The following is a 144179-nucleotide window of genomic DNA, read 5'->3' on the forward strand; positions in this document are numbered from 1 at the left end:
ACTTCCACATTGTCCTTAGAACTCATTAAGATTCATCCATGTTGGCTAGAGAGCCAAATGGAGTCTTTAGTTGTAAGGTCCCAACCCCCAAATAAAAACTCCAGCAGCCTTTACTAACAAGTTCAGCAGGTAACTCCCACTTACTTGGACCTCGGCTCCCTTTAGGTGATAAATAACAGGGAGTTCCCCAAGAATTGCTGTGGGTGTAAATCCTGAGAACCCGACTGTTATTGAACGGTCTCCCAAACTAGTAGGTGATAGAAGACACATAAACAGTGAGTAATATTTTGTAGATGTTGGAAAGTTCTTGGAAAAATAAAAGCAATAAGAATAAATGATGATCTGCTACAGGGAACAAATCTTTACTGTTTTAAGAGCGCTACCTTGTATATCACCCTGTTACACACACCTTTATTTTATTGACACCACATGGTCCTTTGCAATAAAAATATGATTTTTTTTTATCGGCCTTCATGTGTTTTATGGCCAAACGCGTACCTTTTCCCAACTTTAAATCCTTAAAATCTGATCCATTTCAACTGAAAACAGACCCGCGGTGGAAAGTTGTTTTTCCGAGCTGAAAGGTACAAAAGACTAATTTGTACTCCTGGAAGAAAAAAGAAAAGATTTGATAAAAACAACAATACATTTTAAGGGATGAGCGTCTGGCCAAACTACAGACATGACAGATCGTTTTCTTCCTGTGGTTTATAAATAGGTGATTCAAAGTGTGAAGAGCCATTGTGATTCATGATATTGCTGTCAGGTACAGGGAGAGATGGAGTCTGGAAAATGCCTCAAAGTGATATGGATCCAGCTAGATGTCCATGGTTAGATTACTCAAACACTCTGTGTTCTGAATCCTTGAAACATTCTATCTGACAACTAGAATATTACCAGAACACTTCTCAAGGCCCACGGTGAAATATTTATATCTGTCTCTCCACCTCTTCATGTCATTGGTCCCTTATTGTTAAATACATGCTTCTCGGCTGTTGTCATCCATAGGCAGCCAGGGATTAGGGACTTTTCGCCATACCTGTGAACTTCTAAGGCCTGGCTACCCAGAGCTCTCCATACTCAGGGGGACTGATGCCATAGGTGGGTGTGCCCAATTATAATGGGCGGGGATTTGTATGGGAGTGGGAGGGAAATGGGCGGGGAGTAGGGTGTGCCTACTTACAACCTAAAGATTTCATGACATGACAAGATCTGGAGAAGCGGCTCTTCACCCAGTGTCTCAGGGCGAAACCTTGGATGCTTCCCAGGTATGCTTGTATCCCAAAATAAAATACTCCACTTAACTGCCTCCTTCATAGCAGGTTACAAATAAGAAGAAAAAGCATCATCAAATCCAGAGAGGAGATCACTGTTTCAAACAGGGTATGAATAAGATGTTTTTTTAGTATGTGTACCCTAACAAAACCGACCATCTCACATACTATCCTTCATCTATTCGTTACACTCTCTTAAGTATGAAATGCTAGAATCTACAACATACTGAAGCCCACGGGGGCCAGAATGGACTAGAGTGGGCCCTGACAGAGTGCTGAGCAGGGCTAGGCTAAGGCAGGAATTGTGGATTTTAGGGGAGGAGTTTTGGTCGGAGGATATTTAAGTTTGGTGATCACAGGGGTAAGGATCCATTTTGTTTAACCTTACCTGGTGGTGTTTGTCCCATCCTCCCTCCCCTTATGTGGTGGAGTTTGTGGAGTAGTGTTGCTGCATTAGTCACAGTTGTGGACGGTAGCTTGCCAGGTATCTAAGGGATTAATGTGGTGGTATGATCCTTGGTGGTCATAACCGGTGGGAGGTTCCTTGCAAGGAGTGGTGCTCGGAACCTCAGGTCCGGGTTGGGGCATCCTGGTATGTCCCCTCCCAAATTGGTGTGTGGTATGATGTTGCTGCATTAGTCACAGTCGTGGGCGGTAGCTTGCCAGGTATCCAAGGGGTTAATGTGGTGGTATGATCATTGGTGGTCATAACCGGTGGGAGGTTCCTTGCAAGGAGTGGTGCTCGGAACCTCAGGTCCGGGTTGGGGCATCCTGGTATGTCCCCTCCCAAAATTGGTGTGTGGTATGGTACCTGGATAACTTGGCAAGCTAGGTTGGTTTTGGTTACGTCATTGTCTCTGTTAACGCATCTATGTTTATTATTTCAGGTTTTACAGGACAATGACTGTTAAATAAAACGGCTGTGGCCTTTTCAAACCCATCTTGTGTGTTGGTGTTTTATTTAATTGAGCAAATGAGCCAAGCCTGGCCCGTGAGTCGAAGCTACATCTGTCATTCTAAATATACTTCATGAATCTAGAACCATTGCAGGTTCTGCTTTATTGGAACACCAATAGAATCCTAAAACAAGTCTGAAAATGAAGAACAAAGGTATTGTATTATATATTATGTGTTCTTTTCACTCCATGAAAGAGATTACTAGGCTTTCAAAACAGTCTTATCCAAATCACAACAAAATCAAACTAAAAAAAAACAGCATAAGAATGATAAGAAAATAAGCAAGCCAACAAAAGACAAAGAAACTAAGATCTAAACATGCCAAGTAGCGTTTATAATCCAGTGGTAACCGCGTATCTTGAAGATGATCTGCTTGTAGGTGAGACTTGTCACTGTGGCTCAGTATCAGAGAAACGCAATGTAAATCCATAATGTCCATGTGTAGGGTGGGTTGTACAGGGGATTTTTGGGCCCTACGGATACAGTATCTATCTTAAATGAATGCTAACTTCCTAGTTTTGACCTACCTTTTTTAAACATCCTTGTTATTTAAATATTTTTTATGCTGGTAGTGCCAGGTAATAAAAAAATGGGGGTCTACATCCTTTTGGGTTGAAGACCTGCGTCTGATTTCAGCATGACACCAGTTATGGGTAAATCCCAAAAAAACATGGTGGAGAGTACAGTCTCTTCCCTCCATCTACTGATGTTTAAGGATCAACGTTCTGCTATTAGCCAGTTCCATCTATCCTTATGTCAGCGGGCCACTGTGGTGACGTGATGGCAAGCGAGAATGACACCGACTTACTTGGAGATGAGCGATGAAGACCCTTGGGGTGCCGATGGATTTGACAACCGGTGGACAGTGGGGACTGCCAATTATGAACAGTAACATGCAGCAGTGCAGGCAGCAGCACACATATGCCAGCACCGGCTACAATAAGGAGATGCAACTATTTGCGTTCTCCAATCGACTTTATTAACCCTATCAGTTAGAATGCATGCTCAGGAGATAGGGAGTGGATACCAGTTTAAATAGCTATCTGCTTTCTAATTGCAAGATGTGTTTAAAGCATAGAAACAGAATTTGATGGCAGAAAAGAAGAATTCAGCTTACGGTATTTTGTCTAGCCTAACGGTATCCAGCGCAAATTAAAATTTTCTCAATGTTTTTGCCTCTACCACTTCTGCTGGGAGGCTGTTTTACTTCCTCTGACCCTTTAGTTTTAGACAATTGCCTCTTAATCTAACATTTCTCTTCCTTTGGAATAGACGTCCCTTCTGCACTCTGTAATATATCTCTGCACTTGGTTCGTGGAGAACACAGACTGCTCGACGGAGTCCGTCTGTAGGAACACCTGGCTTAAAAGTCAGTGCTCAGTGTGGTCTGAAACTGATCTTAGCAGAAAGTTATAGGAAACAGTTTAGCAATTAGGAAATTATACAAATATACTTTGTTTGGACTTGGCTTCCTAGATCTTACTGATGATTTCATGTATGACCAGATTAGCAAAATAAGGTGAAACAAACAAAAAAAGTAAAGAGAGAAACATGTTTACAAAAAAAGAGAAATAATTAAATTTACTCATTACTACCATCACGCAAGATTGATTTCAGTTATATGTTTTTGTAGAAGGAAAAACTGTGTGTACGTGTGGTAACATACAAAAAGAGGAATAAATTACCGCCAATCATTCAGCCAGGGAACGTGGTATTTTACGTGATCACCGTACAAGCAGAAAACTATAGAGGTCTGAAAAATGAGTTTATGTCCAGACCAAACACACTACATACTGGGAACTGGACGAGGTAGGAGGGGATTAAGACAACACTGTCTGGGTTAGTTTGCTCACCATATACATACAGTGCTGTCCTAGAATGAACAGTAGATAGATGTATTTGTAAAAAATCCTGGATCTATTTAATATGGGCGCTCTCAGAATAAAGAGGTCCATCACATGGTCACCTTTCCATCTTCCCTGCCTTATTCCATAACAATATTGATTTTCTTACAGTCACATTGACAAAATCCCTTCCTATCGCCAAGCGATGCATGTCTTCTTTCCGCCAAGCGATGCGTGTCTTCTTTCCTTCCTATGGCCAAGCGGTGGATGTCTTCCTTCCTATGGCCAAGCGATGCATGTCTTCCTTCCTATGGCCAAGCGATGGATGTCTTCCCTTCCTATGGCCAAGCGATGGATGTCTTCCCTTCCTATGGCCAAGCGATGCATGTCTTCCTTCCACCAAGCAATGAGTGTCTTTCTTCCTATGGCCAAGCAATGGATGTCTTCCTTCCTATGGCCAAGCGATGCATGTCTTCCTTCCTATGGCCAAGCGATGCATGTCTTCCTTCCAGGAATGCCCACACTATGTCGTTCCTGTTTTTGGTTGTTTACAATGGGAAATTAAATGCACCAAATCTAGGAGTATCACAGTCGTTGCTGGCACATTCAAGAGATAAGTGTTATCCATAAAGTCCATAAAACAAATGAAGGAATAATTTCAAATTCAATTTAGATTACTAGGTAAGGCCACTACAAAAATTTTAGCTTTAACATAAAAAACCACATACTTTGGACCAAATTGTTCACCTAGGCCTGAGAACCTTTTGTTCCGATTTAATTCAGAATGAGTGATTACCTCCATGTGGAAATTTTCTAAAATATGCATTTTTTCCAGCCTTTCTCAGCAAAACACAGCTTCCGTTCAGGATGTCGGATGCTAGTTGCGCCATCTTTTTATATCTGATTGCGTCTCACACTATGTTGAATGGGACATAATCAATGGAGGGTTCTGATCTCCAGGAGGCTTCCAGGTTGTGAGGAGTGCCAGAGGATCATGGGTAGGTGAGCACTACCATGAAACAGTAAAGTAAGAAAAATCAGTTATGGGGGTTTAAAATTAGGCATGTTTTGCTTATATAATGCTTTTTAAAGCATATTTGGCCTTTAAACATTAACAGGTTCTTATACCATAAAAGGATTTCGACCTCCCCAGGCTAGAGTCGGAGAAGGAGTTTTTAGACAGGGTAGATCGGGGGTCCCGCGTGCTTACCCATCTTTATCCAAAGATTAATTGTTACTGGGTTATAATTACCCCTTTCATAATGTTTCATAATGTTTCTTTTCCTCAATGCCAACTCTAGAGATGATGTTAAATCTCTATGTATAATCCTCCCCTAATTATCAATACTATGGCTGTTAACTTTGTAATATCCTCATAATTATGTGAAATGTGCACCTTGCATGGTATTTTTACATATTTTTTTTTGTTTTGCCTATACTATGGTCATTACATATACCATATCCTCTTCCAATAAAAAATGCATTTAAAAAACACCCACATATTTTGAAAGGTGGCGAGTATATCCTTCAGATGTAAATGTAAAAAAAGCTTATATGTAAAAGTCCAAATGCAAATGCTATTTTTTAACCCCTTAAGGACAATGGGCGTTCCCTAAACCCATTGAAAACAATGCACTTTGAGCCCGTACATGTACGGGCTTTGTCATTAAGGGGTTAATATATTTTTTTGACACGCAGGTACACAATGCAATTAATTGATTTTTTTTTTGTTTCTATTCCAAGTTAAATATTTTGCGTTTAAGTACCAGATCATTAATACTAAAGAAGATAATTTGACCTAATAGTCACTCAGAAACACAGCATTGAAATTCAGCAAGGAACTTGCTCTGCTATAAATTAGCGTAGACTAACAGAGTATTTGCAAGTCAAGTATCGTGTGTTTGGTACAACATGATCTCAACAGATCTGCTTCTTTCCTGCAAGGAATGTTCATGCATTTCTCAAAATGATAATGACTGCAGCGTAACAGCATCTCAGAAGCATTGCTTATTCAACTGGCTTTCAAAGTTTAAATTCTCCAATTAATTGTATTACAATATTTAGTTCCCGAAAAGCCTTTCTAAATTGAATATGTTAGACACGTCTTGTTGTTAAGGGCTAGACGTTTCTGAGACGGGACGGAAATCAGGATTATTCTTCCAGCCATGTATATGCAATGTTAATTTCACAAATCAGATGTTTCCACTAAAGTGATGAAGTGAGTTTTAATATAAAGAAAATTGATCTGGACATAAAATGTATAGTTTTAAATGCTTTTAGATTTATTTTTTGTATCCATTGACTATTTAACTTCCTGAATCATAAAGTGGTTTGCGGCAAATCCATTGAAATTATGACATATTTGGAAAAAATAATCTAGGGCAAAAAACAAATGAACTGTGCTTTAGATAAAGAAATATTGCAAATATTGACCCTTCACAATAAACAGTGAAGAGTTAAAAACACAACTCTCCTTTAAATCCTCTCATCAACTCTCCCTTTACAGAATAAACCCCAAAGTCTAAGGCAGTGTCACAGTTATTGTGGTAGATTAAAAATTATCAGTATTAGAGCCTTTACTGGGGAGATGATGCCAAAATATTGGAATGGATTTACATTTTAAAATAAGTAATTTTTTTGGCTCAACACATTTACTTCCCTGCCCTTTCAAGTTGATGAAATTTGGAAGTTTTTCACCTCAAAACAAGCCTCTCTCTCTCTGTGCCCCCTGGCCTCTCCCCAGTCCGGTCTGTGGCCTTTGCTCTCTCCTGCCCCCTGCCGTTATCCCCCAATCCTCTCTGTACCCATTCCCCACAGCCTTCTCTGTCTGTTCTGCTCACTCCTCCAGCCCTACATCTTCTGTCTAGTCTCCTCTGATCTCTCTGTGACGCTGCAGAGAACACACTGGCAGAAGGTCAAGGGGAGAGAGATTCCCCAAAAATAACAAACAGTGGCTTAAGTAGAATGTTAGCGTTGCCTCACTCAGCTTAAACAATTAACAGGGATCCCAAGCATAATGTGCATAAACCATTAAACCCATAATGCATCATCACAGCCTGGTCCCTCTCTTTAACCTCTGCCATCTATGTCATCGCAATGGTTAACAGAAGCCTTAGGCTGCCAACCTGTAAGATTGTTTTGAGTCATAAAAGCTTAAAAGGCAGAACCGCTTGAAACCTTGCCCAGATTTTATGGGAACTTTGCCAAAAGTTGAATTACATCCTGTTAAGCTTTGAAATATAACAGCTGCTAATAAGGAGCTGGCAATGCTCCCAGAAAATATATAGGAAGGAGTACTTAGCTGCAATTGTCAAAGAAACTGAACGAAATAAAACAAATATTTTGGGCGCTTTTTGATTTATTTTCGTTTGTTTCGTTGGGGGTCCCTCCTCGTTCTCTGAGATTTGTACAAATATACAAATTAGGAAAGATTTGTTAAAATTAAAGTTTGTGCAGATCCGAATGCATATAAATCACAATGGTCACAATCAAAGAGTGTAATAGAAATACAAATTGAAAGGTTGAATAAAAAATACTAGAAGCAAGTCGGATAAAGCAACTATGAAATATCAATTCAAATTATAATGTAGGCAATTCTGCAAGCTAGCGGGAAGGGCACGTATGATAGTTTGTTGGAAATCACATCAGCCAGAAGCCATATTTCTAGTAGAACACACAAATCTGGTACATGATCTAAATAAAATACATCAGAAATACCCATATACTAGTACTATACTAATGTATTATCAGATGCAATGTTGACACATTACACAAAATATAAAATAATGCTTCGAACAGGTTAAATAAATCAACTTTAAAGTGACTTTAAACATAAAACTACATGGCATCGCTGAAAGTTATTGATAAACACTAATCAATAGTGTGATCCTTGCCAATTTTTTGTCCTAATTCTGACCTCCGACCTCTGCAAGTTATATTATATTATAAACTATGTTTTGATATAAAAAAGAATTGTTAATTTGTTTTTCACCACGTATCTCTAAGTGTCAAGTAACTGGTGCAGTGGAATATGTTATGTCTGCTTGGTGAGGTGGCTTTACGTCTGGAACAAGCTATGAATGGCCAAAGGAAAATGTATTAGGCACAATGTTGGAAATACCTGTGAAATGCCAACACGTAATAATTAAAACTATTAAGAGTATCGCTTTTCTATGGGAGGAACCTTTAATCCCATTTTCCAGAAAACATTACGCTGCGCATTATTAAATTCAAAATTAGCACATATTTATAGCTTCATGAGATCCGTATTAGAAAGAGCCAACAAATACCGAAGAATTCAGTGAGGCTTAGAATTCCGGAGCTTCCGCGGCGCAGAACAATTTATTAATGCCATGAATTTTTGTTATTTAGATTGGCCTATCCAGGCTGACAGGGCCTGTAGGAAAAGATCCATGGGTAGGGAGTTCTTGGGATGGTTTACTAAGGGCCTGCCTAGTGGCAGCTCCCAAAGTGCTAGTTGGGGAGATGAAAGATCTTCTTTGAAACCAGGTAGGGACATGGTGGTCTATTTATACAGCGTAGTGTCTTTTCCTCTGTGTAGAACCTTCTCAAGAAGGTAGTTCAGGGGGGCCGCTGGGACAATACCCTGCATATGGAAGTGATTCTCATAAATGCAGCACTTTGTTCAGGAAAGACCTCCCGCCAATATTGTTAAGGAGCCGGATGTGGAGACTGTCCAGTTACTGTCATATTAATGTTTTTGATTTGATTAGAAATTACCCGTACAGTCAGGTGCTAAATTGATCTTCAACTACTTTTTGCGACGCTCTTTGGAACTCTGCTTGTATCATGATAAAAGATGTCAGTTTTTTTTTTTTTTTAATTGTCTGCTTTTCTATGTTGTTAAATAGTGCCGCCACAGGTACAGAGGATGGCTGATCCTCCATCTTTTTGGTACATTTCAACCACTCTTGCTCCCAAGGGACTGAAAAAACTAGTGTGAATATGTCACTTGGCATTCACAGTACAGCATGCCAATAAATGGATTTAAAAACCTTTTAGTACAGACGTGCGATCATGAAATAAAACACACGTCACAAACCACAGAAAACGATATAAAAACATAATAAATCAGCACTATTAAAAATCGATTTCAAGAGAAACATAGTCAATTAATCTAACCCTAATCTGACAACCTCACGTAGCACATGGCTCCATGGTTCTGTGTGCATACTATATGGGATTAAAACATGGCTGGACTGGGTCCAAAATAACCCTCTTTGTTGAAAGCACAGCACCATACAAACTGAATGATTGCATGCTCTATGCAACTGAAAAAAAATAGGCTCAGTGGCCCACCATACATGTTCCCCATATGGCCTATGGTCAGTCCAAGCCTGGATTAAAATATCAATCTGGCGGAATTCTTGCATAATTAAAATGAATAACATAACCTGGAAATCTGGGTATGCCTTACTTTCCTTATCTGGCATAGTCATCTAAGGTAATTAATTATGTATCAATTGTCAAGTATTTTTCTTTTAAATAAAGAAAAAAGAAATTCATGTCAATATCATGTCAATATCTTTCTTTATTTATTATTTTTTTTAAAGTCCATCCTGTTAGTGTTTGCAGCTGTACCTAGAAGATAAGTGTTTTCTCTGTTGTTGTTTTTTTTTTATATAACTGGATGTTTTTTGGAGGTCTTGCTCCATAAAAATAATATTATGCAACTCTGCTCCGATCTTTCCTGACAAGAATTAACTCATCTTACCATATAACTAGGTGAACTGTTGTGGGTTTCAGTCAAGTTTGTCATTAGGATAAGTATGAGTTGTGGTCAATTAAAATGCTGCATCCCCTTCAGTTTTTTGCTCCTCACAGACCTTTGCAGAAGACTTTGGCCATGTCTGGCAGGCATATCTGGGAACTTTCTGGGTTTCTCCTCGAGTCTCCGGGTAAACTTATGCTTCTCCGGGTCACTACACAGAAACTCATTCGCTCCATTCCCCGTCCACTTTCCCTCCAAGAATAGCATGTGTCCAGGGGCATCAGCAAGGGGGAGCTCTGGGTAGCGGGAGCCAAGCAGTTCCCAGGTACTTAGGTAAGTAAGTCTGTTTTAGTTTGTGCACTGATGTAAAAATCAAGGTCAGGGCTACCTTGCCCATTAAGCTCAGGCTCATGGCTGGGAAACTCTAAAGGTTTGACCCATGAGTCTCAGGGTTTTTGCCCCAATCTCAAAGTAAAGGGGCAGATTCTTAGAGTCACGCAGTCTGGAGTTGACGCCTTAATTATTCTACACTCCTGTGACCATATATGAGTGGTGCTGTTGCTGCCAATAGTTTATGGTTGATATTCCTTCTTGAATTCAGGTGACTCAATTAAGTGGATCTTTAAATAAAAGTCAAGGTTTCCATCAGGACAACTTTTAGAGCCAATTGGTTAACACATCTGGTTAGTCATTATATAGACCTTCACAATGGACTGTCAGAGGGTAAATACTTGAAGACCAAATATAAATACGTATATGAGAATGAAAAAATAATTATGCTAAAATAATTGAGTGCTTTAAAATACACCAGAAAAACCCACGTGATAAATCAAAGTGAATGTGCAAATCAATATAAATAAATAAATACAAATAAAGAAAGACATTTTTTATCTTTTTTTGGATTGATTTTATTATGTAGCAACTTTGGGTTAAATTAAAAAATAATAAAATGATTATAAGCTGCAAACACCTTGGCTACATTTCACTTGAGTCAAATCCTATCTGGCAAAAATAGGGTTAAAGCCCAATTAAATATTTGACTATAAATGGATATGATTGTGGTAAAATATATTAAAACCACAATTTCATTGCAAATAGTTAACCAAAGGATGACATAACATTTCAGTAATGTCCAAAGTTAATGAATTAAAATCAAGGGAAAAATAAAACAAAAAATGTCATCTCAGGAAACCTGTTAGGCATAGCTTACTGGAAATAAATCAGGATATAATTAACAGAATTAACATAAAACGAAAGGCCTGCTATTCAAACTCCCAGATATTGTCCAGGTCGTATGTCTGCTTTGTTAGCAATTCTTAAACAAGTCTGACATGTCCAAAACACAATCAGGATTAATTTTCATGGGTGTGTGTTTTCTTGATTTCTTTTTTCTTTCTCCCCCTCCTCTCGCTCTCTCTTTAATTATTTATATTCTTTATAATTATTTCATATATTTCATATATTTACAGTTAGTCCTATTTAGACATATTTTCTGTGTGTCATTTTACCACTTACGGTATATTGAATTCTGGATTAATATTATAGGACAGGTTTAGCATCAATCTTAATAGGTGGTAAATTACCCCTGATAAGTCTACAGCTAGCGCAGTAGAATTCTATCTGACTTGTGAGGCAAATGGCAAGTGATGTCATTGTGTGAGGTCATTTATAGAGAAAAAAAATGGATGAAGGCATCTGTGTCACTATAAGCAGCGAATCCTTGGCATAATTCACGGATGAACTACAAATATCCCATATTATTCCATGGAGTGTCCCTTTTAAAGAATACATTTGGTAATTTGGGCAGCTATGCATTATCAATGAATCCTTCTAAATGAACATTTCCCCATTGTGCTTGTCAATTATTGTAACATATTCTGTGCCCCTATGTGTTACAAAGTGTAAAGTTGTAGGGTGAGAAGTTACAGTCAGATTAATTGATTTTAATAGTTGTGTATCCATCTCCTTTATCGTTTTCATTTCCCCGCTATCTTGCCCGTAGAAGGAAGAATTTAGCCCGAAGGCCTGGAGAATCGAGGCTCCCCCAGGTCAGACTCAAGAGAGTTCCCAGGTCTGCACATCTTTATCAGTTTGCAGTTCACTCATGGGATTGTGATAGAATTGTTAGCACTTTTAAAAATAAATTTACAGGTAAAAATGCATACCTAGATACCTGGTTAAAACACAGTTGTGTGAATTCTATCTTTGTTGTGGAATCTGAATTCATTATCATTCAGTAGAAAGACATACTAGGAAATCATTAACGCTAATAAAACCAAATTCAGGATTATAAATAGCATTCCTAGTGCTGTTGAAAGCCCATGTCCCTCCCAGAAATAGTTCTGCAATTATGCAAAGTTTTTGCTAATTCAGTTTATTTGCTGGGAACAAAAACAGATACTGATAGAAACTGAAGAAAATCTTCTTAAAAGTGTTTGTGTTGCTTTTATGTGATTAAACCTCACAAGAAAGAATAAGATGAGTGGTCTGCTAAGGTATATATGCATGACATGCATTCAATGAATGTTTCTCTAAGTGGAACAGCACCCTTAACATCCAGCGTAATACAGTTTAACACAGACTGCACTATAAACTTGATATCAGACACCCCATTTTTTGCATGGGCTCTTGTCCAGAATAAAACATTTTGGCAAAAAACTAAACAAGTTAAACAACACTGATTATAACCGCAAGAAACCCATAGGTTTGATCTCATGGCCATTTAACTGTTTGCTCCCTGGCGAACCGGTTATTATAAAACCAGAAATATATCTGTATTTTCTTTAATGGGTTAAATAACTGACACTGATAATTGTGGTATTAACATGTCACATAAACTACAATATTTAATATTCTTATTTTACACCGGTTATTAAAATAGTTTATCCTTCGGGGGAAGAATAGAAAATGAATGCTTTCTTTCATGTAGCATTTTGCAATATGTTTATATAAGGTGACATTTTAGTTCTCGTATTTATTTCAATGCAGTAATTGCTGAAAATAAGCGGTTGTACATACGCCAGGTACATTAGAAATCATTTATAATAATCTTACACTGTGTTCCAAATCAGATGAAATGGTTTTTAGGATATCCAGAGTGTTAAAACCACTCTACATGTAAATAACCTTTTCCAGGAAACTGCAAATACATGATAAGCTACTTAAGCATTATTCATATATATAGTATATACCGTATATATATATATATATATATATATATATATATATATATATATACATATATATATACATATATATATATACACATAGGCAACCACATGGCATTTATTTAAAAAGATTACGTTTCAGAATGCTTCTCTAGATAAAAGCTTTCATTTTTAAGATGTAGAGAAAGCAGCCTGTAACATTAAAAGTACAAGCTGCTTTGTCAACATTCTAAGTACATGTAACTGATTGTTTCATTAAAACGTTAAGTTGTGTAGTCAAAAATGTATTTTTGTTTTGTTTCTACTTCTGATTTCATTATTACACTTTAGAGTACTTGTTAACTGATCATGTGACCTACATATTAAATTCCCTATACAGTTTTATGGCTCTGCATCTTGAGATATTTTAGAAAGAGTTCAATAAGTCAGCTGGGGGATCACAACGTATCGCTACAGACGAACTCTTGATTAAATAGTGAATATAGTAGTGAACTATAATTCACATGGTCTGTATTAGCCGAATTAAAGATATTTAATCACCAGCTATTTGTAAAGCTATAAGCAAATGGTTTCACTTGACACCATCTATCATGCAGTCGGTGATAATGGCCTACGATCTTCTCATGGTAATAAACTGTTATCATTTGGAAGAAATGGTCTAGCCGGAGCCATCATCCAAAGAGAATTTAAAACAAATGTTCTTAGATAAAAATTATCTTATCTTCATGTGTTACATTAACGGGGAAGTCATTCCTATTTAACTCTTGCATCATTATAAATAAAGTCAATATTTCCACTATTGTCTTTCCAAAGGATTTTAGTCACTTGTTGCCAAATGTTCCCACATATTTAATTACATCTTCTATAATATTTTCCACCTTACGTTTGCTCTGTTTTGTCTAGTTTGAGTTATAACCAGAAGGTTATAAAGCCAGGGAAGGCTCTGGATTGAATGTGTTGCCCACGCTTTATTGTGAATGCTGTATCTTGGGGAGACATATCAGCGCACATAAAGTGTATGCTTGGCTCACGTAATCCATATTTTATTTTCTGTTGAAAGACATTTGCTTGTGAAGATTTTTTTTATATCTGGAGCGAGTATTAAGCATAGATGTTTATGCTACCTAAGAACAAATTAAAAGGTTGTTAAAATATTGGAAGAAGACATGAAGGATTTATCAGTCTTTGGAGCAAATCAAAAGAACATTTTTATAGAAGAATATATAAACAGAAAGTCATTTTTATAAAATAACACCTCCTTCCTCAGGGATTACTTGAATCATGACTTTTCTGGTCTCACCTGATGTTTTCTAGGAAACCATGAGTCTCTGGGACTGCTTTATGTTTTCTGTCTGGCATAGTGTCCCTACCCCGGTGTATTATAATAAGAAAAACTATCTACTCAAAAGCTCCACTAAATTAAGAAAAAGCAGTATGTTCCTTTTTAAGGAGCAGACCCGCAAGGTAGAGAAATTAAAGTTTAACTGAACAACACAGGATCATGGCTTCCACGCTGTGCAGTAGACGGATCATTAGGCAATAATTAATAACTCTTTCTTAATGATGAGGTTACTCGCCACTTTTCATTCACAAGTCAAGGCTGTAAGCCGTCAGCCAGAGATTAGCAGGTCAATTAAGATGCTCATCGGAGACTGGGAGATTGATGATGATGGCAAGCAGATCAGTTACAGAGGTTTTGGTAGAGAATCAGGGTCAGTAGTCAAAAGTTGTGACTTGATTTCTGGCTCAGAGAAGCCATGGCTACAAATAGAGGCTAAGAAACTGCAGGGAAGAAGAGTGACACCTGGCCACGCCCACTCCCCATTCATTCTCCTCCTTCTATAGATAGGCTATATGAGGCTAGCCCCACCCATATGTGCGATTGGCTCCAATAAAAGGAGCATAGAAAGGATCATAAATTCTTGATATGCTAGGTACCCCAGTGGACAGATCTGGAATTGCAAATAGAACAGAAAAAAAGCCCACATGCACAATAATTATACTGCTAATGTGGATCATGAAAATTGTCTATACGTAAGTGCAGTTAATATATAGATGAGGGAAATTCTGCAAAATTTGAGCATTTTCTCAAATATTTTAAGCCTTTTTAATCTGATCTATGTATTTTGTAACCAATTTGCTTATAATCTGGCTACAACAGCGTGTACTGTACATTTTATACTCCGTTCAGGTGACAGAATCTTTTTAAGTTGATTTTTAACATACGTTTCCAAAGAACATAACTAAACTAGTGTGTGACCCCACAGCAGAATTTATGGAGAAAAACGTAAAACATGTTTTGCTTACATAACAAAATACCCTTCTCAAGTACTAACTGTTTATAATTATAGTTTAATACATCATTTAGTCTGGTTACTGTATCCTACCCCTATATCTCAGTGCGAGCTTTGTACCACTTAATATGTTGGGTGGCATCCCGTTGAAACACGGTAAATGTAAATTACTTTAGTAATCACCACTTCTCTCTATAAAACACACAATCCAGTGTATAATGCAAATAAAACGCTAACAGGTTAACAGAAAATTATATACAAGTCTAGGAAAAACTCACATGGAAGAGTGATTTCAGGAGATTTCCATTTCCAAAAGATTAGAGGTGAAATAAACCTCCTTGAAATCTTTCCACTCCAGATCAAGCTCCCACAACCTCAAATATGTTTAATAAGTACCCTGCAAAGTAAAGTGACACCGCATCAGTTTTATGTTGACATGAAAAGTCCTGGCATTTAAACCTGTTTAAAAACACAGTGTAGTAAAGGGGCTGTTACTATGATGTACCACAGCTAAGCTATCATCAGAACTATTCAGGGAAGAACGGCAAGGATCGTGACATAGTCCAGAAAGCTTAATGTTTGGAAAACAGAGGAGGCATAATGTGACTACTATGTAATAATAATAAAAAATCACTGCATGGTATGTGTTGAATTTCCCTATGTTGACACGCTACTAGTGCTGGATCTTGGTGGAAAGTTTGCCATGTAGAGGAAAGGATTTGTTGGTCACCAGAAGTTGCTTGAGACAGGTTCTATGTGCAGTCATAATAGGGGCGAGACGTAAAAAGGGCCAAGATAATTGGAAAAGGTTGATCGGAAGTTGCCATCTTTGAAATTCTATTGAGGTGCCACACAGGTTTCTACGTTGGAAATAGGTGGTCTCACCCGGATGTGAAGGTAGAATATAGGGCTACTAAGATGTACAGCTGGATTTAGTTTCCTGCAGGCTGGTAGTAGGGTACCTTATACCCTTACAATTCATTTACATTGTGGAAAACAAAAGTGAGTAAACACAGTCGTGTAATACCTGCAGTAGGCCATGAGACTAGCTGTTTGGTGTCTTTTTGATATTTGCTTCATGACTGGTGGACCAGATCAAGAAGACAGAATAAAAGAGAATACAGTAAGTAAAAGTCCTGGAACCAGAAAAGTCTGACACTATAACAGGGATTAGGGGTACAGAGGTTTAGTTAGAGTAATTCTGTATATCGGTAAACAGATGAACTCAACATGGTGAGCATGAATTCAATTGCTGAAAAACAATACCGGTATAGCAAAAAAGGAAATTCAGCAAATTCTAGAACTGAATACATTACAGGATAAGGTTAAGTGGTTAGACACAAGTCTGAATGCCTTATAACCTTCAGACACGGTGTTCACCCAACATATCCCACAGCACAACCCATAGATGCAGATGCAGTGTGGTTAAGGGGTAAGCGTCTGTGTTACGCTGTAAAATTATTTACTATATCAAGGCCACTCACCATGGCTTGCACAAGTAAGGAGCCAATGCTGCTTTCCTGACACATATAACACTGATTCATATGTTTTAAAATCAATATAATCTACAACCAGTTCACATCATGACAGGCCCAGTGCCATATGTATGAGCCAGCTGTATACGATTCACTCCCTACTGGTGTACAGTTTGGACTGAGCCTTTACACATAACGGTTACACTATTTATTGTTGGGCAAGCCAATGTTGTCACTGGCTCTTGAAAAGAGGAGCAACATCTCCTCTCATTAGGATGTAGGTCCTCTAAAGCATCCATAGGATGTCCTTCACTCAGCCACATTCTTCTTATTCAATTCACATCCTCATATATGATATGTATTAAAATGATCATGGTTTCCAGAAATTAATAACATGTGTTTATCACCCCCCCCCACAAAACCTTTAATATCCAAGTTTTGTGTATTTAATATACAATACTCCTATGGGCAAAACTTAAAGTAAATTAATTAATGTACAGCCAGTCAACTCGTAGACTAGTCAAAACATTGCTTGTCTGACTGTAAATTCTGTTTAATATGTCTATACATTTTATTGTGTTTGGAAGGAAATATTTGGTACATGAGACTGTGGACTGGATGCGTCAGTCATTTTCAAATTAAGTCATTTCTTTTTTTTAAAGAAAACATGTTAGACTTTCTCTTTATGTCTTTGAATATCTTAGTTGCAGTTCCCACTACTTAACCAACATCTGGTTAATTGTGTATGGTAGCGCTGCATAACATCAGCGTTTTGACTTCATTATACTAAGGTTATGGTTGGCTTGCGGAGAAAACAAAGTAACTAATTAAGAAAGTAAAAGGGGAGTAAAGATTATTGAATATAGGGCCATTAGTCTCAACACACTGAGTGAAGTACAATCTAGTTACAAATAGTAATAAAGAGTTTCTCCATCCCATCCCCAGAAGGAAAGAGCCATACAAACTGTATATAAAGTGCTTCTCTCCCACTTATATGTGTGCATACTGGCACTTTATTGAACATCAAAACACTTTATATTTATTCTTGGAGTGGAAAGAAAAAATGAAAGAAAGAAAAGAGGGAAGAAAGAAAGAAAAAAGAAGACCACATCCCATGTGCTCCACATCCCAGAGGTTGTTTATGTTGGGTGAGCAACCAACCGCCCGGTCAGTCCTGCACCGGCCATGTATATCTGCTTGCTTCCAGTTGAGGAGAGGTAAATGAGCCACTATGTTTCTATTTAGTAATATATTTTTTATTTTCATTGTAAATAAAGATTTTTTTGGCCAATTCTAGAGCCATGAGATGTCAGTTAAAAACGTTGTCTCTAATTCCTAAAACTTGGAGCGCTAGAGGTCTTGATTCTCTTCTCTTGCAGAGACTATAACTTGCCCACTTTAATCAAGAACTACATCTCGCTTTGATACTTTCTTCTCACAAATTGAGTTCCCCCTAATAGATACCAATCCACCCAAACCCAGCTTTCCATGATGCAGGAAGTAGAGGCATAAAGCAGAAATTAGCCTTTAGATATTAATTTCTTCAACTGCCCTCTCCATGGCTGCGATCCTCATGTCTTATCCTGGCGCCCCCGTATTTTAAAGGAGCAGAGCGCCTTGTAATGCATCCCTAGTGTAAATGGCCATGCTGGGGAGATCAGAGATCTCCGTTGTAACTGGTCCACTATGCAGCAGTACAGCGGAGGGGCAAATAACCAAAGAAGATGATCTGCCCCTCAGTTTTGCAGCAGGAGGACTGCCACTTGGACCTGCTTCCCTAAGCCTTGTTGGCCAATGCCAGAATACATATGGGCAATGGCAAACTCTATTCTTAAGATGCCTTTTGCCTTTTAATTAAACAATATCCAGTGGGACAAAACTGATCATTTCTATGAAATACATAGCTTGTGAAAGTAGCATGAAATTTGTTAACACTAAAGGTCCCCAAAGATCTCTTAATCCAATATCTTGAAATACATAGGTTTCAAAACCTTTAAAGAACTGCTTTGTTTCACATAAAACAGCCAAGTAGGATTTTTCTTTAAACTCAATTAAGGAAGACATCTACTATAAATTACAGAAATATAATGTATTTCACAGCCGCTGTATGTAAAAATAAAACAGACAGGCCAGATGCAGTCAAAAAAAAAAGTCCTTACACAAAAGATTTACACAGCATCTAACTACACAAGTATCTGTATCAATAATTATTCAGAAAAGCAGCCTGCTTCTTGTAAAATGTCTGGCTAGCTTCCAAGCGCACTAGCTTACTGAACGTGTGGCGAGCTTCTGAAAATGTGCAGGGCAGACAAACATAACACTTCAATGATGTCCATGAATCAAGTAGCAAAGAAAAAAATAGCAGCTTCTTTGGAATAACATTCTTTAGGTAAACTACTTTGGGTAAAAATGTTCGTATTCCATGTATATGGCAGAGTGAAGTTTAAGAATGTCTTAGTGCCGGTATTGGTTTAAAGAGTGCCTGCTCTTACTACTAGAAGTTATTTCGGCATTTCTTTTCCCTGTAGCCTTTGTTGGATCCAAAGTCCTAGGATCCACAATGGATGTGATTGGCTGCTCACAACTGACCTGAAGAACCTAAAGCCTTAGATCCACCTACAGCTCATGTTCCTGAAAGAATAAGCATGGTAGGTGTGAGTAGACTTCTTAGGTTTTCATGGCCTTACTTTTATTTTGTTATTATTTAACACTTTTATTTCACATTCATCTGAAACCCTAGTTTTTTTTGTTAAAAAGTGATTGGATTCCAGTACATGTACACACAGAAGACCTGTCATGATAATGTATGATGTTCTTACCTGATTTCTAAGATACCAATTTTGTTACAGTTACACGGTATCCCATATGAATGGCGAAGGTCCATATGGATACTGTCCATGGTAGAACGTTTTTGTTCAATTTAAGGCTTTACTGCATATAATTAGTAGTCACAGAAGCTTGGAAGAACAAACCTCTGCGGCCCAAGCTAAAACTACATCTTTTTCTGTGTTGGCTCAATAGAAGCTACCAGCTTTTGCTTGGGACCCATATTGTGTGACAGAATATAGGGGATCCAGGTGGGTTCTGGGGCCATTAAGCTAGTAGGGGGGATTGGCACCTGGTTTTCTGCTCTGTTAACAAGTAAGTGCATCCAAGAAACATAGTTTGCCTAAAAACCCTTAAAAGGGCACTTAAAACACTAGGACTTGCCCTGGTTACTTTGTTGCCTTTATACCTACATGTTGTTTTTATTATATCAAGAAACAATAGTTGTAATTGTTGAAAATGCAGAGAATGAGCAGAGACAGAGGTAGTGGCTTATTTCCAAATGAAAAATATACATTATATCTAGACATATAGTTCAAAATGAGTAGTGCTAGGCAGGCACGGGAGTATGTTTATATGCAAGTAAAACATGAAAGCAAATGAAAAACTAATTTAAAAAGTCTAACTTTGCCAATATAAATATTTTCTTACAAGTACAAACAAAAGTCAAAAGGTTTTTCATTATTATGCAGGCGTAATGAAGGAGGAAATGGTTCAAAGGCTTATTGAAATAACACAAGTAATATTATAATTATACATTCCAAACATGGAGTGCTGCGTATTTTGTGGGAAATGTCCAAATCACGCAATTAAACAAAAACAAAAAAAGTTGAAAGACGAAAGTGAGACGAAGGTCATTGTTTTACATCTTCTGCCTTTTGATGGTTCTTCCTGATTGGTCAGCATGCCCTATGGTCCTATTATGTATAAGGACACATAAGGAAGTTAGCTCTACATTATACGGGGCGAGCCATGCTCTTCTTGCAGCAGAATTCACTGTGGTTGACCTTTCATAATGTTTTAGTTACGGGAGGGAGTTAAAACCACAGCTCTCCTAGTAAATAAACCCCAAAGTGTGCTGAGGTAGTACTAGAAGGTTGATGTTCTCACACTCATTGAACAAGAACGGCATTTTTAAAGGCTGATCACAACTCTTCTATAAATTCTAAATACAACAATCAAGTGTGGTGCTAATATTAACAATAAAATAAATACTAAAATGAAGCGAAATATAAAAAAGTTGTCATAGCAACCAATAGAAAGGTCCAGCCAGAAGGAACATTTTTATTGTTTACCTCTGGTGGCTACTTTGCACCAGAACCAGTTTTTTTTATATACAATCCCAAATAATGTAGATATTGGGTAGGTCATTTGTATCTCTACTCACAAGAGTATCAGAGATGATTATGAGTAAGTAGAAGACCTTTAGCTAACGCTGTTATTTCTTATTGGATATTGTAGCCCCGAAGGCTAGACAGTTTGTTTTGATCACCAGCTCCTGATTACAAGTCAGAAACTTAATAAAAGCAGCACCAAATATATTTTGCAAACCACAGATGTAAGTTTTTCTCTGTTTCTATCACACTCTTTGCTTTTTTTTTTAGGTTAGCATGATAGCAGTCATTAAAATTCTGCAACTGATGAAACTTTGGCGTCCGAACAGACAAGGGTGACGTGTAACGCGAAACATGAAAGGAGACCATAATGAAATTACGGACGGATTTAAAATAAAACCAGCAGTGGGATATTTAAAACAACAGATATTGTAGAATAGAAAAATACATTGTTGGAATTAAAATATATTGCGGGAAATGGAATAAATGGTATTAAATGCTAGCGGCAAGTAATAATAGTTTATGGAAAAATGATATGTGGGATATAAGAGTGTAACATCCAACATTTAAGTCAAGTGAAAATGTTTTTTTCTTTCCTTGTGGTCCCATAGCATTTTCCAGATGTGGCACAATACACACCAGGCTGCCTGCTACATGTTGGAGGTCAAGTTTGTAGAATCCGGCTGATGTTTAGACCTGGGAACTTTCTGGATCTGGCTACCCAGAGCCCCCTTTGCGGGATGTGAGTTAGGAGGTCCCGCTGGCGTCAGTGGTGGTCCCCACTGGCCTCTGCATTGCCGCTCATCTGGAGTCTCTGGGAAAAACTCGCAGAGTTCCCAGGTATGCTGATGTTGTATGGGTCCTACTTGGAATTTTCCCCTGCTGTGGTATTTGATTAGGCGACCAGTTCAGAGCTTAGGGTAGAAGGGTCAGATTCATACCAGGGAACTTTCCAGGGTAGGCTACACAAAGCTCTACCACTTCTTGGGTAGTGACTTTGAAAGGGGGAAGTCTAGCCTAGTTGGCTGTATAGGTATGTCTAGCCATGCATGGTACAGGGCTGGGCATGTGTTCATAATTACCCAACATGGGGTAAATCAAGGAACGTATAAGGGTAGGGAACTTTCCTAATTCTTCAGGTAGGGGAGTGGATATGGCTAGACACCACTCCCCTACCTGGAGATGGAGGAACGTGACCCAAAGACCCTGGGAAGCAGTGTTTCACACGGAGACTCCGGTATGGTCAGAAACAGCAGGGGTTGACAGCAAACAAGTATTTTCTCCTTCTTTTCTTCTAGTGCCACGTTGATCAGACAGTCCCAGAGTATGTATGGGTAAATAATTATTTTGTGTTTCCATTACTAAAGCAGACTTGGTCTGACCTATCAGCACCACTTTATAAGACGTATGATGTACAATAGGATATCAATAAGAGATATAACTTATGGTTATAGGCAGACAAAGCCCTCGATCTAGAGTTTGCTAGATTATTGTATTGAAATAAGGAAAACAAAAATACTTGTGTGAATCTTATGCACCATGGTGCATAAAATATCACATTATTGGTTTGGTTAATAGATAAAAAGGGGGGATTGTTTAAGAATCTTGTAGGATGTAATGGGGGTGTCACTAAAAATCTCATCTCATGTGCTCCAATTGATTAGCGGATAAACAAAGACATAGCCTTAAAGAGTTAATAAAACATAAACTGAATAATGCAATTAGAAAACTATTGAAATAATATTTAATGTATTATTATTATTATTTATTGATTCATATAGATGTGTAGGTGTTTGTGTGTGAGAAAGGATGTGTAAGTGGGGTGAGATGGAGTGTGTGTTAGAATGAATGTGTTTGTAATTTGTGTAAGTGTGTTTAGATATGTGTGCCAGAGTGTATGGTGGAAGGGGGCAAAGAAGGCACAGACACGTTGTTTGGGGGCAATGATGGCACAGATGGTTGAAGTTAAGGGTGCCATTTTTGCACCTGGGCCCTATGGTTTCTCGTTACGCCCCTCATAACAATTTGGATGTATAGAAACAAAAGGTAAGGATGGCTCTGATCAAAAGATCTTACAATCTAGAAGATTATAAATATTCTTCTGGTAATGAGGGGTAATTCCCATGAACATGACCCTGAGACTTTATAAAAACAAAATGGATGGCCAAGCATTACCCGAAGACACTATATCTTTGACGTAAGTCTAAAAGTTGTTGTTTTTTAAGTTTTTAAGGAAAATAGTCTACAGCGGACAGAGCTCCAAACCAGCAGGCCGCTACGTGGAATCTGTAGAGAAACTCATTCACTGGAGAAGATCAGGGTTTACTTACAAAGCAGCGAAAGGTTCTCAAAGTAAACCCCGTCTAACTTTCCACCTGCTTTCACTACTCTACGGAAATCTTTCAACATTCTTTAATTTCATTAATATTGACTTAAAGAAAAAGTTCATGTTTAAGAGGGAAAAATATCCTCAGTCCCATAGGAAAATAAATACGTTGAATTTCACTATTATGCTCTAACTTTAAATAACCCGAGTTCAACATTTCTGTCAAACGTTAAGATATTCGTACTCAGCAGTTGACGCGGCCGATGCAGTCATAACCCAGCGGCGTATAATCCCAACGGGCCGCGAAATAGCAGCATTCCTGCTGAATACCAGAATGTCTGTTGGGGAACCATTGGCTGGTCTGGTCCTTCTTATAGCCGGACTCCCCCGATACACCCCTATCCTGTTTATTGACATATTTTCTAAGGAATATTTATGAAATACTTGAAGCAGCCAAGTGGCTGACATTGAAACCAAATGGAGCGCTTTCTACGCATGCCCACGGGTTCTGAATCACCTCCATACATTCGCGAAAATGTAAAGGGACCAATCAGCTATTACATGCATTACAATTATGTCCCTGAATCAGCTCCCTATATTTCAGCCCAGAAATCAATGTATCCTATTGTAGCCTCCCTCAGGACAGGCATCCCCCGACACCCCGGTGAAACCGGCGCCAAATACTGCAAGGCCGGCAGTCTGGGTCACTTTGAAATAAATGTAATATGACTGGGCCCATCTAACGGACCTATGACACAGCAGCTTCATCGGAGTACGAATCACATCAGGCAAAGTCAGCCACCGCGATATTCGGAGATGCGGGTTGAGAGCGGAGAACGCCCCGCCCCATTGGTTACTAATGTTACTCGGCAACCGTGTGGAACATAGCGCGCATGCGCGATTTCGTCTCCATAGGAACCACTAACAAGCAGCTACTGCAGGTATATTGGGCGCCCGGTGGGTCAGGTAAGTGCCCAGTGTGTGGAAATTACCGGGTGTCTACCAACGCTTCGTCCTCTGGTATCTCCGTGAATGTTATTTAACCCCATCGGCTCCTCGATATAGACAGGTAACAAAAGTCATATTTATTGCATTTGCAGTAAAATGTGCACGCGTGTAACCCTTTACGTGCTAGAGGGGCATGCAATGCGTTGTACACATCCCCCCTGGCCCCGTAAGAGTTAATATTGTATGTTTTTGCAAAGCACATAATACAGGGATGTTCCTGTGTTGGCTAAATGTGTCTCTTTTCCATGTAGATCCATTGGGCTGTTCCACTTTTAGAACAAAATGCAACTTTAGAAAAGTAATTCCTGGCACAGGTGAATACTTCAATACATAATAGAGCATTGCACAAAAGCAGGCTCTGATAGGCTGTTGCCATATGAACTGAAGAAGCTTCTTATACGTTTGTGTGTGGTTTTGATGCGATTAAACCTGAAGAGGAAAGAATGCCAGGACAGATCTAGTAAAGTTAGGTTGCGTAGCGTGCTACAGAACTCGATGAACGGTTTGTCGAATCCAGAGGACCTTTAAATAGCGACAGTGATTAAAATCGTATCCAGAAGGATGAGATACTTTGTTGTGGGATCTCATCATTCTTCTGGTTCCGGATACTATTGGGATCTCTTCATTAAGGGCCACAGCGGCTTTAGGGTGCATCTTGGTGATTTAGAGTCTCCTTAAACAGCTCCCATGGTAATAAAAGAAATATCCTCCTGGCCAATGACTAGTTTTAACTTACATGTAATTTGGCTTAGATTGGTAAATGAATGGGGTATTGGATGGCAAATCTTATCTGGGATGCTTATAGAAACTATATCAGAGGGCTGTGTTCAGTGCTGCCCTGTTTGGTGCATATTTATTATATGTGCCTTCTGTTAAAGGGACGTTTGAATGGATATGATGAGTGTTGAGTGAGAGCACAGAAAGCGCTCCCATAAGTCAGTGGAATCCTTTCATTTAGTGGTTAGTTGGCCGAAGAATAACGCATCACCAGGTATATACTGTGGAATTTAAATGGCCGACTTGGCCCTGTTTCCTATAGTATTCAGCTACCTTAAAAGCCAGCACTTTTCCCGGAAATCTATTCTCAAAATAAACATTCGCAAAATATTTACCTGCCACGTGGCTATATTTGGTATAAAGAAATCCCGAAATATTTATATATATTTTCCTCCAGAAATGTCTGGATTCCAGAGAATACCATAATACCTTTATATTATTAATTTAATTCAGAATGCACCCTCTAAGGTGATATCTCATGTGTAATATTTATGGGGGGGGGGATAATTGGCATGGCTACAAAATAAATAAAACGGGGGCTCATAATATAGACTAGACTGGCTAATATTACAGGGCAAGATATCCAGGTGGTCCAATGTATATGCATTGGGCAGCCAGAACTGACATGAATCACAGAGGGTAAAACATGTATATTGAGGCATATTTACTAATTATTTTATGGGTTCCCAGAAAACAGCTCAGAAAACAAAATTTGTAAAAAACAACAAAAAACATGTCTATAATTTTTAGATATTTAAGTCAAAATCCACCATGCGCGGCAATAATTTTAGTGTCACTTTCCAGCGGTTAAAAAATATTATGGGCAATTACATTTGTTTATCTTTTTATATGTCTTGGCAGATCAATTTACGGTGTCTTTACACATATTTTAAAAGTTGACATCCTCGGAAAAAGCTGTCACAATGGGAGTGGCCCTAACAAGAGCGGCTCAGTGGACAAGTGCCGGTTCTGGAGCCGGTAAGCTAGAAATCACACCTCTGAATGAATCTCTCCTCAACGACATCATAAAGTATGTGGGAGCTTTCAGCTCCAGGCATCCAGAAGAGGCAGAATTTGTCTTCGCAGAACCTCTGGAATGGAAAACCAATTTGGATCACTCGGCTTTTGAATCTGGTTATGATATTAGGTGAGGATATACAAAAAGATGGAGCAATGCGTAAAGTGTACTGTAATAAGCACAAATGATTGGATTTTTTTTTATTTATGAACCGAAAGGGCTCTGGTATTTTCTTCCAACTTCATATTTCGTATTTGGGTTGCAATCAAAGTAGAAATACACCGCTCATTTTATTGCCTTACATCATACATTATCACCAAAAGGGTTTATTCACTAAACCACAGGATTGGAGGTGAAACATACCAACTAATTACAGTCAATACACACTAATCATTTAGTACAGGTTCTTTTAAACTAGTCTCAGTGAGTTTGCAGGGAAGCTGTGGAAAGATGGAGGGTTTTAACTCCTTGCCTTTGCTATGAATTATAGCTTTCTCCTACTAGAAGGGCTGATCTGACCAGACTGAATTATGCATTATTCAGGGCCAGCTACACCCTTCTTGCTTGAGAAACCTTTCAGGGCTGGTCTTTTATGGTGCTTTGAAACCCCTACATACCTGGAAATGTTCTTCAATAAACCCAAAGTGGGCTTTTCCTTATTTCTGATTTCACACTCATTTAAGTTTAAGGCCACCTGGTACTTATATATAAATTAGATATTTTAGCACCAAATACCACCGGAGACAGATCGTCTTGCGTGTGGCTACATGAGCAGAGCCTTAGGTCACCCTTTGATGTAGCAAACCACTAACTGCATGGCCCGATGCCTTGGGGTCATCCTTGACTCAAACCTCTCCTTCATCCCTCACATTCAGTCCCTCGCCAGATCCTGCCGCTTGCACCTAAAAAAACATCTCTCGCATCCGCCCATTCCTTACCCAATAATCCACAAAAACTCTGGTTCATTCACTTCCTGTCTTGACTACTGCAACATTCTTCTGGTTGGCACTCCACCGTCTCGACTCCGTCCTCTACAGTCTATCCTAAATGCTGCTGCTAGGCTTATCTTCTTTGCAGGCCGCTCCTCTTCTACTTCCCCACTCTGTGAAATCCTCAACTGGCTCCCAATTACCTTTAGGATTAAATTAAAAATCCTGGTACTGACATATAACACTGCTCCTCCATACATTTCTGCCCTCATAAACAAATACTCTCCTACTCGATCCTTACGTTCTTCCCATGGTCTAAGGCTCTCCTCACTTATCACCTCTTCCTTTTCCCATCTACAAGATTTCACTCGAGCTGCCCCATATCTGTGGAATCCACTCCCAAGAAACCTTCAGCTTTCACCCCCCCCAACATTCAAGAAACAACTCAAAACTCACTTTTTCAGAGAAGCCGCACCATAACCTCCCTGCCACTGATACAACCACCACACTACCTCTCACCCTTTCTCTGTGCCTTATGTTTGTCACCCCATTCCCTCAAGATTGTAAGCTTGCGAGCCGAGCGTCTCAACCTTATGTATCGGTTTGTCTTCATCTGTCAATACCCCTTGAATATATGTATTCAGCGCTGCGTAAATTGTTGGCACTATATAAATAAAATATGATAATAATAATAACTTGACATCTGCTCAATTATTTCAGTGGCACAATTGTGAAGTCTGATGATACTGACAAAAACGGCAATCCGCTGCTCCTACTCTCCTCATCTACAGTGAAAATATCTAGCTTTAAACAGCTGTCCAATTTCCTGCAGCTCGCAAAGGACAAAAAATTAAAAGAAACACAGGCTTGCTTAGAAGGTCAGTTGTTTGACACTTTCTCATTTCAGATATACTCTGAATATCCTGTTTCGGTATTTGTGTCCCATCTGCAGCTCCACTGGCGCCCACTTGGGGTTTTATAGAATGCCGTCAGGGATGTTCCCTTTGTGTATTCTTGGCATTCCATGCCTACTGTTTTTAAGAGCAATTAATCACTGGGAAATGACCTCATAATGCCACAACATGTCTCCTGACATTTCAAACTTTGGCTTTAGGGGTTATTATTAAAATTATTTTTTTTATAGTTAAAGAAGTGGCTAAGGCTTTGCAAAATATCAAAGTTGGCTGCTAATTGGGATGCACTAATGGGAGACACCCTAAAACAGGAGTAATTCTGAAATTCATAAACCAAAGACTTGAAATCCTTAAATAAGTCATTTTAATAAACCAGCCCTTCAAACCCTGCCTGGAAAACTGGAATGTAAATGTTTGGGTAAATCTCTGCTTCCTCGTGTCTCTTGGGCACTTGTCTCTTTCTTTTTGCTTTGTGGTGGCCATGCCCACTCTCTACCCACTCCTCTTCCTACGCCCTGCCCACTTAAGACTGTCTTGTCCCACTGATTCACAGGTAGCACAGGTGGGGAGCACTGGGTAGCTTAAAATATTGCTAAAAAATAAAAATAAATAAATAAATACAAATAATAATCATAATTATATATATATATATATATATATATATATTGCGAATTATCTGTTGTTTTAGCTAACAGAGATCCTATAGCACGTATTCTCGGACCCGGCTTTGCTACTATTGAAGGAGAAGATATGACTATGCTACGGCTGTTGGATAAAATGCGCCAAAATGATGATGATGGCAATACCGAAATTAAAATGAAAATATTTCTCCTGCTTCAGCAATTCGATATGCAGCTGCTTAACAGCTCTTTAAAACACATTTCACAGTAAGTACATTAACAAAACAGCATTTTTTTTTCCAGTCTATCATTTCAAACTGTTTCTTTTTAATGACCAACAACATCTGCTTTTTATGTTCTAGGAAAAAATAATGAAGGGAAGGTGAAAGATATGAAAATCATTATATTTATTGATTGAAACATAGAGGACCGGGGGAACCTAATTGAAGTGGAAAAAAAAAAAGTTTGTTTTCCAACTCTTGGTTGGGATACAAACTACGTACATATGTTTTATATTTCTGGTTATGATTTTAAAATATTTTAGTTGACATACAATCAATTGCCAGTTGCTAAAAAAAGAATATATTTCCAGTTGTTAAATCAACACTACCAACTGCATTTACTAAGTGTGTGCCACACATACCGTAGAGAAGCAATTTCATTTACTGGGACGTATTGAGGTTAGTGGCTAAGTAATATTACATGTGAACATCTCTGATGTAGCCGTGTGAGACACAGCAGTTATCAGTGTATGCGAAGCAGAAGTTATGTACCAGTCCCACATTGGTTTGGCACGATCGGCAAGCAAAAGCACTTTTCTAACACTCGAGCCAGCAAAAGGAATACAGTTTCCTGCTGCCAATCCAGACCTCCTGACTAAAGCATTTCAGGCTTAACCCCACTTAATGGGGTAATAATATCTGCATATTTATGGTTTCATGCAACAGTATATCGAAAACCAGCCTCGTGTTGGCATTTTAAAGTAACGCTAAATATGCAGACTCACCAAAACAAATCATAAGTGTTGAAAATGTTTATTAAAAAATGATATTATTTGCCTACACTGATTCCCATTTTACATCTTTCCATTTCTTCTTCTTTCTTTTTTAAGCTTTAGTAATGTTTTGTGTTCATAATAGAATTGAGAGGGCTTCTCTAGCGCTGTATTAGGAATGGTGTTATGGTAAAGAATAGTTTGATGTGTAGCCGTCCTAAAATACATCAATTACTGTATTATGTCGATCGGTCCTGGACTGGCATGGAAGTATCGGCACTTTAAGGCGAATGGCTGATATATCAGAGCCATGCAGTAAATATAAGGCACCGGCCCACCAGGTATCTGCACAGTGTGCCCATCGGACAGTCTGAGCCTATTATTGCTAATGGACAGTAAAAAAAAAAGGCTATTTATAAATGAGTTTTGCCTGTAAATGTTAGGCAATACAAAATTGGCTTCATATGACTAAAGAATACTGCACATTTTTAGAATGCACACTTTTCGGGACGATGTGCTGTAGATCTAGAAGTCTAGCGTGTGTTTTTAAAGGCCAGGTAATGGCCACTGTTGAGTTAGTCGCTCACTAGATGCTGATCTGAATCATTGGATTCCCATCAGCTCGGTTTTTCGCATCAGCTTTTAACACACTTGCCATTGAACTTGGCAGGATCACCGCGTCTCTGTGAAATCAAACTCATTCCTTTCTGGTCCTGCTCATGTTGATACCTTTTGTGTGCTGCTTTTGGTAAGGAATTGCAATGGCCGCCCTCCTTTGCCAGCACAAAGAGCTAAATGATTACTCAGAAGTGCCGGCGGTAGCATAACCATGACAGATGTTTTGAGGTTAAAGTAACAATGCCTTTCTGTTTCTAATTTCAGAGAAGTGCGCGTAACGCCTACTGCAGTTAAAAACGAAGTTGATCTGATAAGACGTTTTTGCAACAATAAAGAAAAATCAGTGCTGAAATCAATCGAATACGCAACAGGTTCTTATTTTTGAATTATGTTTAATGCGTTAAACAGTGTGGTTTCGAATCGGAACGCACCCAATAAGACATTGTTTTAAATATGTAAATAGTGCAATCGTGGAGTAAGTTGGTAAACGTAACATTGACCGCTCTGATCATGCTTCTACCACTTTGCTCTAGAATATTTATTTTTTACTGCTTAACCATTTATAGGGCAGCTAAGCATTATGTCAGCTGTTTCATGACAAGTGGAGGGGTACGTCTGGAATCCCCATAACCAGTTGAAAAGTTTAGAATGATTGAATAGATTGAAATAGACCATAATTTTAAGCAAAGGAAGAAGCGTTATTTCTGTCCCTGTCCCTCTGAGAGCAATAAGGTTTTAAATGTTAAAAGGCACCAGGTTTGACAGCTCCAATCAGTAATGTTAAGGGTGTTGGGAGAAAGCAGGCAACTGGCCGCTATACTTCAACGAAGCAGTCATTATCTGTTCTTTCAAACTTTTCAAAAGTTTTCTTTTTTATTTAAAAGAATCAAAATAAAATGTTTCTTGTTACATTATTTTACATAAGTATGATAAGTCATCTGTGATGCGTGAGAGGCACAGCTCCCATGATTACGCTTCTCCCCTTTTGAACTAAATCCTTGCTCACTAGCAAAGTAAACTAGCTGATCCATTTTACCCATTTATCTGTGATCTTGCCTTCTGTTACAATTATTGTTTCTATTAACTGTTTTTTAAACAACTTCACTATTGATTTCTTACCTTCACGGCAGATTACGAGTTCACAAATGGCTGCAGCGCTCCTCCTTGGAGACAAGTTCATGGTGAGATTTGCTACTTGATGGTTACCCCTCATGACACAGATCCCTTCTGCGTCACATGCAGCACGGCAGGTGCCTTTTTAAACGGGGTAAGTGATTTAACTGGTCGGCGATCATATTGTCAATAAACAGAAAGATTTGAGGAATTTCAGTTATGTACACACATAATTTTTTTTAGGGTAAAATGAAGGATAAAGATGAAATTGACTATGACAGAAAAAGTGTAATATATAAAGATCTCATAACGCTTTTGAAGGAGAAGTCTCGGCAATTTGCAGAAAACATTGGTCAACAGGTATGATTCTGGAAGACATTTTTTTTTGCCTCTACAAATTGTGTTATAAACTGATAAATGCTTGGCATCTCCTTCCTGCTGTGTATGGTAGGGGTAGGCAGTATGCAGAATTAGGGTTGAGATACAGGATAATGGAAGTTTTAGTTCATCAGCTACTGGGTGATGACCAGGGAACACTGTTTACGAACAGAATACTAAGAACATAGAATTCAATGGTCCATCTAGTCTGCTGTAAAGACTGAGACCTTAATCAGTCATTAGTCTTGTCTTAGATTCAGGATATCCATATGCCAGGGACATCCAAGGTTTTTTCTGCGGTGGGACATTTCATCTAAAATGTATATGTGACGTGGACCGCATTAATTTTGTCATTGAAAAATATGGCCCAACTTGCCCAAAATGCACACCAATATGCAGTATTATTAAAATGCAGAATGTATAATAAAATTGTAAAACGAAAAAAAAAATAGTCACAGGTTTAGGCCACTGACATTGATCGGTGAGACTAATCAATAATCAGTGACCTAAAGTGTCACTAATAATTGACCAGGTTGCAATAATTATGGGTTTTCTATTAACCCAGAACATTAACCCCTAAAATGTTGTGATTGGATCGTATATTTTTTAATAGCATTGAAGGGGTTAATGCTGCACAGTTGGTCTCATAGAGCGATCAGGCAGCAGGAGAGGGTCGGCGCTGACCCAATGTAGCCTCTGCCACTGAGCTCCGGCAAGAAGCGCCCGCTACATAACACAGGACGTATATATACATCCGCTTGGTCCCCGGACGGGCAGCACCTTGGTGTCCGGTGGGCCGCAGTTGGCATGCAGGCCGCATGTTGGACACCCCTGCTATATGCTTATCCAATGCATGTTGAAATTCCCTTACTGTATTGCTACACTCTATTAACACTCCTTATCTCAGATTATTGATTCCTAAAAGGGTCCTCTGATTTTTGCTGGAAAACGTGAGGAATATGCAGTTTGAACAATTTACTGCGTGTGACTACTATGTGCCCAGACTTCTTACATATGTATGGGAAGATATGCAAGAGTTAAATTTTACCTCCTATATTCAAGACATACCTAAACATGCAAACTCTGTCATTTTGTTAATATTATTATTTCTGGGATAATGTATTGATCCTCTTTGTGGACTGTTGTGAAAATGAAAATAAGGATGGATTATATACCTTTTACCCACTTTTCCCCCCTTAGGATTTTACATTATTTGAAGATCCACCAGTAGCTCCAAAGACTCAGCATGTGGATGTAGTTGATGTCGGTGAGAGAAGCCAAAACCATTGGTCTAATGAGAATCCAGAAAAGAAAGCACATGAAAAGACAAGGCATTCCCTTGTAAAAAGCAAGACTAACAAGCACAAATTAGAACCATCTCTCAAATGGAAGAATCTTAATCTTAATGGTCACCAAGAGTATGTTTTTTTTTTAATCTCATATATTACAATTTACATAGTTTATAGACATTTTAAATTAACTAGAACTATACACAGAACCTAAATTATTTCAGTTAGACTTGGTTATTCCGTAAATGGAAACATTTTGTGGAAAGTTTAGGAAAACTGAAGATTGTGTATCATCATGAATACCCGCACTGTAGCATTTCTCTGAAAAAGCTTAGAACTCGCTTCTGTAAAGGTGAGCATTTCAGGCATGTGGATTATGAAAATAAGCCGTAAAAAAAAAAACCTGTCATATATTAAATGCTATCAATGAAAGTAACAGTCGTGTGTAAAATGTATTATTTAATGTTAATCAAATCTTAAAGGTTCCCTTGAAAATCAAATCAGACAGCCCTGAACTTGAGATATACTTTCCTCTTCTGAGATGTACCTATTTAGACTTAACTTTTGCTTGTATGATAACTCTATATTTAAAATTCCGTTTTTGTTACTTTTTTTTTTAGAATCAAGGAAGCAAAAGAGGAAAGGTCTGTCAGAAAAGAGCTGAGCAAAGATCAAAAAGTTAAACCCACCAGTGCAGAAAGTAAGAACCGGCCTTACGTCCATACATCCGCTTTGAGAAGACATTCAGCTATGAAAAGGTAATGAATGTGGCAATCTTGGTTACATATTGGACCGTCTTATCTGATCTAGATCTTAGTGCTTCAATGCAAAAAAAAATGCAATTGCAACTTTAATTAGCAGTTAGGGAAATAGTGATCGAGTGTAAATAAATGCTGATCCAATATAAATTCCTACTGATCAAATTGTGTAAAAGTTTGTCAAATATTATAAAAGTAATCATATTCTTCAGAGAGCGAGGGTTGTATATTAAAAGTGCTTTTGGTTTAAAGTTTTCACAGCATAGCAATACAGTGAAATGATCTAGTCATGGTCCATTCCACTGGCAATAAGAAGACTCTTCGGGGGGAAAAAGGCACATAACCCCCTGTTTGTATGTCCTTACCTTCCCATGTGTCCCTTTAATGTTCTTACGTGACATAAATTGGGTACTTAAGCATGTTTGGGGACACTATGTACTGGCCATTAGGAGATCATGAGCTTAAAAAAAGCGAGTAATAATTATGACAAGCTGGCGGGTGTGAGAGGGAGCATTATGAATGAGGGTTTAAAGGGGTTACTATCTAAACCATCTTCGTGCTACTTGCAGCGGAAAGCCGCAATTTAGGATGGATTTCAGTGGAAAATAAAATATATACATAGCAGTTATGTTGTACAAAGAGTGAAAAAGGAAAACCTGTACACTTTTTATCCATTTTATGGTGAGCTCTATGTGAGTCGGGTCTCCAGTGGAGTCCGCTGTTGTCTGATGAGCAAGAGAAGCTACAGCTACTAAAAATCTACTTTTTTTTCTTCAATCCAAAAATACTTTATGTACTGCCCCAGACTACCAACGGGAACTCCTGCATTACAGGTGCTATATATAATACATAACTTTCCGCTCCAAAATGATTTATAGTTATAGTGAATGTCCAAAGAACGAAAACACCTTTTCATCTAAATCCAAACATTCACATCTGTTGGCTGACTAAAGCCATTCATACAAACTATGGTATGCAGCATCACACACTGAAATACTACCAGCAGGTTTAATGTACATTAATTCAACCATCCGCCAGACTTAACAGGTTGGTCTGAGTTTTATAAAATAATGTAATCTCAGTCTTACCTATAGCTAACATGTCTTTATTCAGTCAATATGTAGCTAAATAAGAGAACATTAATATAGCATTACTGTAGATAATGACTAGTTACTATTTCATCACCAATATGGATTTTGTTGTGATATTGCGATATATATATAGATATATATATATATATATATCTATAGATATCTATAGATATATATATATATATATCTATAGATATCTATAGATATATATATATCTATATATATACAGTATATCTATCTATACAGTGTGTGTGTGTGTGTGTGTGTATGTATATATATATATATATATATATATATATATATATATATATATATATAGTTGTAGAAGTATTATTAAACACTCATCTACAGACACCAGACAAGCCAGAAGGCTTGTTTTTCCCTCAGAAATCTCATGGTGTTTTGACAACCACAAGGGATTCTGGGTAGGCGCATGCAAATAAGGTTAACAATTATCACCTTTGCCTCTATATCCACCATGATATTTCTGAGGGGAAAACAAGCCTTCTGGCTTGTCTGGTGTCTGTAGATGAGTGTTTAATAATACTTCTACTACCCCTTAAATTTAAGTGGAAGGGTTTCCATCACCTTTTACCCACCATAACTTATGTAATGGTATATATATGTATGTATATGTGTATATATATGTGTATATATTTATATATAAAATAAATAAAATTGTAATAACTCTCTTGTCAAAGAGACTAGCAGAGTTAGCTGGGTTGGATATGGAACGCATGTATTGCATATCCTACTCAATGTAAAATGAGTAAAATTCACATAGAATATTGGGGGCTGGGGCCGGTACATATGGAGGAATGAAGGCTATAGAGAACTTGACCCGTGACCATGGTAAAGCTAAGCGGGGGCACTCATCATTGGATAAGAGGCTGTTGATTACTATATATATCGTGTGAATGTGGCTAGGCTCTCCCCAATGGGGCAACATATATATAGTAATATATACACTATATATATATATATATATATATATATATATATATATATATATATATATATATATATAGTGTATATATTACTATATATATGTTGCCCCATTGGGGAGAGCCTAGCCACATTCACACGATTCATTCTGTGCTTTGTTTACTGTGTTTTTTATTGTTTATGATGGAAAATGTGAATAAACCCTGCTCTGCAAATAAAAAAATTATAATTGTTCAAACGAAAAGAAACACTGTTGTAGGCATGTGGCCGCTTGCAGGCAGGTTAGGTATTTTAACTGGGGCTGTCTACGGAATACACATAATATATACAGTATATTAATTTAAAGAGTAGCTTTCAAATTACTGATTGCAAAGTGGTTTGTTTATACAAAAAAGTGAGGAGTCACAAGAAAGTTGCGGTCGCCGTGTGTAAACCATGGCCCATGTAGTGATTTTCATATTGCATGCTAAATTTAAATGTCTCCAAGGGCATTTGGAAGTTATTGCTACAGTTATTATCCTCAGTCCTGTTTTTATAGAAACATTTTGTCTAAAATGCAATTCTAGCGCAATGAATGCTTATGGTCCTTACATGCAGAAAAGGAGGTCTGTGGATTAAAAGCACCGCCGTGGGGTTTCATCACCAAAGCAGAGGTTGGATGTTAGTTTGCAGGAGAGTTGTGGACGTAGGACAACAATTTTCCTGTACATTATAAAGGGCCGAACGCATGGAAGCTCATCTGCAAAGAGGGCCGCGTTGCCACTGTATAATGCATAGTTCAATCAATATGGTGACTTTATAAGGGTCCAGCTTTTCACTTATCAGAAGAGCTTGCCAGGGTTTGCTCTTCAAAATGCAAAGTGAAGGCAGTGAGCTGAAACTGAAAATCACCGGAAGATTCACCTGCAAATGCCCATTTTAGTGAATAAACTCACTTTAGTGACCAACTAGTGACCAACCGTTATTGTAACCCAGAATTAAATGACAGCACACTTATATCATAATCCAAAATAAATATAGCGCGGATATGACAGTCATTTGTATTTGAGTCGACTATTTCAAGTGTAGATACAATATTATGTAGCCTATTGTGTTAGAATTCTTATATAGTTGTATACACAGTTCCATTATGTTAGAATTCCCACTGCTAACCAATAGTCAGAGTAGTTAAAAATATTATTTCCCCCCCACCAAAACAGGGTCGGTCTGAATTTGTGCTGCGGACGCTGCATGAAACGGTTCAAAATACGTCTTTATGATACAAAAAAACCTTTGTAATAAAGCATCATGATAAAGCATGTAGTGCAATGAATCAAAAGCCAGAATCGAAAAGATTGGTCAACACAAGCATTAACGGGATTTTGGCACCTGAGTAAGAGCCCCGGGGCAAGGTAGCAGGTGGGATATAGATACGGGTGGCATATAGAAGGATCAGGGATATAGTAGTTAATAAATGCCTAAAAAATACCATTTTAGAAGATTACATACTGGTTTTTAAGGGACATCCATGGCTGAAGAGTGAATTAAATGGTTAATGTGGAAGAGAGATCACAAGGAAGTAGCTGAATGGAGGCTACTTGGCATTTCATTATTTATTTTTTTGATCTCATCACATTTTGGACTAATAAGCTAGGTTCTGAACAGAGTACAATGAGGTCTTGGACAAGTACAGTGGTTGATTGTACACCTATCTTGTCTATGTCTGATTAATAAGGCATCATTTTTTTTTGCGCCCAGTGTTTATTTACACAAGTCGTATACATTTGGAAAGCCTGTAATGAAATAGGAAGTAACCATCTGGAATCAATATTTTTTTAGGCGTTGGAAACCGCGTTTTACTTTGGTTGTCCTGATGAACCATAATATGTCTACCACTCAGACACTAGACAGAAAAAAATGTCCGCTATGATTACTGCTGAAAGATTAGCTTTGATTGATGTCAAGCAAAAACAGATGGTTTATAAATTGAACAGATAATAAGCCAAAGCCTGTGATTTGTGTAATTTGTACAGGAGTGCTTTTGTTCTCCATAATGTAAAGCTTTAGATTTTTCAAGATGTCAGAAATAGCAAATAAAAATCTATCTATTTTCTTTCCAAACGTATTACTGAGATTGATTCTGATGTATAGGTAACCCGAAACACATGTCACACTCATGAAAGTACGCACGTCGTAGCTGGTATTCACGCAATTATTTCTCTATCTAATATTTCCTATAAACACAGGAGAATTTCAATCAATTATTGCAACCCAATCCCCAATTGAAGATTCTCAAACAAGAATCATTAAAATTCAAAGTAGAATCATTACAAAGGACATTCTGTGTTTCTGAAACCGCATTATAAATTATCCGGGTCTCATCAAATCTTCTTTATGTAGTAAAACGAACTGATTTGCAGACCAGACGGGGTAGTCTGGTCTTGTGTCATATATTTGTTTTTTTGTTTTACAAATGCTAATTTTTTGTGTTTAATGAATGTCGGCATTGGGTGGCTTTTTTTTCTTCTTCATTTTTCAAGATGACGGAGTTCTCCATTGAGGTTGCCAACAACTCTGTTTGTACTGTTGGCTGATGTACTAGGGCATCTTTTTTTTAGAGAAGATACTCTAAATAATGTTATAAAAAGTGATACCGGGGCACAATTTGGAAATTATCACCATAGCAACCCATGCATTGGTCCAATCAACAGTGCCATTCCATGGGTTGCTATGGTTATAAGAACAATTTTGAAATTTTGTGCCAAATTAACTTTTTATATAAAACCTCGTTTTGAAAAAACAGCAGGACAGTGTTGAGGGTTCCTTTTCTGTCCGCTGAGTTATCTACCTACTCGTGTGGCTTTCTCAGTTGGCTAACGATTGACTTTGGGTTGGTATGGATAGTGTTGTATCAGATGAACAATTATTACACTTGTTAGAGTTGAGAGATAATACCTATTGATGGAATTTGCACTTATACCAAAAGTTGTATTTCGGATCAGTATGTATCTGCAGGTTTTGCCCCGATTGGTTGAAAATGCCATGTTGAGAATTTCACTGATTCATCTGATGGCATCTAATGGGGTTTATTCACTAAAGAGGGAGATGGTACAACTGTTGGCTGGAGAGCTGCAGTTTCCTCTCCCTGACAGCCCTAGTGAATGTCTGCTCCAAGACGCCTCACTGACTGAACTATGCATCATGCAGGGCGGTCAGCTATTCAGCCAGAGGTGTTCTTTTCTATTGCATAGTGAATTCACGGAGTTGAAACCACAACTCTCCTACTAACTCCTACTTAGCGAACAAACCCCAATGTTTGTGATGCTCCCCGTGTTGCCTGAACACACATTGATATGTGATAGTCCGCCGATAACACATTTGAACATAAGACTTATTTGGGATCTGGGATCAAAGAACTCAGGATGTCAAACATAGGATGCTCATCAAATCATCAAAATTGCCTCTTGTTATGTAAAACATTATGACGTTTATTCTATTTCAATAATAAGTGGTCGCGGTTGCTATAACTTTTTAGCAGTTTTGTATTATTGTATCATTTTGCAAAGGATGTTATTCAGAGACCTGAATCCCTTGCGTGTTTTCATACCTGGTTCCTTACTTTTACTTCCTGAAAAATGAATCAATGATACTCATTTGCACCCAAAAATAATCACTTATCATAAGAGATGTTGGCATTGAACATTTTATAACTGTCATTTCACGTATACTTCCAGCGGGGACCCCGATGGACCAAAAAAATATATATATATAATCTTTTAAAACAGAAATACGCTTTTTATCCGTAGTAAAACACCTGGAACAAAATCAGATGAATTTAGCGAAAGTTCTACAGAAAGCGAGGAAGATGAGGAACAGCCAGAGAGGCGCCAGGAGAGCAACACCGACCTGCCTTCGGAATACTGGCAAATTCAGAAACTAGTAAAATATCTAAAGGTAAAACGAAATGATCCACGTACTTATTGTTTATGTTATATACTAAGTGCATTTTTTTGTTGGACGGATTATGAGATCTGCATTCGTATTTTCCAGTTTTATTGAAGTATTATATGTTTCCTAACTTTATTGCCGGTTCTGTATATGAAGTCATGACTGCAGAATATAAATGTTTCTGAAGCCAAAAGGATGACATCCTTGAAAAGCACTTTGAAATGGTAATCTGTGTTTATAGAGGTAATAACATGATGCGTAGCTGAGGTTCTCTAAGCTCGGATTGTAAATGGCCACACAGGCTAGAAAAGGGGCTTTAAAGGGACAGGTTATTGTCCCTGACACCCCTACTAAAGAACAATGCATATTTAAATTCTCTCTGAATGCTGTTATATTCATTCTTCAAAAATGAAAAAAGGACTTATCTGGTCGGCCAAAGGCATAGCCTCCAAGCCAAGCACCTGGGGTCTGGGACACAAGGTGGGTCTGAAGAATTCCCCCATAAAAGTTTGTTTATTAACTATGGTGAAAGTGGCAGTGAATGGGCCTGTGTTTTTTAATGTAAAAAAAAAATCAACATGAATGTACGTGCGACACTTTAATATAAGCAAAGCTTTTCGAATATTGTTACTAATTGTAAAGATTTATTTCACCGTAATTTATTTAAATAACTGGGACAAAACTCAGCAGGATCTATATATTAAGCACTGCCTAAATATATAACGTTTTACCACTAACCAATAGAGGTGCAAAGAAGTGAATATGCAAGAGTTAACCAAATAAAGCAATTTAGTGACAAATCGACAAATGCTTTTCCACTTTAACCCCCAAAAATGGCTATTTTTGAACATGGAAGCTAGTACACCTAACCAGCATCATGTGCAGTTGGAAAAAGATACTGCCATACCGCAAGCAATCAGGCAAACTGTATTGATGAACTGTTAGATCAACCTGCACATGGCTTTAATTATTAGTTGATGAAAAAGCAATGCACGTTTGCCCAAGCTAACAAAAAAAGCGATTTTTGGCTTTCTTGGTTCTGGAAAAAATAACTGTGATATATGATGATAAAATGTATTTTTTTAAGAGCTACTTTAAGGTAAGAACGTGGTTAATGGTTCCCAGTAGTCCAGCCTTGCAAGCTACCTTTTCCAAGCCATTGGCTCATGGTGGATGGGAAAGTAAAGCAAAATTACAGCGATGGGCCATGTATGAAAGCTAAAGTGTCTATACAAATTGTACCCACATGTGCGTGTGCAGTAAAGCAGATCCGTCACCAAATCAGACACTTTACAGCTCTGTACTCTAAAGAAATATATATTCTTGTGGATTAACGAATGCAAAAAATATTTGTATGTACGGCGGGGGAAAGGAATGTTCATACTCTGACGATCTGCATTATTATTCTCCATTAAATTATTTATTCCTTATTTATTCCCGGCAGCCTTTGTAAAAGGAAATGGGGGGATAACTTCAGAACCGGACATCAGAGGATCAGATAATGCTGGTTCTGCCCCTGGCTGCAGGCCATTATTATTATTATTATTATTATTATTATTATTATTATTTATATCTTTTATTTATATAGCGCCAACCATTTAACCTTAATACAATACATATATTCAAGGGGTATGACAAGCCGAGAATTGACAGACTAAGACAAAGCCATACATTAGGTGGAGAGTTAGATTTTAAACTAAATATCTCAACAATTACACTAATGGACAATAAATGAATTTTCCATATGCTTAAAGCTGTGATGCTAACAGTTCCCATTTAACTGTGCCTGTTGTAGTAAGGTGAATTATTGTTAATTTATTCATATTCATTTTTCTTTATAGCTAGTTTTCTAGAATGCCTTAGAACGGGAAAGCAAAGGCTTGCACAGCTTGGTGAAAATACTAATTGAAACACATCATCCTATAGAATACTTAATAAACAAAAGGGGTTACATCTGTTTAAATTCATCTGTATACGTTCAGCTGGCAATTTAAAAAATTGCTTCCAGGTTCACTGTCGGGGCATACCCAAGGTCACTCACTATTCTAGAATTCTTACTGAAGAATGAAGAGCTCCGGCCACCTTTTCATGCGGTAGATAGAGCCTGTCGGAGTTTTATCCCACATTTAAATATATTGATGTGGTCTCGGCACTGGCTGCCCTACCAGTAAATTACCAAGTAGAGCGTTTAGCTTCTATACGCTGTTTGTATACAAGGAAACATGTCTTGCTGTATGTTTATTATTACTAGGGCTCTGGGCAAACGTCTGCTCTTCGCTCCTTGGATGAAAGGTCTACTAGAGCACCTCAGGTGTTTCTGCAGATGACTGACAGGCAGTCTAGCTAATAGCAAAAAGTAACAGGAAAATGTATCAGGCAGCTGCCAAGTAATTAAGCAAGATGTGTGTTCTTCCCGGGAAGTGCTTCGAGGAGAGCAAGATAATTATACCTCCGCATTTGGCAGGGTACTATGTTTTAGAATGCAGGGAACACACACACAACGTGATTCATATGACAGAGCGATCTATTTACTAAAGAGCGAGTGCATATGAGTTGGCAAAAATACTAATTTGCAAGCGCAAACTCAAATGAGTTGGACTGAAATCCAACTTGCCTTTTACGCTGACAAATATTAACACTCAACTAGCATACACCAGATTATAGGAGATGTGAGTTAAAAAAGCAAGCAACTCACTGATTAACCCCCAAGTAAAACAAGTAATAAAAATGTTAGAAAAAATTCCTAGTTCCATTCCCATGGAAAGGGGTCAATGCAAATTAAAATAAAAGGACAAAACAGATTCAATGGAGTACAATAAATGGGTGCTGGGTGCACAGAAGCCTGTTTATATACTAGTGTACACCAGTGACCCCTAGTGGGTGGAGGATGCTTTGAATCCCATTCTAGTCAACAGGGGATACAATATAAACACACTCCAGTACAACCAGTGGCCATTTAGCGAGGAACATCATTACATGTTTGTATAACATTGGCCCTATCAGAGGAACAGGATCACTGTCTCCCATTTCACTTATTGACCTAATCTATTACATCATCTATTACTCTTATGAGCATCCATAATAGATATAGTTTTGGAGTACACTGTTGGGCCAGAGCTCATTGAACCATCACCCCCCACACCATTTGTTTCTGTATGTCCAAATCATGTCGTACTATTGCCCTGCTTACCCATTGTTCAGCGCTGTAGAATATGATGGCGCTATATAAACCAATAAACAATAATAATAATGTGTGTTTTCTTTTCAGAAAAATAAAAAAATAGAAAATGCTACGATCAGACATAAGGATAAATATTTTTCAATTGATCACATTTCAAAAGACTTACCAACAACATGTTGATACTGTGTGAATTTAATAGGCAGCTAACTTTTTCCATGTTTAATAAAACATGTGTTATGAAGCTGGTAAAAGCGGCGTGTCCTCAGACGAGAAATATCTGCTTTAACCACCCGCAGTAGTGATTTTCCTGTAGACCTCATGCTACTAAACACATGCTACTATTTTATTGTGGTTTTGTTGAAAGTGTTGCATAAGTACTTTGCCGAGGAAAATATATAATACGTATTTACCATTTTACATTGAATGCTTAAGCTCGGGAGAAATGAAGCCTTTATGTTGCTTCCTATTACTTGGAACTCTTTAATCTTTGGTATTTGATAGATGGTGGCGGAATGAAACTGTTTCCTGTGCTGGAAAAGCCTTAGCGGACGGCGCTTGGAGAAAAAATATACAGGGTTGACACCTGGTTTAAATGTCTTGTGATGTTCATATGCAAAGTAAATGTACTTTTGTACTTACCCAGAATGCCTTTCTCTGTGACTTGGTTTCAGAAGACTGCGTTTCCCTTTAGATTTCTAAGCAAATGTTTTTTTTAGTTTCTTTATTTAAATGACTCTAGTATTGAAATATTACAATTAAAATAAAAAAGTCATATAAAATGTTAAAAAAATTAAAATAAATTATTAAAATATCTACATTAATGACAATATCTGGACATTTACCGAATTTGCCTCGGCAGCTGATTGCCGAGCCTTTGTGTCAGACATAAGGGTGGGGGATGAGTTGCCTCTATGCCGCAGTATGGCTGTGCCCACTTCCTGTTTGGATACAGAGGCCTCTGGCGCAGCGTTCCTGTGATTAAAAGCATTAGCTACCTGAGTTTATGAAAGCAAGTGTCTGAAAACCAAAATAGTACAAGAATAAAGGTGACTAGCGGAGGATAACATTATACAATATAATATATATATATAATCACTCTCTACAGCAACAAACTGGTTTCTCTAAAAGAAGAACAAAAAAATGTGCGTTTCACTACCTACAGACATGCTATCAAATTCAAAAGATGCCTTTAATTACTGGCTGGATGATTTTCTAGCAAAGAAGGGATTTGAAGGGATAAAACATTTAATATGGATACAATTAATTATAGTTTGGTCAGGAGGGAATTCTACCCCTTTTTGGAGGCAGCACTGGAACTTGATGTGGGGTTTTGTCCTTCTTCTGGATCAACAGCATGATTGAACATACTGCGCATGATGGCAGAGGTGTAATTACCTTGGACACTGCCCTTTACCCAACCCAAGGCAGCGCACCCAGCCGCCCCCCTCCGCAGTCCGCACCCTGAATGCATTAAAAGGCGATGCACGTCTTTAAGGCATGGCGTGCCGGGATATGATGTCATAATCCAGTGCACCGCGCACCAAGTCTTTTAATGCAGTTTATAGAGGCTCTGCTGAGCTGTCGCAGCCTCCATAGCATAAGTAGGCTGGTTGGGGAGATCAAAGATCTCCCCTGTAACCAGCCCTTTTTTCAAGCCCCGGTCGGTGGGGGCTTGAAGGCCCAATAGGGCGATCTGCCCCCTGGTTTTGTAACAGGGGGACTGCTGCCCCAGACCTGTCGGTCTAGGCTTGGATATGTCACTGTTTAATGGTCTTTTTATTCAGCCTAAATTACAGTGTGGCAAGCTTTTAGTGAATGAATGAAATAACACTAAAACACGTGCAGGTGACCGCTTCCCTATAACTTCTTCCAATTTTCACTCTCTCCATGATCTTTAATTTTATTTAATGTAACCTCCATCTGTTAAGCTCCATATATTTTAATTTTCTGAAAAATGTTTTAAATGTGTTTATCAACTTACCGGTTACAGAATTATGGTGTATCCTCTTCATGTTCATTCTGCGTGGGGTTCCGCTTACATTCGAGACTCTAAATTATTTAAAAGCGTATACTTTCCACTAATTTCATGTTCAGATACTGCACCATGGGGTTTCTTTTTACATTTTTAATTGTTTCCCCTTGTGGATGTGCAGGTGGGTGTATCTCGTATTCTTTTCCTGGCCCCCTTTCTTTCTGTGTAAAATGTGATTCTATGAACTCATTAACTCGAGCTGAATAATTTGTCTTTTCTTCAAGGTCACATGTCTTCTTTTTTTATGCTATGGTACAATTAATACTAATCCTTGCCCGTATTACTTCCTATTTTGTTACTAAATGCTTTTTGATCTGTTTTCCCAATTCTCCTTCTTCATAATGTATACACCATTTATCGAAACACATGTGACATTCTTGAATGCCTCTGCACATTTCGTGCTATTCACTGGGTTGGTTTTCCAATCATTATGTGTAATCTTCTAAATTATGCTCTGTCCTATTCTTCTTCCTAATATCTTTACAGTTGGGCACTTTTGGGCCAATAATCATCTCTTCCACTATAAAACCGTCTTTGTTTAGCATGAATAATCTACAGAACCCTTATTTGTATTACACCCTGTTCAATAACTTTAGCATTTTCACACAGAATTATAAACTGTCCCTTTTCCTAACTTTACTCACTAAAGCAAGCATCAAGTTATATTGGGTGTTATTCTTTCACTATTCATCTATTTTTATTAATTTATTTCAAACTCATTTTTGGTTATATAATTTTTTTATTTTTTTTTTATTTAATTTTTTACATCAGGGAGGAAAGAGGGACAAAGGGATTGGGATCCCAAACAAGATTTGTCCCACCTATGATCTGCTGGATTATTAGATCTAGAAACAATTCTCATCATAGCTTCTGACTAGTCTTTGTGAAAAGATGGTAGACATATTTATTTAAAAAAAGAGACTTTAAGAGCTTTAACCTTTTTTCCTTATATCTAACCAGTGTCTTTAACCTCAGTTTTACAGCCTTTGATAAAGTTTCAGGTTTTAGCTTTCACCTCGTATTACTTTCCCAACACACGAAAAACGACCTTCCATAACTATGTAATTGAATTTTGTGGAATGAGCTCATGATATGCCATGGGCACAGCATGTTCTGTTTAAGCAAGCGTGTGCAGTTTAGACTTACCCACAAACGCTTTCATGACCTAAATAGTTTGTTCTTTGGAGACGGGTGTATTTGAAACCTAAATGCCATCCCAAAACTTACCGCTTTTAAAACTACAATCTTGTTTTTCTTCATTCTGTTACCTCGTAAATTACTATTGGCCATATGACCCGACCAAAGATGTAGCACTGGGCCAGCTTCCAAGCCTCAAAACACAGGTTACTCTCTGAGGCCCAATAATATGAACTGAGTATTAGACAGTTTGAATGTAACGCTATAAATGTTTTAATATAATAACATCGACGCATGTAATCACCGTTCCTTTAGACTCCATTACTGGTCCTTAAACTATGCATGTGTAATCTAATCAAAAGTCCGAACAACATCTCGGCAGAGATTACTTAGACATGTAAATTGTCATCAGGTTGTCATAATAGGTTTTGCTATGAGGAACAGAATTTCATAAGATACCTTTATTTATTTAGTCTACCAGTCACATGTAAATTGGATTATTTTACAGAGCAGACCTCGTATCAGTACGCAGAAAATTCACTCATACTCGCTATATTGATACACACTGACTCCTAAATATGTGTGTTGTTTCCTTAGTCATTCAATCTGAGTGATTATATTTAAGATAATGATTAAAACTGAAAAAATACATAACATTGGTGGTCACAAACATTAAGTCTATGAGGAAATAGGATAAAACAATTATAACAAAAAACCCCGGTACAATTTTTTTTTATTTGGATTACCATGAGACCTTGGCATTTAGCAAACCTCTTTGTGATCTAAAGAAAGTATAAATTGGATTCCACTAATGAGAATTCTTTCCACAAAGATGCCTAAAATTGAATAATAAAAAAAATACGCTATTGTTGCCTCTATTTTTGATATATTTTGCTAACCACAACCTTTTAAAATCGAAATGTTTTAAAGGAGCAGTTATAACATTTTTTCACATATGATTGCATCAGAGAAACCCAGCGACCTTACTCCTGCCTAATTAAGGCTGTCGGTGGTTAACCCCACCCCTGAGCATTGATAGCCCCGCCCAGTTATGGTTAGTCTTGTCCCCTCATAACGCCATTGCCCAGATGAGCTTTAGACAGGACCAGACTGGGGATTGCTACATAGCATTGTATGCAACATGGATACCTTTGGCCCTTGTTACATTTTTATACAGCTTGTTGCTGGGAGTAGCCAGCTGGCAGCCCCATACTGCAGCACTCAATCTGCAGCTCCACTGTATGGGGCACTCGCTGTTGGCCAATGGCCCACCAAGCATTTTTTTGGTGTGCCAGGTGGCTAGTCCGGGTCTGGCTCCAGGCAGCCTACCTGCAGCAGTATTATTATACCACACACAGCTCTTACCACACATAAAAAAATAGTTATCTCTTCATTGAATTAATGCAGCCAAGGTCCTTATTCCACTGAAGTTGAGATCACCTCATCCCCTATAAATACAGAATGGGTGAACAAGATACAGTTTAATCACCTCATGGAGGACTTGGTTCACACAGCCAGAGTTGGCGTTGGGCCGAACACTTGAGATCTGACCTACACAAAACCCTTTCAATGCGAAGTACTCTGCTATGACCTAATGTCCGCATTAGTGACACTGAGCTAATACCAAGCAATACCAATCCTGTCCGTCCGACTGTCCACTGACGCTGAATTATGCAGACCTTACATACTCCTTCTTTCTTCTCTTTCTTATTTCCTTCTACTTTTCTTTCCATTGAGTAAACTGAATACAGTCTCCTATCACAGACTCTTATGTTCTGCTCATTGTGCCTCAATGTCGTATATCGTATTGTATGCTTATGTACTGACTTCTCTTTTCTGGAAACCTGCAATATAGCCTGAATTTCAAAATTCCCTTTGAAAACTGGAAGTGACATTCTCATTCAATGCTTGCGTTATATCTATATCAAAACCTTTCGGATAGTTGGCTCTGAGTATGTTATATACATTTTTCATTTTAGCCAGAAGATTTCAAAAAAGTTCAACAGTTGAACTTTCTGCCTAACAATCCAAAGTGTCACAAAACATTTTCAGTTAGGAAATGTAGTTTTATTGGTATTTATTTTATAATGTAAGCTGTCTATATGAAGTGTTACTTTTGCATTTGCAGTTTTTACTAGAAGCAAAGAGTAAATATCTTTTGCAGAATAATAATAATAAGCCCAATTTCTCACAATTTCTGCAGTAAAATGTCTCGATCTGGATCCAAGGGTCTTTTAACAATTTTTTTTGTTTCATTGGATCCTGCTTTGCCCTTACAGCCATGCTCCCAATGTGTATACTAAGCACAGACACCCTGTATTTATTGTTAAAAGCTTGTGCAAACAGGCGCAAATGCAGATGAAATTAGACCCTAAATTGTAGAAAACATTTATACAGATTTAGTTGTTTTGTCTGTATATGTGTATAATATACATTCATGATTCAGTATCCTAATATATGGAAACGTGAGAATTATATCTCAAATTTATATTAATTTTATTAAATTCTGTTTGGACTATGTGCATGCAGCTTAATAATCACTTTTTAGGATTATTTTAATATCTGGCTTTGCAAGCCTAGGAACATTTCTACAGATACACTTAGAAATACAGGTTTATTAAAATATTGGGCATACTTCATAAAATGATTCTTTACGGCAAATATATTTCTAGGGTGGAAACCAGACAGCCACCGTTATCGCACTGTGTGCAATGAGGGATTTTAACCTCGCACAAGAAACCTGCCAGCTGGCCATAAGAGACGTTGGGGGACTTGAAGTTTTAATTAACCTTCTGAATACAGAAGAGATCAAGTGTAAGGTAAGAGACTTTGGCATAGAGTTCTACCGTAGACTAGTATACAATCGATTAAGATGTAATAAAAAGAGAAGATCCCGAGATGCTGCACTTTCATAGGCAGATGAGGGGTTAATCTTAATATATTAACAGTTAATATACATGAGAAGAAAACACTTTTTTAAAAAATAACTGATTATTTAAAAGTTAAGGAAGTCCGGTGGACACAGATGGTAAAATTTAAAAGTAAGCAGTTATAAAAAATTTACTTCTAAGGGAACCCAAGATTGCTCTAAAAAATATTTTTTAAAAAAAACAAACAAACAAGAACATAAGCTAGATAAGGCTATCCTGATTTTGAAAATACTTGAATGATGAATGAAATAAATGAATGATTTTGTCAAATTCATTTCTTAATGTTTAAAGAGTTTCTCCTTTAGAGACAATATTATGTTGGATCAAATTGTTTTTTGTTTTTTTTTTGTATTTGATCATTTTAAACTTGTATGCCCATGTTTGGGAAATATCCATTTAAAAAAAAATTATTCAATAGAAACTAATGTAAAAAAAAATCAGCCTATATTTATGCATGGGCCATCCTTACTTTTCAAATTTATTAGAATTAGATCTTTGCCCCCCAATCAAAAAAAACAAAACAAAAAGGATTATGTTGTGTTGAGGCTACCTACAGTATTTAATAGAAGAAGCCTTGTGAGACCTCTCCTGTATATTTAGTCACTGCAGTTGATTCACAAAGCCTCCTTGGTGAGTGGAATGGGTTTTAAATACCCCTGTCTAGTCCACAATATTTGATTTTGAGTTGTAGCAGGGTTTTTTTTTCATAAGTGATTTCCTATACAACAGATATGTGGGTTTATGCATTTTTATAGTCAGTAGTATCTGGTTTGGTTGAAATAGACAGGATGTGTATTTTATTTATATATTACTTTTGGGCTCTGATAGCCTATTCTGTGCTTTTACTCAATATTTTCCTTGTAAACTAGATCGGCTCATTAAAGATCTTAAAGGAGATAAGTCACAATTCACAAATCAGAAGTTCTATCGCTGACTTTGGTGGTCTACAAACCATGGTCAAAATACTCGATGCCCAAGACAAGGATTTAAAATGCCTGGCTGCAGAGACAATCGCCAACGTTGCCAAGTTTAGACGAGCGAGACGAACAGTTCGACAGCACGGTGGCATCAAGAGACTGGTAAGTGCAATCCCATCGGTTTAGTGTTTATTTATTTGCAAACATATGTCTGCCTCGTGTATGTTTTCAGCAGTCGGAACTTGCTCTAGTACTGATCAGGGATTACCACCTGGTTTGAGTACGAGACCTCTTTGTAACCAAGGAAATTAGAAACTCTTAGGGCGGTGGGGTAAGAAAAGACATGTACGCTAATCAATTTTATGTGACCCTTTTAAAGGGGTACCTATCAACCTAGGTATTTGCTTTAAAAGTAAAAAGGGTTTTATCATATTGAAAACAATAGAAACTGTCTTGGTCTAACTAATTAAGGTCTACGGGAAAAGGGATATCATTAGCAAAAGTATGATATTCAGGCGTGCATAAACAAAGTGCACAGTGTGTTTGAGTTTAGAACGTTAACCACCATGACTGGCAACAATGGCAAATGCTAACATAAACTCTTTTTGGAACAACAAGTCATTCAGGGCTATTCAACAAAAGTGTATTTTATTGTTTTTTTCATGAGGCTATTGAATTCACCGGCACTCCAAGAGGTGGCTTGGGCCTATATGATGGGGAATGCTATAGACATTGGTATACAAGGGGTGCATACAAACTGTTTTTAGAAATAAAAAATGATATATATATATAAAATCCAAAATGCAGAATATGCATAAGTGATTTTAAAAAAAAATTTATGAGAATTTTTTAAAATTTAATTGAAATGTAAAAAAATGAAACTGAAAAATTGGTGAATTTGAAAAAAAATTAAAGTATATATATAATCATCAATACATTCTCTGCAATGGATATTTAGGTTCCATACCATGAAATTGTAGAGTTGCCCGAGAGTTCATGAAATTGACAGCACCGGTGTAAAATGCTATAGTTATGTTTTGTTGCTTTTTACAATTGCCGGGGTCTCCATTGTTTTAATCAGCAGATTTATAACTCTTAAAGTTTATGAGCAGAATTAATTAATAACTTATAGCAAAGAACTGAGACACATTAGCAAACCCCCCCTCATTAAACTATTAATGAAATCATTTTCTAGATTTCATTTTGAATCTGTTTCAAAAGCCAAATAAAAAAGAATAAAACAATTTTTTTTAAAAAACACTTAAAATTATTAGAATACTAGCTTGCTGTTTTCTCTGTATTTATTTCTTTAAAAATGTAATATATTCTTAAGTTCTAAAAAAAAAAAAAGAAATGTTATTTAGTGACCGAGTTCTGCAAATTATACAACAGTGTCTTTACTTAACAGAAATGTGCTCAGAGATTTATTGTTTTACTCTTTAATAAATACGAGGTTACCCATCAAAAACTACCATTATGTTTTCTAACATTTTATTAATATATATATATATAGACTCCAAAGAAGAAAAAAAAATGATGAAATATTAATTTTGCATTTTAAACTTTATTTAATGTGATTTTGCTTCTTATTTTCTTAATATTCTTAAACCGTCTTTACTTATTTATTTTTATTTTTTTATGGTTTTATTGGTTACCAGCCTTATCATAATTGCCAAAGAAAATGTAATAATATACAGATATATTACAAATTTGTATTTATTTATAGGATTCGCTAATATTTGTCAGTATATTGTGTGATATTATTAATTTAAGTGATTTTCTTTAAGGTTGGTCTGTTGGACTGTGTTCCGATGAGATCATCCAGCCTCACCCCAGAGCTGGAGAAAGACATTGAAGTGGCACGATGCGGAGCTTTGGCTCTCTGGAGCTGTTCTAAAAGCACACGGAATAAAGAAGAAATACGCAAAGCTGGTGGCATACCGCTACTGGCACGCCTGCTCAAATCACCCCACTCCAACATGCTAATACCAGTGGTTGGCACTCTCCAAGAATGTGCTTCAGAAGTAAGCCACATTATCGCATCTAGAAAGTGACGGTTTTAACGTATTTTTTCTATTTAAAATGGTTAACCCTGACTTAAAATTGTGATTTTTAAAATGTATTTTATTGTTTTTCTGAATGCGCCCAGATTTATGTTGTAAGTTAGCATGGGTCCTTGGCTATAAACTTAAATGGTTTCCCAAATTCCTTGAGATGTGATAGAAGCAAGGGAATCGATTCAGTGACCCGTCTTGGCCTTAATTAATGGCAACGCTCATTGAAAATGTATGGTTTGGGATTCAACCCCAAATAGCAATCGTGGATTTAAGACTGCGCCGCTAAACAAAAAAGCCACATTAAAATCAATAGAAAACATAATACAAAACACTAAGGGATTCAGTGGTGTGTGAATGGTAATCCATGACTTAAATGGATACAATAAGTTCTTCTTGACACTAGCCAACATATTCCTAACATATGTTTCTGTGTGAGACTGCAAAGTTAACACGTCTTATATTTAATATTCTGTCATTATAAGTGAAAGCAAATGATTATACTCCACAATGGAAAGATGGAATGAGCATGTACCGCGCTCACACCTGTTTCATTAACTCTCTCACATTCGTATGCCATTTGATAAGTTTCTCTCTACGAGAGGGAGAAATCTGTAATTAAATAAAATCTATTTTTTTCTTTTTCAGAGTTACTTGTGTAAAAGCAAATATTACTTATATAGTGTGTATGTATTTATGAATGTGTGTGTATGTATATATATATATATATATATATATATATATATATATTATAGGGTTTATGTATTTATGTGTATATATATATATATATTTCACAAATATCATACATATATTTGCATTTTTTTTTTATCTACGATCCCAGTGCTAATATCTTACTAACGGGATTGAATAAGCAGTTCCCAAACTAACACTAATGCAGTACCATTTTTTAATTTATTTTCTGGCATATAAATCTATGATATCCCTCTTATAACTATTGATATGTAATATTGTTAGAGAAAAAGAATTGGGCAGTTTTAATTGTTTCTGTTTATTTTTTTTTCCCTTCTGTATTTTTCTCTTTAAATAACTAGAAGGTACCATTTTAATACAAAGTAACTATTTTTTCCCCTAAAATGCATATTTATGTAATATATAGTGCTTTTAAAAAATATTTTGCTAACTCCTCCACTTTTTCATAGTTGATAATATTACTTCTTTTATTTAAATAAAAGTGCACAATATTGTGAATTTTAGCAAAATCTCTACTTATTAGGAACAATACCTATTAACATAAATATCATTACATTAAATGCTGGACAACTTCCAGGTTGTGATGGCTCCCATTTTAATGCTGAAGTATAACTTTTTGTGCTGTTATATACCAATTTCTTTGCATTCATCCCTTCCTGGCTTCTAAGATATTCTGCATGGCTCCTAAATTCCCTATAAATTTGGCTGACCATGATTACACATAGAAGCCTAAGATCCTTATGCATATTAACATCTTTATACAAGATCCTTCTATGCCAAATACAAGGCTTAATGATTCATGTTCACAGCGTTACTAGATATAATGTAACATACCTGTTGACAACCTTCTTTTTTGCATGCAGCCAAGTTACAGACTTGCCATAAAAACAGAAAAGATGATCGAGGATCTCGTTAAAAACCTTAGTAGTGAAAATCAGGAGCTGCAAATGCACTGCGCCAGCGCAATTTTTAAGGTAAGGCGACATCCCTCGTTCACTCATCCATTTCCATTGTTACTTGAATGTTTCATTTGTACATAAGCAGAACATGTTATTAATGTCACACAATGACGCTAAAGAGTTAAATATAACATTTTTAATCAAAATAAATGAATTGGTGTTTATTTACAAATTGAAAAAACCATTATATATACATTATGCTAGCAAAAATCACTACTGAACGTATACTTACCTGATCACCGCCAGTGCCGATTCCTGGGGGCTTTACAATATAGTCGCGCACATGGAGCAGGGGATTGAGGCTGTCCATGCTTACCCGACTGCCATGTTTACAATGGTTATCTCTAAAATGAAGAGGAATTTAATATTTTAAACAACTTTTTTTCTGATACATTTCCTAACCAATTGGCTAGCACGTCGTGTAGATGAAGAGCTACCCCTACAAAGCGATATCTTGTCATCTTTTTAATGAAGAACCCAAAATATAGATCTGCTCATGCGTTCAAACACATTCCTTTCGGAGGGAAGAACGAGGGCGCCTGATAAAGGGAAACATTCTTTTAAAACAATCCAATACCGTAAGAAGCACTAAAAAAATGGGCTCCTTATTTTACCAGGATTTTAGCGCCAAACCAAAACGTTAGTGAATTAAAAGAAACACATTTTTCACTTCATTTGGCATGCCATTTTTTAATTTTCTTTATTTTCAAACGATTTCACACCGCAATGTACGCACATCATGTTTTTATTCCATTTTGAAGCTTACATATGTTGCGGTTTAAGTGATGACAAAAATGTTGCTCCATTTTTTTCTCCCTTCGACGTCTGCAATGCCCCGTTCTTGGCGTTCCTCTGCGTTTGTCTTTACTATTTCTCTGTTAAAATAAGGTACCCCTGGCTTTCTTAAGTTATACTCTTTGGCTTTGCTATTTATTTTATAGCTTGTATTTTAGTAGTTAACATTCTTTTTTCTCCCTGCCTGGCCATTGTTTATGACATCAGGTTTTATGATTAAGTCTACTTGCCAGCATTCTTTGCTGTTTAAGTCATCCACTTTGTCTCTATAACTAGACAAAAATAATTCAAGTGGCAGCGGCGTTTTTTTTTCTGTAATTGATGTCATATTGAATGTCCAAGCGTTATGAAATGGATAACATGCACTTGGATGATTTGGCAGCATCACGGCAGCCACAAGCAAACCATAATCACCAGTCCCCGGCCCGTAAGGCAATTCATATAACCCAAGCCTGCAAATCTTATTAGTTATGCACTTTGTCCACAAACAGAAAGATAATGATGTTTTCCTTGAGCTCGTGGAAAATCTATGTTGTGTGTGTGATGGGGAACGTTCCTCAAGTCGCTCTTTGTTTGTGATATATATAGTGTGCGGAGGATGAAGAAACACGGGATCTAGTGAGACAACATGGGGGCCTCCAGCCGCTCGCCATGCTTCTCAGCCAGTTCGACAATAAGGAGCTATTAGCGGCGGTGACCGGAGCCATCTGGAAATGTTCCATCAGCCGGGATAATGTGACAAAGTACGAGCCACGTTCTCATTTGGTCTATTCTTTATTTAATGTCGCTGCTGTGTGTTTTGCATTATCTAAATCCCAGACAGCGATAATGTTCAATTTGAAAAAGTATTTTTTTTGAAAGAAGGTGAAAGGCAAGGGCGAGGGATTTCTTTCAGATGGGAAGGACAAGATCAATGGGTAATGAAAGAAGCAGGAAGCCGAAATGAGTTCTTTGGCTTAGGTAAAAGGTGCGTAAGCTGAAAATATCATCTAGATTGACACAATAAGCACCTCTGCGGAGCAGTTATACACGTCGACATGTCTCCAAAGGGATCGCTTACAGATCAGTCATGGTGATAAGCAGCTGCTGGATAAAACTGAGGACAACAAATATATATATATATATAGACCATCAAGTCCTCGTATAACATTGCTGCTTTGCACAATAGCCAGATACATTTCTTTTTAAATAAAGAAGATTTCGTTTTAAGTGGCAGCATTTTAAAAAATGGCCATCTATCCTTTTTTAGCTCATCTGTTACATGACTTAATTTGAATACCATAACATTTTTTGATACCCCTATTTGCACACGGGAGCCAGAACATGCAGGGGTCTTTATTTAGACTACAATTCCCACAATCTCACAAAGATACAGTGCCCAAGTTAATTGATTCGGATTTAAAGTGGATCTACTGCCTTAAAGGAACAGTGGAGTTTAAGCTATTCACTAGTTTTTAGCAATAGCTCTACCACTTTCTTTGATAATTACCTCCTTTTTTTTAAGTAGCGTAAAATGACATTGCTTTCCTAATGTGCCATACGAGGAACACAACTGTGATGTTTATAAAATATTACATTTTATTTATCGATTACTAGCATTCTCCATAGCGCTGAGATGTCCGTATACGTATCTGAATGTCCGTCAGTGTTATGATGCACATTGGAGGCTGAAGCAGGCCGGTTCTTGTCACTAGAATATTTATTCTCGTTAATTTATATGAATGTATTATCCAGCTCCTACACTGTTCATGTGTTTTCTTTCATTCTTTAAGGTTTCAAGAATATAAGGTTATAGAGACTTTAGTTAGTCTGCTGGCTGACCAGCCTGAGGAAGTCCTCGTCAACGTTGTCGGAGCTCTTGGAGAATTTGGCCAGGAACCTGGATATCGAGCCATCATCCGCAAATGTGGGGGCATAAATCCTCTGGTTAATTTACTGACCGGTACTAACCAGGCGTTACTGGTGAACGTTACAAGAGCTGTAGGAGCATGCGCATCAGAGCCAGAGAATATGGCGTAAGTATTGCAAATAACAATTAGATTAAGTGTTGCTTGCTTGTTATATGAAAATAAAGAAGCATGTAAGATATAGAGGCAATGTATGCCAATGTGTTTTTAACCTCACTAAAGCAAAATAATTAGATATTGGAATTAGTTGACTTGAGTTGTCATGATGAATTGTCATGCGCTGCAGTGTAGACCCCTATTTTCAATGTATTCAGGCATGTTACAATATTTAATATATATATATATATATATATATATATATATATATATACTGTATATTCATAGTTAGGCACTAGAATTAGGAAAAACTGTTCCTCTTTATGACAAATTGTGTGTTTATTTCTAGATATTGGTGAATTCTGCAAATTATCACCATAATGTCATAGCATTTTCCTGCGGATTGCTCCAATCTTAGTAGAATCATTTTCTATAAACGTTATTTACTCGCCCCCCCCTACCTCATGCTTCCAGCTTCTTAGAAGTTTAATCGCTTTCATTATTTAGACTGGGGAAGGATTCCCATAGCAGAAATACCCAAATCAGTTTGATTTAAGAATAAAACTTTATGTTCCACTATAACATTTCCTAGCATGACATGTGTCGGGTTGATGTGATCTAATTAGTATGACCTTTGAGCGTACGATTTCCCCCGTATACAAGGGTATATTTATAAAAGTGACCCTGTTAAATTCCCCACTGCATGTTTGATCCTCATGCTGATTAATGCACAAACACAAGACATATGGCGTATTTAGCGATACGGTTTTCTCCGGTAGTTTGATGCCGGTGTATGTAATTGCAGCAGACGTTTTCTGGTGTACAGATTTAAGCCTATAACCTATTTTGGATGGACATGATTGACACATACCATTCTGATTTTCATTCAAGGCATCCACAAGTGTCTTTGTTTAACCCTTTAATACTGAGACCTTTTGGGGGGCACGGTGGTAACATCAAGCATTTGTTTTAATCCACAGAGAAACCTGTAATAAAAATACAAGCCGCCGTCCTAATCTCTGCTAACTAAGGGTGTAATATATATAAAAAAACAACTATTTTTCATCTTAATTTCTATAAACTAATGCAGTGGTTTGTAATAAAAATATAATTAATTGTGTTTTCATTTCCTTAAGCCTGTGGGAAGATACTTAATGAGAATAACAGTACTTGCACATTTTTCTATCAAATTTGTTTTAACCAATTCCATGCCAGGAGAGTGAGGACCTCGGCTGTCCCCACCACCCTGGAAATGAAGTTTTTTGGGTATTCAAATGATATAAAAGCCTTTTTTTCTGGATGCCATTTATCACCATTTTTCTTCTTCTTAGTATATTGATCATCTGTCTTTCAAACACGATTTCTTTGTAACAGTGCTAGGCTGCCATGTATCCTGTATGTCATGTTATCTTGTGTGAACACACTTGACATTTAACGCATGATAAGAATAAAGGGAACCACAAATCTGACATATGGCAATGGAATTTCTTAATGAAATCAAACCCGTGTCAGCTGCACAGAAATCCTGCCGTTCTCTTTTTTTCCTCCCGACGTTCTGGCTGTGGTGAAATTTTGTACAGTGGAAACCTTTGCATTCTCATCTGCTGTAACCGATGTTTATTTCTTCAATGCTCGGCCATACGACAGGATAATTGACCGACTGGATGGAGTGCGCCTGCTGTGGTCTTTATTGAAAAACCCGCATCCAGGTGTTCAAGCAAGTGCAGCGTGGGCCATCTGCCCCTGCATCGAGAACGCAAAGGTGAGTGAAGGCTAACCTGCCCTCTGTGTCCCTTTAACCGCAGCGGCCCTCGGAATTGCCTATAGCATTACGATACGGAGCAATGAAGGGAAATGAAAGCAGTTTACACCAAAAAAATATATAATTTAAACACAGCAATAAACACTATTTGCCAAACGTGCAATAACAGCGTAATGACATTCAAGAAAACCCTTTACTTATTATTATTTCATTTTTTATACAGCGCCATCATATTACGCAGTGGTATATTTAATATTCATTATATTAGACTTCCTCATAGTGGGGGGGGTGTCAATGGACCCATGCGATACTCCATGGTTTAGGGATTTGATTATTTTATTTTAACTTTACCCACAATTTTGTATATATATTAAAACAGAGAATGCAATAAAGTCCCGAGCACTAGATCCTATAGAAAGATTTCTTAAAGCATTAAGTTGCATCAGCGGGTAAAAAGTGGAACCATATATACGACCGTATAGAAAATGCATGCTGTCTGTATTATAAGCCGTACCCTGTTCCACAAGCCTTATTTATTTTATAATACAGCCTTATTTATTTTATAATACAGCCTTATTTATTTTTCATCGGACACTTCCATAATTATTTTGCCTTGTTTGTCAAGGGCTCTAGGTGGCTACAATCCAGAACCTGATGTTAGAATTTAATTTATAAACCGAGGGGGGGTAAAGGGGGCTAACAAAAATAAAATAAGAAGAAAATAACCATGTCTATGTAATTTTAGAGTCAACTCTACTTATATATACCAGCCAAGATTCCTGGTAATCTCGAAATCTACTTCTCGTTTCCCAGCCTTGTAGGTTCAAGGCATATAAAGGCCCTTTTCTGGCCACTAATTAAATTATAACCGTTTTCTTAAGCGGTAAACATTTTCTTTGGGCACACAACTAATAGGTCATCACATTATATGCCCAAAACGTATAAATTAGGGAACGAAATTCGTAGATTCTCTAAACAATGCCATTCTGTTCCATCTTCAAACGTATTCTGTGTAATTCACAGATTAACCTGTACATGGGGTCTTAATTTTAACATATCCATGTTTTCGTTATTCTGCTGGCAGGAATTATTATTATAGCCTTTAAAACAGGAACAGACTTGTAAGGTAAGGAGTAGAGTGTGTAATATTGATAACATATGCAAAAACGTTAACAAGTAAAACAATATGGACAGGTCATCCAAAAAAAAAGCCTTGTAAGGGTTAAACACGGAGGGAAAAACTGTTAAATCTGTTAAATATAAATACATATAGACATTTGTGGTTAGGAGTCATTTTTGAGAGGTAATTAACAGTAAGACGATATTCCTGCAATAATTCTGTTTATGATTTTCAAATGCAATAAAGGGAGCGCATGACCCACTGGAATATACTTTGCATTACACTGCTCAGTCCTTAAAGAGACACCCCAGTGTCCCAGACAAGCCCCTAAAAATAATGCATATTATAAATATTAATATACATTAATTAACCCTGAAAAAAAAATCATGGTTTACCGTAAGGAGAAGCTGCAGCTCCAGAGCAGAAAGTACACCCAATTCAAGTCAGTGGAAATCTTTTTAAACCCCCTACAGCAATTGTCAAGCCATGACTGGAGCTGTCTAGTGGTGAGTGGGGAGAGTAGGGAATGGGATGAATGGATAACGGGGTGGAAAGGAGAATCACCCCATGGATTTGCAAGGGGTACCCCCCCAAAACTTTACAGGGACAACTCAGCTGTCACATGCCTTAAATGAGTCCAGTTAGCATAGAAAGGGTTACTGCTTGTGAAGACTACACTGGGCCTATTATCATTAAAACTTTGGGTGTCGTTAGCACGGGAGGGCTCTTGCTTCTAAGCCCCACTTTTAGATACCAGTTTAGGTAGCTGGGCTTTGGTTTTTGGCTCAGATCAGTGGTAAAATAGCAAAAACCTATAGCAGTTCATCTGGATCCTTGCAGGTTCGAAGCACCATAGAGATCTTCTCTGGAGGGCTTGAGTCTATTCACAGCCAGTATCTCTTTAAAGAATCACTCTAAAGAGAGATATAGGCACATTTCATTCACTGGAGTGTATTTTCAGACTTTTATGCTCTGATGCATTGTGTATCTTGTAAAATATGGGTTAAACATTAAGACAAATAATAGATATTCTTGAATACTTAGCTGGACGGTCACGTCCTCCCAGTTCAAAAAGGGTTAACTTTGTGTGTTACAGCATTGCTAACCTATCCGCCGCTAACGGCATAGTTATAAGTAAAGAGAACGGCTTATGAACAGGTGCAGAAACGGTCAGTTTAGGTTTTTTTTTATACAAACTCTAATTTAGGCTGCTTCATCTCGAAATCTATATTTAAGAACTCCAGCTTGTTCTAAACCCTTTTCTCTGCCAAAAATTAAAAATAAAAAAAGATTTCAGGGTTTTGCAAAACCAGTTTAATTGTAATGGTTCGTATAGTCTTAGGATTTACAAAACAGATTTAACGTAAAACAGCTGCTAGACACATATGTAGCCATAACACCATTCGTATACTGGAGTGGTTCCCTGCGCTCGGATTTCAGGGGGACGGATTGCTACTTGTTATTTCAAAGTATTCTTTATGGAAGGAAAATATTTCCCTAGTTTATATGTAAATACAGCCCGATTGGCTATTAACATTGTCTGTATTATTGTCTCCCATGTTTAACCCCTTAATGACAAAGCCCGTACATGTACGGGCTCAAAATGCATTGTTTTCAATGGGTTTAGGGACCGCCTATTGTCCTTAAGGGGTTAAACCTACATGTTCTTCTACGGTGTCTATCCCTGTGTACTGAATAGTATTTCGCAAGCAAGAGTTTAATTAATGCAGCATTGTGTTTATTTTTTAAACAGTCATATTGGAATTTACAATATCCTGCATTTATCTTCAAAATAAATGTATTTAAAAAACATATAAATGGATCAAAGAAAGTACAGGAGGTAAATTTAGTTTAAGGGAGGAAAAATGTTAGAACACGAGGTCATAATCTAAAACTAGAGGGTCAGAAGTTTAGATGTCATGTAGGATGTTTTTCTTTACTTAGAGAGTGGTAGATGAGTGGAACAGTCCCCCATCAGAAGTAGTAGAAGCTAATCCAATTAGCATATGGCTAAGACCAAGGACTGATTAAGGTTTAAGTCTTTACATCAGGAAAAAAAGGCAGACTTGATGGGTCGAATGGTTCTTATCAGCTGTCAAATTCTATGTTTCTATGTGAATAGTCTCCTGAGAATCTGAGATTAGTAGATTTTACTAGAGAATCAATAATTCTTTGGACAATGAGGATTTCTCCTGTTTCGAGGGGCTCCTTGACTCTAAAGGGAAGGGGGGTGAAAAATCTGTATTCGAATATTTTTCCAATTTCCTTAGGTAGCATAAAGATTATTTTTGTTGATAATCAAAGTTTACTTCTGCAACCATACCATCACATTTTGGACAAAAGAATTCTTCACTGACAAACTGTTTTTGACATCATAAGCCTTCCAAAAAAATACTTCTATGAAAAAACCTTTATCTACACTGTGTGTTGGTATGTTTATTTAGTCGTAATCTATGAAATAAGAAAAATACTTGGTTTTGGGAACAAATAAGATCTTGATTTAGTTTAGGGATTATTTTTTCCTGGCTGAATTCATTTTGCTTTTTTTTTTTTTTTAATTGATGAACTGGACGTTTACTGGAGAGCTAGAAGGTTTTGCTTTCTGGAAAATAGATCTCCCTAAATTTCATTTACTTTTTAATACAAAATAAAGTCTCAGTGATTATCCAAACGCCACATACAGCCCAATTTCAACCTGTTCCAGATGCCTAAGCATTTAAGATTTGGGATATACAAAAACATAAAAGAATAGAGGAATTATCTTGCAAATTAATAAATCACTTTATTAAAGAGTAAAACATTTTTTTCTTGTTATGTAGAAATAAACTTTTTGAAATAATTTGTTGGTAGTTACCGTTTTAATATTTTTAACATTAAAATTAAATTAAATTAATTTAATGTAATTTTTTCACCTTTTATAATATTACCCAAAACACTTAGTAACGTGTATTTTAGTTTTTTCCAAACATCTGTCTATCTTTTTATCTACATACTACAAAGTGTCCATCTTCTAGGACTCAAATTCCACTTTCCTACCCTAATGTCTCTCTTTTCCAGGACCTCAGAATGTTTGCTGGGCGTGAGTGTGTCACAGTGTTCAACAACCATAAAATCACAATAATGTGTATAAAAATCAGCAGGAACTTGGTTTATAAATTAAATTGTGTTAAAAAAAAAAAAAAAAAAGATTCTAAATTATTTATTTAGTTATATACCCCCTAACCACGACTCTAACCATAGCCCTTTATACAGTAGTGTCCCTCTTTCGTCATTTCAAATGTTTGCAGGTACAATATACATATTTAAATACACATATATACATATATTTACAAATCATGTCAAAATATGATATGATCTTCATCTAAGTTACAATAAGGAACAAACACAATCTGTTTTAACTAATAACACACAAAATATTGTATTGTTCTTATTGAATATATCGTTCAAACATTCACAGTCTGTGTTGGAAAAAGTATGTGAACCCCCTAGGATAATCGCTTCAACAAAAGCTAACTGGAGTCAGGAGTTAGCAAACCAGGAGTCCACTTAATGAATGTGGGAGATTGTGTTACGTCAAACAGCATACCCTTCATGTAGATACGTAGATTTTTAGTGGCGGCGTCACATGAGCGCTGTGTAACTCATGTGACCTGCGCCTACGTGTACTTAATATTATATTAATTAATTAATTGATTAAATATTATTGTTATTATATTGGCTTGCAGATCAGAGTCTGGCAAGTCTTTAAAAGCATGCAAGCGTGCATATAATGTTTTGAGGGCTATAGTAGGTGACAGCTGATTCGCCGGCTAAGATCTGAAGTCTAAAATAAAATATGACCTCAATTATAAGACAAGGTCTTTTTTTCAGATTATTATTTTATATGGCTTATATAATGAAGCAAACGCAGTATTTTATATAGTAGGATTGCAATTGTCCCTCCATACTCTTAATTTAATTAATTAAAAAAAGTAGCTGAAAGCTGCAATGAACATGAGGCATAGGAGACACGTAACTGAAGATGTAGAGGCCCTATTTAATATATAAAAAAATAAAATGGATGAAAAATACATTAGTACATCAGTAAACATAAATTATGATATGGTCGGGGAATCTCAAACTATTCATTAGTACAAATAATTCACTTGTGAAACGGATGCTGGGAAACCAAGACGTCAATCAGGGGATAGCAGTTAGACGGGGACACCTTGTTAGTGTTTATAAGAATAATTTATGACGGCGTAAAGTGAATTGATAATCATTCATACTTAGCTGCTGTAAAGTGATTCTCTGCACATCTCTTATTTAAGTCTGGGATAAAATGAATACAAGGATGACCACATGATGTTTAAAAAAAAATGAACAGTCTGTTCCATGATAGCTAAATCCCCCTGGAAATTTACGAGCAAGAAAATACTTCTTCGGATCAACATGTCCCAAAAACCGAGAACCTTCTTCTTCAAAGACATAAATTATCTAGTTGGTGTATCATAACCAGCCACGTATCACCATCCGGCATGTCTCAATTGAACAGTCATTTCTATTAATCCAGAATCATTGTAATTATTAATAAATATAGGGTGCTTTAATGTCTGTCCATATCCTCGCCATGTAAAGGTAGCGTCATTTATTATATACAACATACAGCAGATAGTGTGTGGATCCCACCAGTCATGTACCTAGAGGGCCATGTTTTTCCAAGGCAAGGACTTAATGGTAGAATGATTTTCTTGCCTATTCAGTAAATAGTAAAATGTTCACCAAGGTCTACAGAATTTTATCTTGTGCCTCTTAGAAAACATTTTAAAGCATAATGCCCAGAGTGCCCGACTGCTGGATATTATGAGAAATCGGGCTGAAAAAATGTGTACAATGACTAATATGAAAGCTAAGCTTTGGAACTTGATGAATTCTGCTAAGGGTAATACCACTAGTTTATGCTAGACTAACGGTTTATGAAATTAGAGACGAATAAACTCTAGAATCAGGTTTCCTGGCAGAAATCAATCTTCTGCTTAGTTCAATTAAAATTCAAATATTTTAGTATACGTCATGGGGAAAAACAGGTCCGGACTGGGAACGAAAAGCAGCCCTGGAAATATTGGACGCCGGCCCCATTTATTTTATTGCCTGGCCGAGCTCACGTGCCGTACCTATGAATAAAATTGGTATGCCTGTACTGTACATGTATGACTCACATTTTGTGTTACCCGTGTTGTATTAATACTTTTTTTTGACAAATTCTCATTTGGATCTATGCTTTCATTGTGTTGTTTACCAAATGGGAATTCAAATCCTAAAAAAAAGTGGGTTTGAGAGAACAGATTGTAATCCCAACACCGCGTCTCGTAAGAGCCCAATTATGAATTCTGTTTATAGATTTTTTTTGGAAGAATATTAAAAAAGGCATTTGGTGACACTCCTACATAACCAAGCAGGAAATTTCAATTACATAACCGAAGTGATACATTTCACGTAGACAGGGGCCAAAAAGAACACTGGGAGCTCGACATAAATTAAACTGTATTTTTGGACACATGATGAAATTAAATTATGGCTTTGTATTAGTGCGTACATTTTTGGGGGTTTGTAAAAAGATTTTTACTGTATCATTTGTTTCAGTCTGGTTTTCAATCTGAAATGATCTTGGCACAAACGACGCGGTTCTGCATGCTGGCCCCTATTAAATTTATCCCACTATATTTTTGTAAATGCTGTTTTTGACAATTTTTGAGCAATGCTGTTTTTGTAAAGGGAAATGTTCCGGATACTTAGCAAAAAAAAAAAAAAAGATTAATTCATGTCATAAACAGCAATAAATAATCATGAAGCATTCACTTCATCGTTCCAAACCTATTCTTAATAGTTTCATGGTCACCATATGACAGCTGCTAGATTCGGATCCCGGTACTTTAATTACCCCACAAAGTAAATTTGGTTTTAAAAATGTGGTGGCATGGCACGAGATCTTGGTGCCCCCTGGAAGCTGTGTTAAAGAGCCCCTCGCCATGTACTTATCCCAGTATGAGTCGAATTGACTGGGTATTGAAACAACTGAACTTAGTGAGCAAATAAGTTTACACAAAATATTTGGTGCTAAAATAATACCGACATCATTGACAGCAGACTAGGGTATGTTTCAAACACCCCCTTAAGACTTGGATGCCCTCTATAACTATTTTATGTTCTTGTCTAAGCATGTAATATGTTGTGTTTTGTGCAGGATGCAGGAGAGATGGTGCGATCTTTTGTCGGAGGTCTGGAACTGATTGTGAACTTACTCAAATCTGAACACATAGAGGTGCTAGCAAGTGTTTGTGCTGCTATAACGAACATAGCCAAAGATGAAGAAAATTTAGCTGTTATTACAGATCACGGCGTGGTTCCCATGTTATCGGCACTGGCTAACACGGTAAGTATGTTTGCCTGGTTAGCGTGAAACCTTAAAGTCATGAAATAGCAAATAACATTTGCTGTGCCTTTTATGTTGGATTAGCCGTTGCTTTTGGCAATAATTTACACACTTATTGAATTTATTCTATCATTGAATTACAAATGGGGAATAATGCCCAAGATGCTGAACTAAGACAACCAAACAATGTGTGACACTTCTCAATATAACGCTGGCCTGATCACAATCCAAGGTATTAATTATTCACGTGGCATGTCTTGGGCTATGTGCCGTCATAGATGTACTAACACCATAGACTCGAGCTTGCTCTGTGGTGGATATCCCAAAAGATACAACTTTAAGTAATTATATCTTGTAGGAGATTGCTGACAATCCAGCCAGTTTTGCAAAATGGTATATGCATGACTTAAATAAGAGAACATGCAACACTTGAGACATTTGGCTAGGTCTGGCCACTAAGGCACCCATGATCTTGCTGTAGTTAAATAGGGAAAGAGCTCCACACCTGGTGTCTCCATTTTTCACTCAAGTCCCATGGTTATGGCTTGAGTCCCGTTTCTGAGCTGAAACTGACCTTTTTTTCTACTCGTGCCACATGCCGGTTAAATATAACTACAATAAAAGCTACTTTCCCGGACCTATAAGTCAATGTAATGAGATGGAGCAAGTTTCTGAAGGTGAATAACCAAATGAGAAAAATGCCTACTAATCTTTATTTTTTTTTTTTTTTAAATGTAAAAAAATCCCTTAAAATTTAATGATTTTATGAAACCAGAAGAGATGTCTGTAGTGAATGTTACAAAGAAGTCTTGTTTTTGGAAGAGCGAGACATTCTCATAACTATGTCTAGTCCCCAAAATGAGTCCCTTGGTACCTGGCTGTTGAACATTTTTTAACAAGTGAATCTTCCCCATACTGTGTAGTGAGAGCATATGCTGGGGGCAGCAATAAAGCATACGATAACATTACACTCGTAACAATTTGATGGCACCTCTCTTGGTCCTTAAATACAGTCTTTAAAACTGTTACATATTTTTTAAGCATTACTTTTCCCACCAAGGGACCGCTAAACAAAATTAGAACTACGGAAGAAAGAATCGCACGAACGAAGGAAAGGAAAAATGATGTTGTTATTCATATTTTTTTTATTTATTTGGCAGACGGATGATAAGTTGAGACGCCATTTAGCTGAGGCTATTGCACGCTGCTGTATGTGGGGGAATAACAGAGTGGCTTTTGGAGAAGCCAATGCCGTGGCCCCTTTGGTGCGTTACCTGAAATCCGATGACCCGTTAGTTCATCGAGCTACGGCTCAAGCTTTATACCAGCTTTCTGAAGATGCCAACAACTGCATAACGATGCACGAGAATGGAGTTGTAAAGGTGAGCGACTCTAACGATGAACCGATATATGTTCAGTAATAAGATAGCCAGTCCAAAGAGCACCCTTTGGCGCAATGTAAATTCACTCAAATTATTAAGTTGTTGAAGAGACATCAAACGTAGGTGGCTCGCGCTAATGTGTAGCATGAAGATCACAGCTTATAGAAATGGGGCAGGTTATTATGTTTACAATGTGATGTCAACTAAAATTGTAGATGCTCATCTTACAGCTTGCCCTCCTTGCAACAGAACAAATTTTCATGGCACCATAGAAAGATGTTATCATATAGAAATTCCACCCAAAAATATATATATATAGTATTTACATGATTCCTTGTGTAATTTATTTCAGAGGAGAAACGTTAGAACAAAAAGACATAGTCTAAAACCAGAGAGTTAGATGCAATGTAATGTAAGGAAGTTTTATCAATCAGAGGGCGCTGGATAAATTGAACAGCGCCCCAGCTAGAGACGAACACAGTGAGGGGATTTAAACATGTATGAGATGGATAAAAAGCTATCCTGAATCTAAGACAAGACCAAGGACTGAGTCTCTACATCAATGGGCAGACTAGACGGGCCACATCGCTCCTATCTGCCATCAAATTCCATGTTTCTATATCTATATAAGAAATGTATTTGAGTTTCAAATGGATGTTTTAAAGAAAGATAAAATAAGCACGTGTTTTTCCATAAAAAATGCATGTAGTTGAAGGTAAGTGGAATAATATTAGTTCTAGTACTTAGTTTGCTGAGTTTTAAGAGTATTTGATTGTTAAAGTGGTGTGATCTAATAAAGCGACATCCTTTCACTTAACGTTGGCATCAATACCCACACTTAGTTACCCATCAACACTTTCTCCAACGTAAATATAGCATTAGACTCATCATTCCTACTGCCCAAACCCTTATTCAATCAATGAAAAATGTGTCTGATATTATTTGCAGGGAACACTTTGTAAGCACGGATAGGTTGCCATACCCGAAATAGGAACATCTTAAATGTTTGTGTTGCCTTTAAGTGACTTAAACCTTTAGATGAAACAATAAAATGACAGATCTGCTAAAGTTTATTTGCTTAATGTACTAGAATTAATATCACATGATGAGGGAAAAACACCCATAAAGTACTCTACAAATAGGTCCTAGTTAGCAGATACGACATAATTACTAATTTATCCTTGGAATCGTTACTTAAATTAGAGAATATTATAAATATGATTATTGTAAATATCTACTCTGTCTCGGTTTTTTTTCCCATTCGCATACTGAGTATTAAAATTTTACTAGACAAGCTCAATTCAATGACTGTCTCAACCTTAATTGGCGTTAAAGGTTATTTAGAACGCATGGTCAGCGATCCAACTCCCTGGCTCAACCCCAAATAGAGACCGTAAATTCTAGAAAAACGCTGCATTGAAAGGGATAGAAAGCCGCGTTTGGTGTGAAACGCGATGGGGTGGGCAGAGTATTAACACAACTTAGAGAGATGTCTGCATTCCAGACTATAAAAAACTTTGTGCAGAAATCTTAAGGCACATCTAAAGGAGTTCTATGGAATCATTGCGTACCAGGGACAATTTAACCCTTTCAACAATTCCATTTTTATAACAATAAAGGCTACCACGCCACACCTGTGCAACCTAAACATCACCAATGGTTATAATTTCACTTAAATGTATAATTTAATCATCTTGCAGATTGATTTATGTGTACGCATCGGTGTCTCCTGACATCAGCATATATAGTATGGAGCAAACCTGAAATCTTGTTGCTGCTATATATGCAGAACTATAGGGGTGTAAATTAAGGAGATTCCTGTTGCTTGATATTTAATGATTAGATGTCAAAAAAGGGTCAGTAGGTAATCCATCATCTCCACAACTGCTTATTTTTTTTTTGTATAATACTTGTGTCAGAATAAGAAAGTTGACAAAGACAATCAAACACATTTAACTTCTTCCTTCTTGGAGGGCTTGTTTATTTTTGGAAGGGCTACCGTTCGGTGAAAACCCCTCGGGGTAATTGAATCTATGTTAATGGGATGTCAGGTGCGAACATTTTCCCCAAGATTTGCAGGAAACGTCTTCGAGTACAATGTAGGTATATGTCTTTCACGGAAAAAACGGTGCCTACATGCCTGAGACGTTGGCTGTGTAAGGTTGCCAAAAAGAAAAATGTGTTTTCACGTCTATTTTTTTGAAACTTTGTGAGTTAGACCTCTGACTGGAGTTAATTTTTTCAAAGAAAAAAAAAATCTATTGCTATCAAATTACTTGATGTTTGGAATACTTAACAAGTGCTGTATTATAGTCTGTCTGATCCCATCAGGGGGAAAATTTAAGCTAAGGAGCCGAGCTTATCTTTCCCTAGCTGTATATGCAGCAAGGCCTCTAATTTAGGATCGTTAGGGTATTTTGAGACTGGCACAAGGTCTTCTGTTGGCAACCCTTGAGCATCTCTTTAACCTTATAAATAGAAGTTTGTGCTAAGAAGACGGTTTTCTAGAATTTCTCGACAGTGACTACTCCATGAAGCTCTTTCATGGAACCCTGGACCATTCCAGGTTGCACCGTTAGCCACTATTTGTGCGGAAGGGATCGTTAAGACATTACCGAGGCAAAAAAAAATCAAGTTTGGGTAGAAATATATAAATATATGTTAAAGCAAGATATACGCAGTTCAGTTTAACGGAAAGATTGCTCCTGGCTACGTCTGCCAGGTTAGCAGAACGCCAGAAAAGAGGAATCTGGCAGTGTCCGCTGTTAGCAACTTCATCTTTCATCTGTATTTCTCTTCTGTATTTATCTTGCTTCAAGAAAATGCAGGGAATGTCTTTTCCTTCCGACTTGGCTCTTTCGGCAAACCGCAGAAATGCTCAGAGCAGCGTCTTGCAATTGTTCGGCTCCGTGCACTGTACAAGGGCTCCGGCTCTGCTGAATAACAAATGTATATTTAATTTGACAGCAATAAAAAGAAAGATAAAGCACTACTTAAAACCTGTTCGTATATAATAGAAAATCATTTTAAAACCTCAAATTTAAATGAAAACATTTCACAGGCAGCGCTCGGATGAGTTCTTTCCTGTCGTTTTACTAGATAATTGCATAATTGCTTTGGTAAATTTCGTGGAATATCATTTTTGGGAAAAAAAAATTTTTTAAAAAAAGAACATTATTTTTTCCCAAACATCAAGAATTGTAAATGTAAAAATTGTCTCTTTATACTTTACTTTTGTGGTGAAAACTTTTAGATCGTGGATCGGTCACTTTCCCCGAGTTCTATGTTGCCGTTCTGTACATTAAATAAACCTTTGTAATTATTTTTAAATGGTAAAATAAGCAATATATATATATGTATTAGAAACCCACCTTATGTGTATACTACAGGAGCAATCTTATTGTCTTCCCATTCTCAGGATCTGATTGATTAATTCTGGTCTATGGGACCCAAAAATTCAGATGAAGATGTGTTAAAACGCCATTACTGTGTATAAAAACAGTTTATCCTTAAATTCCTTTGGAATAATTAGATACCTCATTAATATAGCTCAACGACCTACAATTCCCTGGATAGATTTCAGTTTCTTCTTTACCTTAAATGTTCCTTTGTGGCCAATATGTGCAGCTAAACCTGTGTTTCTCCCCCAGATTTTGCCTTCTTGCATGGGTTTTTTCACAATAAAAACCTACATAAAAAAGTATTCTGGGTCTCGGCATGTTGCAGTAGCTTGCAAGAATTCCGTTTTGGGGCTTTGTGGTTCCAAAGCTACGTTACCATAATAAATTAGCGTTTCATTTTTTTAAATTTAATTGAGTGTAATTTAATCAACAAATTACTTTGCCTTCCTTTTTCACCCCTTCCCATAAGGTTCACATACAAGATAGACAGATATTTTAATGAGGAGGAATAATTATGCAAAACCCCAGAATAGAATGTGAGATCGCTACTTCCGTATTATACAAATTAAGAGATTTGCAACTTTTTGGGGAAAGTGACAGATCCTATCGAAGACACTGTAGTCGTATATTTACAACTTTAAACACATTTGGCTTTCTATAGGCAGCAAATGTAACATTCATGCTCCCATAACCTGAGGGCAAATGTATTTTCAATACCGAAGGTGTCTTTTTCGATTAACCAAAATTGCCCAGAAACGCAAACTAACATTTGTAAATTATTTTACTGGTGTGAGCGGTAATTTGACGCTTGATTATTTAGATAACCAGTGAACATGCGTTATGCAGTCATTTTATGGTAAGATGATACTAACTGAACAAAATTTATAATTAACATAATAATTTGTCTTGCATATTACCCCAAAACTAACATTTTCTTTAGTTAAAATAAGCACAGCGAGGATCTGAGTGCTTGCATGTGTATCTCCGCCACAAGTTCTGTATTATCAGATACAAACCAACGGCTGCATTTAATTTCTTGCCTTATATATTCAGAGATTCAGAATTCCAAACAGTGTTTTAGCCATATGAAAATATTCTGCTCACATGAGTGATAACAGATTGCTTTGTGGTTACCGGCCGCACTGTCAGTTTGAGTCTAATATCTGCCATATTTTATCTCGGAGGATGGATTTCATTGGGACCTTTAAATAGAAAGAATGTTTACTGTTCTATCCAGAAAGCCAGCGATTTTCTGTTATTATCCAAATATCTCTTTATACTAACCTGAATTCTGGAGGATTGTGGACAATGTCATATCATGCTTATGGCGTCTACCCGAGACCTGATCCGAATGATACTTTTATCTTTACCTATACATCAATCATGTTGGATCTAGATAAAAAAAAAACAACATACAATGTACTTGTTAATATATATGCTGCACAAACATAGATTCTTCTACCTGTCATGCCAATGATTCCCGTTATCATCTTTTTTATATTACAGGGCCAAAGAATGTTATTGACTGGCGTGTAATAAAAGGCATTAGGCTTAATTCAATAACCTAAATCTAAACATTTGTTGGTTTTAACAGATTTGGTGGCCACTAAAAATGCTGGATTGAATGCTATGGACAGATCTGCAATTAAAGGGACACTCAGTGCCCCTTGCAGCCCCACCAACAAAGGATGCATATTTAAATATGTTGTAGTACTTTAATATGCAAAGTGAATAAAATAAAACACAAAAAAGCTGCAGTTCCAAAAGCGTAATGCCCTCACCGTGAACCTGGTTTTCACATGACAGGGGTAGCCTCGACTCACGGGCTATGTCATACCCAATTAACCCCCCCACAGACACCAATGTGGGATGAAAAAGTTGCAGCTAATTTATTAACGTCATTACCACTCAACCTGTGAACATAAAAAGGTGCATTAACATGACAATGACCCAAAACCAATTAAAGCCGAACACCCTTAGCTTGCCAGGACCAACCGGGGCCAAACCATAAGCATCACCTTATTGGAGGGCATCCCATGATGCCCCACCCGAGGTTCCAGCAACATGCCCAGCCAGGAACCTCCCACCGACACTTTGACACCAGTGGCAATAACCACATAACACCCCCCGGCTACCTGGCAAGCTACTGCCCCCCCGGCATCTTAAAATAAAGGGAGGAACAAAAAAGCTGGCACGCAAACAGCCCAGAGCCCCCTTTCCCCTAACCTTATATACCCCCCTCACTTCCTCCCCCTCTCCACTGAACTTTACTTGACCCCCTGACTCTGCATCTTGTCTATTCAGACCCTGTGGGCATCACTACTGGTGACTCCTTGAAGCAGCCAGTCAGCAGCAGGAAGGTTCTCCCATTGGGGGGTTTCTAAGACCTCCTGGAACTAGCCGAACGCATCTCCTGCGAGCTTAGGACCTGATGGAAGGGTTTGAGTTTTAACAGTACTAGGAATTGTGTTTAGCTTGCATTATCCAGAGAGCACCATAAGTTTGTACTTATAACATTCTTATTCTGATATTTTCCCCAAGTACTCTGTTGAAAAAACACTGATTCTAGAATATTTCTCCACCCTCCATGTCAAGGAGCTGAATCATAACGCCGTGCCAAAAGTACTGCCATGTTCTGGATACTTGGCTCAAACGGTTAATCGCAGTAGAACTAAGCAGTGAATCGTGTAATCTCTGATCTTAATAAGAACCCCATCTGAGTGTAACCCACTTCCACTTTAACTGTGGGCTTCAGTATAAGAACATCTCAATAGTTCAGGTCAGGGGAGCACATCAGGCTCCTTTGTTCATTGTAGCTGATGTTCAGTGGCCTTCGGCGCCGATGACATAACACGTCAAATACAAATATTGACTTTGAAGTCACTCAGCAGTATATTCACGTAGTGCTGGTATAGATAGATTTAGAAATATTTGTATTTACATGTCAGTGTTCCAAATACAGTGCAGACAGTGATGCATTCTCCTCCTTTTTTCAACATTCCATCAGTTCAAAAGTATTTTGGGAGCGTTCACCAGAACTGAGCTCCTCGACCTTTTCCGAAAATGTCTTTGAAAATACTACTAGATGCTACAATTAGTACTGGGTACATTATAGTCCGACACAATGCCGTGCGATGCTCCTAGAATTTCTGTCTAATAGGAGGTTGAAGAGAATCACTGTTTTCTTTTTATTATGATTATTATCTTTTATTAATATTTTTCCTTTTTTTTTTTTTTTTTTTTTAGCTCTTAATCGACATGGTTGGATCCACCGACGAGGTTCTTCAGGATGCTGCTGCAGGCTGTATATCTAACATTCGCCGATTGGCTCTGGCTAATGAAAAAGCAAGATATGGCTAAAAGTTTCAATAACTATAATATTGTGCCTTCATTTCCTTAAAAATAAAAAAAATTGAAGAAAAGATGTTTTGTGTATGTTGCTTGTCACGTCTTTCAAGCGTGTGGCTCCAAATGTTTTCATTAGTTCATGGTCTAATAAACCTATACAAATTAGCTGGTATTTCTCCTTTTTTCCTACAGAAAACGTGTAGATATCAGGAATTACATCTGATACTCTAGAAAAAATTTAAAAAGTGAGCATCTGGAATGTCCAAATCGTTCCAATGGGATGCTGTAACTTCTCATAATGTTACCAGCCTTGAATAACAGAATAACATCTAATTATATCGGAGCAGCTAATACATATATTTAAACTGTTTCGTTCTGTTCAGCACATATGCAACCGAACAAAACCTTACTGTACAAGTATGAGCAGCGAGTCTATGCATAGCGAGAGAGGATATAAATAAAGCATTGATCCATGCGCGGAATGTTCCTGGCTGCTGCTCCTCCAAAGGAATGACATTACTAATGTGAAAAAATGACGGTTACTGTCCAACACAGCAGTCGGTTTTGTCCACAATGTATGTCTCTACTGCACATGGCAGGCGCTGACGTCCCAGCTTCTCTGGCCCCCGCTGCAAGCCAAAGTGTTACCTTTACGACTTGGTGGAGATCATCTGTCTTGGATAAATTAGGGACAAATTCCATGTCATTTTTAAAGTACGATATGAATTTTGGTTTTAATGCAAATAATTAATCCTAGTTAGAATGCTAGCGTCACGTCTGGCTGGTAATGCTTAGCCTTTGAGAAAGCAGCACAGTTTATTAATACTATGTTGGCTACACTGTAACAACCATCACACCCCTTATTTTTAATCACAAATCATGGGACTATAGGGGTATCATTTCTGATTCTATGATAATTTCAATAAATGTTACGTTTTATGTAGTAATACTCCGGTCTCAGTTTTTTTTCTGTGTTTTTAGTCCATGTACTAACAGTTCTTAGAAGTTTAAAACATGGCACCCCTTTTGCCACCCATAAGTTAATAATATTGTCTCTATTAAAACCTACCTATTACCTCATCTCACAAAAAATCTTGAAACTGCCCACAATATCCTACTTTTTGATAACCTATTATTAAAAATGAATGGTTCTGCTTTAATAGCCAGTTATTACCACTTCCACATGTCAATGCTGGCCCAAAGGCTTTGGGGATATTGTACCTTTTAGTTGACCAACATTCATACTGTAGAGAAAAATGTAGAGTTAAGTAAACCTTCAAAGGCCTTAAAGATGTCTTCCTCATTACATTTACATTTTACGGTCATCTTGCTACATGAATTCTTCCAAATAGACATCATCCTCATCCAGCGCCTTAAAGCTTTCTGTGTCGTCTGCTTTAGAACCTGCTTGGCTCATTGTCATTTGTCAAGTTTATAAACATTTATAAATAACTTTTTCATGTAGCCATATTCTAGAAGATTTTGTTGCAAAAGAGTTTATTCATTGCCACAATTATATATTTTTTCATTCTTTTTCAATTTTCCATTTAGCAAAGTGAGAAGACCAGAGGATACTCTGGAGAACCTGGGGTGATCAAGAGGTTTGCTCTGTTTCACAAATATCTCTGTGCATTCACACAAAAGTAAAGAGCGTGGGTATGATGTCATAACTGAGCACTCACCATATTCTGGACCCAACATGTGATTATTGCCACACTGAAAGCTGCAGGAGGAGACACATGTCTCACGGCACAGACGTTGCTCTTGGGGTTGAAGAATTTTTACCTAGAGCATCAAATAACATTACATCAGACCTGCTGGCTAGTTTAATGAACCCAAAGCACTACTGTTTGCATTTCATACACAGGATCGTATTTCCCTTCCATGTCAAATCGGCGACCGCTTAAGATATGATCCTTGTTTTCAGAAAAAAAAATGTTTATGCATAGTGAAAAAGTACATGCAGGGTCATTTTACAGCATATTTTACATGACATTTATTTATATAGCGCCAGCAGATTCCGTAACGCTGTTACAATCACCGGAATCATTTAAAATCACTAACAGCAATAAACCGGTACAAAAGGAGAAGGGGGTTCTGTTCTTGTGAACTTGCAATCTAGTCGGTGGTTGAGGGGGAAGTGAAATGGTAGGAGAGGACGGCTTGGATGGGGATGAGTTGATAGGGTCTGGATGATATGTAGAGGTTGTTGATCATTCAGATGGCTTGATTTGGACGCTGGTTGAGAGTATTAGGAGGAAAGGTTGTCCCCTTAAAACCAAGTCCAGGGAAGGGGTCTAGTGGGAAGAGTTAATGACGGTAGAAGAGACATGGTTAGGGGTGTATTTGGCTGCGAGGGTATAGTTATAAGGGGGTGTGGAGTTGGTAAGGCCTCTGTACGTCGGGGGTTTTAATTTGATACTAGCGGGTATGGGGGGGGCCAATGGAGCGATTGGTACAGAGGAGCGGCAGATGAAGAACACTGACCGAGAAAGATTAAATAAGCAGCAGAGTTAAGGATGGATTGGAGCTGTGAAAGGTGGAAGAGGGAAGGAGACCGATTAGTAGGGAGTTGCAATAATCCAGACGGGATATCACAAGGGAGTGGATTAGTATTTTTGTTATTTCTTGTGAGAGAAATGCCCGATTTCTGGAAATCATCTAATTGAGCTAATTTCCAGCTATCTTTTTTTTCTCCTGACACATTTAACATTAAACAGATAATGAAAGAGATTACATTAGGCAGATAAACTACCATATTGTCAATGGGACAAAGCAATGGCTATAAATTAGTAGATGACATTGCCGTATTTACTAAGGATCTGTAGCTTAATTACAAATGCCGATTCTAGATAAAGATGTGAATAAAGTAAGTTTCCATATGACTTTAAATGTAATCCAATTAACCCAGTGCCATACAATTCTATCATAAACTCGAAAAATGCTTACGCTTACAAACTCCACAAAACCAGAATTCCCAAAGAAGAGACCCACAGGATTCCCACACAGTTTATTTTGTTCATGTTTTATTATCTTTCCTGAAAAAAGGGTTGTTTTATGAGGTCATTACACAAACTGAGTAGCATTAACCACCAAAAACGTGATGATTTATTTGGACGTAAATTATACCGCATGCGGAAACATAAGGAAAACAGAGTAATTATTTCAATACATCGAAAAGTGCACGTCTTCAATTATTCTGAGTGCTACTTTATTCTATTTTATGTCATGTAAGGCAAATACCTAATGAGTAGATTTTACATTTTTAATATCAGATATGTAGCTTTAATTACTCATTTTTTCTGATTTTTTTTTTTTTTGCACAGTTTATTATTAGAATTTGCTACAAGTGTCGTACTAGCGGTGTCCGGTCATAAAATAAGTCATTCAAACTTTCAAAATATCATATTTAAAAAGAAAAGTCATTTTTAAAGTGATTTCCAAGTACATTAGACTGAAAGGTTTAAATATCCAAAGATGGCGTACATTAATTTATTGCAGATGTGGGCAAAATATGTCTCAACAAATTATTTTAATGATGCTTCGATTTGGATCCACTTCATTTTCTGTCCCCAGATCAATGGATTTCTTCTTCTGCATACCTGCTCCTCATAGCCAGATGTCATCTTCCAAGGCTTCCCATCTTAAGTGAGTAGAGAGTGAGATGAAAAGTTCCCGGGGAAAATCCTGCAGTAGAAATCATGTTTCTGTTGCTGTGTACATCCCATAGTATGTCTTTTAGGTCATCTTACCACCCGTGATGTCACACTTCAGGAAAAAAAAGCCATGGTGCTGGATAAAAAAAAGTCCCAAAGTCCCGAAACCTAGCATGTCTGCTTTAATAAGCCTGTAGACATTATAGTGGAGAATAAGCCTTTCTATTACCTTGTAATCGTTTTAGAGATGTTATAAAATTCAACAGACGCTCCAACCCATTGCTGTATTTATCTTCAGCAATGCTCTGGGCCCAGTGGCGGAATATGATGTCATATTCTGGTGCTCTGCTTTTAAAAGACATGAGGAGCCGGACAGAAGTCATCTATGGAGGCCACTTAGACTCTATGTAGACCTCCATGGTGTCAATGGGTTCATTGAGAGCTTTCCGAATGTCAAAAGTGGACGGTGGAGGAGATGGGGCACTACAGCTCTGGCGCTGCAACGTCTTAACATGGTGAATAGGGTTAAAAAGTCACCGGTACACTGCATTTTTGCCTCTCTGCACATGTGCAGGATGTTTGTGTCAGATTTCCACGGCCCGTTAAATTTCTTTAGACATATCTAAACATTTCTAAAAATATTTTGATGGTCTGGAATACTTGGGTAAAAATGTCTCCATTGTAGACAGGCTAATAAACGGCGTATAATCGTGTAGTAGAACTTCTTTTCTAGTGATTTCAAGGAGGTTTTTTTTTAAGCAATCGGAGTCTTTGCTCGCTCTTTTGAGTTTAAACGGGGAGTGGAATCGCAAACCGTGCATTTTCAACCACCGTTAACCCTAATTAAGGTTTAGACGGGTCAATGAATCGAACTCCTTCTGTCTTTGCGAAAAGTAAAATAAACTAGGTATACTGGAAAAGTATGTTTTTTTATAACACTACAGTACATGCAGACTCCATCTAAAAATGTTTGGAACTTAAGTGGTTTTCATAGTTAAAGCCCCAAGATTCTGGCCTAGGCCAACTAAGGCTACCTCTTGGGTAATCTGCATCCCTGCTTTGCCGCTGGGACCAGTTACCTCTGATCTCCCGAATTTACCCACTTACACTATGGAGGCTGTGTCAAGCTGGAGCAGCACCCATTGGATGCATTACAAGGCGCTGCGCACCCTTACGACATAACGTGCCCAGATATGATGTCATATTCCGGATCTCCACAATCACGATGGAAGTTGTGGAGGGTTGGCTTGGGCTGCTGCCCTGGGTCAGGGCTGATTAAGGCTAATATGCCACTGACCAAAGCACTACGTTATAGTCAATGGCCCCAAAACATTAATAAGGTCACGATGAGAAGAGTTTATCTTAAAAAGTGTACATTTTGAAGATAAACAATATTATTAATGAGACAAAACAATGACGTTTATCCCTACGCTGAGGCATTTGTCAATGAAATCCGCCATGTTAACATTAAAGGGCTAATGCGTTTACCACTAGGCTAGGACTGCATGCACTGTCTAGAACTGCTGTAGGTATATAGCTTGCTGAATCATTCATTGTGTAAAAACCCTGTTTTTTTATCTGATGTTGGCAAGTTTATAGGTACCTTGGGTCCAGATTGTTTTGCATCCCTTGAAACCGTTTCATTTAGCAGTTAGTGAAGTAAGAGAAGGCCTCACAAATCTGTCACAAAGACCCCACAGCAGACTATATATTCAGAGCGTCGTAAATGCTTGAGAGCTATATCTGTATAAATAACATTAGCGAGAATTTACATGAGTATTTCCTAGACTTTTGGACAGGATCATTCATTTTCGGGACACGTAAATCACTCTATCCTAGAATTGTTTATGTTCTTCACCCTTCTCATTGAGAACAGGTGAGTCAAGGGAATCCACGTTAGAAACTTTTACCTTAATACGTCCAAAGATGACAGTCCCATAAGCTACGGTTCTGCCCAATTAATATATTTTAAATGACAACCCTTAGAAAGTTCGTCAAACTGATCAGAAATCACATATCAGGCCTATTCTGGACTTTATTGTTCTATGTAGACAAGTTGCTGAAGAAGATGGGGTCACAAGGAGGACGCACATATTCACCACCGAGTTATTAGGAAAACTTCTTTTTAACGATAGTCCAGGGAAATGTTAATTTGTCTACATCAGTTTAAAGTAATGTAACAGTCCCTAATTGTCCTACTTTCAGGAGGTAGCCCATCCGCTTCCATGGAGGAGGTCAAGTGTTTTATATCATATTACGAACCAACAAGGAGATGAGTGATGATTATATAAACGTCTACTCAGAGATTTCTGCCACAGACAAAAAAAAAGAATAAGCAGTGTATTCGACTGACGTGGCTTTTGAAATGGCTTTTCTTACCTATAGGTTGACACACGTTAACCAACCCCTAAATAACCTCCCGTGCATGAAGTATGTTTGGCGCTGGTAGAGGACTTGTGTGCTATATATTTCAACCCAGTGGTCTTTTTACTTAAAACTCCTTTAAGTTGTGTATCTAGCTTGACCTTTGGGTACATACACATACATATACACACACACACATACAGTATATATGCATACACACACATATATACACACATACACATATATGTGCAAACATACATACAGTGAAGTGATGTCATTGTCAAGTGATGTCAAGTTGGAGAAATGATGGCACAGGCAGGCTGTTTGGGGGCACTGATAAGCTTCTTGGGGCAAAGGTGGCTTGGTGGAGTTGGGGGGCCCCGAGGCTATTTTCACACGGAGGCCTTGCGGTTTTACTTACACCCTTGATTCATCATGTTGCCTCATTCACATTTTTGCTGGGAACTCTTAATTGTCATTTGACAGGAAAGCAGACATTGATAGGTTGCTGTCATAGAAGCTGAAAGCACTTCTTAACATATTCTGATAAAACCTTTAGAGGAAAGAATAACATGACAGGTCTGCTAAGGTTTATTACTTAGAGAGCAATCTTCGTGTGTTAGAGGCAAAATATTTGTATTCTAGTGCACCAGAGGCATAACCCAATTGCTGATTTTTAAAAGGGTCATACATGGAGGCGAAGAAGAACATTCTAGGGATTGAAAACAGCCCTGGGACCTTATGTAGAGGCTTTAACTTTAATCTGTCCTTGGTTTTGTCTTAATTTTAGGATGGTTTTATGCCTATCCCATGTATGTTTAATTCCCCTCACTGGATTAGCCTCTACCACCTCTGGTGTGAGGCTGTTCTATTTATCCACCACCTCTCAGTAAAATAAGACTTTCTTACATAACATTTAAACCTCTGACTCTCCAGTTTTAGAATCTTGTTCTGTACTTTGTTAAATTCCTTTGAGTATTTAAATGTTTCTATCACATCTCACCTTTCTTCTTTCCTCCAAGGTAAATGAGACTGCATGAGATGTCACAACATGTTTAACATGTTCCAGTGCATGTAAATATACTCACAGGCTGTAGAACTTGTAAATCATAGTCTATGTATGTTATAGAACACACACATATTAATAACTGCTGCCCCCATCTGATCAAGGATAAGAAGTAGACTTTTGATGTTAAGTTGAGCAAGCTGGCTGGATACTGCATGCATAAAGCTCTAGAAATATTGCCATGAGCTGTTTTTAGATAAGATGTGGAGGAAACTCTAATACTAGACCAGATGGCTACTTTTTTTTTTGCAAATGACTGTATGAAAAACTCATAGACACATCATCACTTACTTATTCAGTAAATTCTCTAGAATGAAGGACATGGAGTCTTGGTGCTCCCCTGATGCCCAGATCTGAACACCTTCACAGCAGCATCTGATATATTGTGATGCCTTCCAGCCGGGAAGCTCCCTGTGCCAGTTCTTTTAGGTTAGAGGTTCAGGGGCATCAGCTCTCCAGATGTGACAACATTGCCTGCAAAGGAACTTCTGACCTTAGTGAGCATATCAATGACATCAAAACACACTTTGTTGAAGCAGACAGCGGCCAATGAACCGACCGGTGAACCAACCGATACAAAGTGATAGCCCAGTCTGATCTGATACTTTGTATACTGTTTGTATATATATTCCTACTACATGCCTTTCCCTGTTTCATATACAGTAAATACATAGACCGGTATATATAATGTGTGTGTGTTCCTGTGAGGACTCACTCTCCAGGGTATTGGTCCATGATGAGACAAGTCTAATCCCGAAGGAGTTTAGTTCTGCACCCCATCTGGCAATGATCTCCTCTGGAGTTATCCAAATACATGCAGATTTGCACTCAAACTAATTGTTACTATATACCCTCCCCACTCATTATTCATCCACCAGGATCAAACCCACTAGAGATTTCTGTACTACATCATCCCTACTACATCATCTAATCATATCATATCATATCTATCTACCTACCTATCTATCTATCTATCATCTATCTATCTATCTATCTATCTATCTATCTATCTATCTATCTATCTATCTATCTATCTATCTATCTATCTCTCTATCTATCTATCTATCTATCTATCTATCTATCTATCTATCTATCTATCTATCTATCTGTCTGTCTGTCTGTCTGTCTGTCTGTCTGTCTGTCTATCTATCTGTCTGTCTGTCTGTCTATCTATCTGTCTGTCTGTCTGTCTGTCTGTCTATCTATCTATCTATCTATCTATCTATCTATCTATCATTATCTGTTTACCTATCTGTCTATTTATCTCTCCATCTCTAATGTAAAGGATTCTTCTCCAAGGAGCTCTAACAGAAACTGTCCAGAATCTTTAGCACAACCAGCTTCACAAACGAAAATGATGGAAAGCTAAGGAAATGCATGTGATCGTGTAACAGACACCCGCTGGCACTCCACCTGCTGTGTGCTACAAATCCCATGACTCTCGGCCTGCCTTTTGCTTGAATGAGGATGATGGTAATCCTACTCCATAGCACAAGGCATGCCGGAGGCTTCCTTTCTTCTGCTAAACAATTCATCACAGAAAACTTTTGTTTTCGTCGAAAAAGGGCAAATCAGGAAAAATGTTCCAACTTTCCAACTTTTACCTTGTTTTATTAGAAAGCAAAATACAGCCTTTTCTGCAAATACATCAGGATAGCGGCACATCAGGATATCATATGTTTCAGAAAATGACAGGTGGCATTTTCAATATTATTATTATTTATTTATTATTATTATTACTAACACCAACCCAAAAAAAAAAGAAATTTGCACTCAAACTATGTATCACTTATGTGTTCTCTATAAAAATAAAATGAAACAACTTATTAGTCCATCAACAATGCAATAATTTAACCAATTAGTGTCAGATGGCTGCGAATCACTTGCATTCCACTCCATTCTAGACACAAGCACTTAACCTTTTCAGCAGAACAGTGTGACATCACAACTCATCTTAAAAAAAAAACATTCTCTATGTAACATAATTTAGCTGCATTTATCATGATCCATATTTGTAAATTATAGCAAGATGCTCGGAAGATTATAATGAACTAGATCCCCATCATATTGCAAAAACAGTTATTTTTCCTAGTATTCTTGAAATAATACATTGAAATAAAAAAAGATTATTTTGTGACCTGTCTGGATCCTGCGATCCCATTTATTCTTGAGTTGTCTGGTTGCTCCTTCAGTATACAGTTTTATCTTCTAAAAAAAATGTAGTAACTTTATTCTTCTCATTTCAGCCTGGCTCTAATTAGAGAAAATGCGATTTTCTTGCAGGACTGGATTCCAGAGAAGGACTGGAAAGCTTTGCAGTTCTGTGTAGAGCTCAGAGCTGAGACCTCTCTATATGGGAGATATACCCTGATTGCCTGCAGCTCCAGAATCTCTTTCCTGGTAGGATCTCATTCCTTCTGCCTTTCTTTTCTTCACAAACCTCAAGGATCTAAACCATCATCTAAGTTATATCTCTTTTTTTTTGTTGTTTTTTGTGACAATGGGAGACCTGAATTTTTAAGATTAATTCTATAAAAATCTAGAATTTTATACTCCCAAGAGATGAGATTTACCACCTAAAAGATAAAAAAATTAAGGTGTGATTCGAATTAATCGTAAAATGATTATTATTATTATTATTACTATTATTATTGTTATTACTATTATTATAATTGTTATTATTATTCCTATGATATAGAAAGGTTGATTTTAACAAAATGCCAACAATATTCAAAATCTAATTCGAGTAAATTTTTAGGTTAAAATAATCATTATTGTTAACAGTATTATTAATATCAATATTTGTGTAATAAAAACGAGAAGATTGCTGATTAATATCATCTTTTTTGCTATATGATAAATCTAAGAAAAATCTATTTTTTTGGTATGTTTAGAAAGGTATTCCATCTAAAAAAGATACTATTTTGTGCAGATCGTGTCTTTTTTCCATTAATTATACATATCATGCAATTACAAGAAAAATTAAAATGTTACCACTTCCAAGCGTTTTGATTTTGGAATAGATGACGAATTTTGGTTAACAGCAGACCAAAAAAATCTTCCAATGTGCACAAAATCTACAATTTGTATTAAAGGTTAATTTAATTAACAAGGGACACTTGTGTTAAAGGAAAAACAGGTATAAAATGGATTTTTATTGTTTCATGGGGTTTAAAGTCGACATTTGTGGGGATCTTAACATAAAAAACGAAAACAAATGTCCTTTTCATAATTCCCCAAAGAAATCGTAATTAAAAAGCTCTAAATTAATACATTTTGTATTGTGTAGAAATAAAAGACATATTTGTATAAAATACGGATACTTATGTTTTAGTCCTCTATTTGGTCAATGCACATGCCAACAGAGAGCCTGATGTGGCTACCTGTGTGCCAACCCTATGCCTGCAGGTGTGTGTGCCAGCAGAGAGCCTGTCGTGGCTACCTGTGTGCCAGCAGAGAGCCTGTTGTGGCTACCTGTGTGCCAGCAGAGAGCCTGATGTGGCTACCTGTGCCAGCCCTGTGCCTGCAGGTGGGTGCCGGGGCTCTGTGGCAGGGGTCTCGTCCAGCTTTAGCTGTTTTGAGTTCTGGGTTTAGTGTTGAAAGAATTAAGTTTAATGAGAAAACAAAGCTTTCCTCTGTAAATCGCCCCAAACCTGCAGGAGATGAGTCCAAAGCTAGAGACTTCATGACCAATGCAGTATTGTGCTGAGAGTGATAGGAGTTGCAGTGAAAGATTGCGTGATGTCTCAGCGACCCCTTCCGCAATTCCATTATTATCACTATGTGGACAGAGGAGGATGGGTGACCCCGGGGGAGGAATAAGTGACAGCAATAGCGCAATGCAAAAGGGTTAGATGACAATGAGTGACAGGTAGGACAATGTGAATGAGGGAGATGAGAGTGAGTGACAGCCAGCGTAAGGGGGTTAGATGAGTGTGAGTGACTGGCAGTGTAAAGGGGTTAGATGAGAGTAAGTGACTGCTATTGTAAGATGTTTAGATGAGAGTGAGTAGCAGGCAGTGTAAGGGGGTTAGATGAGTCTGAGTGACTGGCAGTGTAAGGGGGTTAGATGAGTGTGAGTTACTGGCAGTGTAAGGGGGTTAGATGAGTGTGAGTTACTGGCAGTGTAAGGGGGTTAGATGAGGGTGAGTGACTGGCAGTGTAAGGGGGTTAGATGAGGGTGAGTGACTGGAAGTGTAAGGGGGTTAGATGAGTGTGAGTGACTGGCAGTGTAAGGGGGTTAGATGAGTGTGAGTGAATGGCAGTGTAAGGGGGTTAGATGAGTGTGAGTGACTGGCAGTGTAAGGGGGTTAGATGAGTGTGAGTTACTGGCAGTGTAAGGGGTTAGATGAGAGTGGGAATGAGACATGCCCAGGACATTGCCTGCAGAGTGAGTGTGGCTCCTGCGATGAGAGGGTTAGTGGCCGGGAGGGCACTCACTGGAATGAGTAATAAGACTGTCTGCCCATCTTTTTGTGCACAGAACTCACATTCACAACAATGCAGTCTGTTTCATAGAGTAATGTTAGTGCAGAGAGATAAATGCTGGTTGCTATGGTAACTGCACCACATTTATCACGCGTTGTTCTTTATACATAAGCCCGCAGTGTTTGAGGATGGCCCGTTGTTTGCTGTCTTGGCCCCGTGGAGCCCGGGTATTCCCTTGTAGTGTATTCTCTGTGCAGCAGGGTTTGTACCTGATTTCCGTGCCCCGAACCAGCGAATAACAGAGAGTTAACATAACACAGCCCTCCTTACAGCGCTCAACACGCCTCCCCTCCCGGCCGCCCCGGAACCTGCGTTCGCTAGACGCGCGATGTTCACAGGCTGCGCTGCACAGCTGGGAAACATGAGACGCATTGTGTATGCGCATTGCGGGGCCCGGCAGTCCAGGCTCGGTAAATATAACAGAGGAGAGGCTGCCGCGGTTCGTGTGGTTAGAGCTGGGGATAGGGCAGTGGTGGAAACATGTGCTGCTGGCTGTGGGAATGGGAGTAGGAAGACAATCCGGATTAACTCCCATCCTGGCCGGACCCTGATCAGTGTTCTAGGTTTGGTTGAACATTCCAAGGGTAGAACCCTCTCGGAAAGGTCCTTTCCCGTCTGTCTTTGGAGTCTGGAACCAATGCTTTTGTACTAGAAGAAGACTTTGAGGAACCAACCCCACCATCACCAGGTCTGGACCTTTCATTCTCACGTTTTGATTGATTCCCCTATTATATCAAATGCATTTATTTAAATAATCAGCAAAAGCGGATCTCTTAATCATCATGGGGGGGGGGGGGCAAAAGCAAGAAGTGACCACCAGACAAAGCTGGAGACCATAATATAGATTCATCTTACTAGCCTTCTGATGCACAAGAAGTTGTAGGTTTATTTATGATGGGAGATCTCATGCCAAGAACATCTACATACATTGAGGGCAACAAGTAGCAGCACAAATTAGACTAATTACAATTCCTATCATGCTTATCGTAGGAATTGTAGTCTCCAGGTGGATGGACAGAGGAACTTATTCATGGTTTGTAGTTTTGGGTCGATAACATTAGGTATGGTGAGCTTGGGAGTGTGAGCTCAGGAGGACCCAGCTGTGATTGACAGAGTGGAGTGGGATGTGGATAGCTACAAGCATGTTTCATATAGGAAAGGAGAATTCTGAATGAATTTTCTGTGTATTTATGATGTGATCTGCTCTGGGGAAATAGAACTGCTGCTACTGCAGTGTGAGAGTTACTGAGACTGGCTGTGTAAGTTAATAGAGGACAGTGAAGCCCATCTCTACCATGTCTTCTACTTTCCCACCTCTACCATGTCTTCTACTTACCCACCTCTACCATGTCTTCTACTTACCCACCTCTACCATGTCTTCTACTTACCCATCTCTACCATGTCTTCTACTTACCCACCTCTACCATGTCTTCTACTTTCCCACCTCTACCATGTCTTCTACTTACCCACCTCTACCATGTCTTCTACTTACCCACCTCTACCATGTCTTCTACTTTCCCACCTCTACCATGTCTTCTACTTTCCCACCTCTACCATGTCTTCTACTTTCCCACCTCTACCATGTCTTCTACTTACCCACCTCTACCATGTCTTCTACTTACCCACCTCTACCATGTCTTCTACTTACCCACCTCTACCATGTCTTCTACTTACCCACCTCTACCATGTCTTCTACTTACCCACATCGATCATGTCTTCTGAATTACCCACCTCTACCATGTCTTCTGAATTACCCACCTATATCATGTCTTCTACTTACCCACCTCTACCATGTCTTCTACTTACCCATCTCTACCATGTCTTCTACTTACCCACCTCTACCATGTCTTCTACTTACCCACCTCTACCATGTCTTCTACTTACCCACCTCTACCATGTCTTCTACTTTCCCACCTCTGCCATGTCTTCTACTTACCCACCTCTATCATGTCTTCTGAATTACCCACCTTTATCATGTCTGATGAATCACCCACATCGATCATGTCTTCTGAATTGTCCACCTCTACTATGTCTTCTAAATTAAAACTTTGTTTATCGGAATACTATCAAACCAAATAATCAAATCCATTTCCTCCAATCCACAATTCTACGTGGAACTAACTTTTAAATTCCATTGAAGTGATACCTGGGCATGTCATGAATCATTAGGTAAAGGCAGATGTGTCAAAGTTCCAGAATCTAGGTTTCTTTCATTATTATTTCAATCTGAATGTGGATTAGAAAAAATAAAGAATTACATTTTCAGAATTAAAAATCACTATTGACTGATGATTGTACTTAGTCGTTACAACTTTTAAGAGATGTTAATGTATGTTTTGCTGAATATTTTATTACCTTGGAATAAAACCTGAGAGGTCACTCAGTATAGGTCAAGGAGATGTTCTTGTAGAATAGTGGAGAATTGAAAATACGTGTCTATGTAATGTACAGGGCAGACAAAGTCTGAATAACATCCCTGCAAATATTTATGATGGCCGGTCTTTAATGTTGCTCTGCTTCAATCTAAACATAGTAAACCGCAGTGAGATCCGGGGCTGACGTTGTAGCAGGTTGTTGATGGTAGAGGGTGAAGGAGGTTGACTGTACTGTGTCTGTCCTTTTAACACTGGGAGCTGTGTTATGCTCTTCCCAGGCAATGGAGTGATCAAAGGCATCGCAGGCTCCTGGTCTCATCTGGAGTAAAGGAAGTAATAACTTATCTCTGCATTTTCTAAGTGTGGGGAAACGCACGGACAATGACAATGTCCCATTACTGACTGGCAGGATTCACAGGCAGGGCGATAGAAAGCATACAAGGGATTAATGACAGGGATCAGAATAGTCTCCGCATTTAATTAATGTGGTTACTGATAGGAGACAAAGATAAACAGGAATAACTCTGGGACCAGATCATAGAGACTAACGTACTACAGATAGAATCCAGTGACCTACAGGTGGAACCAAATAATTTAAAGGTTGGAACCAGGGATCCATAGGTAGCAGTCACTTTACTAAAGAAAGTCCTCACTCACTTTGAGCCAGTAGCTGGGGCGCATAATGTTTACTCAGGATCAAGGAATAACCCAGTAACCCGGATCTATCTTACTTTAGAAGGGTGTTTCAGGAGTTCTTCTCTATTCCACAGCTTTACTTCCAGTGGTCCTTGACCGCTTCTGCATAATTATTACCAGTGAAGAATAAAACAGAATACTATGATCTGTAATCCGAGTAAAGGAATAGTAAATATGTACAGAAAATCAGTGATAGTTATAAATCAAAGCCATCATTGTCATCGGTGTATTAACACAATGTTGGCTACGATGAAGTGCCCTTGTTATATCAGAATATGTTTAGTATCTGAAGTTTTATCTGGATCCTGATTCCTTTGATACCAAAATTTATATAGCTGTCATCTCTCCACCCGTCGGATGTTTGGAGTCCAATGTAGGTCAACGTTTAAGAAACCCGTACGGCAGTTTCTCACATTTCATATGCTCCATACTCATACCTCATACTTTAGCTTTCATTGATATTTTAGCTTCAAATCTTACCAGAACAGAAATAATATTTCAAAATTAAATTCTATCTGCTTACCACACAATGATTTTCATACTATTCCAACCCATGGGAAGAAGCAATATTCAATAAGCGGGGTTACGATTATATTCAGCAGTAGAATTTGTCTAGTTGTGCCTTTTTTATATTGAATTAATGCAGCTAATAAACAAAGGTCTTAGTAGAGGTTCTAGATTTCTACCTTTCCAGTATTTAAAATAATATAATAAAATATAATTCTTATAGGCCGTATGCTGGCGGGAGCAGGACCTTCTTCTCCTTCTGTACCAGTGTATCTTACGGTGTGTCATTTACTGAATGTTACTTTTATATTCTCGCATATTGGAATAGTCTACCAGGGCTCTATAAAGAAATATAATGTAAGTTATAGGCTCCTGTGTTGTCTCGAGATAAGTCAGAGGCTTTGCGCATGCATAGACACGCAGTAGGGCCATTCCCAAACATTGCGGACATTACAAGACCTTTGCTTTACAGAATGGCAATGGAAACAGGTGATTTCTGCAGACACCGAGAAGCATCAACCCAGACTAGTTCAACGCACTCACATGTTCATTTACCGCACCATTATTTGTATGCCACGGACAGGCGTTACCATTGGCCAATGATAATGTGCCATAACCTAAAGTCCTTCTAACATGTAACAAAATGTAATAAACAAACTAGCAAACCTTGCAAAACTCAATATTTCTGGAAACGTTTTTATTCAAAATTATTCAATATTTTCCATTATTCAAAATATTGCTGAGGTAATTCTATTGGGGTTTTACAGTGTGTTGTGACAATATTAACTACTTTAGTACTAATTCTCTGAACTTGTTTATGTATACTTTACAATATTGAAAACACAATATAAAAAGTTTACTGGAAGTAAAAGACCCCCTGTATTATGTAAAACTAATAACGCAACGATTGTGTTTTGGGGATATAATTCTTATCTAGCATTGGTTCTATGGCACATGCTCTGCAGCATTCATATATATATATATATATATATATATATATAAATATATATATATATGCAGACGTATGTCTTTAAATTGCAGTGCCCTATTTACCTAACGTATCGGTTCGTCTTAGTCCTTTAGTTCTAGTTTTGTAATATCTTTTAATTATGTCTATTGTAAAAAACACTGGGTAATTTGTTGGTGCTATATAAATAAATAATTATAATAATAATATATATATATATATATATATGTGTGTGTGTGCAAATATATATTAAGCCAGAAAAAAAAGAACATTTTAGTATTATTATTTAATGATTTATATAGCGCCATCATATTCCACAGAGCTGTACAATTGTAACAATCATAAGACCTTTCCCAGCCACCTGTCTATTTATGCTTCGCTGTGAATACAATTCCTGCGAATCTATTTATTGCACGGCGGCCACCAATTTTCGCATCCCTTTCAATAAATTCAGATTTAGGGATTGATTAACAATTTAAGTAAAAATATGGACATGCACTCATGTAGCAGCTCATCTCTGCCACATTCTCTCCATCTTCATTAATAAGACTCTGAGCAGCACCCACATGTTCTGAAAACATTTAATGTCTGTTGCTTTGATGCGAGCTCTCCAGGAAAACAGAGAAACCCTATCGATAAAACATAATAGATGACAAGAGATATGTAAACTCATATATATTTATATTTATGTATATATATATATATACACTACCGTTCAAAAGTTTGGGGTCACTCAGCTGTTTTCATGGAAAACAAGGAAATTGCAAAATTGCAACAGGGGTTTCTAACTTAAACTTACACTTGGATCAGCGAACACAACGTGCCATTACTTACAGTTGTCTTTGACCACTTCTGCATAGGAGTGATGGGAGTGATAAAGGGCATTAACCCCGTCTGTGCTGTATTTCTGATCCATTTCATGTTATTTTCAAAAACAAGGACATTTCTACGTGACCCCAAACGTTTGAACGGTAGATGTATATGTGAACAAAGCTAGCAATCTACTTGTCTGATAGATTGCAGCCCTTGTAAAACTGGATTCATTATTATTTATTTTCTTTGCATTTGATTACCTCTCTCCCCCGCTTTTCTATTTAAAACAAGATCCGTTTGTGAAAATAAAGTGTTTTAGTGTAGATGAAGCAGTGCGCTATACAGAAATCTGTACTTTTTAAGTAGTTAATATGATTTGCTTTACAAGTTTCCTAAATCTGATTTCTCTAATCGAAAGGTATGAAACTGTCGTGAAAGTGTTAATTTAAACTCTGTGTTTGAAGGAGCATATTGTTGGACACTTCGCTTTAAATCCATGTTTGTCGCTCTGTTCGAGCATGTTAGCCGACACTACTGTAATGAAGTGAGCCCGACCAGAAGCCTTATTTTGAAATCAATGTTAGGCATAATCTCCCCGCATCATTTAACTAGATGTCAAACACCACCACTGCCGGCTCTGGCAGAGAACCCAGAATCTAATGTCAAATGAGGGGAATAAGGCTAATAAATTGCACAGGACAAATTGGCGCAGATTTTTAAACTAAATGCATCCATTTTGTTACTTGGCAGGTCAGTATCCCTTCTTCCTTGTTAATTAAAGCACTTGGAATACAGCGTGCGATATAAATGCTGCTTTGACTGTATACAAGGGGTTATATGAAAGAGTCATTCTGGGGCAAAGTGCTCCCTGCAGAGCAGGAACGTTCCACCGGTCTTCACGGTGGTTGCACCAGATCTAGAACGTTGCACCAAAGCTGGTCTGAAAGCACAACCCTATCGCTGGTCTCAATGCCGCGTTACTATAGAAACGTACACTTTTTCCATTAGCGAGGAAAGAGATATTTTACCATTGCATGTTAGCGTGTATTTATTACGCTCTTTTCTGTGTAGATATCAGTCTAGTTATTTTTGGACTGTAAAAGACTTGTAAATCGATGAAACATAGAATAATGTTAATTTACCAAGTTAATCCAAACGAGAATCAATCAAATCTTCGACAGTGATTCGGCCCCAATACATTATTTAAATGGCCCATCGCCACAGGTGGCCATAACCAGCCTTGCCGTGGACACTGGTGGCCTTCTACAGATAGGTTGACTATCCCTGAGGACAACTGTATAAGTTCAAAGCTACTCTGCTGACACTCTAGACGTTACGGCTCGTTCATAGTTAGTGATGTTGTTCCACCTGCTGATTGTAACACTTACTGCATATAACCGAATGCAACATTAGAAACATCATTCTTGGTACTGTTGAATGCTCTTCCGAAAAAGCTATTTTTTTAGTCATGTAAAATTTAGTTTCATTCATTATTTGTGCTGGGAACTCTAAATTGTCATGTGACACCAAACCAAGCTCATATAGGTGGTTGCCATAGGAAATGAAAAAATGTGTTGGTTTTTGTGATCCAACCTTCAGAGGAAATAATAAAATGCGAAACCTTCTAAGGTTTGTTTGTCCAGCATAAGTGTCTTAAGTGGAATGGCGCTGGGAGAGCTACAGCCTGAGATCATCTGAGCTTGACCTTTATTTGAAATATCTGTAATATATGGTATTGTGTTTTAAACATAGATTGCCTGTTTACGTGTTATCCCAGTAACAATCACCATTTAATTTATTCTTCCCATTAGGAGCCATTTCTTTGGTACCTTGGACTTGCACTTTTCCTCGATGAATCAAAAGAGAGACATTACGAGTATTTCTGCTATGAACACCATCATGTTCAATAAGCTCAGTGGCCAGGTGTTGTTTGAAGAAGCCACCAATGACCGAGAAAGGGGTATCCGGCCTTATGTGGCTGTTATGGAAGGTCCCAACCCTGATGCAGTCCTTCAAGATAGTGTTTCGATGAAGGACAATGCCAGCCTCAGACACCGACGGCCTGGGTAAGAACATTTTCTCAAATGCCAACGTTCATGATTCTTGTAGACCACAACTTCCCCGGCCATGAAGCTTTCAGGCTCCTCTTTAGACTTTGTTGTGTTTCATGCATCCTCATTTGCTCTGACGAGAATTCTTGTAGGGCAAAGGAAACTTTGAATGTTTTGAACTCAAAGATGGATTGTATTTTCAGACATGTTCCACTTGACATAAGTGTATGTTATTTTGTTGCCATATATCTCGGGATAGAAGAGGTGTTGTGTAGTAGCTGACTTTTACAAATTGGGAGTGATTGATACATGTATTGTAAATGTTTTGACCCAAAACTATTTACACATTGATGCAGTTTTGTTCCATAATACTGCATTTTCAGTATGACCAGGAGAAAGATGCGTCCCTGAGATATGACATTGTACCAAATAATGACATTATTATGGATACTTTTTGCTTGGAACGTTCCAGCAGATTCCATAGCATTGTTGCAATGAAGGGAGAATACAAAATTAATAATCACATTTAAATTAAGAATATACAAAATAAACACTAACATGAACAAACGTTAAAACATACCGGTACAGAAGGAAATAAGGTTCGGCTCTTGTGAGCTTGCAATCTATTAGGGGGTTTAGGTGGAACGAGACAAAAGGAAATCGTCTACTTAGGCCAGGGTGATTTCATTGTAGCAAATGTGAGTGAGTGGCCTGGAGATCTCAAGGGTTGGGGGAACAAACGGCTTCTCTCCAGAACGCAGGTTATGGTATATTAAGGGGTTAAGTAGTATATATCTCTGAACAAGTGGGTTTTTAGTGAGCTATGGCAGAATAAGTAGGGGAGACTCTGACAGAATTCCTCAGAACGGATGGACCTCTGGTGATTTTATTCTTTTAGTGTTTCTAAGATACCCTTTTTCTAGAAATCGTCCTGTTGCATGATCTAGATTTTTCTAGAGACGCTAATATGAGCAATTAATATGAACAAGTATGACATATGTTATCTTATATACAAAGACTATAAAACCAAATTCCTTAGAATAGTAGCTGACTACTAAATTTATTGACGGCATAAGAAATCTATACAACTTTTGCTAATAAATTGGAGAGATTCTGGATTCTGATTTATATAACTTCCATAAGAAATATTTTACCGACCTCAACAAGAAATAAAAGATTTTGATAAACACATATGTATATACTTAAATATATAAATGTATATTTCTTAAATATTTGTATAAATAGCTTAAGATGGGCTTCGATAAATAGCACATGGTGTGTTTTTTTAAATGGCCTAGACTATAGACAGTGGGTTTTTTTCTCTAGGATTTAAAGCAATTAAATCCAATAAATTTGATGGTAAATTTACTGCTAATCTGTCTAGTGGTAATCGCCATATGGTAAAGGTAGGAAATCATGTACGAGAGATTCCTAGACTAGATACGTTTATTATTAAGATTTAGTCAAAAATTTTCCAAATGGGACAAAAGCCAACCTCATTAAGAAACCTGGCATTTCTAGGAAGAAATAGTAGCCAGAGACAGAGGACTCAGTCAGAGGACTGGGATCACTGGCTGTCTGAGCCCCATGCCGTAGGGTGGACGGTGTAGAATGGTACGATTTCTTGTTAACTACTGGGAATTTCACGTGTCTCTGCACATTTTCATTCCCGACTAGGCCAGAGACCCATTTCTACTCAGGTTACAGAGAAATAGACATGGAAAAAGATATGGAAAAAATAGAAAAATGTGGGAAATTTATAGTATGTATAGGACATAATATATGTAAGAGTTTCTGATTCGATTATTGAGTTATATATATATATATATATATATATATATATATATAATACATTACACAGTGCAGTCACTGTAAATGATGGTGTGTGTTGCGGAAGCTGTCGCTCGAAGTGTTGGAGTCTGCAGAGCTTGTGGAATCAGAGCTCAGAGAGAAGGTAGATCTGTTGATGAATATTATAGATTTAGCATGTATGTTATTTAGCATGTATTATACAAGATGAGAGGAAAAGTCTGCCCTGCTTGTGCTGCAATTATAACTTGTACATGGTAAGTCTGTGGATAACACTGTGGATACATAAAGTATGTGTGTGTGTATATATATATATATATGTTAAAAAATAAAATCAGTGATCTCTAAGATGAATAAACCCTCATTATAATGTTAAGATCAGTGTTCTCCCCTAGCGGTAAGGATCGTGGCCGAGATAGTAGGTGGCTGGAGGTTCTGGTACGGAGACGCTCCTAAAGTGTAAAGCCCTCTCCGGACATTATTATTGAGACACCCTGCTATTCCAGAAGTCTGGTAATACGGTGAAAAATACAAAAATATAAGGCACACAAGCACACAAATACAGCTCTCGGGGTGCTCTCACAAGGATCAATACATGCATGCAGCATTTCTGCGCACACGCATTAGCACATACACAATGTGGATCCTATTACAGAAAGCGCATTGTGGTTTCATTGATTCAGTTCCATGGCAAGTAATAATGCGACATCAGAATTAGATAGGACTCGACATAATCGGGGTACTTTGACGTAGTGGCGGGCTGAGCAATATATATATATATGTCCATATAGTGTGACGGAATCGCCAATAGTTATGCCCCAGGTGCTTTTAAATCTAATTTCCAGGATCATGTATCTGCTGGTGGGTACTGACTCCTTCTTTTTATGTATGTCTGTTTTGGCTCCTTCCGCAGTGGCTCAGAATCTATATTTGTACGTTTTTTGGGTGTGTTTGTCCTTTTTTTGTATTTTTTTGTCCATTATGAGGTCTGTAGCTGACCTGCAGTGACACCTACTGGACTATTAGTATTTAAATGATGCGTCACGTGCGATGGGGAATTTCAATTCATGTTTCTCTGCCCCAAACCCAGATGTTTAACTGTTGCTAAAAGATGTCAAGCTGTTTAACCCTCGTTGACGTTAAGCTGTTTTAACCCTCTAAGTGATGAAGTATATATAAATATAAAACAAACTGCTTTGCCAGCTGGGATTTCCATAAGGATTGTGCATTAAGGCGCAGAAGCTATAATATAATATATAATAATATATATGTATATAATATATATAATATTATAGTAATGCTGTTTGGGCGCTAAAAAATATTACTCATTTATTTCTGATATTGGAATAAAATTAACAATTAACCCAGGAGGTAGGGGTATTTCTAAGGAAATTGTGTATTTTTGCCATGCTGCTTTTGAGATTATTGTTATTTTTTTTATTTATACATAGAGTCATTTTTATTCTTTAATCATTAAACTAGTTTAGTTTGAAATGCAAACATAAAATGAAACGTTCAGTATCACTGATGATGTTTTTAAAGGTATTTTTATGATTCCATTCATTGTAATGTTTATCTTCCATTCCATAAATTCTTTATGACTCTAATTATGTGTTTTGCTAGAAAAGAAGTCTGTCTTTCTAAAACTACGTTTGGTTTTAATGATGATTTTATTCTATTTTTTATTTTGGTTGAATCTTTCCCTAGCCGAATCAGAGTATCACAATAGATATATAATAGGCGATATACCCCATAGGTACCCCATGGGCACTTTGGGCACTTGTCTTGAACAGATCTATGGTAAATATTTTGATCAAGGCTTGTAAAAGTAATACAATATCTTGCTTTTACTCAGCAGGGGAGCATGTTACTAGTAAACAGTTTCTCTTTTATGATACCTAGACTTTTACCCCTTGAATAGTAGAATGCGTTCCGATGCCCAGACGATAATATTTACCGGATGTCCACGGTGAAGCAGATAGAGCGGGTCTTGATGGTCCAGAGACGAAGCCGTGATTTGTTGGTCATGGCTACATTCACTAGACCATCAGATATTAAATGACAGGGACACCGGCTACCGGGTACAATCCATTCTGCGTTATGTAGCTCTTTAAAACGTTCTGCTTACTCTTTACTTAATGTTTGCCAATTTAAATGGATCACAACCCATACTGTGTAAAGTAATACATACTTTGCTAAATAAATGATAATAACAGTAATGATAGGAGAATCATGTATGGTATATGTATGGTATTACGTGTTAAATAGACTGCGATATACATTTTGTTTTATGGACTGGAATAGCTGCAGTTATTGCGCCCCTGCTTGATATCTGTTATCCCCCAGCTGTTATCACGCAATCCGGCCATTAGCCCTGCTTGTCGATGAGCAGAGTATTGTGTTGGGAGCCCAGAGTGCTTGCGAATGAAGTTAGTTATATCGCGTCTGTACAGGTTAAAGGAATATTCATGAATTATCTGCTTTGTAGTGACTTATGGACGCCCGCCATTAACCCATGCATTGCCAGGTTCGGCCAAACTATCTCCGTGGCTCATGGCTCTACGCTACGGCAGCCAAACTAGAAGACCAATGAGCTAAACTACGTGGGTGCGACCCCCATTTATCACAATGTTACAAAAACAAATCATATGTGAATATACATGTTTTGTGTGTATAAATAAATCCTTAGCTCGTGTTTCGGCAAAGGCCCCTCTCATTTTATTCACCTAGGGCCCGCAGAAACTCGGAGCCGCCCTTGGTCCTGATGAAGTGGCAGGTTCCCTCATCTGTTGGGTTGGGAAACGCCAGTAAAATATCCAGGAAACCTTTCCTCCGACATTGTGTGGTTTACTGTACAAACCTTTTTTTTTTTCAGTAATGACTCTTTTAACCGGGCCCAATTATAAGTAAATGAGGTGTGTGACAGGCTGTCATATCTACATAAATTATCAAGCCTCGGCCAAAACCGTAATGTATTAAATCGGGCCAGTCAGACTGTTGAAATCATAATTTGTAACACATCTGGAAGAGTGAAAATACCATTGCTCATCAAATCCAAATGCAGAAACTGACAAAAAACAGACTTAGTGCTCCGCGGTGCCGTTTTTTTACGTTAGGTAAAAATTCTGCTGTGTTTTCTTATGGGATGGGCCTTTCTAAAGAAAAGAATAAAATAATGTTTTAGGATTTATTTAAGGAGAATCAAATAAGAATTTATGTTGGGACCGTTGTATATGTTTTGATTGATCTATGGGAAATGACACACGCTGTCTGCGGTAAAATCTCTTTGCCAAGCATACTGGGAGTGTGTTTAATACCGAGCTGTCATCTCAGCTTTTAGAATAACTAAATGGACGTATTAAACGAGCCGTAGTAGTTTGTGCTTTGGGATGGTCAATCGGGGTAATTGTTTTGGAGATGTGTAGGTTTGAGAGATCACCCCATAGAAGCTGAGATCTGGGTCTCAAAGTAGCGGCATTCTCTAATCATTTTCATGTCCTAAATCTTCTCTCCCTTCGTCTCACCTTAGAGTTACAAAGGCTGCCTGAACCAATGAACAACAATCAGCAACTTAACATAATGAGAGATAACATCATTGGGAGGAATAATCATGCAGATCCCCAGACATCGCCGTTATGTGTTATAACAGACTTTTTCTAATAGATACATACTTTTTATTTTGGATTTCAGAGATATGGGAGACTACCTTGGAGAGATAAGAGCGATCAATGTATGTTTGAGATGAGCAGAAAAGTACTGGGATGGAAATCCGTTCCTGGCAATTTAAGGCCAGCTGCTGATAACATGTGTGTCAGCGCCTGTCACGTGGCTACATGCTACACTTTTGCCATGTGTGGCTGTATGCATCCAGCTGGCAGCTGCACACTAAACATGGGATATGCTACATAAGTGGCAATAAGGGTGCACGGGAGGTGGCCCACCCTCCATTTGCCCAGTGTGCCCGATGGCCAGTCCAGGCCTCAGGATGAGTAATACATGTAGGGGTATGTTTATAATGTATTGATGAGGAGACTATGGTCTGCACAGCATTTTTAAACTCAATGTATATTCAAAAGAAGGGTTGTTAATGGTCTGTTGTAGCAAATATAATACTAGAAATGCTATCACCTGGTAGGTCACTAAATGTTTCAACATATTTTAGATTGTAGACGTTTCAATTATTGTAGTCAATGTCCATTATCTAACAATGTAAAGAATACTGGTGTGACTAGATCAACAAATGATTGGATAGGTGCGCTGATGCATGTAAGTACGAGCCTGTCACGTTATGACACATCATGTTTTTTCTAATGATGTCAAAGTATGACCTGCTAACATTGTTGTTGTTTTTTTTTTTTTTTAGAAGCTCAAGAGGAAGCAGCGGAAAAGTAAGACATAAAAGGCAGGCGCTGCAGGACATGGCGCGACCGCTAAAGCAGTGGCTTTACAAGCACCGGGATAATCCGTACCCCACCAAGACTGAGAAGATTCTACTGGCACTTGGCTCCCAGATGACCTTGGTGCAGGTGAATATCATACGTTTATCATCCATTCACTAGAATGAATTTGTCAGGAAGAGCGATGTCCTGAGATGACTTTACCCTTATTGTACCGAGTGCCGCAATGTAACATAAAATGCATGGCTGATGAAAGATAATTATGTATGTATTCCTCTCAATGGTTACTTTCTTCCAAATGGGTTTTAGGCACCCCCGCCTCTTCATTGTAACCATCTATTAGCCCCAGCACAAACACGAGCTAAAAAAGCCTTTTTACCTCCTACTCTTGAAAACATTAAGGTTGGATAAGGACATTTAGGCTAATAATAGGCCTTTGGACATAGTTACTCAAATCAGATAAGCCTTGTTCGGACTTTTAAATGATTGTATTCTAGATACTTATTTACAGATTGTGTATTTATTTATTAAAACAGCCACTTGATCTTTCAGAAGGTCTTTCTCCAGAATGGGCTAGAAAACTGTTAATCTGTCACAGATATTATTACACGCTTAATAGGACACCGAATGACAAAATGCTATAAGTAGATGTTGCGCAATCCCGTGCTTTTGGCTTCAGTATGCTCTTGGCGTGGTCTCAGTAAGTGACCTAATGAAGGGAATTGGTTAGCTTCTGAAAACTCTTCTATAAAAACTTTAGTTAGAACAGTAAAACATTGTTTTCTAGAACTTATTTGCAATGATATTCCATTAAAAGTCCATAATAATTCCAAACTCAAACATTGCTGTGTCTTCCATTTTGCCTTATATGCAGTTTTAAGAGACCGTTGTGTACAATGTGTGTGCGAAACCAGAACGTTGGACTCGTAGAAGCACAATCTGACGAGAGTCCTGCTTAAAATGTGTTTGTAGATTGTAAGATGGTTTGAACAGGGTCCTCCCCACCTGTTGTTTCTGTAAATCAAATTGCTAAATACTACTTGTTACCCGTTGTACAGCACTATGGAGTATGATGGTGCTATAAAACACTAAGTAATAAGAATCTAGAAGTAAAATGGAAATCCCAGTGCCCCATGTAGTCTCACTACCGAAGAAGGTGTGTTAAGAGACTTTAATATGCATTCTTTACCTGTCCAGTTGTCCATGGTCTTGTTTGGCCAGTGCATGCTTGGGGTGGTCTTGTTAGACCCCCTGGAACCTATGTACAAGTAAGCACTGTAGCTGGTTGGCAATATATGGGGTAATATACTAACAGGTTATTATGAATCATATAGCACTAGCAGATTCTGTAGCGCTGTTACACTAGAGGACAGTGAAAATATATAACAATACCTTTAAGACACCTTCAGACGTATTGGTACACAAGGAAGGGGGGCCGGCTGCTTGTGAGTAATGGAATCTAGAAAGGGTTCTCTAATTCGTTGCCTATTCTTATGAAAGTTCTCCCCGTATTTACAGTTTGTCTCTTTTACCCCCTTGACTTATTAACCCTTTGGTATTTGTGCTGCGATCTTCTAGATTTGCAATACAACCTATAGTTAAACTTATGCCTTTGGGACCTCCGAGGTCTCTTTTTCTGGGAACCCCAAAATGCTGCATACTTGTCACAATATATGTTGTGAAGGTTATTTCGTTTGGAAGTTTATGAAGAAATATTAATAGAAATGAAGTAATAATAGCTGAAGCAGTCCGGTATTGCGTAACTTTGCTATTTTTCCATAGCTCGGTAAAGAGCACACAGGCTGTTATGCATTTGTTTTTTTCTTTCGATTAATTAGTTAAACAACTCATAACCCAAACAGGAACGAACCAGGCAGTCGTTTCGTGCTATAATACATAATTAACTCATCTAGCCTGGTAATGTCCTAACCTGTCATTTTGGGAGGAAGGTTCCCAAATTATGGGACACGGAATTCTAAAACAACATTTTTTCTTTCCATGGATTTATTCCATGGATGAAAATGAGTGCACGTGTCCAGTACCAAAGTGAGCAGCCCGATCTAGAGGACACCATATCTGAAATGCAGCGTACAGGGTTCCTATGCAAGTACTATGTGCCTTTTCATTGTTGAACCGTACACCTAATGGAACCAATATGGCTCCTTTCACAATCATACAAACCAGACCCGGGCTGGCCATCTCGCACGAGATGATGGCCAACTATTGATTTATGTTATGAGGCAGCCGTTGGACTGCCAGGACTGCCTCGTGATCGCCAGTCCGGCCCTGAAACAAATCATTTAAATGTCATTTGAGATTAAGGTAATAATTAACCCTTCACATCAGGGGATGAAAAAGTTGAAGTAATCACACAAGAACACAGTTCTTAAAAAAGGATGCGCAGAGAGCAAAGCAAACCCTAAAAACTGTAAGTGTCATGAGTCTACAGTGGAAAAATAGAGATTTTTATGGATTATGTGTATTACAGGATTGCACTGGAAAACGCATATAATTAAAATCCCTGGCAAAAAAAGGTGGTTTTTTTTACACATATGTACATATTAAACTCCAGAACTGTCACACGAGTAATCCTTTATACATGACCTTTCCAACTTTTTGCAACACACAAAAATTAGCAAAAAACATAACGAGCGAGTGGTATAGTTAATAAACACACTCACGCTCATGCGCATTGCTAGCTGTAGCGATCATTGCATCCCGTGATGTATTATTTTCTTAGTAGCTACAGTATAATACAAGAGACACATTTCCCTGTTATATGCATTACATTTAAAATAATTAAATCCCCACCTGCCTTGAAGTCCTGTTTCCTCCTGCCCATAATTATATCGCTAATACCCTCCTTATAGAGGAAATGAGGAATCCTGTTTCCATTACAAGAGGTCCCGAAACCACACTCGAACTATCGTTAATGGCATTTTATGATGTTATAGTTAGAACATTAGAAGTGAAGAATTATTAGGAAGACGACCTATTCTTCCTTTAGGATTTTAAACTAAGATAAATCTCTCTGCGTCGGTATTTACTTAACATAGACTGTTATGTTGTTGGACCGTCTAAGGCATCCTGATGAATTCAGGGAGTTAAAACGACAGCGTTACTGCTTAGTGAATAAACCCCAGAGAGCCTTGAACATTTTTCCAATCATTGCCCATGTAACCTACAGAACATGAGAGATACTTATCACACGGTTGGTAGATAACCTGTATCCAGAAAGAAGCGAATAGGTGGCACAATCACAAAAACAAATTTATAGAAAAGAAAAGCAAATAATTCAACATATTATAGAAAAATAGATGTGTTTCTGGCTGTTTAAGGCCAAATCATTGCTTGCCTGGCTTCGTCCTTTATGGATATTACAATTGCCTGTGTAGAGCGCATGTAATTCTTTATGGATGTTGCCGTTGCGTGTGAATCACCTGTGCTACCTGGGGTATGTGGATTGTTCTTTTATTATTACAATTCATAGTTATTGTGGATGGTGTGAGTACAGCGCTGCGGAATATGATGGCGCTATATAAACCAATAAATAATGATAATAATAATAATAATCGCTTGTGGTATACGGACCATTGTTCATTTTTAGAGGTCTTATATGTGTATATGCTTATATATAAACATATATGGTATTTAGGGTTTAGTTAAGTTGTCCCTCTTTATGTTTACTCTTTTATGTTTTAATGTTTTATTCTTTTAAATAAAACATTTGTTACCCAAGAATAACATAAATTATGCTTTTCTCCCTTTCCTTGTTTCTCCCCACATGAATCCGTCCTTCTACCAGCGTATGTAATGCCATTTTTTTTTTCTTTTTCTTTGAGGCTCTGTCACTGCAGAAATATCCAGACGACCATTAAATTAATCTCCCCATGTTTTGCTTGGGTCATCGCAAAACCTATAGATGCCAAATGAGGCATATATCAGCTAAAGTGCTGGAAGATAATTTATTCACCTGGGCGCATTAAAACGTGGACCTATTCCAAAACAGTCCTTCTGGCCTCCTTTCCAAAGTGTCACATCATTTTGATTAATCTAAACATGTACTTAGGGGTGAAAGAAAAACTACGGGATGGTTATACAGCTCGCTTGTGCTGCCACGGCAAAATCCCGAGGTTATAAACCAACAGGCTTGACACTAAAATGTTGACTGTGGAGCCTACTGTATTTTTAACCTCGCGTACTTAATTTAAAATAACATTTTCCAAAAGGTCAAGTGACAAGCTGAAATCTTGTTAAATAACCCCAACAAGCAATTATATATTTTTTTCCAAATATTATAGTAGACCTTTTTTTTTATCAATAACGGTGTTTTTTCACGACGTGGACTCGTTCATTCCTTTTTTTTTTTTTTTTTTTTAGAAAATGTTAAGCTAAGAGCCTTAAAATTGAATTTTTCATTTTAAATGGGTCATCTTAAAATATTTTAAGAAAGTCTTTTTATAAACATTACCTGAATCTTATTACCTGAGTCAGCGAGCATTTTCATAAGCCAGCATATCCATAAAATAAGATTTAGAGTGGAGACGATGCTCAGACGCATAACACTCACTCCTGCAGAAGGTAACTTTTAGTTCTTGACAACCTAGGTGTCTCAGCACAATATATTAAAGATATATATATAGGATATACATGGTATATAAGAAACATTCTGCCCATCTAGTCGGCCCATTTTCACTGATGTAAGTCCTTGATCGTGTCCCAGAGTCAGGATAGTTTTATGCCAACCCCATGCATGTTTTAATCCCCTCACTGCGTTAGCCTCCACCTCTTTTGTTGGGAGACTGTTCCATTTATCTACCACCCTCTGTGTAAAGTAATATATGGGCACAGCAGAAGGTAGACAAATATGGCAATCAAGGCTGTCTATAAATAATAGGAACCAAGGCAAATTTCCTCCGTATAGGCCAGGGGTGTCCAACCTGCGGCCCTCCAGCTGCTGCAGAACTACATCTCCCATACTCCTCAGCCAGCCCCTTAGCTGAAAGAGCATTATGGGAGATGTAGTCCTGCAGCAGCTGGAGGACCGCAGGTTGGACACCCCTGGTATAGGCCATCCTTCCCATCCTAATTGTACCAGACGGCACTCGTACATTTTATGATAAGATCTGCGCTGCTAGTTGCTACAATATGATGTCATATCCAAACTGGTGAAGAGGTCTACGTTGGCGGCTATAGTAGCTGTAGAGTGTGCCGTAGGACAGCTGCCATGGATGGACGACTGGGACCATGGAAGGTGCCTCTTTTTGCCATCAACATTATCTGCTTCTTGTGCTGAGGACCCAATATTTTCCCGAATCCATGCAACCTCTTCTTGATTGTTTAGGATCTTTTGAGATCGTGGTAACATGTTTCACAGCTGGTTGGGAAGCCAAGACAGAGGAGGAATGCTGGGTGTGTACCACGAAGCTTAATTACTTCCATGGTTGGTAGGCTGACATTCACTGCCAAATATATCCTAGAAACTGCTGAACCATTTGAAAAATCCTAACAGACCCTATGGACAGTTTTATGCGGGATTGATTTATTTAGTTATTGGAACAGCACGCTATTTTTAACATCTTGATTTACTACAGGGCAAGCGTTTTACAAAATATTTTAACGTGACAGTTTGTTTCAATTAAGAAATGTTCTCAAGGCAGAGCAATAAATAATAATCTTTTTTTTTTTCATAAATAGTAAATTCAAGCAATACATTTTTCCCGGCGCAGGCGAGACTGCAAAAAAAATTATTGTTTATGTTTATATATTATAAATGTCTATTATTTATATATTAAATTAAATTTAAAGGGGACACGACTTCATCTTTAAACGTAACTTGTTGGTTTGACGCAGATGTGAGAGAGTAAAAAGTGCTGAGGAATCTTTAGAATGTCTGTGAGTCTGTAACAAGACCCTGCAGGATAAACGTTAGGAGTAAATACACGTTAAGAGACATACAGGGGACATGTGGAAATATAGAGCAGTTAGTGATAATAAAGTCGTGAAGATCAACAGGATAAATTAGCACAAATGTTTTAATTAATATGGATGTGGTTAGCGTTCTTTGTGTACAGGCAAATCACGGAATGGATGTGTCACACATCCACTTGTGCCGATTTATTTTTATTGTATCCGTTCAGTCTTTGGGACGTTGAGAAAACGTTACCAGTGTTGCTAGAGCTGCCATTACCCTTTCTCTCTCTCTCTCTCTCTCTCTCTCTCTCTCTCTCTCTTTTATCCTTTTGTCCTTCTTTTCTTTCTCCCCACTGGAGCAGGCTTATACTTATACTTATAGTGCCAACAACTATAATTAATATTACTTAATACAGAAGTGATGGGTAGAGCTGCAGGTACTCATCTTTGGATTAAATTGAATAGATAAAATGCTATAATGTTGTACAGAATGTAGTATAAGGGCTAATTGACGACGTGGAAACCCTACGCAGTCACATAAACTGCCAGGGCCGGACTGGGACTGAAAAGCAGCCCTGGAAAAATTTGGAGAGCGGCCCCATATACTTTATCTCACGGTGAAGCTCTTATACCCACACGCACCCCTTATACACACCCGAGTCACACTATGTGCCATTCTTTTTATCTCATTATTTGTATTAAAATGCCAGAAAGCAAAAGTGTTAAAAGGCCCTAATAAATGAAATAATTACACAGAATGGGATCAAAACATTTACTACTGCGAACATTTTTAGATGAAAGAGTTCCATTTTATTCAGCGGAACAAAACACTGATCACATTATTCTTCACGATATTCTGGTAAGAAACTTTTATTTCTTTATTAATTCATGTAGACTATTTTTTTCCATATTTAATAAAAGCTATGATTGAGACATGTTTGGTTTTTATTTCCTTTCATTTGACAACCTACCCCCGAGTTATGCACCTCTGCCCCCAGGCTTGCCACTCTGCCCCCTGATATGCCTTCTAACCCCCTATATGCCACTCTGCCTCCAGAAATGCCTTATACCCCCTATATGCCAGTCTGTCCCATGATATGCCTTCTAACCCCCTATATGCCACTCTGCCATATAGGGGGTTAAAAGGCATACCATGGGACAGAGTGGCATATAGTGGGTATAAGGCATTCCTGGAGGCAGAGTGGCATGAAGGGGGTTAAAAGGCATATCATGGGGCACTCTGCCTCCAGAAAAGCCTTATGCCCCCTATATGCCACTCTGCCTCCCTGATATGCTTTATACCCTCCTATATGCCACTCTGCCCCATAATATGCCTTTTAATCCCCGATATGCCACTCTGCCTCCAGAAATGCCTTTTACTCCCTATGCCACTCTGCCTCCAGAAATGCCTTATACCCCCCATATGCCACTCTGCCTCCCTGATATGCCTCAACCCTCCTATATGCCCCTCTGCCCCGTGATATGCCTTTTAACCCCCTTTTTGCCACTCCACCTCCAGATATGCCTTTTGACCCCCTATATGTCACTCTGCATCCAGAAATGCCTTATACCCCTATTTGCCACTCTGTCCCATGATATGCCTTCTAACCCCCTATATGCCACTCTGCCATATAGGGGGTTAAAAGGCATATCATGGGACAGAGTGGCATATAGGGGGGGTATAAGGCATTTCTGGAGGCAGAGTGGCATAAAGGGGGTTAAAAGGCATATCATGGGGCACTCTGCCTACAGAAAAGCCTTATGCCCCCAATATGCCACTCTGCCTCCCCAATATGCTTTATACCCTCCTATATGCCCCTCTGCCCCATGACATTCCTTTTAACTCCCTTTATGCCACTCTGCCTCCAGATATGCCGTTGACCCCCTATATGTCACTCTGCATCCAGAAATGCCTTATACCCCTATATGCCACTCTGGCATATAGGGGGTTAAAAGGCATATCATGGGACAGAGTGGCATATAGGGGGGTATAAGGCATTTCTGGAGGCAGAGTGGCATAAAGGGGGTGAAAAGGCATATCATGGGGCACTCTGCCTCCAGAAAAGCCTTATACCCCCCTATATGCCACTCTGCCTCCCTGATATGCCTCAACCCTCCTATATGCCACTCTGTCCCATGATATGCCTTCTAACCCCCTATATGCCACTCTGCCATATAGGAGGTTAAAAGGCATATCATGTGACATTTTTGTTTACTTTATATGGCAAGCCGATCCAGCTTGCCATATTAAATAAAAATAATATATGCCGCTCTGTCCCATGATATGCCTTCTAACCCCCTATATGCCACTCTGGCATATAGGGGGTATAAGGCATTTCTGGAGGCAGAGTGGCATGAAGGGGGTTAAAAGGCATATCATGGGGCACTCTGCCTCCAGAAAAGCCTTATGCCCCCTATATGCCACTCTGCCTCCCCGATATGCTTTATACCCTCCTATATGCTCCTCTGACCCATGATATACCTTTTAACCCCCTTTATGCCACTCTGCCTCCAGATATGCCTTTTGACCCCCTATATGTCACTCTGCATCCAGAAATGCCTTATACCCTTATATGCAACTCTGGCATATAGGGGGTTAAAAGGCATATCATGGGACAGAGTGGCATATAGGGGGATATAAGGCATTTCTGGAGGCAGAGTGGCATATAGGGGGACACACTTACATACACACACATGCCGATTTTTTTTTGTTTTTAACAAATATACATTATACAGTACAAAAAATACATTATTTTACTCACCTTCTACTTCTCTTGACTTCCTGGTAGCTGCACACCGTTCTCCTCTATGCTGACAGCCAGGATAGGTCCACTGCAGTGGCGTCTCCAGCTTTCATATTTAGGGGGGGCACATGGGGGGCCAGGGACCAAAGTAGGGGGGCCAATTATAAAACGGTACATATACACTATATATATATATATATATATATATATATATATATATATATATATATATACACATACACACGTTAGACGTGCATTTTTAACTACATAATATGTATTTATCTCTTTGAAGTAAAGACTGTGATTAAAATATGATTTCAAAATAACAGCTAAAGTGAATTTTTCATTCTTTAATATTAGCCCCTGCTGACAATATATATAAATATTAGACCCTGCTGCAGATATATAGAAATATTACACCCTGCTTCCGATATATATTAATATTAACCCCTGCTGCGGATATATATTAATATTAGCCCCTGCTGCGGATACATACTTATATTATACCCTGCTGCCGATATACATAGAAATTATACCCTGCTGCCAACATATATTAATATTAGCCCCTACTGCCGATATATATTATTAGTCCCTGCAGCCAATAGATATAAATATTAGCCCCTGCAGCCAATATTTTTTGATAATAGGCCCTGCAGCCAATATATATTAATATTAGCCCCTGCTGCCGATATATATAAATATTAGTCCCAGCTTCCAATATATATTAATATTAGCCCCTGCAGCCAATATATATTAATATTAGACCCTGCTGCCAATATATTTGCCACACTGACTGCAGATCAGGGGAAGACAGTGAGAGTCAGTGCAGTGTTCCCTCCTTCTGACTGGACCGTGACATTGTGAGGTCCTCTCCCCTGTAATCATCCCAAGAGTCCCTTTGTCCCCTCATTCACTAAACCATACCGCTCTTTTACTTACTCCCTGTAGTTCAGGTATAGCTCAAATAAACAACACATGGAAACAGCACACGCAACTGAATGAGATAAAAAAAAAAACTGTATTTGCAGGTATACATAAATAATGTATGGAAACTTAGCCGATACAGATCAACAGAATTTGACACACTATTTGACATCCAAACAACTATAAATCATTCTTTTTTATCACATTATTAAAATCCCAGAAATCAAAAAAGTTAAAAGGCCCAAATAAATTAAGGAGATTAGACATAATGGAAACTTCAACAAAACTTTTAGCCGTTAATGCATCACAACCATCTTAGCGCTGCGTCACCAAATGAACACCTCATCACAGATAACACAATGCATACAGCTGCATATAACTAAGCTGAGTAGCACTTGGTCTGTGAAGGCCTGTGAAACCAAAGGGGAATAGCATCCTGTATAATGAAATCAAGAATTGAGTTTCACAAACTCTGAACCAACATCTAACTTTTAATAATATATTCAGATTGAAATAAGAGTAAATAACACAAAACCTTTACTTTTCCTCTGATTTCTAGGCCTAGAAAGTTTTGTCCTCTGAAGTGACCACAAAATCTGGATAAATAAAAATTACAAAGTTCTATTTAACCCTCTACAGCAAGTAAAGTGCCAGGAAACAGATGACCAAACTCATATCAGGACAGGCTCTGCCACACTGACACCCAAACACATACCCCAAGACAGGCTCTGCTGCCACATGGACCCCCACATCAGGATGGGATAACCTACTAATAGTATAAAAAATGCCTTCCACATTGCTTTGCTGTTTGTGTGTATTGACCCTTGTGTATTTGTGCCCCCCCAGCCACCCCCTTTGTGCATTTTTGCAATACACCCTTGTGTATTGGTTTATTTGATGCCCCCAGCCAGCCCCCCTCCCTTGTGTATTGATTTATTTGATGCCCCCAGCCAGCCCCCCTCCCTTGTGTATTGATGCACCAACCCCTTGTACTGGTTAATATAATGGCCCCCATACCCATGTGTATTAACCCCCCCCGTTTGTGTATTGATATATGTGACATCCTTCTAACCACCCTGATGTGTAATTATGTCCCCAGCCACCATCTTTTTGTATGATTTAATTTTCCCAATGCAGCCCCCCCTTGTTAATGTCCCTCCTTCTGTCACCTCCACTATTTATTTAAAATAAAATACTTTTTTTGCTGGCCTTCATTCTTCCACTGTAACACAGCAGACTGCTCTTCTCCCTCATGCTCTTCTCCCTCTCAGGCAGTGACAAGCAACTGTTCCGTAAGAGCCCGCCCCCTTCAAAGGGGCGGGACGAAGAGCCTTAGTCAGTGATTGGCATGCCTGCAATCCATTAAGCAGCCAGCGGAGGCGGTTTTACAGCCACTTTGAAACTGTCAGCCGCATCGGCTGCAATTGGAGCTTAGTGGTATAGCGTTTCAATTGGGGGGGCACACTGGGGGGCACAGCATAATGTAGGGGGGGCCATGGCCCCCTCTGGCCCCCCCCTGGCGACGCCACTGGTCCACTGACCTGACATCCGGTGCTGCAGCAGTCTGAGTGCGAGGGGGCGGAGCTTCCACCTCACGCTGCTCCCATCACACTGCTCCCATCAGACTGCTGGGAATGTAATCTGAACGGCCGGTGCGTGCTGATGCCGCCGGCCGGAGCCACTTTAACACTTTTTTTTTATTTATATGGTAAGCTGGATCGGCTCGCCATATAAAGTAAAAAAAAAAAGTATTAAAGCAGAGGCGGCCGGCGGCATCAGCACACATCGGCCGTTCAGATTACATTCCCAGCAGTCTGATGGCCACATAGTGATGGGAGCAGCGTGAGGGGTGAAAGGTCAGTGCGAGGGGGCGGAGCTTTCACCCCTCACACTGCTCCCATCATTAGACGGCCATTGCGCACGGCCACTGGGTGCTGATGCCGGCCGGCCGCATCAGCACCCAGCGGCCGCTTTGATTAGATTTCTGGCAGCCTGGGGGGCAGCTCAGCGGCTGTCTATATGGTAAGTCTCCTGGCCGCCCAGCCCACGGACCTTCCGGCCCACCGGGAAATTTCCCGGTATCCCGGTGGGCCAGTCCGGCCCTGTAAACTGCTCATACTGGGAATATTACCAGAAGAAGACATTGTAGAATTGAGGGTTACCGTCGTGAGATGACATTGAAGAAATCTTAAAACATAATAAATATACGTTATGCAGGGCCAGATCAGATCTTCTTGCATGATAAATTCATTGGGGTTTGTCCCTCATAATGCATAGTGACAATTTTTAAATTTACAATGACTTACAAATAAACTGAATATATATATATATATATATATATATATATATATATATATATATATATATATATATACGGAATAAACTGCAACACTGTTCTGTATCTAATATATACTGTATAATGGTTATAATGATAGATATCCGAATTGTATATCACAGGCCATTATATACCGAGTGCCCAGATGTTAAATGATGTTAAATTATGATGATATAACTTTTATTTAATATATGGTACATGACAATATTTAAACTTGTTTCTTCAGGTTTCGAATTGGTTTGCAAATGCAAGACGCCGCCTCAAAAATACTGTGAGACAACCAGACTTGAGCTGGGCTTTACGGATCAAACTGTACAACAAGTACGTCCAAGGGAACGCCGAGCGGCTAAGTGTGAGCAGCGACGACTCCTGTTCAGAAGGTTCGTTACCCTGTATCATTTCTCTACAATTCAATTCAGAGACGTATATAGATATTATGCAGTCTGAATGCTATTTATTGTTTTCAAATTGGCTTAACTGTATATAACTTTATAAACGTCACCATATGTGTGTCTTCCAGATCCGCAGAGAAGATTTTATGTACATATTGCGAACAATTTTCAGTGACAAAACCAAAAGTTACTTTTTTAATGTTACACTGTATTCAGCTTGTATAAGCAATTCATTTGTCAGCCAAATAACATGCACCTATGGCTTTATGGATTTGTCATAAACAATCCTGCTCTGAATCCCAGATTTGTAGACTTTCCAACGCACTTTACGCATTTTAATCAGAGACATCTCCATAAGGACACAAGGACTGTCACTTGACGTGAGTCCTTACTCACTCTGACATGGGCTCTCTCTACTTCCATGTGTCTGCCGTATATAATGTTGAGCATAACCCAGCGTAGATTTGCATAGGGCAAAAAATAGATCTAAACTGCCATATTGACGTAACTTATGTTATTTTTCTTGCTAAGACTCTGTATTTGTGGAAGCTGTTTGTCATTGTTTTGCTTAATGGTTATATGTAAGATTCATTAAAATAAAACTAACTGAAAATTAAATAGAAAAAAATAAATGTATAAATATAATATATAATAATATTTAATATAAACAAATTACAATAAAACCCTGAATATAACATTTATATATAGATATATATAGAGATATTTTAAGGCTTTTGAAAATGCTAAATAACAAGCTTAAGGGTGCAGTGAAACTGCCTAATAGTTTTTTATGTATATGGCATTGAAACCCCTCTTCTTACCATGTTTGATAATGTTTCAAGAAGCTCCATGAATTGGTATTCATGCTTAAAAACGTGTGATGCAAATGGCTTCTTTTCCAGTAATTTGATCCAGTTTAAGTTGGTTTAACGAGGTCACTCCCAGCCCAGAGAAAATGCATTGCAACACGTTCACGGAACAAATGGTTTAACATGGGTTTGTTTTGATTGAGGTCCTTGAGAGCTCTTCGTTCCAGCGTAGTCAAAATTCTCACAATAGTGCTCTGAAGCCATCTTCTCCCATCAATGCTGTTGACACGTTTTTGTGCATAAAGAAGCTGACTTATTAAACAGAGGGCCTTATTAAACCTAGAAAAATGGTAGCTTGTGCAACACTACAGGGTGTGTGCCGAAATCTAATGCACAAATCTTTTAAAAAAAGACCTTGGAACATACATTTCATTTATGGAAGGCTTGAGGTTGTAGGTCCTACGCCAAAGCAACCCATACTCATTTCTAAGTCTCTTAGAAAATCAACGCAATTGATATGAGTGGGAGTTCTCGATACACCCATCGGAAGGGTTATTCACTGAAAGCAAAATAACAGTTATTGATAGAGGTGATATTTTCTGTTGGAAGAAGCAAAAGGAACACCAAACAATTATGTCGAAAAGAAGATGAGATAAAATAATCCTGAAGGTAAAAGGCAAAGATTGCTGTTTTGCAAAATGATAACATAAACAATCAGTAAATTAATTAATTCCTATTTAAAGTGCCGATATTAAGCAATTTTCTGGCCTAGGCCTAGGAAGGCAGGACTAGGGGGGGGCAACCACTATTGCAACAGGGCTAGATTGACCAGTTGACCACAGCTCTGTAGGCCCATTGTGGAGATCTCTGGTGTGACTTGCCCATTTATGCTATGGACCTCTATAGTGCTCCCATTGTGATTACTTATTTCTTTCTTTTAGATGGTGAGAACGCCCCGAGGAGTCATGCTAATGAAGAAAGATACGACAAACCCATTCACCATACTGTGATTAATAACGAAAATTCAGTCATCAAATCGGGTGTAAGAGCCGAGGCAAGTAGCAATGAAGACTACGTGTCACCTCCAAAATACAAGAGCAGTTTATTGCACCGATATCTCAATGACTCTTTGCGACATGTCATGGCTGCCAATGCAGCGATGAGAGAAAAAACCCGACAAAGGAACCACTCAGGGTCATTTAGCTCCAATGAGTTTGAAGAGGAATTAGTGTCTCCTTCATCGTCAGAAACCGAGGGCAATTTTGTCTACCGTACAGGTAAAAATACTTACGTATATAACTCATTATAAGTGTGTTCATTTCCATCAGAATGTGTCATTCTGTATATAAACCGTTCAGAAGAATCTTAAAGTAGCTATTTCTAAAGAACGAAGGAAATAATAAAAAGCACAAGTTGCACAACAAAGTATATTAAAGATAACTGAAGGACTTTATCATATACAGTTTATATATATATATATATATATATATATCTTGGAATAGCATTATGCAAAATTACATTAAGGGAATAAACTATATTTTCTGCATAAAGAGGAAAGTCAAAGCAGAGGATCTCCACAATTGCCCATGATTCCTGCCACCTCCCTAAAGCAGGACAGTGGGGGCAGCTATGTGTGCGTACAATCACTCAATCATCTATTTAACAAATACACAGATTCTTGTAAAACTAAAATATACGTACATAAAGTATACATTTTTCAAAATAATAAACAACTAAATAGAAAATAGATAGGAAATGCAAGCAATATATAATCTGGAAATTAGTAAATATTGCACTATGGGGCGATGAGTGTGCAAATATAAAAAAAACTAGCCAATATACCTTTAACCGGTTTAAAATACATTTATTTTCATGCTCTGCTGAATGCTATAATTACTTTTTTTGGTGTCTTCTTGTTTTTTGCAAATGTTGTTATGGCATAACCCGTTTTTTGTGGAAAACTCATGACAATATGGGTAGCACTTTATAAAATGAAAAAAGTGAAATACCAATACATTCCTTTGGAAGACGTGTCTTATAGACCAAAAATGACACGTTGCCTAAGAATTCCTCTTTATACATCATATTTCCTGACTTTTCGGGTGTCCCAATCAGGTGCTGGAAGTGTTTGGAAACAGTACAGATTTTACAGGTTACCCCGCCAATCAAGGAAGATCAGAGGATCTCCTCAGCTGGCCCATGACCCTTATTGCGTGCAAAAGTGAGACAGTGGGGCAGCTATGAAAGGGACAGCACGTGATAATCGGGGCAGCACGTGATAATCGGGGCACATGGGAGGTATGCAGGACCGGATTCATGGCGGAGCACATGAAGCAATTGCTCCATGGCCCCAGCGTTCAGAGGAGCCCTGCACCAATTGCTCCCAGATATGGAATGACCGGTCCATATCACTCACCTGTCCCACGAAGTGGCGATCCGATCGGGTCTGGTGACGTTCGCCAATCATCCTCTCTCACAGACACTGCGCATCTGTAAATGATATCACTTTTGGGTGTACAGCGTCAGTGATGGAGGATGATTGCTGCACATCGGGGGCCCCATCAGATCGCCACTCATTGAGGAATCTGTAGGCCACAAGGAACATACAGGGAGGTGGAAGGAAGTACTGTGTGTATATGTGTATGTATGTATGTGTATGTGCATATGTGTATATATGTGTGTGTGTGTGTGTGTGTGTGTGTGTACGTGCGAGTGTGTATAGAGTATGTGTGCATGTGTGTGTATATGTATGTGTAATGGCGGGCAAAATAGCATTTAGAAAGATGATGAAAAGGCAGATAAGCAAGATAAAAGAAAAAAAGGAAGTAAGGTGCAAAAAGACACAGGTAAAAGAGACTAGAACAGAAGGAAAAAAGATGGCAAGGTGCAGAAAGCAGAGATTAAAAAAAAAACCAAGTTGCTAAATGGAAGGAAATACGGAGAAAGGGCCGTATCCATATAACTCAGGCATGTCCAAACTTTTTTCGAAGAGTGCCCGATTTGATGAAGTGAACATGTGCGAGGGCCGACCATTTTGCCTGACATTCTTTGAACCATTAAAATTAAATGCAAATTAACTATTTTATGCAAAGTTTATTGAAAACGGCATACTTTTCACTTTGTGACTTGGATGACAAATCTAAACAGGTGTTAAATCACTCTGCCTTTAATATATAAAAAAAAACAGGTCTATATTTGGGCAATTTATCTGTGGGGACTTATCAGTCCGGAACGCGGGCCGCTATTGGCCCTTGGGCCGGACTTTGGACATGCCTGGTATAACTGATCCAGGGCCCAAAGCACTTTAATCCGGTCTTGGAGGTTTAATATTTTATGCCCTCAGGGAGGGTTCTGGCTACATTCATAGAAAACTCGCAAAAGAGCAAATAAGGATATCAGGAGCCATGGCGTCTGTATGAGGAATTTCAGTTAAAACAAATACAGAGAGCATTAGGTACTAGTGTCTCAAAATCCTTCAATCACAGCTGCACAGGGAGCAAGAACCCCCTGCGGCCCTTACCAGACCCCTCAGTGAGTAATTAGAATTATTTATCATTGAGTTATATGCAGTATTAATCTATAATAGCATAACACATCATGAGAATTTCAGATGAGACATTATCCAAGTTCCAGGGTACTGGGCCATTCTGCACGATATATGCTCGGAGGTCTTGGGAATATTAGTTAATGAAAAAATATTTCTATTTGTTTATACGGTAAAATAGTTACAAACCTCATTCATATTTTTGAAGGTCAGAAATGTCAAAATGACATACATTTGACATCATCGCTGACATTTTTTTTATCATTATAGCAAACAGCACAAAAATGTTAATATCGATGGTAATACTGATAAAATTCATTTTTTACCAAAAAAATAACACCCATAGTCGGTGCTACCTTATAAACATACTATATGGTCTCATAGAGCGCGTTCACGGAAGGAGGAGAGAGGACTATGAACGCAAAATGTTTTTTGTAATTGTTACTTGACTATATGTTATATATTTTTTTTAAACAGCAACATATGTATGGCATTCCTTAAGTTTTAAAATCTTTTGCTTCTATTTAAGAAGCCGTAAAAAAAAAGATTAAAAAAAAACTTGGAAAACTCTTTGTTTAGAACCCCTGTCTTTCAGAGCCTTCTCTTCTAACAGTTCATCTAATTGTATTGAGAAATGTAACATGAAATTGAAATCTGAAACAAATAAAACACGTTTTAAAAGAGTGCGATTTGGGCTGGGCATGTGTAGTTTTCATTGCCCAGAAAATCCTTAGTTATAAGACAGTTTCTCTATCGGTTAATTGCGACATCTTTCAGATTCCTTCGCAAACTCACCCATTCTTTCTAGTGAGAGGCAGATTAATGAATCTGCTGTTCCAAAGTAAAGTTTCCTTTTAGATTATATATCAATTGTGTTTTTATGACCTCCTTCTCCCTTGCTTCCCAGCTGCAGTTTCCCGTTTTATGATGTAAGTTATGTGGTGGCAGAAAGAAGATTTGGTTTTCTGTATTACCTGGCACACACTATGTGAAGGTATGCAGCGACCATAAAATCCCATTTCTTTCTGGATCGTTGTGTTGTTTGAGCTCTCACCCTTGGAATAGAAGTTCTGTGTGTTCTTGTTTCACGCTTGGTCAGAAATATGTTTTTTTTTTACATTTTAAGGTTTAGATTTTCTTTATTTTTATTTGTTGACAGTAGAAGGGAATGCTTCCAGTTTTTACTGGTATATGGGACCTGTGTATTATTTTTTTTATTTTTTCCTAAATGCTTGAGACATTTTCGAAATGCAGCGTTCTACTCCTTCCTAAATAAACAATGTAATAGTACCTTATTTTTTTTTTATTATTTCCAAACAGATTAAACAGAAATAAAACAAAACATAAAATTTACCTTGCACATTTTCCTAGTTTTTTCTCTTCTATTTTAATAGAAGTAAAAAAAAAATCGCCCCAACATGAAACAAAGAGGAAAGCCCCTGAAAATGATTTTGTATGTTAAATTCTATCCAGTATCAAGTTTTTTCAAAATTCCAGCAACAATATAGCATTTTAGTATGTTCTAGTAAAAATGAAAAATAAATTGCTTAGAAAGTCTTTGTCTTTATATTTTAACCCCTTAATGACAAAGCCCGTACATGTACGGGCTCAAAATGCATTGTTTTCAATGGGTTTAGGGACCACTCATTGTCCTTAAGGGGTTAACACCTTCACTGAAGCAATCCAATGGGGTCTGTAGACAAACATTACATGTTAAATTGCTAAATTTTAGTTAGATTTCCTAGACAATCAAAACAATGGCAACAGATTTGTAGACAGGTCTTAATTCATTTAAAATGCAAAAATGTTAAGAGGCAAAATTAACAATCAGCACATGTGCTGAAGAGTCTAAATACTTTACTAGATTTAGCTAATTATATTTTAACAGTTTCATTGACAGATTAAATAAATTCCCACATTGAAAGTGTTATTAAAAAACTGTTATTCTGTGACAATATTGTAAGGGTTATTTTAAACCCCTTTTGTGCTGTTGCATCTTTCATTGGTGAAAACCACATGATAAGAATAGTATTGCTTGACTTGTTACAATGTTTCAATGTTTAGAGTCTCCAATGTAGGAGATTGTTTCACAAATTAAAAATGCATTTATCTGGGCTTCATTTTAAAAATAATCTCCTACTTTGCAACATTGTAACAAGTTGAATGATAAAAATATTTTTATTTTGTATCAGGCAACCTAATGGCAGAGAGAGATGCCCCAATAAGCTCCTGTCACAAGAGTCATTCTCTCAGGGACATCATGGTTAATGTGTGGTTGCTTGTAGCTTTCCTTGATTACATACACATATGCGCCATCAACAAATTCTGTTCTTTGAGTTACCCATAACACGATACATGATGTCATATCACCATATTGTCTGGAAGGTCTTCCGTCTTGAACCAGTTACTTGGTTAAGTACAATTCTTTGCAAATGGTCAGTGAGCACTCAAGTGTGTGTCCATGACATTTAGCACACTGTGCATCAACAAAAGCTGCTCTGAGAATAAACCCAGCCGAAGATGATAATGTCTGATAAACAACACAACTTGTGTGTGTCAAATTCTTTTTTTGGTTAAATGTTTAATAACAATCTTGGGAAAAACACATATAAAAGTCCCACCCCACCTACTACAAGGCATTGGTTGGATGAAATGATTAAATTAGTTTCGAATGGTTAAATAAAAACATAGATTCTAGGCACTTCTGAGAAGGTGTTTTGTTCCAGACAGAAATTATCTTTGGCTCGTCTGTTAGGGTGGAATGGATCGTGTGGTTTGGAAGTGGGTGCCCTAGTGGATGTACCGTATTTGCATTTGTTAGTGTGACTAAAGTAGAGAGAGAATAAATCCGACAATGGGTGGAGGCAGAACAAAACCTGGAATGAGAACGGCTAAAACAAATATGGCTATAGAAGGTAAACTGAATTTGAACTCTTTGACAGATGTATGTAGCTGAAACATTTTAAGTTCATTTCAAGAAAGAAAAGAAACTGAACATTCAAGTAAAACATTTTGTAGAATGATAAAACGTTGAGTAATATTCTGGCATCATGAGATCATATCCACTTATCCAGAGGCTGACTGTACATCATAGGAGTTACTGACTGTCCATTTGTCCAACGGCAGAATGTAGGCAGATCTTGTTCCAGAAAGATTTTTCAATCAGAAAATTTCAGTCATCATTATTTGCTAAAAAAATATCCAAAAATGGACTGTTTGTTGTTATAGGACCATAAGGTATTAATTCTGGGGCTAGAATTAATCTACCTGGATCAAGAAATAACTATTAGAAATTAATGGTGTTTTTAATGGTATGCTGGATAAAGTGAATGCTTTATTTTAACATCAAATGGGCAGATTTTGTTAAATCTCAGCTGGGTTTAAGTAACTGAATTTGTTTATTTTATAAATAATCCCTTTACTCTCGGAGTGCTTAACTAACTTAATTTTTCACGTTGCCATTAGTACGGACTTGTTTTTTTGTTTCGGCATGTACAGTATTTTAACTTTTTATAAAAATTCTTATGTAAGTAAAAAAAATGGATACTTTTTCAAAGCTACTGTAGTCACTTACGCATACTTTGTCCACTTAGAGTAGATTTACTCCATTTGCAAAATCCTATATGTTTCAGTTCTATACACTCCATAAACCTATGTAAAGCTGTTCACAGAAATGTTCATATTAGAAACCCACATCATGTGACTGTAATAGGGAAAAGTATCTTAACTATCTTTAGTTTTGTTACAAGGTTTTTAAGGCATTTTTATTACCATACATTATTAAAGCTCACTGCTTTTTTCCCCTAAAAGAACACGTAATTAGTAAAGTACGGCTGATGCATATCTCTAATCTTCGATGCATAATACAAAGCAGGTCTGTTAGAGTGAAGATGAGGTCTATTGTATGTTGCAAAGTACGTTTATTGGAGTGCTACACTACATTGCTTTATATAATACTGTATTTAATATCAGTGAAAAATATTATTTTAGAGACTTCTATTGTAGGAAATAGAAATTATTCATAAATACAGAAATATTTGCCCCATAACAGGCCTGGACTGGCCACCTGGCACACTGGGCAAATGCCCATTGAGCCGCTGGCTGACAGCACCCCCTACTCAGGTTGGTCCAGTGGCAGATTGCGTGCTGCAGTGTGTGGCCACCTACTGAATATGGTGGCCACACAACTGAACTTACGTCAATAGGCAACCTCCAGCTTTAAAGTGCCAGGGCTGCCTCGTTATCCCTAGTCCAGCACTGCCCATAATATACTTGTTTAGAATCAAGTTGCGCAATACATTGATGCAAGAGGAAGATAATTCTATTTCCCTTGATGTGTCAGGCCAGAGTCTCACTATGGTCATTCTCTTGGCTAGATCTACAAAAAAGACATCAGGGAACATGGGTATACGTGTATATTCAGCTGTCCAGGAGCTGAAACTACCTTCATCCCAAGCTAGCCAGAGACTAATATACAAGGGAATGTTCTAAATTAGCTGATCTTGAGTCTGTTTGAACATCAGCCCGTTAATAGTGTGTTACAACAATTCTATTATAGGGATTCTCTAACGGTGACAAGCAAATGGTTCTAATAACAGTCCTCAGAGTCTGAGAGCTCCCAGGGTGCTCGATACCCAATCCTGGGCTAATACTTGCTGTTTACTCGCTTCACAACTCAACGCACACAGTAGACTCAAACACTTATTATCTGCACGTAACAGCTGTGTAAATCCAGAACTGGTGGGGGACAGGATTGCTATTTTTTATTTTTTTTTTAGAATTTCCCTGAAATCTGTTTCAAATGTATAATCCGAGGAATACATTCCAAGCCCTTATTATTGTGGTTAGTTGTTTTCTGTTTGCTGTCTGGTATCCCTTTATTGCCCTTTCCTCAAAAGAATACTTTTTTCTTCTACCAATTTCACTGTTGTTGGGTATTGTGCAATCACTGCTGGAAAGATGACATTAACTGCTGGTGGTGTGGTGCATTATGTTTAACTCTTGGAAGTCTCGGGTAGTCTAGTTTTGTTCATAGAGGAGTATATGAATTAGAATCATGCTAACAGATTAAATCTATCTGGACTGTTAGGTAATTATACTTATCCCAGTAATCACGTCTTCATTAGGTTTATGTGACTTTCATATCCCATGTATCCAAGATGCTTTTGTTACATAGATGGTGAAAACAGAAACTGGCTGGTTGCTCCATCTAGTATGTCCTAGATACTAGTTTCACGTCATTCTGTAATTTTATGCACATCCCAAACTCTCTTCAATTCCTTTACCGGAAGTTTATTTCGGGTACCTATTCAGTGTATTACTAGCCTAAGCCTACAAAGCCTACATGTCTGTTCTGTGAGGTCAGCAGCCCCCTAAACCAGGGGCAGATGACCCCTAAACATGAGCATGTACACCAGCTATCCACTGTTATTTGAATTATAAGCCCTCATATTTCTAAACTTCCCTAAAACTTCTTCAAGACTAACACGCATAGGGCGAAGCCCGTTTGGTTGCACTTTGAGCCACCGCTAAGAATCACCTCAATGGCAATCACCCATAAGAATACAGCTCATGTTTAATCTCTTAAAGAGACCAAATCATGTATATGCATCAGCATTGCCTTAAGATTAATGTTTATTATTAGACTAGTGTCTCTGTTGGTCATAGTTGATATCATTTGACAGACAAATATAGTTGAGGTCATACAAACCCACCACTACTGCAGTAACCTCTGAATTCTTCATATCCTAATTGCCCTATAAAAACAAAGTGTTATATAGCGTATTTAATAATAATACAACGTATTAAATGGAATGACATGGAATACAGTTACAAACTGAGTGTGTACTTAGTAATTGCCAATAAATATCTGGGAGTTCAAAGGGTTTCTACCTAATATCAGCAGGACCTGGTCAAAAATCTAACAATTTGGTAACTTGCCAGAATGGTCTACAGCTGTTCCTCATCTACTGTACTTACAGTACCAACCAATAATTATTGTTATAACCTTTATTAAAAGGTTACAAAAACTCCTCTGCAGTGTTTGATTTCCCATTTCTCTGTTATTTTTAGGGGTTTTTTCACATTTTAGGTAACCATATTAATTATGACGGTATTAAAAATTCAGCAATAAATCTGCTCAGAGGCTTCCAAGAAAACGTTTGATCGAACTCATTACTGCAAACCAAACATTTAGCAAAATAAAGGGTGTTTTTTTGCTGTTAGCATGGACCTACGATGGGGGGGGGAGTAAATATATTTCTGGAGTACAAGGGGAGTTTATAAATGGTGAAATGGCTCGTCATTCTATCATTTTCCATTTTTTAATATGTCACGTGTATGCGTTAGAACTGACCCTGAGATATTAACCCTTTCATGGTCCATCACACAAATTCCATTGTAGTGACTCATATATTGTGGCAATTAAATTGTTCTAATAATAATCATTGACTTATGTGGCTATATATATAGATATATATATATCTATATATATAGATATATATATATCTATATATATAGAAATATAGATATATATATATATCTATATATATATATATCTATATCTCTATATATATAGATATATATATATTTTAATTAAGTCACCTGTATTTGAATATTTAAAAACAGATGGGATGCTCAGGTATCATTAAATCTGAACATCTTGAGATCGCTAGAGTTGGGGTTAATTTTTCCATAGGAGATCCATGGAGTGGAATGGTCTACCTCCCACCATCATCATTGTTTTTATATGGATGAAAGTTTCCATCCAGCTGTACTGGTCACTCACTTTGAGGTGCAGATATTCCCAGGTTAAATCCCAGGTATGGTCCTATGGCCAAAAAGTCATTTTTTGTGAAATTGTAAGATACCGTTACAGACACTCTATTGTGAAAAATAAACATTTGAATTTGTAGAGAGTAGCCTAAACGTATGAGACTAACTGAGACTAATCTACGTTATATTGATATATTTTTTACTTTTTTGCTTATATGCAGTGGTTAGACCGCCTAATAGGAGCTAGACACATATGCTGTTCATCCATAAAGTGAAACAGGCTGTTTGTTTATGTGGGAGATCCAGAGATGCTAGAAATAGGACACATATTTTATGCTTTAAATGACAATATGAATACAATATACGGCGTATGAGATGAAACAGATTTTTCCCCTTTAATTTCAGATTAGTTTTGATCGTATCATATTCTTCATTCTTGTAAAGTACGTGCTCTTTGCTAAAACACAGCGAGGTCAGTTGACAACGCAAAGCTTATTTAAAGGTTTCCCAGAAGGTTAATGTGTCTGGATATACAGTGCATCTCTATAGGGACCCTTCTGAACCGATCCAGACATTCCACTATTAATGGTGATGCTGGGATCAAAACCAGCGCTTTAAATCCCGTTTCTGTAACATGCGAACGCAGTGAAATAAATAAATAACGTCTTCTAGGATTCATTCGCTTCCAAATCAAATACAACACGGTCATCAAGATCTGAAAGCGAAGCATTCCAGAATATATTGATATGCAACAATTTTGTATTCCGACAAAAGAGCAGAAGGAATGCTGCCTTGAAAAAGTGTAAGAAGCACTTCTCTGTGATATACGGTCCGCTGCGAATATTTAACTTATTACAACACCCCATTGAATCATGTTTTTTTTTTTTTTTTTGTAAAAGCGGCAGTTTTTCGACTGAAACGTTAAATATAATTTGGTTTAGTAAAAATGTTCTATAGTTATGATAATAGTAGAACTTGGCAGTAGAACGGCTAATAAATAGGCCACTGTGAAAACGTGACTGGAAAGTATAGACTTTTACAGCGTACTTTCGCATGTGGCGGCGCACGCTAGACCTTTCTTTGTCTTTCCAGTGGAAAAACTAACGTTTTTTTGTCAGACGAGGCCCTTATGGGAATTTTTTTTGAAGTAAAAAAAAAAAAGAGTGAAATAATTCCATTTTCCTGCCAAAAATTATTATTATTATTTTTTTTCTGGAACTTTTTTTTCTTTTCTTTATTCTTAGCAAACGAAATTATCGATTAATGGGGCATCTCACGGCAACTGCACTGGAGGTGTTTTCTTAGCCTTTTTTCTTAAAGGTTATATCAATAATTATTGGATAGAAACGCGAGTACAGTGGATGAATAACAGCTGTGCTAAACAATCGTGACAGGGGACCAAATTACAACATATTTCACTTCTCCTGCTGCTTTAAAGAAACATTTTCACTGACAGGCTCCAAACCTTTAGTAAAATAGTTGAAACATGTTCAGCTTTGTGTTTCTGCTCATATTTTGTGTTCGTTTTCCTGGATAACTGAGGCTATCTTCTGTTAAAATGGGCCTAAAATTGACTAATTTCCCAGCGGAGAAGCTTTCCTCATAAATGTTGGTAGTTGCTTCACTTTGTCCAAACTGTAGGTTTTTCATTTATTTATTGTAGTCAGTGTCCCTGTTTTATTTAGTTGAAAAGTTTACCTCACGAAAGATAAGATATGCGGGAAAATGTGGCAAACCAAGCATTATATAATCAACCCCCTGTCCTAAAGTTATCTCCCTGCTCCCCTATAGACGCATATAATGGCTGCAAAAATCAGCAGCTTAATAATAGCGGGACGCTAGCTTAACTGCTTAACGATAATTGATATGCCAGGCTCCTCCCGCAAGAGATATACATTTAGAAACATACAAAAATGAGAAAAAACAGTGTGAATATAAGGGGGTATTTTTCACCCATATAAAATGGCAATACACTACTACGTCCGCAAAAAAAAATTGGATATTCAAGTTGGATAACTCAGAACAAATGTTTAATAAGCTTTTGTAGAGAAGTAAAAGTTTTTTTTTTCAATTTTTTCACTATATTTTATTATTCTTTAAAATACATTATATTATATAATCAAAATAATGGTATCTAATCCAACTTATTGCCTATTTTATAACATCAAATCTACGCATACACACCTCCCAGTTTAGCACACGCATGCATCGTGGTATGTTTGTTCCATGATAATGGTCAGATTCATGTTACCTGATTGGTTCAATGTAATATTCAAGTGTCATGTGATAGGGAGGTTGGAGTTTGATTAATCAAATTTTGGGGTGACTTACAAATTTCATTGATTATGGAAGAAAATAAAAAGGTGTTAATCAAAATAACATGAAATAGATCAAAAATGCAGCACAGACGAGGTTAATGTTGTAAATGACTATTTTAGCTGGAAAGGCTGATTTTTTATGAAATATCTTCATAGGTGTACAACGGCCCTTAATCACTCCCATCACTCCTGTGTTCCAGTGGTCCTTTATCACTCCCATCACTCCTGTGTTCCAATGGTCCTTTATCACTCCCATCACTCCTGTGTTCCAATGGTCCTTTATCACTCCCATCACTCCTGTGTTCCAATGGCAAAGTTTAAAGGGCTAATTGATTGTTAGAAATCCTTTTGCAATTATGTTACAGCCAGAAAAGACCCCAAACTTTTAAACAATGGTGTATGTGCCATCTTATACTGTATCACTGTGTTCATTGCACAGTAAGAAAGAGGTGTTTGCTTTTTGGTGTACATTCATAATGTGTCTTGCTGGCGTTAGCGCACCTAGGCATCTGTTGTGTGTCGCATGTTTGTTCAGTTTCCAGTTTGATGTCGTTTTCATTTCAGATTCATTTTGATCATACCATGTTTTTCATACTTTTTCTACTTAATCACATAAAATTAAAAAGTGCAGTTTCTGGCAAACCTTATTCATGGATTTTTCAGTAAGGTATCTGAAAGGATTTCCAACGGTAATATAGTCCCTTACATTCAAACTAAATGTCACCGGAACAGTTAAACTGATTGAAAAACTAAAAGCACGAGCTATAGGTAGCTCAGATAAATAAAAGTAGTTAATCTAAAAGGCATGAAGGCTCACAGTTGCCTTTAACCCGTAAATGTACATGTATTACACCCCAACATTGCAGACTACTGCATTGTGATCAAGCCCGGCTCAGTCGGTTGATGCCTGAAATCTATTCTTTGGAATATGACATAAAATCTGATTATTAGCAAGACGGAGACGTGACTGCTAAAGGAAGAAAATCTATACTGTTCTAGGTTAATTAAACATGCAGCTGGAATATACACATATATACACATTATATATATATATACATATACAAATGCCCTTGATAGGTGACCTTTATGAAAAAAATAAGTATTTTATTTGGTTCGCTTATTTGCAACGGTGGCACGCCTTTATTTATTATAAATACTTTCCTTGTTATGTTTTTATATATTCGTCATTTAAAGTTATTCTCATTTAACAAGGCACCCGGGACATGGACTGAACTCTGGAAAGCTATAAAAATAAGTCTGTCCATGCGTTCTCATTTTGAATAATGTCCAGCAATGGAAGGCCTGTGCATCCAGTCCAGACACACATAACACTACCGCTGCGTAACCATTTTTAGCTGGTTTAAAAAAAAATGTTAGAAAAGACAAAGGTTCGATTGTTTAGAGTAAATATTTTTTTATGTAACTAAGGGTATTTTCTTTTTAAAAGCTCAACGTTTATGTCTTTTATTTGTAACAAGTTGCAAAAAAAAAAAAATAGCATTTAGTTACTTTGGAGAATAATATCCATGTTTTAACCTGTAGTTGTAAGGAATGCTGAAGTACGAGCTATGGTTTATGTACATGAAATATAATATGGATCCGTTCGAGTATCTTAAAATACGAAAGAATTGTGAGCTTTCTATATTTTAAACTCTGTTTGCTAAAGTGTGACATTATTATCATGGGATACAAGTAAAGAGGCATGTGACTTCCATTCGGTAAGAGAGTGGTGTAGAGTAATTAACTTTGTTTAATAAGACCAACTTTAGCTTATTTGCCAATAAATATGATTGTTTTGGACATTTGTGGTTTAAAGGTAAGGCATTATTTCCACAAGGAGGATGAGATCTGTGGAAAAAGTAGCATAGCAATGAATGGCCTTTCCGGAAGTGATCTATCTTCCTCTGGTCCAAACATTACCTATTACTCTTAATAATTCTTTGGGTCTAAGTTACCACAACTGCTTGAGCTTTTGTGATGAATCCGGTACCTCGCCTGTCTATAGCTCTGGAGAAAGATTTGCAGTTTATTATCAAATTACATTTTTATAAGATTTTTTTTTATTCATTTTTTACCATAATACAACCAAACATAGGTAATAATCAGTCACGCTGTTCCAATCACTTTGCCACAAAGTTGCCATATTAAGTTCAGTTTTAAAAAGTCTATTAGGTGGGTTGTGCTTTCATTCATGATCTCTTCCTCTTCTCTCCAGTTCCTCACCTAAACGTCTTGGCTTGAGATCCGTTGAACATTCTTGTCCATGATCCAAGGGTATCGTTAGGGGGATAGGCTGCTGTCTCTAACACTTACATTGTGCTTCTGTGATTGTACTGGTTTTGTGTTACCGCTTTACGTTTGCCTGCCAAAATGATAATAGAGAATTAGGGTGGCTTTCATTCAGGCTCTTTATGGAAATCATGAATGACAAGAATTAAACACTTTTCCTGTAGTTTAATGGATTTATCATTGCCAGTGATGGATATTAAATAAATATGAAATTGAGATATGTCCGGGAAGCAAAATATAATGTATGAGAAATAGACTATATATACTAGATCTACTCAGCATCATGGAGTTGGTGCAAATTATATGATAATTAAAGTTGTAATAATGGACTCCTGCACCTGACAACAAGATAACATTTAATAATCATTTAATTATGCTGTGTAATGCCGCAGAATACACGGCTCCCAACAAAATAAAGAAATATAGCCCCAATCATGCTGAAAACCCTTTCCCCTCTGGGGGATTTTGAGAAATTGCCCAAGAAAAATTAAAAAAGAACTACTGACCACTCTTTTAGTGGTTTTGTGAAGGGTCTGAACTCAGTTAAGGATATATTAACAAATGGTGACTGGGCTCAATGGTGCAGTCCCAAAAAGTATTCTGCAGCATAAGACAACCGGTAATGTTTTATATTTATTTTAACAAATAATTTTAAAAAGTTAGATTTAAACGTTAAAACGTGGGAGCCTCTTAGTACAGTTTGATACTTGGATTTTTGATCCATTTCCCTGACTTGTAATTTAAACTGTTATTAAATTTGAGTTTCAATATGTACAGTGAGCAAAGTTCCATGAAAAAAAAAACATATTAGAATTTAAGTATGCCCCATAAATTAGACATATTATAAATCTTTAACAAAGTGTAGTTTTACATATTTGTTGCTGTCTCTGCCTTTCATTGACATGTGTGATTCCATATGAAATGTGTGTTACCAGTAAGCACAGTGAGTTATGATGAGCCGAGCGAGACAGCAGAAAGATGGGATCTATGCCATTATGCCAGATTTGCCCTAGAGGCTCTAGATACGGCAGCTGGGTCACATCTGGGTCATGGGTCACATGAGTAGATCCGCACTGGGTCACATCTGTTCCCAAACGTATCTCAGGCAGAATCAGAGAACAGCGATGTAAGTAAATAATTGATATTTTTTATTATAAAAATCTAAACATCCACAATGATCACCTAGTCCAGTTTCACTCTTATTTCACTGGCTTTTTCAGTGTGTATACCCTCAACTTGTGCTGTTTAAAGGAGGGCCTTTGAATTTTAAAGAACCCCACAGTTTTATTTGGTGTTGTAACATGTTACACTATATTTTATTATTTTTGTGTCAATTTTACATATTTCAAGCAATCTGTACACCAGTGTTCCGTCTGGAATTCGAAAGATAAGTTGTTTTTCTATATATTTTTATTTTCTGTGTGGTTTTATACTTACCTCTCTACTATAGTTGGAGACACTGGGGGATTGCTGCAGCTTTTTATGTTACTAACTTGGCACGCTGTACATTTTACTTTAGTTATATATTTATCCATACTGGTATGTAACGAATTGGAAATTATCCTCTTGGCCATACCCGTTCTTTTGAGTCACACATACATAACACATATTCAGTTAAACTGCAGTATTTGGAAATGACCTTGGACACAATAGATTTTATGACAATGAAACATATTTGGCTTCTTTGTAATTATTCAGTATAAAGGCATCCACCTGTTCTTGGTTCTAATGTAACAGGGAAAATAAATTAAGCCTTTGCTATGACTGCCATGGTCATTAAAAGGAAATACATTAGAACAAGTCTAATGGATGTGGGATTATCTGGCGAGTTTCGCACCATTCTTCAAAAGGGAATAATTGTGATGTAGTACAAATTTTTTCCTTTGGTCTCCCTGAAGAATTCCAAAAAAGAAGTCTTTGGGTTGGTCTGTGGAATTTATCTTCACTTCCACTGCTATATATAGCCATCTTGAAATGCACATGGCCGACTATGCAAGAGGAGACGCTGCCAGCTTTTTCAGACAGTGAGAAAGCTTCTACTGGAAAATTGAGATTGCTGATTTATTGCCTGTTTTTATTAATCTAAAGGGGCAAATTACTCCTGCTTGAACAAAGCAATTACAGTGTTAAGAAACAATATAGTGCCAGAGAGATTTAAAAAAAATAAAAAAAAATGTGCAATTGATGTTTTTATTGGGAATTTGGATGGGCTGCATTTCATACGAATTAATCCTTGGATTGCTTGTCACATAAGAGCTTCGATTCACCAGGTGTGGGAAAGGGTGGAGGTTTATTATGGATGGCCTTACCATACTACTGTTTACTTTCCCCGTGAGGTTTCTTAGTCCTGATCTTGGGCACTTGAACACTTTAATGAATTTACTACGAAAGGTATGGCTTTCTAATATTGTTATTACATATTAAACTTTTAATATTTATTTGTACATATTTAGCTAACCTTGGCACAAATTTATGGATATAGGGTACTTAAAGGCATTTATTTTCTAAAGAGAGAGTTTGGATTGATCCCTATATAATTTCCAAGGGCAAGCTCTGGTGGGCATCTCCAGCAATAAGGTCTGAGTTGGCTCTGCATAGTATATGTAGGTAATGCACAGGGCCAGCCCAAGGCAAAATGCCGCCTGCCTGGGGCAAAGATTCAAATACCCCCCCATTATCTACCCTGCCGTCCCCCCATTATCTCCCCTTCCTCTCCCTCCCTATTATCTACCCTATCCCCTCCCTTTGTACTTACCTTTCAGCAGTCCTGCGGCGAGTCTCCCTGCTCGGCTTGTAATGCTGAGCGCTGGAAATGACACCATCTTCCGGCGCTCAGCATTACAAGCCGGCACCGAGACCGAGCTAGAAGGCTCGCAGAGGAGAGAGGGGCGTCAAGCGGGTACTGACAACTTGGTAAGCGAAAAACACTCGGCGCCCCTCTCTCTCTCTTCCGCTTTAAAAAAAGGCAAAGTGCCGCCCCTTCAAAAGTGCCGCCTGGAGCAGTTGCCCCACTCGGCTCCATTGTCGGGCCGGCCCTGGTAATGCAGATGATTTCTAAAAACTCTCCTGAATTACTTAGCATTGCAGTATACAGCGCCAGATTAGCCCTTCCAGCAGGAAAAGCTCACTGGAGGTTGCCCAAAATAATGGATAATAAGGTGGTTGAGATTTTAAGTTTGCTGCAAACTCCTTCTTTAGTGAATGGACCCCGACATGTTTTCAGAATGCCCAACATCTGACTGCATAAAAGAAAAATATGTAAAACCCATAGAATGAGTTCATTGCACTCATTGATAGAGAGCTTTGAATGCCAAAGAGAGATTGTCCTTGCAAATAGGGAAAACTGCTACTGGTTGGTTTTCACCCCATTATGGCGTAAATATTGGTGGGGGTCTCATAATATGGTGAAAATCATGGAGTATCTCACCTATGGTAACACTAGTTAACTGTCTCTTATAAAGACGAACACAGTGTGTACTTTTGGTCCTATGTGTATTTGCTACGTCATCCTGATACCATCTGTATTAGAGACATGTTACTAGTTTTTGGTTTTAGTAACATTCTTTTTTTCAGTCACTGTGGGGTTTCTTTGTTCTCTGCAACATCAGAACACCCTGTCTCCTTTGGATGACAGTCACAATTCCATCTTCATGCTGAGGAAGATATTTTCCAACATTTTATCTTATCTGCTTGGCAGGAGAATACTTGAGTAGCTTGCTCAAGAACTCTGGCATGTGGTTTTGTTTTGAAGTCTCCTGTCCTGGATCGAATTTGCCCTTACAGATGCTGTATTGCCTGAAGTTCTTTCGGTGGGACCATGTTATTTGTTGATGCTGTCCGACTGATTAACATAAAAGTCATAATGTGTTCTCGTGCACAAATGTCGGGTTCCAATGTCCAAATAATATCTTTATCACTATTTATATGGCTGCTACATGTTGAAACAATGAAAAGCCAGACCTTATTGTAACGCTTTTCATTTATTGTGACGTGGCAATGAGCAGCTATGTTTAACTAATTGCAGTCTATAACATTGGCTTTTAAGTGGGCTACACACAATTCTGATAACAATATTGCATATTATTAGTAAATGATAGCAAAATCCTTCTTAATGATGTATAAATACGTCATATTTATAAGCACATGATGGATGATAAGATTGTCTCATGGAGTTCGGTACCAGTGTTTCTTCCTTGGCTGATTTTGCATACATTGGCATACACGTGAATGTGATTCCCAGGAACTTCACCAAAATGTGTAGTCTTTTCTATTGATCTCACAGATACTTCAATAAAATTTCATGATCCATGTAGATATTGTCAAAAAAAAAGAATTTTCTACTTTATAATCCTTCTCCAAATATTTCATCTTTTCTCCAATGCGGTTCTGGATTTTCTAACGGCTTAGTTTTTTTCTGTCTTTGGGATTTTTTTTATTTTACTTCTTCTAAAGCAGCAATTACACGTTGCAAACCTTTTCACGGCAAGGACAAAGACTGTTGTTTAATTCCTACTATTGGTATGTCACGTTCTGGATCCAGTGCTATATCTAATCAGTACCTCTGAGACTCCACGCTTCTGGAACGCCCTCACGCCTAGTGACTGCCAAGCACCTTGTTTTCCCCATGTTTAAATATGAAGCACGCTTTTAGAATTAAATATTTTATTACTTTGGAATCATTTATTAAAAAGTATAATAAAAATCATAATTCTCTACGACTATGGCCTGGCATTGCTGCTGAATACAGTTTTTGTCTCAGTAGGAAACCTAATATATTGAATGTGGTTACATATCTTGATGCATGGCATCAGTACCACTGAGATGTTGACATTTTGTGTTTTTTTTTTATTCAAAGAAAAAAAAAATGTACCCTCACTTTTGATGAATAACTCCCAAATCATACTTATTAAAGAGGCATAATAGTCCATCTTCTCTAAAAAAAATTTGATAGATATGGGTGTATCACAGTGTTCTATAGACCTTAAAGGAATATTAATGTGTTTAGATATATTTAGATATTTTTAGAAATTACACAAATTTAAAAAAGTAAAAAAAACAAGCGCTACATATAATAACACATATATAAAATATATATATAACACCAAACACCTTAAAAATTAAGTGATAAAAGAGAATGCGAAAATAAAAATTATTCACAAAGATGGGCTATAAATCTTCAGCTTCATGCCTTGAAATTCACTTATATTACCGAATTCTTTTTTTTTAAGTTGTTTGGTGTTGTATGGTATTAACTGGAGCATATATATTTTTTATGTATTATTATATTTAGCACACCTTGTATTTGTTTTTTGGGGGGGGGGGTTGGATTTTCTTACAAGTTCTGGTTTATTCTATTTAATATCACCCTTAAATAATAAATTCATTACCTGTAAGAAAAATTAAATTCTAGATTTCGTGATTTGGTCAGAGAGTGACATCATTATGTATCTGCCCATCATACCTGGGTTTCGCCCGGAGACTCTGGGTGAAGCGCCGCTTCTCTAGGTCACCGCTGGGAAACACGGGTCACGGGAGGCGTAAGGTAATACAGTATTCTTTCAAAAAATAAAAGTTAAAAGTGGCAGCTATATTTAAATTACTAATATATTTAAATGGTCATCTCATATTTACAATGTTAGGTTCAAACCAAAATATATTTAATCTTTTAACGGTTTCATCGGGAGAAAAGTGCAAACTGCACGGATCATCTTTGGTTTCCAAAAAAAAACATCCCTGGCAACCGTACTTTAATAGTTTTGATTTCTGGAGAATTACAATTTCAGGGTCATGACCTACCACGCTGATTTCCATTCATAGACTAATTTATTTAAAATGTGTTCTCTGACTTTACCAAAGGGCAAAGTCATAAAATTGTAAGAAATTCCTTAAAATAACTAATTATATAACTTGAATGTCTGGTTGAGTTTTTGTGAGTGATGTATGTGAATTATTCTGTATAATGAAAAAAAATAAAATTAGCAGAAACGGTTATGCTTTGAAATGGCTTAAATTTCATATAATTTCTGCAGACTTGGAACATGTAATATACTAGAACTGTTTAGGGAACCGGAGCACTCATAACTAAAAATAAATAGGAGTTTTTAAATAGTAGTTTAAATGAAGGTTTTTAGTTTTTTCATGTGCTATTTTTATGCTTTAAAATGTAATATATTTATACATTTACATTTTTAAATGTATAATCCTTGATTTTATTTTTCTATCTTTTAGTTAATTTATATAGATTATTTATTTGGTGGGCATATAAAGGCATCTGAGGACAGTCCAAGCTAAGTTATACTATACTTCATTGGCCAAAGAAAGACAAACTCGTGACTTTGACAGAGGGATATGGGTCCCAAAGTGGTACTGTCCCTCCTACATGGGGGGCTTATTTTGGACCCTATACCTGTCAGGGTCTGAGTCGTTAGCAGCTCGCGCACAGATGATTGCGCGGTATAATTAGATGCAGATTTTGTCGAGTTATGTCTATGTAAACACGTCTCGGTATAAGCAAGTTGGACTGTGATGTTTTTTTAGCCTCGCCAGCACCCGCTGACCTTGGAAACGGCGTCATTTCTCCACAGTCTGGTTTCAATGAAGGGGAGAGTTCTTTCTTTTTTTAACAAGTGTTGCAGACAAACTTTAGTTACTGTTGTGTTTTGGTGAGGTTGTTCAGGGCATATTTTATCAATTTTCTGTTCTTTAAGTTGTGTTTTCGCTGCTTTGCAGCAACCATGAACTAAGTGAACGATGCAGGCAAGAAGCCGTCAGGCTGTTCTGCGCCTCTGGCCAGTCCCTGCCGCGCTACAGAAATTTGCTTTCAGGTCTGCATATGTTACCATTAAAGAATGTTCTGTGCTCTTATTATATATATATTATATATATTATATATATATTACCACTCCATATACATTGACTTAGACAGGTCGGAGACGGCCAAAATAATTTCCATGCTATAGACTATTGGCTATCAATCAAATTTGTGGCCATAATATTGTTATAGTGTACTGCACTGCGGAATATGATAGAAACATAGAATTTGATGGAGAATGGGACCCATTCTGCCCATCTAGTCTGCCCATTTTCCTGATGTAAAAGCTCAGACCTTTATCAGCCCTTGGACTTGACATAGATTCCGGAGCCATATGTCTATACCTTGCATGTGTAAATTCTCTGACTGTATTGGCCTCTACCACGTCTGCTGGGAGGCAGTTCTGATTATTTACCACCCTCTCAGTAAAGTAATGACTCAATATTAAACAGTAAATGCCACTAAGTAAGTCAACAAATAATATATTGGAATATGATATGGTTCTCCTTGAGTCTCTGATTTGGATAGTGAAGCTTCAAAATTCATCACCAAGGATAAAACAGAGGAGAATTCTTTAGAAAGTGAGGTCATAAATAATTAATTATGAGGCAATTCTGACACTATACCTGCTGTGGACTACTCCTACTGTGAACTAATAGACTGGATGTATGACTGCCAATGATTTTAAGGACAGTCCTAACAATCACACTGCGCCTGGGTCAAATTAATAATATGTCACAAAGATCTGAGCTTCTTGACATGACGTCCAAATGTGACATCATATCTGTGTAACCAATGGTCTTGCACAATTTTTTACTCTAATAATCCTTTTGTGTATCAAAATAAACAAGTAACATAATTCAGATATTACACCATTGAAAAAAGTACAAAAGCTCTCTAGGCCACTTGTGTTTTTACAGTTGAATTTTTTTTTAAGTTTTAAGGTGAAATGGAACAATCATAAATTATTAGCTTAATTATTTTACATGGATCAATAAAAAGGCATAGCCTTTATAAAAAAATAGTCTTTCTACATTAATTCATATCAAATTTCAATAATATAAATCAATAGCATGGGAATTGCTCCAGTATTAATCAGTGTTTATAACTAATTAACTGACTCAATCCTTGATTTAATTTCTTTATGTTTTAGTTATATATATATATATATATATATATATATATATCAAATTTATACTGTATATAGATATATATATATATATATATATAATATGCTTTTGTAAAAATTATATTAAAACATACTGTGTGATTATTATTCTGGCTTCTTCTGTCACATGTATTGCAAAATATAGAGATGAATCAATAGGAAAGAAAAAAAATATGTTTTTTAGTAGTAGTATTTATTAAAACATGTCACCCCAGGCTGACGGTTAAAGTCCCAGTCTAGGTCAGTTTAATGTTCCAACACATTTCTCAAGATCACTGCTCATGGTCCTCGTTTCTCAAAAAAAAAAAAAGGAAAAGGCACAAGGAGAACATAGACGGGCATGAGAAAAAAAGGGAAAATAAATGACTGAAAGTGGGCAGACTGGATAAAAAGTATCCATTCAGGAAAGGACATAGTCCCTGTCCCTGCCCCTTACCAGGAGCGATGGTGGATCCAGGGCATTTGATATTCTCTTTTAATACTTATAACATTTATGTAAACAATTTCAGTTCTATGTAGAGAATCTAGAATAAGCATAAATTCTATACTTTTTTTCTGATTATTCATATTTATCTGATCCAGTTTAATCACAAATAGAGGTATAGATAATTTTTGAACAATGGTTTTGACTCAATTGTTATATTAAGGAAATGTGATATATTTCAGTTTCAAATGCATTTTAATTAATATCCCATTTGCTTTATTTTAGATACTTCAGAGTCTGGACCAAATAAATGCCAAAGGTGAGTAAATTCTTTTTTACTGCTTTATAAAACAATATATATATATATATATATATATATATATATATATTATTTCCTGGTACATACGATGAAGAAGGTCTTAAATAATAAATGTGATGTTTTATTGCTTGACGACTTCATAGGTAGAAAATGTTTTGCTAAACATTATCAGATATCAATATTCACAAATGTAATAAGGTAATTTTGTTTTAAAACCAAGACAAGCCCCCAAAGCTGTTGTAGAACTACAATTCCCAGGATCCTCAGCTGTGCTTCTCTGACATTGGCTGAAATCCAGCTCTAAACCATCTTTAGATAATCTAGTCCTTTAAGGTAAAAGAATATTTGACTAATGTGTCTCTTTCATTTAATCTAGTGCAGTTAATAAAAAAGGAGCCAGCAAAGATGAAACGTACTGGAGGGAAATCAACGCAGCCATGGCCTTAACGAACCTTGCGCAGGGCAAAGATAAACTTCATGGCACAACAAGTTGCATCATTCAGAAATCTTCGCATATATCAGAAGTGAAGACTGTCAAAGTTCCGATTCTCCAGCAGTTTTAATAACTGGACATTCTGACCAGCCTCGGACTTATCGACAGTGAACGAGATACATGCTCTGCACATAACCTGTTTTTCATTTTGGTTGTTAAACAGCCATTGCTGAGATTCGGACCCATATGTATAAAATACATTTTCCTTTTTCATCAGTTTCCACAGGACATAAAACATTTAATGTCTTAAACTTTTAACCAAAATACTAACTTATTTTATGCTACTTGGCATAAATATTCAGCTTTTAATTAATAAAAAAAATGTTTGCCTTGCTTTTACCATACGTGCCTTGCATTAAAGAAATAAGCTACAACGTGGGCATGATATCAAATATGAATGCCTTAAATTATGAATACCATAATGCTTTGTCTTCCTGTATTTAATCTTGGACTTCCTTTAGTCGGGTTAAAGTAAAAACTACCTGTGCTATAAAAGCAAATGGTCAATTTTGTTTATAATGAAAATGGACGCATTGTGTTCTTTACAATGTATCAATATTGAAAAAAAAATGTGTTAAAAACAAAAAATATCTTTGTGTTATGTTTGATCGGTGGTGAGTCATGCTTTTTTGTTTTTTAAAGAAAATATAAGTTCCAGATTCATTCATTCTGATATGTCTACATTTCTGCCCGTTCATAGTGAAAGTGATCTTCATTGTTTCAATGGATCTGCATCTCATTCACAACTTCTAGAGAGCTGTAGACCTTTTCATCATAACAGTGATATTGTGCGCCATGTAGAACAGGTGACATGGGGCAGGAAAACAGCGTTGACAACATTTCGTAGTGATCTGTAAGTCATGAAGATGAGATCAGAAGTGGTTTCAGCTTATGTTGCTTGCAGAATTGAGCAATCTGGCCAAAGACACACTTTGAGCCAGTTCTGGTTCAGGTTCGGTTTGTTACGTTACCTTAATGCCCAATGCTTGCTCTCCCAGCCATAACTGCCACGTGAATTGTCAGGAGCATTTTATAACATTGCAGCTGAAACATGTTGTTTCACAGTGGAAACAACACAACCAACACACTTTTGGTATGTAATCAAATAGAGGTGGATAACTTAACTGATCCTGGCCATCTCTCCTGTGAAATCGGGTCCTTCCATAGCTTAATATGTTTGAAATAGACATACATAAGGCCACATTGTTATGTTGAGTGTTCATCGGAGCTCAGCCAGAATAGGCATCTAGTCTCAGATGTGTCCTGTGACTATGAGGAGCATCCAGAGTAGGCCTGTAAGCATTTGCCACACAATGCATAGGTCAAAATCAACAGGTTCACTTATGTACCTGAAACCTTCTCAGCTCATTCGGTCAGATTTTTTTTATTTATTCTAAATTTGCTTTAAGCCCCAAAAGTTGTCTATTCAGAGCATTGTGAATAAAGGGGTACAAACAATTCAATAAATATTATAATGAATAGGATAACTCATCTGCAAACTCATATTGCAGAACTGTTTTGACTTCTGTAGATAATAAGGTCTCCCTATGAGACCTTGGTGTACAGGGGACATCAGTGAGCAAGCGTAAAACATAAGTCTTTATGGTTCCCAGTTACATCTCCAACCACTCTTGTCCATAAACCAAATGGATGTATTCCAGTCCATGATATAATGCAGAAGATCTGTCTCTATATGTTGCCTACCGTGCAGGGTGTAAAATGGTCCCTGTCCTGCCATCTCATTGGATAAACTAAACTCAGATGAAGATCTATTCTATTTGCTACATCATTCCATTTGGAGCAGTAACACATTTTGAGCTCCATTGCTGGGTAATAACAAGCTTGATGTGACCACCATGAAGGCATCTTCCAGTACAGCTGTGTCTGGCATTGCTCTTTTTGAAAGAGTAAGAACATTTTTCCCATGCAGCTTGTTACTTTGATCTAGTTTTCATTGAAAACAAAACATTGTTTTAACAAAAGTTACTTTCTTTTTAGTGTAGAAAAACATATGTATGAATACAGTTCTCAGGCAGTTAGATTGAGTGTCAGTTGAATGATTTTACATGTGCAAGGAAAAACTATATAGATTAAATGATATTGATCGTGTTCCTTAAATTGTCTTCATGCAAAAAACATAGAAGTTAAAACTTATGCAGGAGCTCCTATAACTACATAATCTGAATAACAAAATATACCACCCCCTTAAATCCACGGCACAAAATGCACCATTGTTTATATATTTTTTTATTTGTAGTCTGGTGTTATTGGGCTTGATTCTAGTTGGTAAGACTTTACTAATTAGACTTGACCAAAGTCAAGCTGATATACAAGTTGCTGATGAGTAGATCCAAGGTTCACTGACAACCCTCATGACCTTGGCTGCAACTACATTTTATTCAAAATTAAGTAATAAAAAATGTGTTTCCCAAGACCCTCTCTTAACCAAGGAGGCAGATGAGTGCCTCCTATTCTTCCTTCATCCCGTGTGGGGTGGGATATGTGCCCAGTGGGATAGATGGTTGAAAATCAGCTTACCCTTTGTGGAGGCATTTACTCAATCCCTCTTCTACTCCTTGTGTTATTTGATGGAGGTGGTTAAGTGATGGATCTTCAATTAATTATAAAAAAATAAAATCAATATCTGTCTATCGCACTACCTCTAAGTACCACAGATGAGGTGGGGGATCAAGTCCATCTCTTAAGGTGCCATGAGGGTGGACATTGTGTTTCCCTTTTTTTGGCTCGGATGGCATCAATGTTTCTAGTATGATACAGTATCATGTATGTATCAGTGACAAGTATCATCCGAAAGTCTTCAATTAAACATAGCATGATCAAGATTATTAATTACATATATATATATATATATATATATATATCGGTATTTTTTACTGAATACTGTTCCATTATGAGATTTAGTGGTACTAACAAAGCCCCTGTTCAGAATTAGTAAAATAAATACAAAATAAAAGAATAATACTAAAAACACAGCTTATAACTTCAGTAAGTACTGTATCTATATCAATACAATTGTGATCCTTCACAAATCAAAAGTGTTCATGTGCCAAGCCCAGTGCCAGGTAGGTTAGAAAATGAATGCATTCTATATGCATTTTGATAACTAAGGGAACTGCAACTTTACAATCATATACAGCAAATGTCACATAATTACAAATGTCAAATGGCCTGCACGTGGTGACCATCAGAGAAATAAAAATGACTTTAGAAACATATGCAGGGACCATAAATCATTGCATTTCTCTCCTGTATGTAGTTTAAATCTCCTTTTGTAAATGTTTTATACATAACCACCAATGCTGCATTGTTCTTAGTAGCTCATTATATGTTGAAGACCATAAGAAATATATATCATGGGGTTACTTTTGTGACATAATATTGGAGATATGAGATCCTGTGATACATAAAGTAAAATTAAAATGCATGCTGTAATTACTTGTGACCGGTATGTCACGCTCTCAAATATTTCATTATAGCCTTACAAGCAACCAGCTCGTTCTGTGCTGAAGCAGTATTGATACCTTGTCTAATAATGGGATTTATATAAGATGAACACATTTCTTTTTAAATTGTATCATGAAGACAATTTCATATGGACATATTATTTTGTATATATATTTTTAAAGTCTTTTTTTCTCTAAATGTCTGTTTCCATTTACTTACGTGCCAAATGGATATGCAATATATATGTAATGACTGTATAAACTGATGAAGTATGCGTTGTATTGATTCTTATCATTTTACATTTTTGCAAGATCTGATGGAAACTGATCCTTCCAAACGAGTTATTCTAAAAACACATAAGCTTGAATCGAGTACTCAACTTGATTGATACCTATTAGTGGACCAAGATCAACGCAGTATGAGGTCTTGAAAGCCTATGTGACTGCATCTTATGAATATTGGTCTACTTGAAGGTTTCATAAATGTCTTTAGAGTATTCTAAATCTTCAATATGGCATCATTCATGCTTGTGTGAATCTGAAATAGAATACTTCACCATTGTTTGTACTGTTCTAAGTTATTCTGGTATAAATATTTTGTGATAATAAATTATGTTTTCCAGTCTTAACGGACAATTATCTTGAGTGATTTCTCTGTTAAGCTATCGCAAGGAAACTAAAACCCAGCCACGTTCCAATTCAGAAAGCTGGAAAAAAAAATGGGAGCTCACAAAAAGAAATTGTGGTTAAGGAAAGTATTCATGGTGAATCTCATGAGTCGGTTGTATGCCAAATAGGTATGTTAAGCTGCTGCATGTTTCAAAACATGAAAAGCTGATCTCTCTCTTGGCTTCAAATACTGACCATACTGCCTCAAATGTATAACCCATAGGCATTTGATGTGAGATGTAAATATATCCAGGACTTTTCTATTATGTGACCTTGGTGTGCTACTGGACACTCATATGAAAAGGAATTTAAAAAACATCAAAACAAGAACAAATGAAGTAAGACAAATTGAGTTTATTGGATGTACTTGGCTTTTAATTAAGCTATCTTAGATCTAATGTTCAGATTTAAATATCTTGTAGGGACAGTAAGCCATTGTGGATAATTGTGGATAATTAAAGGGAGATGTTCCAGCCAGTTGTTCAAACTCAATTGCGTGGTCAAACACTATGAATATAATGTGTACTGTGGTTTTCTGCTAGCCAACTCTGTCATGGCCTTTTTATTTGGATCTTTTCTTTTCTTTGAATTCCAAACCACCCTTAGAGAAAATAACAAAGACGTTAATGGATAATTTTGTGGGGATACTCCAGTGACAAATCACCCACTCTACATTGGATATGATACTAAGCAGCAAGGGTTGCTGTTGATGCTTTGGTTTCATTTATTTAATGGAATTACCCTTTAGCCATATCTTGAATGATCACTTGTCTAACTTGAAGTCTGATCTTCATCAGATGCACATTTTGATTGAAAAATGATTATACACTTTGGTCTGTGAGACCAAATAGTCAATTATATTCATGTATTGCTTGGTGTTGATTTGTATCAAGCTCTTTCCAACACGCGTTACATTAAATTATTCATAATAAGATATGTTCTCTAAATATTGTTAAGTATCTTGAAAGAGATCCCATAAAAAGGATTTTATGAAGATGACACTGCAGAGAGATTGGGCTGGTATTACAAAACAGAGCTTTCTTACGTAACATTAATTTTGCTTTCCTTAATATGCTGGTTCATTATGATGTCCTTTGGCTCAGATAAAAGATGTAGTCTGTTGCAGATCAATCAAACAGGCAGATGTTCCATGAGGGGGTGATGAAGCTGCCTGCTTCTTATCAAAGACATCTGCAGATTTTAGATTAAGAATTGGCAGAATAACATTTAGCACAAAAGAAAGAATGAACCTAGGAACAAAAATGAGCAAATTCATCAGCAAACTGATTGGTGTCGGTTATTATTTTTTTGTAGAAATGTTGCTGTTTTTTCCCTAAAGCATGTCTGTGAATAATGATTTATCCTGGCTTAGGGTGGCAAGCCAAGGGGGTGGCAGCCACCCTGCTGCAAAACAGGGGGCAGATCACCCTCTTGGGTGATCAGGCCCCCCCGGTGTGCCGTTGCTCCCTGGACCAACTGCTTATCAATGATTGAATGCTGAATGTGGACGCGGTGGTTACAGGAGCTGCCCTAGTTCGAGCCTAGGTGTCAAGGGGCTTGGATGCCGGGTCAGGTTAGAGTCCCTGGGCAGGGGCAGGGTTGGGCTTTGAACACGGAGGCAGAGGAGTGTTGTTGTGTGAAGTTGCAGAGGGCTGTCTGCTTTAGCTTTTGGTGCCATCTGTAGACACAACTAGAAAACACAGGGAGTGTAACAACAGGCTCACAGCAACAAAGTTCTATAGAGTGCTATGTGCTATGTGTATACCATGAGGGAAGCCATATTTACTTTCTGTTTTGAGGCTCTGCATGATTATTCTCCCCCATTAACTTATGTCTTAACTATTGTTAAGCTGCTGATTGGTTCAGGAAGTGAAGTGAATTCAGGGTAAAAAGAGGAGAAGGAAAGTAACAGTACAGAACATTGATTTTTAGTTTTCAATGGAATGAACTTTGAAATAAAATACATCTAAATCCATTACACTGCCTATGTGTACATATTTGTACATATTTAATTTCCAGAGACTATTTGGGAAGGAATGATTGCAAGCATACATAAGTTATGGTGGGTAAAGGTGATGGAAAACCCTTCCACTAAAATTAAGGAGGTAGTAGAAGCATTATTAAACACTCATCTACAGACACCAGACAGCTTGTTTTTCCCTCAGAAATCTCATGGTGCTGCCACAACCACAAGGGATTCTGGGTAGGCGCATGCAAATAAGGTCAACAATAATCATCTTTTGCCTCTATATCCACTTTATATATATATATATATATATATATATGTTTTGTACAGCGGGCAATTACTTTCAAGGGATCCATATATAAAGTGGATATAGAGGTGAAAGGTGATAATCGCTGACCTTATTTGCATGCGCCTACCCAGAATCCCTTGTGGTTGTGGCAGCACCATAAGATTTCTGAGGGAAAAATAAGCCTTCTCGCTTGTCTGGTGTCTGTAGATGAGTGTTTAATAATGCTTCTACTACCCCCTTAATTTTAAGTGGAAGGGTTTTCCATCACCTTTACCCACCATAACTTATATAATGGTATTGATTGGCTACCCCAAGCCTCAAGTATGACATTGTCATGCTGACAAGTCTAATTAAGGATGAGACATCTGGCTAAGACTAAGTGTAGTACTGTGGTTGATGAGAAAAATTTAGGGCTGAGGTGTGCATTTGAGCGCTGGGTCATTTTGTACGGTCTGCACCTCTAACTGTAGATGTGATTTGCGCAAGAAGCACTGAAGGCTGTGTTACTGGAACCCTTTCCTTGACCCTGATGGGCTAAAAAGTGGTCGTGTTTTTTTTAGTTTTCCCTAAGGAAGGCTTCTGCTGCTCTTATGCACAGACGCATGCACTGAGAAGCATGACACCAAAAAAAAATGCTGTCCATGAGTGGTGATCTGGCTATTGCACCTCTTCCTGAGTTTTGTCTAAAGGCTGTTTTGTACAGCGGGCAATTACTTTCAAGGGATCCATGTAAAAAGTGCATATAGCGGCAAAAGGTGAAAATTGTTAACTTTATTTGCATGCGCCTAGCCTACCCAGAATCCCTTGTGGTTGTGGTAGCACCATGAGATTTCTGAGGGAAAATAAGCAGTCTGGTGTCTGTAGATCAGTGTTTAATAATGCTTCTACTACATGTATATATATATATATATATATATATATATATATATATACACTAAATAATGTAGAAAACCATTAAAAAAAACTATTAAAATCAGGAAGTGCCGAAAAGGTTGACCAATTAAATGTTTTATTTTCTTAATAGGTTACACGCTACTTCTGTAACCTGGCACAAACATCACATGCTTGAGGAGGAATGCAAGAGAAAAATATTATGAACCTAGGGAATCAAAGTATGCTTTGTCACAAGGAAAACTGAACTAACACTAGAGAGAATGAGGCTTCCAGCCACCATCATGACTGACGTCAGTAGAACAGGTGATTTATTTCTTTGCGATTTATTCCTTACTCCAAGTATTCAGTATATTCACCCATAAAAGAAGAGATGTTTACTCTTACCCCTGATTCCAGTCCTTTCTTGTGATAACCAACCATGTCTCTAATGATTGCAGAGCCTTGAACTTTCCTCTCTTTGAGGGCCTTGTCATACGCAAACGTTACATAGTTACATAGTTACATAGTTACATAGGCTGAAAAAAGACATGCGTCCATCAAGTTCAGCCTTTCCTATATCTGATAATTTGTTGCTGTTGATCCAAAAGAAGGCAAAAAACCCCGGCTTCGCTCTTTCCAATTTTGCACTAACCAGGGAAAAAAATTCCTTCTTGACCCCAAAATGGCAGTCAGATTTCTCCTTGGATCAATAAGCTGTTTC

At 37.6% G+C, this 144179-nt stretch overlaps 2 protein-coding genes across 4 annotated transcripts; both read left to right on the forward strand.

Moving 5' to 3' along the window:
- The first annotated feature begins 24151 nt into the window (after positions 1–24151).
- ODAD2 (outer dynein arm docking complex subunit 2) lies at positions 24152–73913 on the forward strand. Of its 2 annotated transcripts, none has more exons than XM_053467442.1 (20): positions 24152–24194; positions 25875–26160; positions 27681–27838; positions 28563–28761; positions 30371–30477; positions 31237–31373; positions 31463–31579; positions 32798–33015; positions 33507–33644; positions 39466–39613; positions 48630–48776; positions 49757–49966; positions 51592–51828; positions 53433–53543; positions 54912–55066; positions 56096–56338; positions 57974–58088; positions 65432–65620; positions 66781–67002; positions 73650–73913. In XM_053467442.1, exons 2-20 carry the CDS (start codon positions 25937–25939, stop codon positions 73761–73763), a joined length of 3189 nt encoding a protein of 1062 aa, XP_053323417.1. In that variant the 5' UTR covers positions 24152–24194; positions 25875–25936; the 3' UTR covers positions 73764–73913. The 2 variants fall into 2 exon arrangements, with proteins under 2 accessions (XP_053323417.1, XP_053323416.1); XM_053467441.1 differs by having other exon boundaries at positions 24165–24297.
- An 11805-nt stretch (positions 73914–85718) lies between these two features.
- On the forward strand, positions 85719–136805 carry MKX (mohawk homeobox). Of its 2 annotated transcripts, none has more exons than XM_053468029.1 (7): positions 85719–86013; positions 92495–92749; positions 98907–99069; positions 111083–111236; positions 112999–113334; positions 135671–135704; positions 136081–136805. In XM_053468029.1, the coding sequence occupies exons 2-7, from the start codon at positions 92535–92537 to the stop codon at positions 136265–136267; spliced, it is 1089 nt and encodes a 362-aa protein (XP_053324004.1). In that variant the 5' UTR covers positions 85719–86013; positions 92495–92534; the 3' UTR covers positions 136268–136805. The 2 variants fall into 2 exon arrangements, with proteins under 2 accessions (XP_053324004.1, XP_053324005.1); XM_053468030.1 differs by having other exon boundaries at positions 136086–136201.
- The last annotated feature ends 7374 nt before the right edge of the window (positions 136806–144179 follow it).

This window comes from Spea bombifrons, chromosome 5, assembly GCF_027358695.1.
Source record: "Spea bombifrons isolate aSpeBom1 chromosome 5, aSpeBom1.2.pri, whole genome shotgun sequence".
NCBI classification, from domain to species: Eukaryota; Metazoa; Chordata; class Amphibia; order Anura; family Pelobatidae; genus Spea; species Spea bombifrons.

Bases quoted from the DNA above. Each gene is read 5' to 3' on its own strand.
- ODAD2 (XM_053467442.1), top strand. From the start codon at position 25,937: ATGGGAGTGGCCCTAACAAGAGCGGCTCAGTGGACAAGTGCCGGTTCT. The intron at 33,645-39,465 runs GTAATGAATGTG...TTTTATCCGTAG, and splicing joins AGACATTCAGCTATGAAAAG to TAAAACACCTGGAACAAAAT. The intron at 51,829-53,432 runs GTAAGCCACATT...TTTTGCATGCAG, and splicing joins TCCAAGAATGTGCTTCAGAA to CCAAGTTACAGACTTGCCAT.
- MKX (XM_053468029.1), top strand. From the start codon at position 92,535: ATGAATCAAAAGAGAGACATTACGAGTATTTCTGCTATGAACACCATC. The intron at 92,750-98,906 runs GTAAGAACATTT...TTTTTTTTTTAG, and splicing joins CTCAGACACCGACGGCCTGG to AAGCTCAAGAGGAAGCAGCG. The intron at 99,070-111,082 runs GTGAATATCATA...TTGTTTCTTCAG, and splicing joins CCCAGATGACCTTGGTGCAG to GTTTCGAATTGGTTTGCAAA.